The 144,179-nt window shown below is 37.8% G+C and overlaps 1 protein-coding gene across 1 annotated transcript; it reads right to left on the bottom strand.

Annotated features, from left to right (window-relative positions):
* Window positions 1-24,677: 24,677 nt before the first annotated feature.
* LOC149259175 (hexokinase-1-like) lies at window positions 24,678-84,755 on the bottom strand. The gene is made up of 9 exons (XM_089417610.1): window positions 84,149-84,755; window positions 77,771-77,921; window positions 77,462-77,644; window positions 74,578-74,652; window positions 74,169-74,324; window positions 73,914-74,009; window positions 73,686-73,816; window positions 25,633-25,714; window positions 24,678-25,225 (listed from the first exon to the last, which is right to left on the bottom strand). Exons 1-9 carry the CDS (start codon window positions 84,424-84,426, stop codon window positions 24,881-24,883), a joined length of 1,497 nt encoding a protein of 498 aa, XP_089273736.1. The 5' UTR covers window positions 84,427-84,755; the 3' UTR covers window positions 24,678-24,880.
* Window positions 84,756-144,179: the final 59,424 nt, after the last annotated feature.

The raw sequence follows: 144,179 nt of genomic DNA, 5'->3' as shown, positions 1-144,179 counted from the left end.
TTGATTCTAGAAGTGACTGCCATGGTCAGTGAGAATCTCTCTCGGGATATCAAAACATGAAATAACCTGATTGAAGAGAAACAAGGTTGTTGTTTCACTATCGTTTTTGTAAGTAGGCATGGCCTCAGCCCACTTCGTAAAGTAGTCTACGGCCACAATGATGTACTTGTGATTCGCTACCGAAGGCGGATTACAAGTAGTAAAGTCAATTCCCCACTTCGTAAATGGACCGACAGTGATAACATGAAAAAGTGGAGCTGGATGCGCACGCAGTTTCCAAGTATAAATTTGACAAGGGTGGCAACGTTTGACCGCTTCAATACAATCTTTGAAAATTGAAGGCCAAAATTAGATGGCACACAAAATTTTCTGGGTCATTGCAAGCCCTGATAGATGACCACCACAAGCTCCATTGTGGCAATCATTGAGTACATATTCAAATTATTCCAAATTTAAACAACACCTAAGGATCGAATCAACCCCTCTGCGATATAATGTATCACCAATGATGACATATTTTTTGGCAAGGTGACGTAACTTTCGACGCTCATCCTTGGAGGAAGCAGGCGAGAACTTCGAAGTCTGGAGATATATGATGATATCTCCATACCAGGGATCTTGTGAAGAAATGAATAATAAATGTTCGTCAAGGAAATTTTCCTCATAAACAATGTTTTCCTCACAAGGCAGCTCGGAAATTAATTCCGCAAAAACCAATGACTTCTTAGACTTGGCTGACAAGAACTTGAGATCAAATTCTTGCAAAATAACAATCCATCGATTGTATTTGCCCCCAATCACTCGCCTACTAAGGATAAACTAAAAAGGATTGAAATCTGCTAAGACGAACGTTTTGCGTAGCAAAATATAGTGACGAAGTAGCTGGACAGCTACCAAGGCCAATTTCTTGATAGGAGAATAGTGTAGTTCAGGACCTACTAAGCCTCAACTCAAGTAATAGATTACATGTTTAGTGAGAGCATCATCCTCCCGAACCAGAACCATACCTATGGTTGATTATGCTACTGATTCTGCTACCGCAAGATACAAAAGGAAATCTCTGTCATAATCTGGTGGAATCAACAATGGGGCAGAGATTAATGCCTTCTTCAAGGCATCAAAAGATCGTTGCGCAAAGTCATCCCATAAAAATGGAACTCCTTTCTTAAGCAAACGCATAAATCCTTTGGTAATATCGGCATAATTTTCCATAAATATTCTCAAGAAATTTGCCTTTCCTTGGAGACTTTGAAGTTGATGGATGGAAGACAGGGGAGGCAACTGAATTATTGCCTCAACCTTGAAAGGATCTGCTCGAATCCCTTCAGTTAATACAATGAATCCTAACAACCGACTAGATGCGACCGCAAAAACACACTTATTCGGATTCAACCGGATTTTATAAAATCGACATCTCTCAAAAACTAACCGAAGGTGGTTGGGATGATCAATTCTCTTTTGAGAATGAGCAGCTAAGTCATCCAAGTATGCTTCGATAACATGTTTGATGTCGTGGAAAGCATAAGACATGGCCCGCTGAAACGTAGCTCCAACATTTTTAAGACCAAAAGGCATCTTCTTGTATGCAAACATGCCCCAGGGACAAATAAAAGTTGTCTTATGCTGGTCCTCTGGACGGATAGAAATTTGATTGTAACCAGAGAATCCATCCATGAGTGAAAAAATTTCATTACCCGCACATTCATTAACAATTTGATTAATAAAAGGCATGGGGTAATTTTTTTTTAGACAAGCTATATTCACATCCCTAAAGTCGATGCACACTCGGATCATTCCTTGCTTTTTATCTATCGGGACTGGATTGGAAACCCACTCTGTTAGAGGAACAGGGTATATGAAACCCGCCTTAAGCAGCTTTTCAACTTCAGCTTTAATAGTTGTTTCTTTCCAAGGATTGACCGGTCGAAGCTTCTGATGAATAGGCTTGGTGTTTTCATACGTCTTGATCTCATGCTGGACTAGAGATGGATCAATACCAGGAATTTCCTTATTAGACCAAGCGAACACATCTCGAAACTCTTTAAAGAGGTTGGTGTAAATTTGAATCTCTCCAGGCGAACAATTGGCTCTGATGAAGACATTTTCTATAACGTTAGGATTCCTATAGATGTTTATAGGTACAGTTTTTGAGATAATTGACATATTACCTTCGGCAAATAATTGTGTTGGAGCCAAAGGGTTTGAAACTGTACAAACATCGCTAGTAAGCAGATTGGAGAATGTAGAGTCGACTTCATGCAATGGAGGAAGAAAATATGAACGATGATTTAAATCTTCCCACGGTCAATCTACACCCATCGTTGCTTCTAAGTTTTCTTCCTCAGATGGTAAAATTGTATCTAAGAAATCCAGAGTAGAAGTAGAGTCAAGGGTCCAAGATGGAGCCACATCACCATCTAACTCCTCCTCTGAAAAAGGAGTGGGATGGTTGTCTATAGAGTTAACCATAAATTGACAGCTAAGTTCTGTTGCGGACATGGGAAATGCCATTCCACCAACCTTCACTCCATCTAATGTTGTCGTAGATGAAGGTAAGGTCCAAGGGTCTGAAAAATAATGAGTTCGAAAGAACTCTTTCTGTGAAGGCCCCTTGGAAGATGAAATTGCATTGATTCTAGCTGTAGGAGGGGGAAGGTCAAATATACCCATCAAGGAAGAGTACATCCCAACTCCTAAATTCTCAATAGGTTGACGAGGATTATCCACCAATGGAAGAGTAGAATCCGAAGTTGCACGGGAGTCATCTGGAGAATAATCTAACTGATCAATTTTAACAATTCTCCCCCCATGAGGAAAACAAAGGATGCGGAATAGAGATGGAACTATGGCATCCATCTCGTAAATCCAATTCCTTCCTAAGAGGAGGTTGTAATCCAGGTTGGCATCAATGATTTCTACCTCAATATTAACGACCTATCCTCCAACACATAGAGGAAAGGTTGGGATAATTATGTGTGGCCTATGAGAATGTCCATCAAACGCTGTTAAGAGAGCCGGTGAAGGAACAGTTGAAGGTGATCCAATGGCCTTCCAACATGACATAGACATTACACATGTGGAAGCTCACTCATCTATAACTGTCCTAAAAATATTGGTTTTTCGGTAAGTGGACTTTATTTGGAAATCCATATGATGAGGAAGTCTCTTTTTGACATTCAGCATATCAAAAGTGAGCACTAAAGAATTCTTTAGATCCACTGCCCCGATTGTTGAAAGCAAAGCACTTCTTTGAGCAGGACACGACTAGAATACCTCCAATGCAAACATAGCACAAGGACTTTGAGCCAGATCTTCTACAATTGAGTAGTTCTGGGCTGCCCTAGCATTAGGGTTAATAGTCGAGTGCTTTGCGGAACCTTTCGGTATCCGAGGTATAGACTCAGCAGAGGGTCGCTCAATATGAAGTGGGTCTATGGTTTCAGGAATAGATTTAGCCTTAGATGTTCCATTTCACCATAATCGCGTGCTCGTGTAGCAACATCGACATGAGAGTTCATCATATAAACATTTGAGGAATTTTCCCCTTCCTGGTTGCCCCCTACAGAGGTACCAGCGTTCGAGTTCGCACCAGCAAGTAATTGTTGCCCTTGGGGAAAAGGGTTAGTCAGGATAGCTTGGGAGATAGAGGACCCTTGTTGCATTAACAAGCACTGAGCATCTTGAATCTTAGGGCAGAGGTGAGTCAAATGATCTCCATTGCATAACTTGCATGGATATTTAACCTTTTTCTTGGAATCTTTTCTACCCTCACCGGCACCGTTGTCGGGCTTGTTCGCATTACCCTTCCCTTCCTGGTTCTTCTTCTTACCTCGTCCCTTCTTCTTCCCATTGGATTGTTGATTTCATTTGGGGTTAGAGGCCTGGACAGCATTTATAGAGGTAGGTTAGGAAGGTGAAGGTGTAGATGGTGATGCCTGGTTAGAAGAAGCAGTTTGTAGAGACAACTGCTGCAATTGGTTCAAAAGGTTCACCGTATTAATGTCAATGGATCCAAATATACCATTGGCGTGAGGGCTTGGCTTCGATTTGGCTAAATCAAACTTAGATCTAGGAGCATCAGGTAGGATTTTTTGAAGAGTCCTAGGCTGAGAATATATCAATTCTAATTGCTAGGCTCAAAAAATAGCCTGCTCTTCTGAATAAACACCAGAAAGAGAAACATCCTTTGAGATCTCAGGTTGTAATGATTTGAGAAACCATTCGAGATGGAACTCTGGTGGAATTTCGACTTTGATAAGCCTTTTTCTCCGTCTCCATTCTTGGATATGATCCAAAATGTGAGTTGTTGTGTCTTGATGAAAATTGGCCAGAATCTCAATTCCAGCTTCATAGTGGACAGGCAACTAAAAATGGTTCAAGAAAATATTAGTCAAATTAGTGAAATAAGTATAGGTTCCCCCTGGCAACTCAGTAGTGAAAGAAGTATAGGTTCCCCCTGGCATTCCCGGTTAGGGTGCACTGAAATAAGCTCAACCTGATCGAATCATCTATCAAGGAGTTGGATGAGCACCATAAGTGAAATGTGGTCACATGGTCTCCCAGGTCTTCACCACTCTTCCCTTCGAACTTTGGAATATTCGATGGAAGTTTGATTGGGACCAGAGGCCAAGCCGAATTGTACCTAATTGGATCATTCATCAATTTAGTTAAGTCTGGAAAATTAAGCGTGGCTAGAAAAGGAAGTCGTGGAGGACCTTGGGAATTCCATCCAGAATGGGCGGGGTTCCCAAAGGTATGAAAAGAACGACCTAGATTTTGAAAGGCACAAAGTTGCCCGAATTAACTCATAGAGCCTACTGAACCAAAAGGTGATCTTTTTGGTCCAGCAAAATTCGTAGTTTGACCAACTCCTGCCAAAAATCCTCTGTAACCAATGAACTTACTCCTAACGAAGTATTGAAAGGAGCTGACAGCCCCTGATAAGGGTTCCATGCATTAGCAAAGGGTGAAAAACTTTGAAATGAAATAACCAAAGAATACGGCACATTCCCTTGTTCTCCTAAAACTTGATTCCCAACTCCTATCCCACTAATCGCAGGGTTTGTCTAACTCTCAAAGGGGTTACTACCTTGACTTGTAAAAAGAAAAGGCATTGATCCTACTGTAAAATTGGAATGTGGCATATGGCTACTTCCAAATGGGAAACCCTGAAAAAAAGTCGATACACTCATCATGGATGTAAAGGCCGTTGATGGTATATTCAAAGGAACCGAAGGAATACCTTGAGAGGGCATTCCAAAAGGGAAAAATCCAAAACTGGATGCATTAGCTTGAGAACTTCTACTCGTCAACGGAATGGAAGTGAACCCAAATGTAGTTGTGTTGGGAGTGTTAGAAGGGATGGAAATAGTTCCTCCCCCTTGTACGTATATGGGAGTCTGCATGCTCACAACACTCGTCGTGGATGTCATGCTTCCAGTAGTGGTCATCGAAGGGATATATGTATGTAAACCTGGGCTCGAAGGCCTGTGAGTTGGATTTCCAACGTATAACAAAACGTCTGGATGATCAGGAGGGAGAGGAGAATTCAGAGCCACAACCGACTCTGAAATCTCTTCTACTCCAATACTATCTTCTGACTGGAAGAGTACTCGAGAAAGAACTGGTGTGTTCCTCTCTAACTCTGTATTAGTACCAAGTCTATCTTGTGAACTAATGCCCCCAAGCGAAGGATCAATCTCTGATGTGTCTGTTGCCACTGGTTAGAAACCACTGGCACAATCGCTCCTATGCCTTCTAGGAGAAGGCTCCGGACTTGTAGGTGAAATCCCACGAAATCTCTGAGACCGTCGAGATGGTCGGTCAACCACTTTCAATTATTTAAAAGATCTACTTAAAGACTCAAGAAAATTATAAAGCTAGGCCGACTAGGAGCACAGAACACTCACTAAAATGTCCCTGAATATATCAACAATCAAACAACTTCCAAGTATTTCCACTCTGGATGAACCGAACACCAAAATACAAGAAAGTTAATAATAAGGGCCTTCTAAAAATAGACTGGGGTAATTACGCCCCAGGCCTACTAGCGAAGGTATCAGAGGTAGTTACACTAACCTCCAGACAACATCCTTTGTCGGTGCAAGCCCCCAAGCTTCACAAGGGTGCCCTCCAGAAGTACTTTTGAATGTGATACAACGTCAACCTCAGGTGCCACGGGATTCCTCTCTGCAGCCTCCTGTGTGGTTCCTAGGATAGGAAACTATGGTCACCAACTCATATCAGCAGCCAGGCGGAACAGTCGTGAGTTAGGATCTGACAAGTAAGAGAGGGGGTATCTCTCGTTCACGGAGCTTTCCCGGTCTTCGTAATGCTATTGTATTTTTCTCTTTAAGCAAGCTTCTATGTTTTACAATTTAGAGCGGCCTTGGAGAGTTAACTCTCCTCTCACCTAATCCAAGGCCCTAATAAACCTAAACTTGTTGGTGTTTTCTGATGACAATACAAAAGTTTTAGTTTATTTTAATTAAGCGCTTGATTTTTAATGGTTGTTCTTTTAAGTCAAGGGTATAAATGGAAATGAAACCAATGGTGTTTGTATGACACAAAAGAAATCAATGAAAAACTAACTTACATGAATGCAATCGTTTGTTCTTCGATGAAAAGAGATCTCTACGTGGGTTCTACAAAACTTCTATAAAGGAAAAAAAACTTTTTCTTTTCCTTTCTTAAAACACACTTCACACATACAAAAACTAAAAAGACTATTTATGCTTTAATAATGCAAAACTACCCTAATGCAAGGTGTAATGAAGATGCAAGATCCTAAATTACTCTAAAAAAAAATGAAAGCAATTGTTTATAACTATTAATAAGCCAACTTAATTGTTGAAAAGAATACAAATTTTGAATACAAAATTCTCTCCAAACAAGAAGGACAAATCCCAAAAGATCACAATTCACTTTCAAAAAATCAAAAGAAACCAAAATCAAACTTGGCAAAAGAAAACAAAAAAAATGTTTTTTAAGATCTTTTCTTTTTCAAGAAACAATCAAAACAACCTTTTGAAAGCACTCTAAATGCCACTAAGACTCAAAGACTGAAAGAAGAGCACAAGGAGTCTTTGCAAGTTACAAATTCAACAACGAATGAAAACTTGAACAAAAAAGCTTCAACTTGTACTAAACGACCCAAAAAGCAACAAAGAGCTTGACAAACTGACCAAGAAGCCAGGAAAGAAATACTTTCAAATTCTTCAAAAAATACTTCCAAAAAGCAAGAAAAGGTACAAGGCCATAAAATGACAGAAAGCAAAGCACGTAGACCAATAATCGAGCTTGACACTAAGATTGAAAACAATCTGCTGTTATAGAGGACCAGAACAATTAAGAACCTCTGTACGAAGTCTTGTGTGCCAAAACACAAATCATAAAACTCACTCAAAAGCAAATCTAGGCCGAATCTTTTCAAAGCAGAAGAGACTTCAAAACAATAAGCTTGTAGAATAATAAAATTCTAGAGACAGAAATTGACCACTCAGAGACTAAACAGACCAAGAAACAAATCTTTCTAGGCAGAGAGATTTAAAAAAAATGCAAAAAATGGTATACACGACTGTGTTCAAGCATAGAGACGTGTACACACGCTTCTGATAAAGGAAACTTGCATATACACAGGTTCACTTCACAGAAACTACTGTGTGTACACTACTGTAAACAGACTAAAGTGCGTATACAAAGCTTTGCAATAAAAATAAAAAAACAAATCCAGATCAAAAAGATCATACCTACTGGACCAAATAATACTGTCACAACAAGCAAACCAAGAACTGAGCCCTGATTGACACTGAACAACCCAAACTAGGAATAACGAGATTGTTATCCCCAGTGGAGTCGCCAATTCTATTACTGGAATAAGTACCCTAGGGCTTTGGGTTGGAACCCCAACAGAGCAAGAGAAAACTACAGTAAGAAACACTTATACAACTCAAGCAAAATGCTTAAACAAACTATGTGGGAACGACCATACCCAGATGTCATTCGTTCAGGTAGATCCCACAGGGTTCAGACCCTCTGCAACTCCTAATGTTCTCCAAACCTGAAAATTATTCAATTTGAACATACATAGCAGTATATAAATAAAGCATTTTAATGAAACTAACTGTATAACATATAAGCAAATGATTAGTTATACATCAAAATAACATTCATATATGAATTACAACAGTATCTAATGCATAAACACGGTTAATCTTGGAAACAAGACAACGCTTCCTTTTATTTTAGAAAGCTATAACTAACATGGAGAGAATTCACTTGAGTCTTCTTCTTCAGGCTCCAAGTGGAACCGTCCTCCAGATCTATCCATTCCTAGTCTTCAACAACCTCCTTCCATAACCAATACCATGATATCTCAAACAAGAGGGAGAATATCAACAATCAAGGAAACAAGGGTTTCCTGAAACTTGAGGAAGTGCTTGAAGCACAGGGATACTTCAGACTTAGTCAAGGATAATCTTAGTATAATAACTCTATCTCTTCTCCTCCTTAAGGACTTCCCATAGAAGTCTATTTATACTCCTCCCAATTAGTTTTTTAGTTGGGAAACAGTTGGACCACGAGAAATAAGAGGTAATCAACAGGTAAAAACCGTGAACTCCACCCATAATTAAGGAAATTTATTTTTTTAAGTGTTTTAACACATATACGCAGGTTGGGTATTGACTAACCCGCGTGTACATGCTTTTATCTCAGGGCAAAGTAGCGTACAAGTAATAAAACATTGTTTTTAAAATATTTGGACCAATTCTGGAAGGATGGGTTGCCCTATGACATAAACCAAGCATCACAAATACCAAGGGAGGTAAATGGTGCTATAACACTCCCTTACATAGTGGAAAAGAGGTTTTGTAGCCTTCATTTCTCCTCACACAGCCTCCAAAAACCTTTATGCAGCACACTCGCCAAAGAGACACCAAAAAAACTCTCTTGAATCCTCACTTCTACCCTCATACATAATCCCTAACCCTATGAGTTGGAGGGATTATTTTAATATTTTTAATAAAATATCTCATAACATAGTTTCCCTCCATGACAAATGCATGTGTATTCCAATTTCAATTCATGTACATTTACCTTTACATGTCATTTGCATTTTATTAACATTCCTTTTACATTCCAGCTCACATTTTAGTTTACGTATTCATTTTACATTCAAATGAGCAATTTTCATTTAATTTACTAATTAACCCAAAGTTGCACTTGAGCTCAAACATGCCCTTGGCATGAAACCTCGCTCAACCCAAGATAGCTGCAGGTGGACATCCATGCTCACTTGCACTACTATTGCATGATCCAAATCCTCCTCTAAATGTTAAACTGCAAGTTGCTTCCCTACTCTACTCTACACCACACATCCTCTTTGTGCACTTCTTCCTCCTCTGTGGGTGCCCCAACCTCCTACTCATAAGACCCCACTCTTTGCTTCTCTACTTTATCTACTGAAGTTTGCAATTAGCTCGTTTTTGCTCTCCCTTCTTCCATTATTTGTGTCCACTGCATCTGCTTGGACACTCTATCCTCCACCACTGCTAGTTTTTTTGGATTTCTTTGCCTCTATTGGGCTAGAGTATTCAGCTACAAAAATTTGTCTCTATTTCTTCATTTTCTTGCTTATTCTGGGCATCTAAAAATTGTAGTGTTCTAGCTAGTTTGATCATGACGAGGTAATGACACTAATGGGGGTTTTAATAAAGACTTCCCAAATATTTTTCCAAATTTCATTTTTTGTGTTGCATACTCTGGACTGGACTGTACCTCCCCCTGGCATAATTCATTACACAATTTGCAACCAAGAAACTAGAGTTCTCCTTGAAGTTACAGGATGGTCAATCCCATAGCCTCACTCAAGCCACAATTCATCTTCTCTCCGTCGATGTTGCCACCATTTTGGAGATGGGAACCAAGTTTTTCCCAACTGGTTCACATTGTTGGCGATGCTCTGACCATGAGGACCAACCAAATAAAAAAATAAAAAGACAAGGACAAACTAAATTTGAAACAAAAACACTAACACGACTACAAAATCCTAAACAATGCTACCCTAACAATGGTGGCAACACAAACATTATTGTCATCACAAATGTTGTCACTGACAGTGTAATTGTCGCTATCGGTTTCCTGTAATACTAGTGTAGCCCATTATTGTTATTATTAGTATAGCCCCCTTATTATTATTGTTGTGCCCGTGTAGTCCCAATATTGTTAATATTGTGCCCCATAGAATCCCACTATTGTTTTTGTTGTGCCCTTCAATTATTATTGTTATGTAGGCTCTGATTACATTGTGACCCCTTAGACTCCTATATATAGAAAGGAGGTATTTTCATTTGTATCATCGAAGAATTGTTCATTTATGTAATGTAAAGGAGGCTTCCCCCTCGAAGAGGATAATTTTTAAGTCATTCATCTATCTTTTTTGAGAGTTGGTTGCATAACAGTGACCGACAGTGCTACTCACCGAGAATGTCATGCACTAAAAGTGTCGTGCACCAACAACACTGTGCACTGGCAGTGTTCCACACTAACAGTGTTGCACACCGACAGTGTTAGGCATCGACAGAGTCACGCATTGACAGTGTCGCGCACCGACAGTGGCAAAAACACAGACTATGCCAATGTCGTAACTAAAACCCAACACTGCAAAAACACACCTACTATGGAAATCAACCCATATAGTTGAAAATTGTTGTGTGTGGAGAATGATTGTTCAAAGGTCTTTGTTTCAGCTGGATGTATACCCCAAGAAGTTTGTACACCCTTCCACGCGGGGGGGTGCGAGGGGGACTTGTCCCCCCCGCGAGGGTCCAGGGGGGCCGATCCCCCCCCCGACTTTGGGGTCCGGGGGCCAGCGGTCCCCTGGCGGGGGTTCGGGGGCAGCGCCCTTGAAGCCAAAAATAGATGTAAAATTTCCTTGTAAAAGTATAACAATTTCTAGTCAATCTGGGCCGTTCATTAGGTGGATGATCTGACGATAGAACTTATGTTTAGTTTAGGGTTTTTTTTGCCCTAGAAGGCATCCTCTCTCAATTTGATTTCCCAAAAACTTCTATCAAACCGCTCCAACTGCGAGTATGACAAGAAGCTCATAGATTCTAGCATCGATGGCCTCACGTAGTAGAAAACGGACAATTTTCAAAGTCGCATGAACAATTTTCTTCTACTGGCCTTCTTTAAATAGCCGCATGAAACAATTCGTTAGCATGTTCCAAACCGGTAAATATCGTAAATGCACTGCGATCCCTGGCAGTTACGGCACTATCTTCCGCACATTCTCCTCGAGGTTCTTCCACGTACAATTGTTCCACCATTATTTTCCAAACCCAGATCTGAAAAAAGGCTGCATTGATCTCATCAGGCACTATAAACCCCTGGCATCAAAGAATCCCTTTGAAGCCAATATTTGGCTCTGATACCAATTGTTAAGAAATTTACTGCATAACATAAATAATTACGGAGAATTACTGAGAGGAATAAATATAAAAATAACCAACAACAACCATAAACACATAAACACAAATGTTTATCCAGGAAAACCCCAAATCCGGGGAAAAACCCAACTATAATTAAATTTCATTATCCTTGGCCAATCCAGCCAAGTGAGCCTTCACCGTTCATCTCCAGGCCTTGCATTACAATGAAGTTCTTCCAGCCTTTTATAAGCTCCATTACATAGAATACCACGAGCAGAATACTATGGGTGCACAATACCATGTGCTCCAAAACCATCACTGTTTAACCTCGTCAGCTTTGACTCTATCCCGAGTCAAGTTTACCTAACAAAAATGACCAGGGTTTGATATTGCTAAGTAAGCCGACTGAACCAAAAATATTCAAATAATGCTACTATACTTTAGCACAAATTTCAGACACAAAAACTAGTTGTAGAAATGCACAGACAACAAAATAAGACTAGCAGCATAATGTATAGACAACTGCATAAAACCAACGAGTTATATTTCACAATATGTTGTACCAAACATACAAGAAATTGTTGCAATTAAAACCATTGTTGCACATAACCAGAAATTGTTGGAAGCAACCAAAACAAGTTGGAAATAGACCCATAACACTCAACTCGTTGTAGCAATCACAATACATGGGTAGCTAAATAACACTAACAACAACTTTAACCCAATATATTGCATTCCACGTTGTTGTTGCAAATGAAAACATAACATGAAACTGTTGCAATACACCCACGAGACTATTTAAAACGAACACGAGAATCTGGATTCTATTACCATGAATAGATTTTTACAACATATACAGCTCTCTCTTCTGCTTCGTAGCCTTCACCACTCCTCACACAACCTCCAAAAACACTCCTATAACACACTCTCCAAAGAGGCCCCAAAAAGACTCTCTCGAATCCTCACTTCCACCCTCGTACATAATCCCTAACCCTATAAGTTGGAGGGATTATTTTTATGTTTTTAATAAAATATTTCATAACATATTTCCCCTCCATGGCAAATGCATGTGTATTCCATTTTCATTTCATGTACGTTTACCTTTACATGTCATTTGCAATTTATTTACATTCCATCTCGCATTTTAATTTATGTATTCATTTTACTTTCAAATGAACACTTTTCATTTTATTTTCTAATTAACCCAAAGTTGCACTTGGGCTCCAATAATAAGAAAGGGAATGAACAACCCTCATTTTTTTTTGTCACAAATCAACGACTCTCATCACTTCAGGGTTTTACGATTGAATGGAGTTGGGAATGACCAATGTGATCCTCAACCAAATTAATATGGCCCAATTTTGATATAAGGTTTCTAACAAAGAGGGGGGTGGATAAAGTTCATCCCTGCAAAAGGTGGATAGATTCCCCCACTAGAATCCATCCAAAAACATATAAAAATTTCAAGGGTTTGGTTTAGGTGCTAGGATCAATCGATCGAATTCTCTTCAAGGAAAATATTTGATGGGTGACCTCCTTTCAAAGGATGACATGGTATTTCAAAGGGGTTGTAAAAACTTGACAATCAAATTTGAAGGGTTACTCTAAATTTCATGTAGAAGGGTATATATTCATTCAACCTTTCCATGAAAAAAAGTTGAAAAAAATAGTCATATTTCAACTGGCAAGAGTAAACTAGGTACACACTTCCAAACAAATATTCTAAATAGTGTCCATCCAATTATTTAGAATGTTGAAATTTAACAAAAAAAACCGAATAAATAACTTGAAATTTCAATAAAAAGTAATAACATGCATGCTTTGTAATTTCAAATATAATCTTTTGATACATTATATATAAGATTAATAATAAAAATCCATAACCATTGAACCATACTTTCTTTCGCAAAATTTTAAAATGTTAAAAATGGTAATATAAAATGTTACACACAATCACAAAATCAAACATTTTTTGAACACTCATATAAATTTGTGTCCATATGAGGCATGAGTTGTGCATCTTATATTCATATTTTGATCATATCTCAATCGTGCTTAATGATGGGAGTCATTAAGATCTCATTTAAAAAGAAGAAATTGTATTTGATATTGAGGCCTTTGTGGAAAAACAATGATTCTTCTATCAAAATAATATAAAATAAATAAAGAGAACCTCCTTACATCATAGGCAGCTAGGAACATGCGATCTAGCATGATTGATCCATTACTTATTTTTTAGCCTAATATGTTTATGATGTGGAGCCTTCTAAGATCCATAGACACACAAACTAAAGGAAATTACTCATCAATACCACCAAGTATGTTATTTTTATTGAGGATGTTGGTTTTTGAATTTATCTCTCAAACCATGTAAGTATGAGATGTTAGATCATAATCCCTAATGCATAAGTTTGATTATAAGAAAAATTATGCTACCCTCTCCCTAACTTTCTAAAAAAGACCACCTAGATTCAAAATTGTTTATGGTACCTTCTCGCTAGCTTTCTTATAGATCCCGCCTAGTTTCAAAAATGTTATTCCAAGTATTAATGTTACAAAGGATACATCTCCTTGATCTTGGGCTTGCTATGAGGCAAAGGAAAGAGAGTTATCAGGCATTCTCAAAGTACTTTCAAATTGTCATCACATTGATGGCAATGTTGCTAGGAACAAGAGGAAGAAAATGAAAGAGTGTGATAGATAAAGATGAATGGAATGGGGAAAGAGGAATGATAATTTAATAATGTTATAGATTGAATGAAAAGAATCACAATACTCATTATTGTAATCCCAATTTTAGGTTTTGTAATATTGAAAAGGTCCATTTTGAATAGATTCATATCTAACTTAATCAAGAGCATATAAGTTAGAAATGTTCACGAAGCTTAACAAAGTTCTTAATTGCAAACATGATTATTAAATAGTTTATGTGAAACAAAACAAAAAAACCTATTCATCATCTATATGATGAGGTTTACGAAAATTGTACAAGATTGGTGGATTGTTGAGAGGTTTACATTGAATTCTCAGTTGTGTGTTTTGTTCCTGTTATCTATTGTATTAGTGGGGACGTCATTAATTATAGACTAAGTGGTTAAGGGGCCTGCCAATGTGTTAAATAATAATCATATTAGATATCAAAGATATAACCATATCATGAATTCAAAATCTATGAACCAACATGTTCCATATTGTTAGTGAGAAGGAATATGTAAACATGAGAAAAGAGGGACGACCTAATTTCCTTAGTTTTGCTCAATGATTATTGTTTGCTCTTCAAAATTGGCATTCCACAACTCATTGTTATTAATGTCACTAATAAGCTCACAATGTAATTACAATTTACATCCATAACCTATGACTAATTGGTTGGGTTTCTATAGGGTTAACAGTGGAGGAAAATATAACAAAGTAAACGTCATCACGACAACTATTGAAGGAAGCAATAGCAAAGGAAATGGCATCATGGCAAGTGTGGGATTTAGAAGTGAAAAGTATGTAAATTAAATGTGATGTCAATTCCCATGTTAACAAGAATTTACAATGCTCGTAACAAATGAATTCAAATGGGGATTCATAAAGACAAGACATATAAGCTTCATTGGGAAGCTTTCATTTAGTGACACATAAAATAGTGCATATACCAATACAATGGTAGGATATTTATCTAGAGGTGAGTTATGTGATGGATATAATGTTGTGGGTAGGTACATTGTATCAAGGAAAAGATAGGAGCCAACTAGAATAGAAATTAATTTTAGTGTTTAGATGCCAAAAGAAAATATCATAGGATGAACTAATGCTCATTGACTAGCCAGACATTGAAAATGAGGACATAGATGGCTTATTAAAAATATGGCCCTTCTTTTGGCATTTTATAATATTTGTTATCCTTAATAGATGACAAGTGATTTCAAAACCTTACATTTCTTTTGAAGGGTATTTTTGAAATCCCTCTTCTAAGACAGGGTTGAGCCCTTTAAAAGGGTTAGAAAGGGTTCAATTTTTATCACAATTATAAAATATGGGTTATAACAAAGGTTAAAACACATATCAATATGTCATCCAACCAATAACCAACATAGGCATTATGGTTAGTACTCATTTGCAAATATTTAAATTGTTTTTTATGTGTTTCATGCCATCACGAAAGTGAACCACTCAATTCCCATTTTCCATTTCATAAAGTAACATTATATAAAATATAAGTAGGTTTTAGTGTTAAAGTGGGTTTATATTATAAGATGTGATTAAACATTATAAGAGGTAAAGGAGCTTCATGTTCTATTCTTGGCCATTATAAGTGATTTGAAATGGACCATTATATTGTTTTTCATCCATATTGATGCTTTTAGATTGGAAAAAGTGTAGGAATCAACTCAGAGGACCATTTTTACTGGTGGGACCCAATTTGGAAAATTGGGATCTGAGACCTTCAAGGAGCATTTTAAGGCATCAAATGGCATTTTTTTTTGGAAAATAACTTTATTGATTTAGTGTGGCGCCATTTTTTCTTTTTTTACACACAAATACCTTTCCAATGACGCAAGAATCACCTCAACCGGATTCCATATTCAAAAGTTATGTCACTCAGAACTTAACCTCCTATTTTGGCAACCATAATTCAAGATGATGCCATGCTAACTCCCATTATTCATAGAAAAGGGGCTAGCCATGTAATCATGATAAAGAGTGCTCTAAAATAATCCATATTGTAACTCTAGTTAAGAGTTGAAGGTGTTAAACCTAACCAACGGTGGGCTGTTGAGTTGTGTTATAACCAAGCCACTGGGAGGAAAATGGGTTACATTCTTTTCGAGGGCATTTTGTTCCATAAACAAGCAGAGTAGCTAAGAGGGGTAGAGAGATAGCACAAGGAGGATTTTTGCATTGTAGTGGCCCACAAGCCACGTGCCTTTCTTCTTTGTACTCACAACCATTTTCTATTTAGAGAAAGAGCAAAGTAGCCTCACCTTCTAGTTGTGTTTTCTCCCAGAAGGGTTTTCTAGGGTATATCTTGTGTCATCCATGGTTTGAGAGATTTTATTTGTTGTTCTCTCTTTTTTACGTAATTATAATTTGCATGCATACACAATAAACAATAATTTACATATCCATAAATCTAAAGAGAAATAAACCCTCATAGTTTAGATTTTGGGATTTTAAGTATAATCTATCAAATTTGTTGTAATAAACTATCCAATGGAATATCCACGGCAGTTTATAGATTAATAAAAGTTGCTACAACAATATTTTGAAGGCTAAATAGGACCAAATAAGCATCAATTTATTCCATTCTTTCACCAAACTAATTATTTTCACTTAACAAGTTTGTATTTGACATAAGGTACAAATTTCGAGTTAGTTTGGGTAGAAAATGGACCAATGCTTATAACAAGTTGCAAAGAAATTCATTACATCCATTAGGGGAGAAAAACACAACAGCTTCAAATAAGCCCAAAATTTGGTCACAAATTTGTGGGAGGGATAAAAACACTCATTCTAAGTAAATGTGACAAAAGAAAAAGGAAAACACTCTCATTGGTGGAGAGAGAAAAGATTCTAGCCTAATTTGTGGCTCATATTTACCTCCTCGCAATGTTTAACATAGCGGTTTTTATAATCTATAAGGATTATAGTCTTCAAATCAGCAACGTAAAAGGGAAAAATAAATGAAGAGGTCATTAAAAGAAAAAAATCTACCTAGAGAGTCACATTTTTTGCAAAATCAAGTGATTATTATTCTTCTTTGCCTTCTCTTCTTTCATTCTCTCTTTATAAGCATTATTTGAGAAATAGGCATTGTAAAGGGATGCAATAAGGTCTAGGATTGTGATTTTACAATCCTAATCCCTACTACACTTGTTTTATAAATAAATAGTTTTGTCAAAATTGAAATTTTATAGTCCCCACACGTTAATTTACAATTTTATAAATAAATTGTTGGGTTTATTCTATATGTGGCACCAAATTGGTTTCCACTAGTAAAATAACATATCCAAAAAAGTTATTTGTGTTTTTCTCTGTTGGACAATTGGCATTGTCTATTTGGCTAGTGTCAATAAGTGTGTTGGCATTGATGTTAACAGTCTTGCTAGGAGATCAAGTTGCGCAGTTAGCATTGCTTGATAGTAAGCAAGTGTGTTGGCATTGATGTCAACCAGATTAGCATGGATGTATGTGCTAGCACGATGATTATGCAAGACAACATTGATGTCCACTAGGCCAACTATGATAGTAGTAGATGCTAGCATTGATGTGCTTGGTGTATAAAGTTCAGGGGGAGCCATATGGTTGCTTCAATCTCTAGTAAAGAATCACCATAGTATCAAGCCTATTGGAAAAGCCATAAAACAATGATTATGATGGTTGGGAGTCCCAGACTTTGGAGGAGATTCTACCTCAAGAGATCAACTCAAATACTCTTGCAGTTAGCGCAGTTGGTTATGTTCGATAAAGAGCTTTCCAACGATATGTGGAAATGGACAAATGGATCTCGAGATCAAAATTTATTGATAGTCGAAGTAAAGATCTTGCAGTCCTTAGGAGAAGATTGAATTTTGGAACCACGGAAGCAGGCCGAATTTTGGTACCTCAAAGAGTCGGAATCTCGAAAGGCCAAAATATCAGAGGGTCGAAACCTCGAGGCCTCAGAAGGTCGAAATATTGGAGCATGTTGAATATCAGAAGCAGGCCGAATTTCGGACCCCTCGGAACTTCGGAACCTTGGAGGTTTGAAATTTTGGGATTTTGTAAGTTCTTATAAATTGAATTCTTTTGAAAGCACCAAGGGTTGCGAGGGGCAGGGAATTAAAAAGAAATTGTTTGTGAAACCAAGGACCGAGGGACCCTTTCTCTCTCCTCCGACAAGACACATGGCAACCGTTGATTGGCCCTCGAGAGCTAACGGTGGCAGATGACATCAACATGACGTGGAAATACAGAGGACACATGGCAATCAAATTCAGCACTACTAGGAGGCCTAATGGGGCAAATATTGGTGACACGTGTCACCACTAAGGAGACACCGCATGGGGATGATGATGAGAGCATGATGTCATCCTAGAAGCATATCGAAGGTTGGAATTTCGTAAATCCGTTGTAATTGATTTTTGAGAAAGTTCGAATACCAGGGAGCTCCGATGTAGATTGTCATTTGGCCGTGGAGACCTAAAGAACCAAGGGCATAGTGAAGGGCTTAACACCTAAGTGCTATGGAAACACCAAGAGAGTATACCGGAGGTCGGGATTTTGTAACTCCATCGTAATTGCATTTTGAGAAAAATCTCAATATTAGGGAGCTTCGATATTGTTGACGCTTGGTCGTGTAAGCCCAAAGAACCAAGGGCGTAGAGCAAAGAACACAAAGAAATAGGCCCCCGGCAAAATCTTGAAGGGCTTAGGACCTAAGTACTATGCCACCAGTCATAGCACTCGGTCCTATGGTGTAAAACAATAAGGTGCGAAGAAAAAGGGGCTAAAGGGAAATCAGAATCTTGTGATTTCGTAACATCTCCTTAATAAAGTTATGAAATGATTGGACTCCAAAATTGCAGCACAAAGGTGTATGGCAGATGAAAGAGTCGACAACTAAGTAAATGTGGTTAGTAAGGTTGGTGTTGCAGGAGTAATGGCGACTGCAAAGATCGTTGTGTCAAGGCAGCAAAGACCACGATTGCACGAATGATTTAATGGATTAATGGAAACTGTAGAGATCATTGAGTCAAGGCAGCAAGGACCACGGCTGCACAGGATGAAATAATGGAGTTTGTCATGAGCTGAGACAAGCCATCCCTAATCTTATGTGCACGCTATAGAGAAATTGAATGAAGATCAGAGCCTTAGGTACAGGATATTTGTTCATAAAAAGAACAAGAGCCTTGTTGGAGTGTGAAGGATTAACTAAGTATTTATGTCTCAACATGGAAACACTCAGGTGCCCATTTGCATGTTTAATGCAGCGACATAATTCAAGAAAGAGGCGCAACAACAGGATGGAGAATCCATGCAGAGATACACTCTGATAGTGTGAATGGCAGAGTGATGGCTGACAGAGACAACATCTATCACTATGTTTCGGTGAAATAAAACCCAAGATTACAGTTGCGCAATGGGGGGAAGTAGCATTGTTGCTAGTGAGCTGTGTGGAGAGATTTGTGGGTGTATGTGCACTGTTGAGGAGAGGCCAAGTCCACCAATGTTGTAGAGAGAGGTTGAGAGTGCCTATGTAGAGGAAAGAGACCCTGAAAGAGCATGTGCTACTATGTGGGAGTTCGAGAGAGCCTATGGAATAGAAGGGGTCAAGTGTGGAATGTATGTTGTTGAGAACAGAGGGTCGAGAGCAATATGATGTTGTGGTGTGGACAGAGCGCTGAGAGAGTTGTGTGTTAGTGAATGTTATTGAGCAGAACAACAAGCTACTGCAAAGTGAGCAAAGGAAAAAAGGTTGTGTGGGCCAAGGGCAAAGAAGAACAAAGCGCTGAAAACAGACAGAGAGGATGCTAATTACAATGAGCAATAAGTTTTCTTTTGAGCATGGGTTGGAGCCTGCATACAAGAAGTTGGCGCTTCTATCTCTAGTGGGTGTCTAAGAAGGGTTGGGGGTTGGTGCCTCCTGCAAGTTGGTGCTTGCATAAATCCAAGGAGCTACAAGTTGATGTTTGCAACAAATCCATGAAGTTGGTGCTTTAGATGGTGCTTCTGGTAGGCTGATCAGGTGTCTGCAAAAGGAGGGAGTTGGTGTTTCCTGCTAGTGGGTGCTAAAACAATCAAAAGGAGTTGGTGCTTCCCGTGAGAGGTGGCTCACAAACATATTGATGTTAAGAGTAGGTGTTCTTATTTTTACATCAATAACAACAACAAGATTTGGTGGTTTTTCCTAGAAGGGTTCCCACGTTAAACCTCTATGTCTCATGTGTTTGTTGCTCATGATGCGTATGCTTGTGTTGATTCATATGGTTGTTGTTATGGTTTGTTAATGGTTTCTCTCATTTAGTGGATGCCAAGTTTGAATGAGTAAAGGAAAATTTGCATAAAAGTTTAAATTAGCCTTAATATTGATTCACCCCCCTATCAGTATTAACATTGTTTCCAACATGCTCTTCATTTTCTATTTCGCATGGTGTTGAATAAACCAATGGATTTATGCTAGCCTTACCCATTTGGTTCTTTGTCTAATGAATGTGTGTGTTAGGTAAGTAAAGTTAAGGCCTCCTTCTAACCTCATATTTGTTCACTTTTTCTAAGATATTGTCATGCAAAATCGTATCATAGTGCATATGGTTCAAAAGATCATTCCTACAGTTGGAACTCATTACATCACCTTCTTGTGTCATTTCTTGGTCACCCCAAAATATAACTCAATTTCTTCTTATTTTGTTCAAAATAAATTGCAAAACTAACACCATACACCGTTGTACCCTTGTAATAAATCCAAACCAAGTTTCATAGACCAAGTTTTATTGATAGGCAAGAATAATTATTATAGGATAAACTCAAGGCACCTACCCTCTAGCTTAAGGACTTGCTCGAAGGTCTAAAACGGCATAGGAAGGTGCCCAAGCATTGGGAACTTGAGACAAAAGGGAACAACCTAAGAGGCAACAAGTTGCTTTTTATCTCTAAGAAATGAAACTTCTTATGACATTTCATAGATAGAAATCTTGGGATTCTCTTACCTATAGATAGTGTTGAAGTTCTAGTATCACTTGAAAGTTGAGTAATGGATACAATTTGGAAGGAGTTATAACAAAAGATCATTTGGAGGGAGATATAACTAAAGATTTGGGACAACATATTAAACTTGTCTCGGTTGCTAACTTAGTTGTACAATCAAGCCACTTACTCATAATTAACTTTGTTCTTAAGTGCTTTTCTAGGTGAGGTCAAATCATGTTTTTTTTCACAAAGCAATATTATTCAACAAGCATTTTAGTTCTATTGTACAACAATGATTTGTCCTAGTCATACCATATTACTTCTTCCACAGTGTTTATTGCAATTTAAGTGAGCAAGAGTGGGTTGGAGAGCTCAAATTCCAAACCAAGGGGACACCACTCATTCACATTTATCTAATGTCAATTTGGCTCGACCAAACACCACGGTAGAATAACACGACCACGCCTTCATGTTCCACGTATTATAATGGCGGGTATACGGCCAGGCCTATTGAAATTCAGACCTCTATTGTGATCCAGCAAACACCAAATGTTTTTGCCAACAAATTTGCACCATTTCTCTCACCAACAACCATGGAGTATCATTTTTGTGGCTTCTAGGCCCTTATGATGGATGATGACTTCCACGAGCATCACAGTCATTGGTCAAAGGCCTTAATATTCTAATCAATGTCTAAAAGGATTTTTATCATATGGAGCTCTCTTCTTTTTTTCAATTAACATTTGTTATGTCTATTTGTATGCACACTTAATCATAGGAATGAAGAACATATTTGTTTTCTCTTACCAACAATCATGGAGTATCTTGTTTTTCGTTTTGGTTTATGGGGAGCCTATTGTGGATTTGTGACTTCCATGAGCATCATAATAGTCGTTGATCAAAAGCCTTAATATTCTAATCAATGTCCAAAATGATCTTTATCATATGGAGGTCTCTCCTTTTGTGTTTTAATTGACATTTGGCATGCCCATCTGTAGGCACCCTTAGTCACAAGTATGAAGCACATCAAATTAAAACTTAGCACATATTATCTTCTATGTTAACCTAGGTACATTTTATTCACCAAAAAACAAATTATTTAGTGGTTTTTAATAAATAAATGGTATATTATTACTTTAATCCTTGGTATGAAAAATCAATGAACAATCCTTTGGTGTTCTTTCTTTGGAAAATCAAATTCTATGCATCCACTCACTTTATTAGTAAATTTTCACATCAAACTCTATTAAGTATATCATATACATGTTACACGGGTGGGACTACTTGCAAACCTATTCCAAACACCAAAAGTCCACAGGCCGGAGTTAGTGATGGGACTTGCTTTCATATTGTTTGTATCCTCCTACACTACAGGCATATGGGTGACGCCTCTAGAGATTTGGACACGGGTGGGACTACTTGCAAATCGATTCCAGACACCAAAACTCCAAAGGTCGGAGTTGGTGATGGGACTTGCTTTCATATTGCTTGTGTCCTCTTACACTGCGAGTGTATGGATGACGCCTTCAGAGATTTGAACACAGGTGGGACTACTTGCAAATCAATTCCAAACACTAAAGCTCGGTCGGATTTGGTGATGGGCCTTGCTTTCCTATTACTTGTATCTTCCTACACTACGAGCGCATGGGTGATGCCTCTAGAGATTTGAACACGAGTGAGACTACTTGCAAATCGATTCCAAACATCAAAACTCCAGAAACCAGAGATGGTGATAGGACTTGCTTTCATATTGTTTGTATACTCTAACTCTAGTAAACTCTTATCCTAAGTAACCAGATTCGTTATAAAGGGGCCACGTGTTCGAATCCTACGAATCGGACACAATTTGTTGGGGATTCGAATCCCAAAAGGGGACACGTCGTGTCCTAATGGGATTCATATGAATCTCGTACGAATCCCATTAGGACACAACGTGTCCCGATTCTAGGATTCGAATCCCCTAAATTGATATCCGCGCGCATAAAAAAAGGCGTTGTTCCTTATGTTTTTTACCATATTTCTCTTTCACTTTGGCATACTTTGAGCTGTGGGCAAGGAGCTAAGGGTTTGGAGCAAGGAGCTAAGGGTGTGGAGCGTTCAGCAAGGAGATTTAAGCACCAGGTTGAGTTGGCATTAGCCAACATGGATCTCAATAATCCAGTGCTAGAACCTGTTAGATTTGATGACAATGATATTTTAGAGGGGTCATCCTCCACACCAGCAGATGCAAATGCGACTATGGATACAAGGGAGGAGGAGGATGCAGAAGAGAGCAGTGGTGACCATGATGATGAGGACATTGATGCTGATTCTGAGGATTGATGACTCATGAGTGATGGGCTACCTATTGCCTTGAGGCTTGCATACCTGTAGTTGTTTTATATTTTCTATTTCTATTTGCCATTGGCATTGCACCAACACTACCTATATGACACATTTTGATTTGATGACTTGTGAGAAAACTACAGTTGTCAATGTCTTTATCTTACTATCTTGTCGTTGTAAGTTGTCTTTCATTTATGAATCATGAATTATGTGACCACTGACATCTATTTGAATTTTGTATGTACTATGCATGCTATAGATGAAATTCTCTGTTTGAAATCAATGAATTTGTATCATTAATTAGAATTTGTGTAAGAAATATCTAATTTTTAATATATATATATATATCATATGTGTCCTGTTCCGGAGGGTCAACGTGTCTAAATCCGACACTCAAATCCCCGTATCTTACAAATCTCGAATCCCCATGTCAAGTGACTTACGGCCTATCTTATAATAAATTATCTTCTTTTAAACCTAAATTAAACCTACCCATTTAAAAAAAAACAAAAAAACAAAAAACAAAATAAACAAACATCTATATCGGGTTATACTAATCTATTTTAATATTTCACCCCTGCTTTACCACATATGCTACCATATATTCGGTATAGACCTTAAAATGACCTGTTATTATTTCTTTACAAAATAAATAGAAAATTAAGAACAGCAAAAGTCTACAGTGAGCTACTTAACCTACAATCTAATAATAACAACAAAAGTGTACAGTAAAGTATACTTACCGTCTAATAAAACTGATTCAGTAATTTAAATTTAAATATCCAAAACAGTACTGAAAGGTGTATGGAAATTTATATGACACTGTCACACGTATTTGTTCAATGTTCAATGATTTTTAAAGCGATTTACGCATGAGGAGCAATCTCACAGTCAAATTCAAATACAGGTTTAACCTGTTCACATCCTTCCAGCTTATATCAAATAAACGGAAGTGAAAAGAATACAAGCTACTCCCATCACTGTATACAAAGAATTTCATGACAAAGGGTGTAATTTTGCACATCAGGTATGATTGTCCAATTACAACCTCTGTCAAATTTGTATGAATACATTTATTCCAATTTGCTTCACTATATGCTTATGAGAACGTTCACTTTCAGTGTCCGCTTAACCAGAGAAGACAATTTAAAGAACAGCATCTTCACCGGAAGAACATTTCGTCTTTAAATTGGCAATTTTGGCCTGGTTAAACTAAGGAATTCAAGGTTATTATTTATATCAATACGATATTTTGGAATAGAATTGGTGACCGAAAAATTTATACTTGATTCTGAACTAATATTTTTATTGTAAAGGACTATACATGAGGGGCATAAATTATGGCTCCTGAGAAGCCTGCTTCTAGAAAAAAGAGATTATCTCCGAGTGAGATTTAGTATTACAACCAGATGTGTGATTTAGTAACACTAGAACGTGCGTTTTAAAAAGACGAGTGACTATCCCAGTCACTGCTCCTCCAAGTATATCGAGTGAGATGCAGCAAGGAGAGCAGCTCCAATACCCGAGCCATCCTTTGAATGATCTATAACCACACTTTCTGAGATCTTGGTTCCAAGCAATTCTATAACTGCATTTTGCAGATATTCTCGGAAGAGGGGGTAGTGTTCATAAAGCCCCCCATCCATTGCAACAACGGTCCTCTTTTTTCCTGCAGCTTCATTTACATTATCTCTTCCAATCTTTTTCAATATTCCAACCACCCCAGCTCCGGCCAAACGGGCACCGCGTTCTGCTACAATGCGGCAAAGTTCAACAACAATTTTTCGAGTACTCGTTGAAGAGTATGGAATCTGAATGGCATGCAGAAAGGATACAAATCAATACATTTTACATCAAGACTATGAATCATTTATGTTACCAATTTTAATTGCTGTAAGAGAAGGTGTTGTTTGTATGTACTAAGGCGAGTGAGAGTAACAGTGCATCAAATCTAGATGATGCTTTTGGGTGTGTTAAATAAGGACATTAGAGGAGAACCATCTCTACCCCGATATGATATGCTGCATGAGGGTGTGAAGCTTAAGGGTGCATGTGTTGAACTCCCACAATTGTTCAATGTACTAAACATTGAAAATCAACATATGCAACCTCAAATTGCATATCAGACCTAGTTTTAGATGGGTTTCTGCAAGATTTTTAAGTATCGACAAGGAAATATAGCGATTCTGAGTTCAACATGAAATGCAGAAAAACATACCCCCAAGACATCCTTTAATATTCTTCCGGCGACTTTGAAATCAGAAGAGGTGTCACTATGCATAGCAGATATATCTGGAGTCCTATACATTCCAGAAATGAGGTCAATGCAAAAATTAAAGTCAGTTAAAATTAAAAAATCAGTTGTTAATAACCAAAAGTGTTCTCCAATTGATATCCAACCATGTTGCTAATACTGAACATGATAAATTTAAAAATACATACTAGATTACAAACATAAAGATATAAATATGGACTTTGCAGTAAAACAAAATGTTCTTTACTAAAGAAAACAAAACTCAAATTCAATCACAAGGCAGGGGAATTACTGTCCAGATTAGGTAATAGTATACCATAGCCTATTCGATGAAGTTGGTTATTCTCTTTCAAGAAGATGAAAAACTAAAATGGCCAAAAAGCAAGGTTTCAGATGAACTATCCAGTGTGAGTGCAGGGGTTGCATTTCAAAAAATGAAATCGATGCCCATATAAGTAGGGTTTTTCTTTTTATCAAGGTTGACAAAGGGGAATAATGAGATTTTACCATCCATTCCCTTGTTATCCCTGGCAAATGCATGGTTCATTTCACAATTTTATGGGCCTGTCTTCTCTGATCAGACATAACAAAAAAGGAATTCCCTACATTACAGGAGGTTCAAAACATGGCATGTAGTAGGAAAATTCCCGAGGGAGCAGAAACCCCTATCATGGAGGAAGTATGAAGTGGTGAAGAAAGAAGTTAAAGAAGAAACATCATATTGCTAATATTAAAAATAACAAATTTGAAATTATATATTAGATTACAAGCATATAGATATAAATATGGACTTCGCAGAAACACAACATTTTCTCTTATTAAAGAAAATAAAATTCAAATTCAATCACAAGGCAAGGGAATTACATTCCAGTTTAGGTAGTAGTATATACTATATAATAGCCTATTCAACCAAATTGGATTTCTCTTTCATGAAGATTAATAACCAAAATGGCCAAAAAGAAGGTTTCATATGAACTATAAAGTTTGAGTACAAGGGTGACATTTCAAAAAAATGATATCGATGCCCATACAAGTAGGGTCTTCCTTTTTATCACGGTCAGCAAACGGGAATAATGGGCTTTCACAATTCATCCCATTGTTACCTCTTTAAAATACGTGGTTCATTTCACAATTTCATAGGCCTTTCTCTTCTTTGACCAGACAACAAAAAAAGGAATGCCGAACCTTACAGGAGGTTCAAAGCATGGCATGCAGAAGGAAAATACCCAGAGGAACAGAAACCCCTACCATGGAGGAAGTGCAGGGCATGACGGTGAAGAAAGAAGCTAAAGAAGGAACACTTGGCTTAGAATGATGACATATCACTGAATGCATTTGGATGGTCAGATAAGGGTCATTTAATGAGTACTCGACTCCATGGGTAAAGGAAAAACATCTGGTCGCTTGATCGTGAATATACCCACTTTTAAGAGGGATGTTCTGTACAGTAAAGCATTTAAAGCATGTTAAATTCATTTTATGGAGCATTACACATTATTCAATGTATATGAGGCATGTTTCCTCTTTGAAGAGAACTTTTGCAGGTAACGATATAATTTTTAATCCATTTTCATATATTTGGAGGCATATTTCATTTTTTGAGGTTTTGCAGGTAATTGAAGGCCTTTTCTCCATATTTGGAGATGTATTTTGCCTTCGACGGATTTGAAGTGAGAACATTTTGTTTGAGGCATTTTCCACATATTTGGAGGAGAGATCTTTTTATGAAGAAATGCCATGTGGCAATGTGGCAATGTGGCAATGTGGCATTGTTGACATGGTTAAACCCTCAAATGAATAATAAATGCATGTTTTAAAAGGATCTTATGAAAGAAAACTCAAAACGAAAACTCAAAGAGAATTTTGGGGCCTTCTAAAAAGAAATATTATTTTATGAAATATAGTTTGATTGGAAGGATATAAATAAAGGAGAGATTCATTTGCTAAAGGTATGGATGGAAGCATAGGAGATCCCCTCCAAGCTTAGTTTTTTTGTAAAGGAAGTTAAGGAGCATTTCAACATGATGCTCTTCATCTTTCTTAAACTCTTATTGGGTTGATTTGATGGCTGAAAATCACTTGCACAAATATGCTAATATAAATTTTGAAAAATGACAGTGTGCTCCAATCACAAGACATTAAGGTTGATGTGAGACGCTCTCTTTTTCTTGTTGTAATGATTGTGCTTATTGAAGGATATTTGCTTGTAATTTCTTAAGTAGGGCTGTCCACTCTATTCTTTGAGGGTTGCCCTATAGCTAGAGTTGAAAGTAAAGTGTGGCACATTCAGGCCCTCTTGATCTTTGGTCAAATCACACTTGAAGAATGACTTATTATTGGTTGTTCATTAAATAAGAAGAGTTCCTTATTTTGTCTACTTCATTTATCGTTCCATATGTGGCTGTCCTTTGATTATCCATGTTTGCATGTTATTGCTTGACTAATTTTGTACTTGTTGTGGGATGAATCTTTGGAAGGGTCTTATTTTAGTTTTTTTGCATATTGACGTAGATCCATGTGGTTGATTAGAGCATGTTTGTAATAGCCTAACCATACCTCCTACCATATTATTCTAATTGTCATGACTGTTGATCCTGACTCCACCATTCAATTGAATAGGCATCGGTCTTAACAATCCACCCTCCTTAAATTCTAAAGGGTTTTGCACCCTTGTGCCAGAAAAGAACTAGCTTAAGTGAAAGGGAGAGTTGGTGTAGTGATAATGAGCAACCTTCTTAAGTGCCTCCAGGGTTGCACTTCATTCAAGGACATGAATATCTTTGAGTGCAGGTTTGAGAGGTAATAAATTGCCACTATTTCCAAGGACAAAGTCTAGTTCCTCATATTGAATACACTGGCAGCTGGCTAAGGTGATTTAATGAAAGCATTTCCATGAAGATTTCTTTCTCAAATGGCAACCCCACATAGGAACAAAGCTCTGTTCTAGAAGATTTTGAAGTGACTTGTTATTTGTAGAGGTGAAGACATCCAACAAATTTGAATACTCGCTTAGGTACTCCAGTGATATTGAAATAAGGTATGCTTCTCTTATGTCTTTGAAATTTTCATATTAGTTATTCATATTGAAGACTTGGAAGTGAACAGAAATGGAATTGCCTCCCTGGGAGGCCGAGTGGTATGCTCCATTTGATTTCTCAAGTATGTTGTCCATGAGGATGCCACGATGAAAAATTTCATATGTACTTTGGAATATTTTGCAAAAGCATGGTTTGAAAGGCTTGGTATGTTAGATAAACTTGACCCGGTGGTGGAGTTAAGGTTGTGTCAATTGTGGTTTTGGGCACCTAGTATTGGTGACTTATGGTATTGAGTTGATGGTATTACATGTAGTTGAAGTTGTTAAAAAGCTTGGGTATTCTCCATTGTGTTGAGACAAAGTTGAGCAGTGAAAGCTCAGGTTGTTGGCCGGCTTGGCTATGTTTTAGCCAAGGAAAATAATAGATCTATTGATGGTTGGTTTTTCCCCAATTGGCATTTTCCAAGATAAATCATGGTGTATATGGTTTGTATATTGTTGCTTGATTATTATATTTATTTCTCTCATAATGTTTTGAAAGAATAAAAAGATTGTTAGATAAACATGCCCTGGTGGTGGAGTTGAGGTTGTGTCAACAATTATGGTCAACAGTTGTGGTTTTGGGCACCGAGTATTGGTGACTCATGGTATTAAACTCACGGTATTACATGTAGTTGAAGCCGTTAAAAGGCTCGAGGATTCTCCAATATATTGAGCCAAAGTTGAACAGTGAAAGCTCAAGTTATTGGCCGACTTGGCTATGTTTTAGCCAAAGACAATAATAGATCCATTATTGGTTAGTTTTTACCTAGTTGGATTTTTTGGGATAAATCATCATGTACATGGTTTGAATATTTGTTACTTGATTATTATATTTATTTCTCTCCTAATGTTTTGAATCATAACAAACGGTATCAGAGCCACGGGAACTTGTAGTCACGACGGTTTGCTAAGCCAGTTTAAAAGATAAATTCAACGAAGCATCATGCAAGGTTCAAGGCTACCAATCTATTTTATCAGGATGAGAAGAAAGAATGGCAGTTGCATCACAAGAAGAAGTCCAAGAACTTGACTTGTCAGTTAATGTCGAGCGCTGAATAACAAGCAGATAATATCGAGATACTTCTCCTAGGCCTGGTATTCAAACTGACGGGCGATGATACGATATTATACCGCCTACGTGTGCATGTAAAAAACTGGGTTATGTCCGGCGGTCCTCGCGATGGAAAAGTAATTCCATGTGCGTTGGGCGGGACCCATGAATTTTGAACATGCGACGTGTGCTTCAAAGGGGCCGAGGATATTCCTAGAGGCGGCGGTTGCTATTTACAGGGCAGCAGAGTAGTATGAGGGCCTCTTGAACATGGTGGTGTTTTGTTATCATTTAAAAAAGGTTGCGTTCAAGAAAATCCAGGGTGTGTTTGCCAGAAAGAGAGCTGCAGAAACCGGTAAACTGAGTTGTAATTAGGGGAAGGAGGTGCCTTCCCAGGATGTTGTTGTGATGATTTAGACATGTGATGGAAGCAGCAGCAGCTACACAGATATTGACCCAGAACCATTGCTCTCTCTTTTCTTTTCTTTTTTTAAACTCGAAAGTTGTGTTTTTTTTTTTCAGAGACTAGTTAGAGAAATTGCGCTAGATTTTAAGAGGGGTCTGTGTTTGCTCCAGATGAATTCCCACAAACATGGATTGTGACAAGTTACATTTGGTGCACTAACACTCAAAGGGATTGAGCCATGGAGGAACTGAGGAGCGAAGCTGGGAACTACAATGAAGGTTGGTTGTGATTCAGGCCACCAATAAGCTGTCGAGGCACCGGAAACTTATCTAAACATTAAACTGAATGCATGGGATTTGTTTGAGGACGACAATGAAGAGATCAAGGCGAATGTCGAAGAGGATAATGGATCCCATTGCTACAACCATTGAGGAATTGGTCGATGAGGATAATGGATCAGAGAATCCATGAAATTTAGGACAATAATGTGGGGTTTGTCATTCATTGTTAAATAATTTAATTGAGTATGCTTTATTTGTTGAGGGTCGAATGGCATAACACGGTCACGTGATTGCTAGGCTTAGCTTGTGATGAGAGTTGGAGCAAGAAGATAAAAAGTGGTTGGTTGGAGTTTTAATCCTAGGGTTTGCTGAGGCAATAAGGATCTTCATATACATTTAATTATGTGTAAGGAAAAAAGGGAAATTTTTTGTTGAATTGGTGTGTTAGGATGTTCTGATACAAGAAATAGTTAAGTATAACTTGGTCTAGTATAGAGTTAGGTAAAGTATGTTTTTTTACTATGTACTTTTGTAACTTACAATCTGACGGTCACGATATGTAGTGATCTAACGGTTCATTCTCTCCTCAGTATTACCGACACTTGATCTGTGGCTTAACACCCGATTGGTCCATGATCTCTATTTAAAGAGCATGGAGAATCATTTGTAGGGTAACCATTCATGAGAGAAACTTATGTAAATTTTCATTCTTTTATTAATAAATTGTCTGAAGTGGTCGCGTTGGCTCAAGCCGTGGACTATTTCCCTCTTTGAAAGTTTTAACCACATAAAAAACACTGGTGTATTGATCTATGATCCATTTGTGAGTGGTGTCCTTTAGTGTTCTATCTGAAGAACTTACCCTGTAAATTCCTACATGGTATCAAATCCAAGTTGAGGGCCGCATTCATTGGTGATCGAAATCTGAAGCCGGTAGAACTGCATCTGACTGCCATTTCCTAGATCTACTGTTTTTGACTGCTTTCGGGCCGAGAGGACTGCTCTATTGTGTTAGAAGCATCTGTTCCAGTGAGGAACCCTTTTCATTTCACGCGAAAAGGTTTCCGGTAGCCCTAGCTACGTCATTTTTAAGATTTGGAGGTATACAATGTTTATTTGCAGTTTTTAGTTATTTTCTCTCTGTTTATTTCGGTTTATTTAGCTCTTTGTTTTTTTTACTACTGGATCTATACCTTTCATTTCTACGTATTCTCTTTGCCGCGCGACTCTGTGCAATCTAGGCAAATCAGAAACAGAAAGGAAAGATTTTTCTCATGCGTATGCTCTTTTCCGCCGCGCCTTAGTGTGATCTTGAAAAATCAGAAACATTGAGGAAAATATTTAATTTCCGGCTAAAGGTAACTTCAAGCCGCAAGGTTGTTTTTTTTATATGTCCGTGTTGGATTTTGTGTTTTTTGTTTTGTAGGAAAAAAAGAGCTTTCCCAAGTAAGCACGCACCCCAAAGCTTCAGTGACTAAAAGAAAAAAGAAAAAACCCCTTCCTCTTTTCCAAAAATTACTAACCTTTTAATCTAGCTCACTTGTTCCAAACCTACTTTATGAGAATAGAGGTCTTGAGTTCAAGTCTTTTTTTGTGTTGAGCTAATTCGATTAAGTATGGAAAGAGAGCGGATTTTTTTAAATATAACATTATCATTCATTTCCGCACATTCTCGCACTTCGTTGACATTCAACAACTTTTCTTCAAAAAGCCATAACTTCTTCATCCGAAAGCCGTTTTTTTTTTAATCAGCCTATTTTTTCGAAATCTTTCCATTGGAGCACTTATTTTCAACATCTACAACTTCAATTTCTGTTAAAATGGAAAGTCCATGCCAAGTTATTCTTGACAGCACCAACTACTTCCAATGGTGGTCCTACATTGTGGATTTACTTAGAAGTAAATGTCTTTACAGAATAGTCTCAGGCCGAAAAACCAAACCGAAAGATGAAGATAAGGCAGCCAAATGGGAAAATAGGCAAGATCAAGCACGTGGGTTGATAGGGATGTCTATTTCTCCAGACCTTAGATTCCATATTGAAGAACTTGATACTCCTAATGAAGCAATGAAACAGATCACTAAAGTTTTTGGAATTAAAAATGAACTTAGAGCCCATCAACTAGAAAATGAGTTGCTTACATGGAACCCCAATAATTTTTCTTCCATTGAAGATTTTTTGTCCAAGTTCAAGACCTTTAGACTTCTCTTGGAAGATTTTCTGTCCAAGTCCAAGTTCAAGAACCTTGTTCAAGTCTCTACGAGGATTGATGACTATGAGGCCGTATTGGGGATGGAGTTCATGAAACAGTACGAGGCTATGGTCGTACCACATTTGAGGAAACTCTTCATTTATGATGGACGGGAAGATGTACTCATTGGCATTCCAACCATTGGTGTGACAAAGCCTAATCATAAATTAGGAGGTATGCAAATGGAAGAAAAGGAGAAGGTGAACAAGCGGTTGTCTACCGTTGAGACAAAGCTTGTGGAGCAGTCATTAGTCATCCGATCACTTTCAGATAGCATCTTGGACTTGTCAAGAAGGCTAGAGCTGGTGGAGGACAATGATGATGATGTTGATGAGGTATATGTGAGGCCGAACATCCAGAAGGAAGATCGGGAGGCATATCTACAAAGGATGGAGTTTGAGGATCCTGACAAATGGATTGAGCTGATTAGTGAGAGAGAGCCACCTGGCTCCTCCCCCTCCACATCTTCTTAGATGACATAGAAGATGGGGCTCATTGTTGGCTGCTCAAGGCAGTGAGCCCTTAGACATGTTTTGAGCAGGTATGGTGATCATGACATGCGGCAGAAAGATGGGGTTCCCATGGACCTGAGCATGGGATCGTGGAGATGAGTGTTGACACATGGCTAGGATGTGTAGCACTTGTTGATGTACATGGGCAGTTTGCACATGGAGATGACTTGATGGAGGCGGGTCCTTATATATGTTGCAGTGATGTCTGCCTTATATGGAGGAGTCTACATCATGGTCGATGCAGTCTTGGTGGAGAGCTACTGAGATGGTGTGTTGTCGAGGACGACAACGATTTCGGGTGGAGGAGGATGTAAGGCCCTCGAGTCCTGGGCAGACACGAGGCGGGCGAACATCCCTTTACCCGGCGGTTGGACCGTGGGCACGACCCGGGCGGGCGCCCTTGCACGGTGGGCGGGCACGACGAGCCGAGGCGCAGGTGCGGTCACTCGGCGAGCCGAGGTGCGGTCACCCGACCCGGCGGACGAGCTGACGAGTTGAGGTTCGGGCGCAGACACCCGACGAGCTGCGGACGAGCTGCGGCGAGTTGATACGCGGGTGCGGTCACCCGACCCGGCGGACGAGCTGACGAGTTGAGGTTCGGGCGCAGACACCCGACGAGCTGCGGCGAGTTGATATGCGGGTGCGGCCACCCGACCCGGCGAACAGGCATGGCGGTTGAGGTTCGGGCGCGACGAACCGACGAGCCGATGCGTTAGGCAGAAGGGCGACCCGTGGGCGACCCGCGCACGATGGGCGGGCGACCCGTGGGCGACCCGCGCCCGATGGGCGGACGACCGAGCGACAGACATATGCGATGGACGGTTATGTGGTGAACGCGGGTATGGTTCGACGAAGGCGCGATACAACATGGGCGGCACGGTTCGAGCAGCGGACGGCGAGTGCGGAGGAAGGGCGACCCGGGCGGGCGCCCCTTCACACGACGGGCGGACAATGCGACAGCAACCGGGCAGCGTGCGACAAAGGGCGGACAGCAGTGCGACGTAAGGGCGAGCTGGCTGCGACGTTATGGGGCGCACATATTACACTTAAGAATTATGCGATGGAGTTTTGCAGACTTTATAAGGGGCGTAGGGAGGCCTTGCACTTGGGCAAAGGCCGACCTACTAAAACGTAAAGTAGGGGCTCCTAAGCATGAATTATGGGGTCGGCCCAAGAGGCATGACACCCCTTCACCAAATGATAGCAAGCCTATATATAGATGGCGCAGAGGCTCCATTTGGACATCAAGCAAGTTCGATCATCTCTTCTGCGACTTAGAGCGAGGGGTAAAAGGAAGTGCGCAGTTTTGAGCTGCGCATAGCTCATGCGCTGAAGCAGAAAGGCGCAGTTTTACCGGGACTTGGCAGAGGTCGTACGAAGGTCATTCTAAAGGCAGTTTTGGTGCGGAACTGATTTGGAGGAGTTCTGGTGGCTCGGGTGAGCACGCTCCTACCAAGTGAGGTTGGCATGTATATGCAAAGGCTGTCTTGCCGTGATTGTAATAATTTCTAAGTGTTGGCCTTGGACTTTGCCAGGCACACTTGTATGATGTATTATTGAAATCTTTCATAATATATTATTATCGGGCGGACTCGTTCGGGAGTTGCCCCTCCCTCTATAATTGTATGCAATTGTTATGTTCTTGGTTTAATTGCATATTGGTTATGAACGTGTATGAAGATTAATGCATTTTACTTAATTGAGAAAGATGAATTAAGTATGTTAATTTCTAAGAAAGAAGATGGTAACCTTATCTATTCCATTCTTACTAAGTTGGGACCAGCATACACTGTGTTTGTTTCCACCTTCCATTCTACAAGAGAAGCCTTCATTTCTCAAAAAAAAGATTACAAGTCCCCTTCCTTTGATGCATTTTGTGATTCTTTAATAAGAGAACAAGAAAAACTCTTACACCTTAGTCTTCTTAATCTTAGAAACTCTTCTAAGAAAGCCTTAGCCTCCCAACAGCAACCAAATTCAAAGAATCTTAAAAAGCTGTATCCTAAAAAGAATGGTCCTAAACCAAACAAGGGCCCTAAGCAATTTCAGCCTCAAAATGAAAAACCATTTCAACAAAATGATAAGGCAAATAAAAACGAAGGGAAGAAGATTGATAGACATTGCCACTTTTGTAATCGAGATGGCCACTTAGAATCCAAATGCTTTAAGAAGAAGGAAGCCTTGGAAGCAGCAATGAAGAAGCATAACATCCATGTGGAGCACTCTTCAACTTCAACTTCATTTTTAGGAATAGCAATTTTTGCATGTGGTTGTCAAACATCTCAGTCTGGATATGCACTAAATGTATCTTCTTCTTCTAATTCTCATGAGTGGCTCATTGATTCTGGAGCTTCTTATCACATGGCCAAAAACAAAGCCATGTTTTCTTATTTAAATGATTGTAACACCAAAAATATGTATGTTGGTGATAATAGATCTCTTAGTGTTATAGGGACTGGAACTGTTCATATAGACAATGGTCAATTTAATGATGTATTATGTGTTCCAACCTTATCCTACAACCTTCTATCTGTATATCAGATAACTCAATTAGGTGAAGATAAAATCATTGAATTTTCACCTCACGATGTTGTAATTAAGGACCTAAGAGATCCTAGACAGATTTTAGCTACTGGCATTGTTGATGATTCTACAAGGTTGTATAAGTTTAACAACTTTGGGTCATCAAATCTTCACTCAGTGTTTGTTGCTCATAATGATGAAGTGAACAAACTTTCGCATGAGCGATTTGGTCACTTAAACTATCGCTCCCTTCAGAATCTATGTAAAGAAAATATGGTGACAGGTCTTCCAATGGTATCTTGTAGAGATGGTGTTTGTTCTAGATGTGTACTCGAAAAACATCATCAAGATAGTTTTGAAAAATGTGCCTCTTGGCACGCCTCAGCCCCTTTACAGCTTGTGCATAGTGATTTATGTGGTCCACTTCCAGTGGTTTCATTCTCTGGCTACAAGTATTTCTTAATTTTCATTGATGATTTCTCCAGAGGCACTTGGGTATACTTTTTAAAACTCAAGAGTGAAGTATTTAACATGTTCTTGGCCTCTAAGGCCTTTGCTGAAAAACAATCTGGACATCAAATTCTTAAGCTAAGATCTGATAATGGCGGAGAATATGTTAACAACAAATTCATCAACTTTTGCACTGAGAATGGAATTCAAATGCAACATACTGTTCCATATACTCCACAACAAAATGGTGTTGCTGAAAGGAAGAATTGCACCTTAAAGGAAATGGCTAATTGTATGCTTCAATCTAAAGGACTTAGTCTTAATTTTTGGGCAGAAGCAATTAATTGTGAAAATTACATAATAAATTGCACTCCTACTAAGGTTTTAAAGAATATCTCTCCAGAAGAAGCATGGAACTCAATTAAACCAAATGTAAGTCACTTTCGTGTTTTTGGAAGTGAAGCATGGGCCCATTTTCCAGATGAGAAACATAAAGCTTTATAACCTAAGAGTGAAAAATGTATTTTTGTTGGATATTCTGAAGATGTCAAAGGATATAGACTTATTCCACTTAAGTCCAAAAATGTTATCATTAGAAGAGATGTAAAGTTTGCTGAAAATATATCGGCCTACGAGCCTAGTTCGGCAGATGTGCCACCTCTCTCTATCTCTTCTACTTTTGAAAATATTTATTCTTCAGATGATGAAAGCGAGAATGACAATCCTCCCCCACCTTCTCAGGATCCTCCTTCAACTCCTCAGCTTCCAAAATGGGTCTGTGCTACTCGAAATGCAGCAGGTGCTCTTGCCGGTGATCCTACAGATCAGCAACGTACATGTTCTCAGTTCGATAGAGCCTCTTCTTTACTGGCTTAAGCTTCAGTGAATTATGATCCTGACACCTTTACAGAAGCTTCAGCCCATCCAGATTGGGACGCAGCTATGAATGAAGAATATCGTTTATTATTGACAAATGATACATGGGATCTTGTTCCTCTACCAAAGGGACGAAAACTTGTTAGATGCAAATGGGTTTACAAAACCAAGTATGGACTAGATGGAAAAGTTGATAGACATAAAGCTCGTCTTGTTGCTAAGGGCTTTTCACAAGTTGAAGGCATTGACTATACTGGAACCTTCTCCCCTGTTGCCAAAATGAACTCTATCCGCCTTGTTCTTTCCCTTGCTGCCTCTTTCAAATGGGAAGTCCATCAGATGGATGTTAAATCTACCTTCTTGCAAGGGGACTTGCATGAAGAACTCTATATGGAACAACCTCTTAGCTTTATACAAACAAACTCCAACCTTGTATGTTGGCTTAAGAAATCCATTTATGGTCTCAAGCAAGTTCATTGGGCTTGGTATGCCAAAATGGATAACTGGCTTTTCTAGGTGTCATTCTGACAATACTGTCTACACCAAGAAAGTGGGCAAGTCTCTTATCATTCTTGTTCTTTATGTTGATGATCTTATCCTCACTGGTAGTGATCCCAACCTTATAAACCATGTGAAGTCCAGCCTTAAAAAGAAGTTTGAAATGACAGACTTAGGATATTTGCATTATTTTCTTGGTCTTCAAGTCTTGCAATCCAAGGAAGGTATTTCCCTTTCCCAGTCCAAGTGTGTCTGTGATCTTCTATGCCATTTTCACATGGAAGACTGTAAGACAACCCCTTCTCCCTTTCAGTCTGGAGCCAAACTTCCAGTCACTTGTGCTTCCCCTAAATTTGATGCTACCTTATACCGTCAACTTGTAGGAAAACTTTTGTATCTGACCCATACTCGTCATGACCTTTCGTTTGTTGGCCTTATTGCTCGGTTTATGCAAAACCCACATGAAAGTCATTGGAAAGCAGCTAAAAGAATACTTTGTTATGTTCGAGGTACAGTTCTGTTTGGGATTCATTATAGTGCAGAAGCATCTCCTCTATTGGTTGGTTTCACTGATTCTGATTGGGCTAGTGACCTTGATGATCGGAAGTCTACTGCAGGTTATGTGTTCACTCTTGGTTCAGGACCTATTACATGGGCTTGCAAGAAACAAAGTGCCATTTCTCTTTTTTCAGCAGAAGCAGAGTATCATGGTGTTGTAGAAGTTTAGTAAGGAATCCCTATGGCTTCGTCAAATCCTGTCAGAGTTTGACTTTCAGCAGCAGCATCTGACTACACTTTGGTGTGATAATCAAAGTGCCATTCAACTATGCAAAGATCCAGTCCAACATCAGCACAGTAAACACATTGAACTGCACATGCACTTCATCGAAAAGCTCATTCACGACCATGTTCTTGAAGTGCAATATTGTTCAACAGATGATCAAGTTGCAGACATCTTTACAAAGGCTCTCACAGAGGCGAAGTTTACTAAACTTCGATTTATGGTTGGAGTTCAGGAAGTTATCACTAAGGGGGGATGCCTCCTTCCTTCTCCTATTGTGTCATATTTGTGTTGGCATTATGATTCAAGTGTTGTCCTTGATGGCAACTCACTCAGAGGATGGTACAGGTGCTCAGAGGTTGGTACAGGTGATGGCAACTTAATCAGAAGACAGATCTCAGTACAGCATGCCAAGGAAGCTCATACACGCCGTTTTGTTAAGCCCAAGTCGCGTGTACACGCAAGTTCGATTCATAAAAAGCGCGTGTATGTGGAAAGGTTCCTTTGGTCCATGGTGGTTAGTCCTTGGAAGTTGTGCCTATGATTTCGGACCATTGTGTCTCGACGGGCGTGTCGATCCCTAGTTTTGAAGTTGATGGTATTGTGTTACTATGGTTTTGGCTCTTGGTATTGAGCTAGGCCTAAGACTATATAAGGAGAAGAAGATCATTAGGCAAAATCATCTTTCGACAAGGCTTGAATATCTAAGAGAGAAAGAGATCTGATATGCAGGTTCTGGGTTGCTTGATCTAAGCCAAGGAGAGATCACATCGGTTGATGGAAGACTAGATCTAAGGATAGATCGGGATCTAATGGTTTGAAATGCACTATCATGATATGGTTGATTATGCGTATTTCTAGATCTGCATATCGTCGCAATGTTACGTTTTGGATCTAACTAATGTCTGGTACAGCTGCAAATTGAGAAAGTTTATTTTTAGATCTGTACGCAGGTTGGCTTCGGTAAAAGCGCGTGTATACGCGGGTTTTGCTCATTGAAGTAGCGTATATCTTTTGAAGTTTGATTTTGGGTTTACAGTGAGGTCTGACTGTTATTGCAGAGTTCTGTAGTCTGCTCTGTGTTCTGGTAACTGGTGATTGACAGGGTTCAGTGGTTCAGTGATTCAAAGTTTGGTTGTTTTATGCTTCAATGATCTGTTGTGGAAATTGAATGATTTGTGGTCTTCAGATTGTAATGTTGTGCTTCAGGAATATCCAAGTCTGAAAATGTATGAAAAGTGATATCTGAAAGAAGGAAGATTGTAGGTCAGCACCTACGTACTAGTATCTTGGCTAGTACAAGAGCAAAGGGGGTTGGAGCTCCCTTCCAAGGAAGTTTGGAGAACGAGAGAAGGTTGTAGCCTTCTGCAGGTTGTAGCCTGCGTACTGGTATAAGGCTGCACCAGTACAAAAGATTGTAAACTGAAGTTTCATATTAAAGAAAGATAGAGACAACTTGCAGCAGGTGGTTTTCACCCACATTGGGTTTCCACCTTATATCTTGGTGTTCATGTGTGTGGCTTTTTATCTGTTCTGTTATACTGCACATGTTTACTGTTAATGTGGTGAATAATGTCCTGATGCACTTAATTGAAGATTAAGCTAACTAAATTGTGAGTTTTCTTCTTATACGCTGTTTTACTTCGTCACAGTAGCGTGTACACGCTGGTTCACTTAACTGAAGTAGCGTATATGTTTCTGAGCATTTAAAAAGTTTGATTAATCTGATAATACTGATTCACCCCCCCTCTCAGTATTATTTCCAACAATTGGTATCAGAGCAGGTCCTTCAGAGAAGCTTGATCGCTTGAAGGAAGATCATTCATCATGAGCAACTACGAGAAAGAAGCATCAATCAGGCCACCGGTTTTTGATGGAACAAATTTCAATTATTGGAAGGTAAGAGTTACTGCATATCTTCAATCTCTTGGTACAGAAGTTTGGGACATTGTAGAAACAGGCTATGTTTTTCCTTCAGCTACTCCTACAGATCCAGCTGAGAAAAAGGCATATGAAACAAATGCAAAAGCAGTCAGTACTCTATTAGGAAGTATATCTCAAACAGAATTCATGAAGGTCATGCACTTCAAATCAGCAAAAGAGATATGGGACAAAATGATCACTAGCTATGAAGGAGATGAACAGGTAAAGCAAGCTAAACTTCAAACTCTCAGGATTCAATATGAGACCCTCAAGATGTATAATGATGAAAGTGTGGCTAATTATTTTCTTCGGGTAGATGAGATTGTTAATTGTATGAAAAATTTGGGTGAAGAAATAAAAGAGACTATAGTAGTTCAAAAGATTCTAAGATCATTATCCCCCAAGTTTGAATCTAAAGTATCTGCAATAGAAGAAAAGGAAAATCTCAAAGTTCTCACTATGTCTCAGCTACATGGAATTCTAACTGCTTATGAAATGAGAAAGGGAGGTCCATCAGACAGAAGGGAAGCTGCTTTTAAGGCATCAAGAAAAGAAGATTACTATGAAGCAAGCCATGTTCCAGAAGAAGAGGAAGAAGAATCAAATTTTGTCAGAAATCTTCAAAGGGGTGCTGGAAGGTTCAGAGGTAAGCTACCTTTCAAATGCTTTGCTTGTGGAAGAGTAGGTCATTATGCTGCAAAATGTCCTAATAAGGATAAAGGAAAAGAACCTGCTAGATGGAATAAGAAACAAAGTGCAAATAAGAAAAGCTACTACACCCATGAAGATAGTGATGGCTTATCAAACAGTGATGAAGATGAACAAGGTAATAAATATAAGCTATTAATGGCATTTGAAGATGATGATTATGAGGATGCTGTAGATGTGGATAATCTCTATAATGAAATTACTAGACTCAAGAGATGCATAGAAGAAAAGAGTGTGATCATTGATACTTTGCAATTTCAAATTGATGAAAAGGAAAAACATCTTGAAAAACTAGAAGGTGAAATTGTTGGTCTCAGAAAAGAAATTGAGAAAACAAAAGCTATTAATCTTAAGTTTGTCAAAGGATCTGAAACTTTGGATGAGATTATCAATGTGCAGCGGTCTCCTCTAAACAAGACAGGTTTGGGCTATAATGGAGAAACCTCTCAAGCATCCACCTCAAAAAGTTATCTTGATGCAGCAAGAAGAAATGAGCAGAAGAACAATGAAGATAATCAGGTAAAGCAGGGACGAATTACAAACAGAAACTATCAGGGACAATCCTTCTTAAGGGTGAACAAAAGCTACAACCAACCACAGGTAAAATCTTCTCAGTTTGGCACAAGAATAGATGAAAATAGAAATTACAATCAGTTGGCTGGTAGATTCAATAACCGCAGAAGCTTCTTCAATGGACAATGCTTTTCTTGCCATAACTTTGGTCACAAAGCAGCTCAATGTGTTGCATATAAAACAATCATGACTAGGGAAGCTCAAAAACAAAGAAGTATGACAGGGATTACAAAGAGGACCTATAACAACTTTTCGGTTCTTGAAAATGAAGTTGAATGTTCTATTTGCAATAATTTTGGTCATAAAGAATCTGAATGCAGGAGCAGGTTTCAGGAGAAAAAGGAACAAGCCACGAGCACCAAAAAATGGAGAATAAAAGAACCTCAGACAGAAAGATGTGGGATAGCGTTTTATGCAGAAGGACAGGAAAATCTATGGTACATTGACAGTGGATGTTCGAAACATATGACAGGTGATAAAGAAAAACTTGAATCTTATTCTACTTTAGAAAAGGGAAAGAAAGTTTCTTTTGGAAATGATACTCCTGCAACTATAAAAGGAAAAGGTATTGCTCCTTTGAAAGAAAAGGTCAAGGCTGGAAATGTTTTGTATGTTGATGGATTGAAGCATAATCTTCTAAGTGTCAGCCAGATGTGTGATCAAAAAACCGAGGTTATTTTCAGATCGAATGGATGTCTTGTTCGTGATCTTGATACAGGTAAAACAGTTCTCAAAGGCAAAAGAACTCCAAATAATCTGTACATATTTGAAGAAGGACAACAACAATGCTATCTTAGCAAGGATGAAGAGCACTGGTTATGGCATCGAAGGTTGGGACATCTAAGCTTCTCACAAATAAGAAAAGCATGCAAATATCAGGCAGTTCGCGATCTTCCAGATATCAAAATTCCAGACAACACCATATGCAAATCTTGTCAGTTTGGAAAGCAAACCAGAACTAACTTTCCAGAAAAGGAAGGATCAGCTAGCTTGCCTCTTGAGCTAGTCCATACAGATGTATGTGGTCCATTTAGGAAAAGGACACCTCGAGGAGAAGAATATCTGATATTATTCATTGATGATTTCTCAAGGTTTGTTTGGTTAGGGCTTATGAAGCACAAAGATGAAGCATTCGAAAAATTCAAATCCTTCAAAGCATTGGCTGAAAATGAATCAGGACACAAAATTAAGTGCCTCAGATCTGACAGAGGTGGGGAGTTCACATCAAATGAATTTTTCGATTTCTGCGATGAACATGGGATAAGAAGAGAATTCTCTACAGCTAGAACTCCTCAGCAAAATGGGGTTGTGGAAAGAATGAACAGAACTATCCAACAAATGGCTCGTGCTATGCTCGATGAATCAGGTACTCCTGCAACCTTCTGGGGTGAAGCTGCACATGCTGCTGTTATCATTCTTAACAAAACAAATGTCCGAGTAAACAGCACTCAAACACCTCATGAGCTTTGGAGTGGTAAAACTCCTTCCGTGAAGCATTTCAAAATCTTTGGGAGCAAATGTTATATTAAGAATACTGATGAGCAACTTGGCAAACTTGAACCTAGAGCAGATGAGGGCATTCTTCTTGGTTATTCTCCACATAGCAAAGCATACAAGTGCTACAATAAAAGACTTGGCAGAATTGTTGACAGTATTGATATAGTGGTTGATGAGAAGGGATATATTCCTAGGCAAGTTCATCATGAAGACATTGAAGAAGATGAAGGTTACTCTCAAAGGCGAAATGATGAAGAAGAAGAACCTCAAGAAGAAGAAGAATCTCAAGAAGAACCAGAGGAGCAGACAAGAATAGAAGAGAAGACTCCATCCAGATATGTCCAAAAGAATCATCCAGAAACTCAGATTGTGGGGCAGAAAGAAGCAGGAGTACAAACAAGAAGGACACTTGCAGAAGCTTCAAGCTACTTGGCTCTACTCTCCTCCATTGAACCACAAAATGTGAAAGAAGCATGCAAAGATGAATGTTGGGTCAAAGCAATGGATGAAGAACTTGAGCAAATCGAAAGGAACAACACTTGGGAATTAGTTCCTAGACCAAAAGATAAGAATGTAATAGGAACAAAATGGGTCTTCAAGAATAAGTTAAATGAAAATGGAGAAGTAATTAGAAACAAGGCCAGACTTGTTTGTAAAGGGTATGCACAGCAAGAAGGAATAGATTTTGAAGAGACCTTTGCTCCTGTGGCAAGACTAGAGGCCATCCGAATGTTCCTTGCTCTCTCAAGCTTTCAAAACTTCAAGGTATTTCAAATGGACGTGAAATCAGCCTTCCTGAATGGAGACTTAGAAGAAGAAGTATATATTGAGCAGCCAGATGGGTTCATTCTTGGAAATGATCCAAACCTTGTATGCAGATTGAAAAAGGCACTCTATGGGCTCAAACAAGCTCCAAGGGCTTGGTACTATCGGTTGGACAAATATCTTCACCAACAAGGCTTTTCAAAAGGATCAGCAGATAGCAATCTCTATATAAAAGTTGAAAATAACAAATTGCTAATTCTTGTTGTTTATGTAGATGATATTATTTTTGGCAGCAATGAAGAGACCATGAGTCAAAACTTTGCCTTGGTTATGCAGAAAGAATTCGAAATGTCACTTCTTGGAGAATTGACATATTTTCTTGGATTGCAAATCCAACAAAATGAAGGAGGTATCTTCTTGTCTCAAACCAAATACCTCAAGCAGATCTTGAAGAAGTATGGCATGGAAGAGTCAAAGCCAGTATGTACACCCATGGTTACAGGATGCAGCCTCAGTGCAAATGATGAATCAGCAGCAGTTCACCAACCCACTTATAGATCCATGATTGGGAGTTTGCTTTATTTGACAGGTACTCGACCAGATATTACACATGCAGTAGGAATGGTTGGAAGATTTCAAGCCAACCCAAAGGAAACTCATCTTCAGGCAGTCAAAAGAATCTTCAAATATCTTCAAGGGACCCAAAACTATGGCTTATGGTATCCTAGAAATACTGATCTCACTCTTCATGCTTACACAGATGCAGATTGGGCTGGAAGTGTGGATGATAGGAAAAGCACAAGTGGAGGTGCTTTCTTCATGGGTTCCAGATTAGTATCTTGGTTCAGCAAGAAACAAAGTTCGATTGCCTTATCTACAGCTGAAGCAGAATATGTGGCTGCAGCATCTTGTTGCACACAACTTCTTTGGATGATGCAGACCTTGCAGGACTTTCAAATCACTTGCACTCCACCTGTCTCTATCTTATGTGATAATACAAGTGCAATCAGCATTTCAAAGAATCCAGTCATGCACTCAAAGACCAAGCACATACCAATCAAGTACCATTTTCTTCGGGAACAAGTGCTTGAGCAGAAGGTCAAGTTGGAGTATGTTCCTTCTAAGGAGCAAGTTGCTGATATTCTCACAAAACCACTGCCCAGGGAAACTTTTGAATATCTCAGACAAAAGCTGGGAGTAGTTGATGCTTCATCCTGTTGTTGAAGTTTGTTTGTTCTACAGAAAAGTTGGTATACGCAGGTTACGGAAGGGATATGAGCGTATACACGCGGATTCATGATGGGTAAGTCGCGTGTATGCTGGACGCTTGTTGCAGAAAGAATATCCGCGTACATACGCTGTTTTATACAGGATAAAACGCGTATATGAAGTTCTGAACAGCAAGGGAAAACTCTGAAGTTCTGAACAGCAATGGGAATGTCAGAATTCTTCAGGCACAGTTTCAGGGAGTGCAACAGGCACAGGTTCAGGGGGAGCAGCTTAAAAGTCTCATAAAGCATTGTTGGCATTCAGATGTTTTGGTTGTTGGTTTCAGGAGAAGGAGCTCAGAAAGAAATTCTGGTTGCTGATCTAACAAGATGTTTATCAGATGCTGCTGGTGCATTTCCTAAGTCTTGGTCTAGATCTGTTGTCTCTATGTCATGTATCTCTCTTGTCATATCTCTTTTATGGTGTCAAGGTCATGTAACGGCCTTTGTTGGTTTCCCCACTATGCCTGGGATGAATGCTGTAATATAATTGGTTGTTTCTGTTATGTCCCCTCTTGGTAGGGAGTATGGATGTATGTATTGAGTCTTTTGGTGATAGGAAGGTCCCTTATGGTGTATAAGTCTTGGTTCTTGTTGAAGAACATCTTTTGCAGATCTGGCCTACTGTCAGGGGGAGCACAAGTCAGCACAGCCAAACAGAGATATCAGCATGTCCTCAGGGGGAGCACAGCCCTTTGCCCTTGATGTCAAAGGGGGAGAGTGACTTGGTGTGATGGTTGTGTGATGGTTGCCATCAAGTCCAAAGGGGGAGATTGTTGGCATTATGATTCAAGTGTTGTCCTTGATGGCAACTCACTCAGAGGATGGTACAGGTGCTCAGAGGTTGGTACAGGTGATGGCAACTTAATCAGAAGACAGATCTCAGTACAGCATGCCAAGGAAGCTCATACACGCCGTTTTGTTAAGCCCAAGTCGCGTGTACACGCAAGTTCGATTCATAAAAAGCGCGTGTATGTGGAAAGGTTCCTTTGGTCCATGGTGGTTAGTCCTTGGAAGTTGTGCCTATGATTTCGGACCATTGTGTCTCGACGGGCGTGTCGATCCCTAGTTTTGAAGTTGATGGTATTGTGTTACTATGGTTTTGGCTCTTGGTATTGAGCTAGGCCTAAGACTATATAAGGAGAAGAAGATCATTAGGCAAAATCATCTTTCGACAAGGCTTGAATATCTAAGAGAGAAAGAGATCTGATATGCAGGTTCTGGGTTGCTTGATCTAAGCCAAGGAGAGATCACATCGGTTGATGGAAGACTAGATCTAAGGATAGATCGGGATCTAATGGTTTGAAATGCACTATCATGATATGGTTGATTATGCGTATTTCTAGATCTGCATATTGTCGCAATGTTACGTTTTGGATCTAACTAATGTCTGGTACAGCTGCAAATTGAGAAAGTTTATTTTTAGATCTGTACGCAGGTTGGCTTCGGTAAAAGCGCGTGTATACGCGGGTTTTGCTCATTGAAGTAGCGTATATCTTTTGAAGCTTGATTTTGGGTTTACAGTGGGGTCTGACTGTTATTGCAGAGTTCTGTAGTCTGCTCTGTGTTCTGGTAACTGGTGATTGACAGGGTTCAGTGGTTCAGTGATTCAAAGTTTGGTTGTTTTATGCTTCAATGATCTGTTGTGGAAATTGAATGAATTGTGGTCTTCAGATTGTAATGTTGTGCTTCAGGAATATCCAAGTCTGAAAATGTATGAAAAGTGATATCTGAAAGAAGGAAGATTGTAGGTCAGCACCTACGTACTAGTATCTTGGCTAGTACAAGAGCAAAGGGGGTTGGAGCTCCCTTCCAAGGAAGTTTGGAGAACGAGAGAAGGTTGTAGCCTTCTGCAGGTTGTAGCCTGCGTACTGGTATAAGGCTGCACCAGTACAAAAGATTGTAAACTGAAGTTTCATATTAAAGAAAGATAGAGACAACTTGCAGCAGGTGGTTTTCACCCACATTGGGTTTCCACCTTATATCTTGGTGTTCATGTGTGTGGCTTTTTATCTGTTCTGTTATACTGCACATGTTTACTGTTAATGTGGTGAATAATGTCCTGATGCACTTAATTGAAGATTAAGCTAACTAAATTGTGAGTTTTCTTCTTATACGCTGTTTTACTTCGTCACAGTAGCGTGTACACGCTGGTTCACTTAACTGAAGTAGCGTATATGTTTCTGAGCATTTAAAAAGTTTGATTAATCTGATAATACTGATTCACCCCCCCTCTCAGTATTATTTCCAACAATTTGTACATCCTTCAATCCTATCCCAAATTGTTCTTAAGGGGGGATGTTAGGATATTCTGACACATAGGAAATAGTTAAGTATAACTTGACCTAGTGTAGAGTTAGGTAAAGTGTGTTTCTTTACTATGTACTTTTGTAACTTACAATTCGACGGTCACGATATGTAGTGATCCGACGGTTCATTCTCTCATCGATATTACCGACACTTGATCCATGGCTTAACACCCGATTGGTCCATGATCTCTATTTAAAGAGCATGGAGGGTCATTTGTAGGGTAACCGTTCATGAGATAAGCTTATGTAAATTTTCATTCTTTTATTAATAAATTGCCTGAAGTGGCCGCGTTGGCTCAGGTCGTGCATTGTTTCCCTCTTTGAGGGTTTTAACCACGTCAAAATATTGGTGTATTGATCTGTGATCTGTTTGTGAGAAGTGTCCTTTAGTGTTCTATCTGAGGAACTTACCCTGTAAATTCCTACATGGTGGAAGATAAAGGTATTTGAATGCACATTGATCCCAGGGAACTTATGCATGTCATTGGGACAAAGATGGATTTTGTGGATGAGAGATTGAAGTGACTGTTTATTTTTATTTTTTTTTGAAAGTAAATGTGACATAACAAGTTGCAAACAATTTTTTGTTTTTTTAATAGAAAACGAAAAGTAGAGACCATTGAGACAAGGAGCATCGGATGTTTCAAAATGAGAGAATGATGGCATAAGTGCCTAGTTAGCAACAACTATAAAAATAAAAATAAAAATAAAAAAATTATTAGTGAAGATGAATTTGTATGTAAATGGGCATACCACTGTAAGACTTAGTACGACGTGTACCTCTGGTAAATCACTGGTAAAGTCTGGATGTAGACCTAAGTGATGTAAGGAAGTATGATGAAGCATGTGAGAATACCTTAAGGCTGATTGGGTAGGCACTGGAGGTGACGGGTGGCTGGCTCACTTGGCTGGTTTGACTAGATTTGGTCAAGGAAAACCCAAAGTCAAGTTTAAAAGGGGGATTGTAAGATAAACTTGACCTAGTGATGGAGTTGATGTTGTGTCGACAGTTATGGCTAACAGTTGTGGTTTTGGGCACCTAGTATTGGTGACTCATGGTATTACATGTAGTTGAAGATGTTAACAAGCTTGAGGATTCTCCAATGTATTGAGCTAGACTTGAGCGATGAAAGCTCAGGTTGTTGGTTGGCTTGGCTTTGTTTTAGCCAAGGACAATAATGAATCTATTATTGATTGGCTTTTCCCCAGTTGGGGGTTTCCAAGGTAGCATTTTCAGCCCACTACACATGCATAAATTTTGTAGTCATGGATATCTTCAGTTTGAACCCAATTTGTGTATGAAAAATCAGCAATGCAATGTAATTCAGGGCTGCAATATATTTGGAATGGCAGCATGCTCAACCAATGATGTATTATGGCATTTTTCAGCATTCTAGAAGAGGGAACCAAGCCCCAAGTCATGAGCTGATTTATTTGTCTAGATCTAAAATTGACATGCTTCATGTGGATGTTGATAGAGGACAGCAAAGATGGGCAGCAAATTTTTTGAAAGTTTATCTTGGAGCCACATTCTAAAAGCTTGCTGCTAAAAGTTATGATAAAGACTTGCATGGGAGCAAAGGAGGGCTATTCTTGGAATATGTACATCAGTGTTTGCAAGTCATTTTGTAGTGCTTGAAGGTGATTCATAGCTAGACAATGGGCTGCACTATTCATATGTTGAAGATGATGACTATATCAGCCCTGTTACCCACCTTTTTGTGGGTGATATCCCTAGGAGAAAAAATTTCTCCAAGATGGTTCTCAGCTCGCAGCCAATAGCCCCTTGCAGCCACCAATTAGCTCGTTGTGCCACTTCTCCACCGCCTGAGCCAGCCATGTGGTCCCTCACCCATCTGTCATGATCATATGTTTGAAGGTGGGCCTCCCAAACCTAAAGGTATGCCTTGTCATTTGGTACTTGAGTATTGCTATGTACTTATCATGGAAACTTTTGGGCATGAATTAATGGGGGGATTCGGCGGAAACAGTGGACTTAGTCTGTGCTATTATCCCCTAGACCTCTTTTGGATGTTACCCTTGGACCCTAGTCCCATGGGACCTCTTTTACTGACCTTTGGGTTCTCGTGATGGTATTTCATGGGAAACCCCAATTTTGGTTGCATGGTTCCGCTCCCTCATCCACATACATCATTGCCCCCTCCGCTCATTATAACCCCATTTATCATTTCTCCCACTTGGGTCCACATTCCTCCACTAGGTGCACATAGGGTTAGCCTCCCCTTCCCCTTGTCCACACCTTGAGTTGGGCTTGGAACGATGCCCCGGAGGTTGATGCAGCTCAAAAAAAAAAAAGCATAATTGACCACATTCAACATGAAAATGTACCACAATATATGGTCGGGACTCGGGACAAACACATTTAGCACATGGGAAAAAGCCAATGCATGAACTCTACCCCATTCTCATGGCCATCACCCAAGTTCCTATAGGCCCTAGATGAGCCTCTTTTATCATTCAAGAACCCATGATTGTCCCAACCCCTGGTGGGCAATGAACCGCCCCACCTCAAAGGGGGTATCCACTGCTATACTTTACACATCACGCTCTTACTCCTTGAGCCCCGAGCAATTAACCAAAGAAAAATGATAAAGGGAAAAAGACATATTAAGAAGGGTTGAAAAATCAAGGTCAGTGTAACTCATGTACCACGATTGCTCCCTCCTACACATTATATACCCCTTTATTAGCTACCCTTGTACCTTGGCATGCGACCCAGGATTGCCCCCTCCATCCCCTACTCTATTCTATCACTTTATCACATGTCACAACCATTTGAAGGATGTACCTTGGACATACCATCCCCTTTAAAAGTAGAAACCACCTAATAGGGTACTTGGTTAATCCCCCTTGGAGCTTGAAGACATTAGCACATGTCAAAGCCCACTATGGAAGGGCATGCCATTATGAAGTGCCCACTTGTTATCCATGGTTCGTAAGCTCTTTAACTCGATTGATTTAAATGACTTGTTGTACTTGAAGGCAAAGGGACGCATTGGATCTTATGCAAGATTGTAGATGGTCTCCATTTTGGGTTTGGTCTCCCTATACAGGGTCCTAACTCTCCAGAGGGCTACATTGGCACATGTAGGGTGTGTGTAGAGAGCCATGGGCCTCCACAAATGTAGACAGCATTCCATGGCTCCCCGGAGATGTTTAGAGATTGCTCGAGTTTCATCTATTGGACGAGGAAGATGCACTTGGTTGACCATGCCCAATAGGCCCCACAGTTGTATCAGGCAATTGGCAAATGACCCAAGACCTGTATGATGATGTGGCATCACTTAGACAGTGATTTGAGCCCTTGCAGATGGTATACATGCATCTTCAATCTATTTGAAGACCCATGAGGACACTTGTGTGCCCCCACACCCATTGGGAGCACGACAGGTTTACTATTTGGAGAACAAGGGGCCAACCCCTTGTCCACTACTTTCGGGAGTCCTATTTAACATTTTGTCACCTATGGACTTCATCAAGCCTCGTCTTAGGCCCAACAACATACATTATTGATCGTTCGACCTCTTGAGAGGCTTATTCTTTTGTTTATGAGCTAGTTTGGTGGGCTTGTCACCAAAGTTAATTATTTTGTACATTATTATTTTATTTTAAGGGCTAATTAGGCATAATTAGCTAACTCAAACTCATTTGAAGTGTATAAATACAAGTGATGTGAATTCATTTTAGCATCATCACTTGGATTGGACTTGTATCTCTTTAGAGAACTTCACTATCCTTCTTGGAGGACGAATTTTTGGAGCATGGAATGAATTTTGATGTTTGGATTATTTTCTCTTGTCTTGGAGCTTCTTGACTGGCAAAGTCTTGATGGTTGGATATACTCTTAATACATGTAAGTGCAATCTAATGCTATTTCTCTTTCTATTTTTTGTCACACATATTGTTGCTGGGATTTCGCTATATTAGGGCTAATTTACTACATCCTTTTATGCGAAGTTGTGGAAATTCAGTTTCTAGATAGTGATGCTTCATCTCTGTGCCATGGATTATGAATGAATGTTCTTAGAGATGCTTCTTCATTGAAATTCATCTTGATAAGCCATCTATATTGCAAAACGAAGTATAAAGTTCTTGAAGTTTCTTTTGTTGTTGCCCTAACGCCATGTGAAGTTGTCTTTGAGGCCTCCTTGACATAGAAAATTCAACATCCATTGTCATAATTACTCTTGACTCCAAATCTCCCCAAAGGATTAAGCACTGGTCCACCATAAGGTGATCACCTTAAACCTATTTTCCTTCTCCCCTCTCCTCTTCTCTAGGTCTAGTCCTCTAGATCTCCTAGGGCATCATTTATCTTACAAATCACCCACTGAAAAAATTCAATCTCTTGGCATCCTCTGCGTTGGTATTTCTCCTAGGCACCCTCCAGTTTTAAATCAATTCCGATAGTGGAATTGTGAGATACCTCAAGCCCTAGCCTCAATATCAATCTTTCCCTTGGTTTCCTTAGGCTAAAGACCTCATTGGGATCCTCACATTGTCTTGCACTAAAAATTCTTCCTTTGGTCCCTTTCTCCCTCCGGAATAGGTCAAGCATATCCTTGGTTGCTAAACCCTTCCCCCTTCACCTAACCCTGGGTCCACTTGGTCTCGTGTAGTCCCATACACTATTAAGGATCATCCTTCAAGGATCACTTGGGATCCAAGCTTTCACAAGAATTTTAAGGCCTAGGGAATTATAATAGTGGGTTATTGCTCCATTGTTTCCCTTAGCCTAGTGGTAGCCCTTCAAGGATCCCCTTTTAGGACCCCTGCTAGTTTGAGCGGTAACATTTTTGGCATCATTGTCGAGGAGGAAGCAGGTCTGCCTCCCTAGTGAATCACTGATTCATTGGTGACAATTTGGGTATTCCCCTAGCGACTCCACTCATTGTTAAAACCCTTAGTTTGCTTGAAAATGGTGACATTCCTCTTATAACTAGGGTTGCTACAAAAAAGAAGGAAAGAGCCCCATCACCTGTTGGGATCGCTCTCCTCCCTGAATTTGAGAAGGTTAGTGATCCTACCCCAAAGATGGAAAACTAGTTCTACCACTGACCGTCCTAAGATGATCAAGAGTGAAAGACACCCTTTGAAGTTGAGTGATGATCCTAAACCATTACTTGAGAAGCATAACCAATGGTTACCCAAATTCAAGGGGGATGCTACCACGAGTGCTGTGACTTTGTTAAAGAATTCTATTGGCACATGTCCCCTAGAATGATCTTTGATGAAGATAGCTCATGATGCTTTTTGCTCTATCGCTTGAAGGACAAGCAAGAGCATGGTACCTTAGTCTTCCCCCAACATGCATCGAGGATTCTGATGATTTTGAAGACCTACTCATGAAAAGATGGTCATGCAATGGCCAAGGAACCTTTAACATCAAAAAGTTCTATCAAATAAATCAAAGGAGCCAAGACATTCGAGAATTCATTCAGAGGTTTGATAGGGTAGTTCGAGATATCCTTGATCACTTGAAGCCCTCTGATGCTAACATCCTCGACAAATTCATAAAAGTTGTTGGGGGCCACCTCACCTGTACATTGAGAGATAAGAAACCCTCCATGTTGGCTAAAGCCAAAGAAATAGCAATTGAGGTTGAAGAGAACATGTATATTTCAAGAATGGATGCCAATGACATTCCTAGAGCCAAAGCCAAGATCAAGAAGGAAAAGACCAAAGATCAACATGAAGAAACCTTTTTGCCATCCTTAAAAAGATGGAAAATCTTAGTGAAGAATTCCACTCACAAGATGGGGTAGTTATGAATAAAATCACCGCATTAGAGAAGGCCCAAAATTCTAGTTACATTCCAAGAGGTAAACCTTTTCCTAAAAAGCAAAGTGATGAAGAGAAACCAAGCTCATCTCAAGTCCCGAACACTTTGGCTCCAACCAATGTCATAGAGAGGGATTCATCCTCCAAATACGAGCAAAGTGAGAGTGATGAGAGTGATGATGAAAAGGCAGACGAGCAGGCCAACCTTGTAGAATTTGATGTCTTCAACATTTTGTTGGGAGGCTCATACACTCATCCTCCCATTAATGAGGTTACAATCCAAGGAGAAAAGGAGGAGCCTATTCTTAATGTTGATAATAGTAGGACTCTAGGAGATTCAAAGGGATGCAATATTAACGAAAGGATAACAATAAGGACCCTGCAACCTCAAAGGAAACCAACAAAGACAAATCGCCTCCCAAGCAAGCCACTCCAAAGGATGTCCCCTCTAAAAATCTTGCTAAAAAGGATCCCCAAACAAAGGATGACCCTAAAAACGATCCTCCAAAGAAAGAGAACATTAAAAAGAAGGAGAAGGGAAAAAAAGTTGAACTTCACTATACCCATTCCTTTGAAAGAAATTGCAAAACTTCTTGAGCAACAACAGCAAATTAAGAAATCCCTAGGTTTCGAGAAGAAAGAATTACCTGAATACATGCAAAACATTCATATTCTCGATCGTAACCCCGGGCACAAACCATTTATGCTCACTTTGGCTATCAATGACCTCTTGTTGCATAATTGTATGTTATATTCAGGGGCCTCCGCCAACATCATACCTTTAAAATTTATGAAGCAACTAGGTCTCAACATCACTCGGCCATATAAGAAGGTATGTGGTTTTAATTCTAAGCCTGTAGAGCTAGAAGGCCTCATAAAAGATCTTAAGGTCTCTTTGGCTAGTAACCGTGATATATCCCTTCTCATGGATATTGTCGTCATAGATATTCGTGGTGTATGGGGAATGCTCGTGTCTAGGAAGTGGGGAGCCACTGTTGGGGGTCATGCTCAAATGGACTTGTCAAACGCTACTATCCCACAATTTGATGGAACCCCTTTTATCATCTATAGAGAGTCAACTTACCTTTCTCATGTGATCAAGCCTGGACCAATCCCCTACTATGAAGCACATGAGGTCAAAATTCCTTCTCCCATTCTCCCTTCACAAGAAATCCACATCCTCAAACGACCAAACCACAAAATGTGGAAGCCTAAGAAAGAATACAAGGTTGGGGACCTAGTCTTAGTTGATAAAGACCTGATGCTTATCAAGATCCATGGGAAAGTTGGGGAGGACTATTACTACATTGCTAAACTCAACGACGAACTTTGGCCACAACCAGTCAAGTTAAGTTGTATCACCCCTTTCCTTGATACTTGACATTGTAATGTATGCATGTTAAAGTAGGATGCATTGCATACTTATTTTCGCATTAGAAATAATGTCATACGATATTTCTCATGATAGATTAGATGCATTTAGATTTGAAATTGCATTTGAAAATTTATTTTTATGAGTCGATTTTATGGGTCTAATCCAAGCACGTGCGATCATGAGATGTTGGGAAAGCATGCTTCCATGTGTTTTTCATCTATTGTATGTGCAGGTAACAGGTCCGTAGTGTACCACGACATTGTTGGTGTTCTCGTGGCCTCCCGTTCAAGTAGCTTCGCCCACTGTTCGATAGATCACATCGAAGTTGGAGCCAGATGTTACCCAACATTTTGTGCGTGGTATCCCTAGGAGAAAAAGTTTCTCCAAGATGGTCCTTAGCCAGCAGCCAGCAACCCCTTGCAACCAACAACTAGCTCGTTGTGTCACTTCTCCGCCGCCTGAGCCAGCCATATGGTCCCTCATCCATCTTTCATGATCGTATGTTTGAAGGTGGGCCTCCCAAACCTAAAGGTATGCCTTGTCATTTGGTAATTGAGTATTGTAGTTTATTTATTGTGGAAAAAATTGGGCATGAATTAATGGGGGGATTTGGCAGAAAGAGCGGGCTAGGTCTATGCTCTTGTCCCCTAGACCTCTTTTGGATGTTACCCTTGGACCCTAGTCCCATGGGATCTCTTTTACTGACCTTTGGGCTCTCGGGATGGTACTTCATGGGAAACCCTGATTTTGGTTGCATGGTCCCACTCCCTCATCCACATACATCACTCCCCCTCCGCTCATTATAACCCCATTCATCATTTCTCCCATCTGGGTCCACGTAGGGTTAGCCTCCCCTTCCCCTTGCCCACACCTTGGATCGGGCCTTGAACAATGCCCTGGAGGTTGATGCAAAAGATGGCCAAGACAAACGCATTTAGCACGTGGGAAAAAGCTAATGTATGAGCTCTACCCCATTCTCATGGCCATCACTGTTCCTATAGGCCCTAGATGAGCCTCTTTTATCATTCAGGAACCCATTATTGTCCCAAACCATGGTGGAAAATGAACCACCCCACCTCAAAGGGGTATCCACTACTATACTTTACACATCATGCTCTTACTCCTTGAGCCCCAAGCAGTTAACCAAAGAAAAATCATAAAGGGCAAAAGGCTTATGAAGAGGATGGAAAAATCAAGATCAGGGTAACTCATGTACCACAATTGCTCCCTCCTATACATTATATACCCAAGAGTGGGCTTCCCCTTTATTAGCTACCCTTGTACCTTAGCATGTGAACCAGGATTGCCCCCTCCATCCCCTACTTCATTCGATCACTTTATCACATGCCACCACCATTTGAATGATGTACCTTGGACATATCATCCCCTTTAAAAGTAGAAAGAACCTAATAGTGTACTTGGTTAGCCCCTCTTGGAGCTTGGGGACGCACATGCCAAAGCCCACTATGGAAGGGCATGCCATTATGAAGTGCCCACTTGTTATCCATGGTCCGTAAGCTCTTTAACTCTATTTCTTTAAATGACTTGTTGTACTAGAAGGCAAGGGGACACATTGGGTCCTATGCAGGATTGCATATGATCTCCATTTTGGGTTTGGCCTCCCTATATGGGGTTCTAACTCTCCATAGGGCTACATTGGCACATGTAGGGTGTGTGTAGAATGCCATGGGCCTCCACAACAGTAGACAACATTCCATGGATCCCAGAGATGTTCAGAGATTGCTCGAGTTTCATCTATTAGACGAGGAAGATGCACCCGGTTCACCATGCCCAGCCAGCCCCACAGTGGTATAAGGCAATTGGCAGATGACCCAAGACCTGTATGACGATGTGGCATCACTTATACCATCATCTAAGCCCTTGCAAATGGTCTACAAGCATCTTTTGTTATGAAACCAGCTCAAGAAAAGATAGATCGACGCCTTAGAATTCAGCCTCTTCGAGGGGGCAACCTCCTTTACATTACATAAATGAACAATTCTTGGATGATTCAAATGACAAAACCTCCTTTCTATATATAGGAGTCTAAGGAGTCACAATATAATCCAGCCGACCTAACAATAATAATATAAAGCCACAAAAATAACAATAGAGGGATTCTATGGGGCACAGTAATAACAATATGGGGGCAATAGGGGCACAACAATATTAATAAGGGGTATAACTACAATAGTAATGGGGTAATCACTAGTATTATAGGGACCCAACATGCCCCTCTCCTTCAAAAAAGTGTTGTCCTCAACGCTTGAGTAGTTCTGGATACTTCTGCATAAAATTCTCATCCTCCCATGTGGAATCTTCAGCGGATAAGTTCTTCCACTTGATAAGATACTTGAAATTGATCGATTTCGTAGCTGTCGAGTTCTTGTTTCTGTGACTGCTTTCGGTTCCAATATAATTTTTCCTTCCTCGTCAAGTTCTGGCAATATTGTTTGAATTGGGAGCTTGTCGCCTATAACCTTCTTTAAACATGAAACATGGAAAACTGGGTGCAATCGAGAAGCTGCAGGAAGCTCCAATTTGTATGCCATAGTACCAATCTTTTGCAACACCTTGTACGGACCATAATACTTTGGTGATAATTTATTATCCTTCTTAGCTTGCTTGAGGGACATTTGCTTATATGGTTGTAGCCGTAGGAATACCCAATCACCTACATCAAAACTTCTTTCACTGCGATGTTGATCTGCCTGTTGTTTCATTCTATTTTGTGCCAACACGAGGTTATCCTTTAAGAGTTGGAGGACTTGTTGTTGATGTTCGATGTGATGTTCCACTGCCTGAACCTTAGAATTTTCTCTTAAATATGATGTGATGGATGGTGGTTGATACCCATAAAGTGCCATAAATGGGGTCATTTTTGTTGCTGTATGGAAGGAAGTGTTATACCACCATTCAGCCAGAGGCAACCATTTGACCCATTGTGTCTGTTTATCAGATACAAAGCAACGAAGATATCCTTCCAAACATTTGTTTACTATCTCAGTTTGCCCATCAGATTGAGGATGATAAGATGAGCTATGAGCTAACTGAGTACCAAGACAAGAAAATAATTCTGTCCAAAAATTTCCAGTGAAAATGGGATCTCTGTCACTTACAATAATCTTTGGGTTTCCATGTAGCTTTTGAATTGTTTCCATAAATGCAGTAGAAACTGTACTGGCTTTAAATGGATGTGATAATGCACAAAAGTGTGCATACTTGGTAAGTCTGTCAACTACCACCATGATGACACTCTTTCCCTCAGACTTGGGTAAACCTGTGATAAAATCCATTGAAACCTCCTCCCAACGTTGGCTTGGAATGGATAAAGGTTGTAATAGACCCGGTGTCTTAATTGTTTCAACTTTATTTTGTTGGCAAACCAAACATTCTGCCACAAACTTTTGAATATCTGATTTAAGGCCATCCCAAAAAAATTCCTTCTTAACCCTGTGGTAAGTTTTTAAAAATCCTGAGTGCCCTCCTAAGGGAGAAGTGTGCAATTCCATAAGAATCTTTTGTTTTAGCTGGGAATTCTTACAGAGGTATAAGCGATCTTTGTACCATAACGAATCATTTTTCCAGCTAAATGTATCAGACGTACTGGAATCTTGTTGTAACTTTCGAATAAGTGCCCACACTTCTTCGTCATTCTTCCATTCCTCCCTTGCTTCGTTTATCCAATCTGGTTGGATAATAGAAATGGCACACAACAATGCTTCCACATCCTCATCCTTTCTTGAGAGTGCATCTGCCACCACATTTTGCTTCCCTTTTTTGTAGATGATTTCAAAGTCATAACCCAACATCTTTGTGACCCACTTTTGTTGCTCTTCAGAGGATAATCTTTGTTCTAAAAAGTATTTAAGGCTATCATGATCCGTTTTTACCTTGAAGTGTCTTCCCATTAGGTAGGGTCGCCATTTCTTAAGTGCATGGAGTATTGCCAACATTTCCTTCTCATAAATAGCTTTGCTTAAAAACTTTCCCTTGATTGGACGACTTTCAAAAGCAATGGGTCTTTCATCTTGCATTAGAACAGCACCAATTCCATTTCCTGAAGCATCACATTCCACAATAAAGGTTTTTGTGAAGTCCGGTGTAGCTAAGACCGGTGCTTGGCACATTGCCTCTTTAAGATGTTCAAAGGCCTTTGTTGCTTCCGGAGTCCATGAAAATGCATCTTTCTTCAATAATGTTGTTAGAGGTGCTGCTATTCTCCCATAATTCTTAACAAACTTGCGATAATACCCTGTCAACCCAAGAAATCCTCGCAGATGCTTTATGGATGTGGGGATTTTCCATTCCTTAATGGCTTTAATTTTGCTAGGGTCTACCTTAACTCCTTCATGAGATACAATATGACCCAAATATTCCACCTCCTGGACTCCAAAGAAACATTTGGATCTTTTTGCATATAATTGTTTCTCCTCCAATAGTTGTAGCACCCTGTCAACATGTTCAACATGATCCTTCCAAGACTTGCTGTAGATTAGTATATCATCAAAAAATACTAACACAAATTTTCTAAGGAATGGTTTGAAAATTGAATTCATCAAACCTTGAAATGTTGAAGGTGCATTGGTAAGGCCAAAAAGCATGACCAAAAATTCATAATGACCCTCATGAGTTCTAAATGTTGTTTTCGGAATGTCTTCAATCTTCATTCTGATTTGATGATATCCTGAACGAAGATCCAACTTGGTGAAGTAAATTGATCCATGCAATTCATCCAGTAATTCATCAATGACAGGAATGGGGAACTTATCTTTAATAGTGAGCTTGTTGAGCTCCCTATAATCCGGACACATGCGCCATGATCCATCCTTCTTGTGCACCAATACTACTGGAGCAGAGAAAGAACTTTGACTCGGTTGAATTATACCAGCCTCTAGCATTTCTGCAACCATACGTTCAATTTCACTCTTTTGGACATAGGGATATCTGTACGGCCTGATGTTTGGAGGAACACTTCCTGGAATCAGATGAATAGCATGATCATGATCACGCATAGGTGGGAGACCTTTGGGAGTCTCAAATACCTTGGAATGATTGTCCAGGACTTTTTGGAGATCTGGAGAAATAGATGATTCCAATGTGGAAACATCTAGCGAACATAATTGTGCAATTACACCTCTTTGCTCCTTTTTTAGAAGCTTTGTCATACCATTAGAGCTGATTATCTTTCCTGGTTTCCCTGCAATACCCCTTAATTCAACTTCCTTTCCTTCCGTAGAAAATTTGATGAAAAGTTCTTGAAAATTAAAAGCTATTGTACCCAAGGATTGTAGCCATTGGACTCCTAGTACAACATCAGCACCTCCCATTGGAATGGAAAGCATTGGGCTAGTCAATACATATTCTCCCATGGATAGCTTGATATTATGGCACTTTCCAGAGCAATTTATTGTTCCTCCATTTGCAATCATCACTTGACACTCTGGTGCTGGATATAGGAAGCAATTCAATTCTTTTGCTACCTTACAATGAATAAAATTGTGGGTGCTTCCTGAATCAATCAACACTATTACCTTTTTCTTCTTGATTTGTCCTTCTATCTTGATGGTTTGAGGAGTGGTAATTCCCGCCAATGCATTACAAGATATGGTCGGATTTATTTGTTCTTCATCTAGGCTTTGTTCCTGGAGTATATCCTCTTCTTTTGACCTTTCTTGCTCCTTTTCTTCTTCCTCTTCACAATCTATGTAGAATAATTTCTTCTCAGCACACTTATGACCTTTAGTGTATTTGCTATCACAACTGTAACAAAGCCCTTTTGCTCTTTTTTCTTCCAATTGTTGTGGTATCAACCTTATAGGTTGTGGAAGACTAGGGGCAACAACACTTCCGTCTTTATAGTTGTGAGTGGTATGCTTCCTGGTTGCCATAATTTTGCTTTCCATTTTTCTTGCTAACCTGAATGCCTTCTCTAATGAATCAGGTTCCCAAAGGCGAACATCATGTTGGATATTATCCTTTAAAGACCCTATGAACACATCAATCCTATGCTCCTCTGGAATATCTTTTACCCTTATGTTCAATTTTTGGAATTCCTCAATGTGCTCCATTATTGAACCCTTTTGTTTGAGACTTATCAATTGACTAAAAAAAGTGTTGCTTTTTGTATCCTCATAATGTGCTATCAATTCTTCCGTAAAAATTGCCCAAGTGATAAATTGTTTACGAGAGCAAAGCCATTGATACCATACAAACTGATTTGGTTCCAAATATAAAGTTGCCATACGTACCTTTTGTGTGTTTTGCACATTATTGAGATCGAAGAATTGCTCCATCTGTAATATCCATGTGGCGGGATCCTTGCCATCAAACTTCCTCATATCGATTTTTGGAATATGGTGGGTCTTCGATCCAACATCAGAGTCTATGGAATCATGATTAACATTTCTTTTGTTCACATCATGAGTTTCCTTTACAACCTTTTCACCATTAGTAAGTATTTCTTGTAGAAAATTTGTCAATTCTGTCTTCAAATTTGCCATGTCTGTCTTCAAATCTGCCATGTCTCTTTTCAAATCTATCTTTGAATCATCCATCTTAGCTTCCATGCCCTTTATCTTAGATTCCATGCCATTTATCTTAGATTCCACGCCATTTATCTTAACTTCTGTTAGCTTTTGTGAGCGTGACATTTGTTGCACTTGTTCTTGTAATTTTGATATATCATGTAGCATTTCTTCCTCTTCTTCATGAGTCATGCTAGAGCTTTCAGGTTCCTTACTAGGTGTTTGCATTTTCTTTCCTCGGGGCATCAGTTACCGATAATAATGCTTTACTATGCCCTTTGAATTCCTTCAAACCAAGCTTACGCAAAAATTAAAAAAAAAAACTACACACCTTTTTTCACTTTGTAGAAGCCTGATATTGAATCTGATGTATCTCTGTAAATTCAAATCCTCCAGTTCTGAAATTGCGACTTGTAGTAGCCTTCTGCATCCTCTTTCCAATGCCACAAGTCTGACCCAAATTGGATTCTCCAAGGAAGAGTTATGCGAAATCTCCCACAGTGACTTGATTATAGACTAGTTCAGTAGAGCGAAATTGTACGACGTGCCACGAGTCACTGTTTCGACCTTTGGATCTGAAAAATGCATACAAGAAACTACAGTCCGTCCTCTTTCTGTACCTTCTTACGAAATTTCAATCTGATCCCCAGAGAGAAAGTTATGACGATTTTCCCCAGGTCACCTGTTTGGAATGTAATTCAGGAGTCTGAAAAAAGACCAACTTCCTCAGATCATATCTCCGCAAATATAGCGCGCAAAGCTCTGAAATTCGGACCCGAGGTTCAGCGTGATTCCTTCTCAAATGGGTTTTTTTGCAACTTCTGAAACGTCACAGAAAAAAAGTTATAGCGAAAATGCCACGATGACCTGTTTGGAGCAGCGAAACCCTAGAATCCAAAGCTCTGATACCAAATGTTAAGAAACCGGCGCAAGAAAAGATAGATCAACGCCTTAGAATTCAGCCTCTTCGAGGGGCAACCTCCTTTACATTACATAAATGAACAATTCTCGGATGATTCAAATGACAAAACCTCCTTTCTATATATAGGAGTCTAAGGAGTCACAATATAATCCAGCCGACCTAACAATAATAATATAAAGCCACAAAAATAACAATAGAGGGATTCTATGGGGCACAGTAATAACAATATGGGGACAAATAGGGGCACAACAATATTAATAAGGGATACAACTACAATAGTAATGGGGTAATCACTAGTATTATAGGGACCCAACATCTTTGATCTATTTGGAGACCCATGAGGACACTTGTGTAGCCCCACATCCATTGGGAGCACCACAGGTTTACTATTTGGAGAACAAGGGGCCAACACCTTGTCCACTACTTTCGGGAGTCCTATTTCACATTTTGGCACCCATGGACTTCATCAGACCTCCTCTTAGGCCCAACAACATGCATTATTGATCATTCGACCTCTTGAGAGGCTTATATTTTTGTTTATGAGCTAGTTTGGTGAGCTTGTCACCAAAATTTAGTTATTTTGTACATTATTTTATTTTAGGAGCTAATTAGTCCTAATTAGCTAAATCGAATTCATTTGAAGTGTATAAATACAAGTGATATGAATTCATTTTAGCATCATCAATTGGATTGGACTTTAACTTCTTGGAGGACAAATTTTTGGAGCATGGAATGAATTTTGATGTTTGGATTATTTTCTCTTGTCGTGGAGCTTCTTGATTGGCAAAGTCTTGATGGTTGGATATACTCTTAATACATGTAAGTGCAATCTAATGCTATTTCTCTTTCTATTTTTTGTCACACATATTGTTGCTGGGATTTCCCTATATTAGGGCTAATTTATTGCATCCTTTTATGCGAAGTTGTGGAAATTTGATTTCTAGATAGTGATGCTTCATGTATGGGCCATGTATTATGAATGAATGTTCCTAGAGATGCTTCTTCATTGAAATTTATCTTGATAAGCCATATATTTTGCAAAACGAAGTATAAAGTTCTTGAAGTTGTTTTTGTTGTTGCCCTAATTCCATGCAAAGTTGTCTTTGAGGCCTCCTTGACATAGAAAATTCAACATCCATTGTCATAATTACTCTTGGATTAGGCACTGGACCACCATAAGGTGATCACCTTAAACCTATCTTCCTTCTCCCCTCTCCTCTTCTCCAGATCTAGTCTTCTAGGTCTCCTAGGGCATCATTTATCTTGCAATTCACCCATTGAAAAAATTTGATCTCTTGGCATCCTCTGCGCTAGGGTTTCTCCTAGGCACCCTCTAGTTTTTAAGCACATTTTCTATGGTGGGATTATGAGATACCTCAAGCCCTAGCCTCAAGATCAATCTTGCCCTTGGGTTCCTTAGGCCAAAGACGTCAATGGGATCCTCACATTGTCTTGCACTAAATATGCTTCCTTCGATCCCTTTCTCACTCTGGAATAGGTCAAGCATATCCTTGGTTGCTAAACCCTCCCCTCTTGACCTAACCCCGGGTCCATTTGGTCCCGTGTGGTCCCATACACTATTAAGGATAATCCTTCAAGGATCACTTGGGATCCAAGCTTTCACAAGAATTTTAAGGCCTGGGGACCTCCATTATAAGATACATACCCTAACCCTAAACCTTGAAATCCACCTTAAGCCCTTCCTTGAGAGCTTACAACCTTGCCTTCTAAAGAAAGGAAGCCACATATTTGAGCCTCTCTTGTGAATAGGCTTCTAGGACCACCCCTCACCCTTATCATTGGTCCATCCATTTCGCAATCCTTATCATAACGAGTCTCCTCCCATTAGTGAAAGTAAGTAAAGAGCATGGAGCCTTAGCCGGGGTAACAGTGGGCTATTGCTCCATTGTTGTCCTTAGCCTAGTAGTATCCCTTCCAGGATCCCCTTTTAGGACCCCTGCTAGTTTGAACGGTAACAAGCCCTATCCAACATTGGATAGAGGAAGTATGTAGCAACACAAACCAACGTTACAGTCACTTTGGCGTTTTCTTCCATTCTCAGGAGCTCACCTTAGTTTTCAACCATACAATGACAGAGGTCCCAACCTGTATGTGCAAGATGCTTGATGGAGTCTTGTTTTGGTTTGTTGCAAAACACATGCTCATATTGTTGATGAGATGATACAGTGGTTGCATTAGCTATTTAATTTCACTTAGCATTGCAACTTCATGTTGTAGAGTAGGGTAACAAGAATAAGCTCGATGCTCATGAGCAATATATTTCATTATGCTTCCTTTTCCATTTTGAACTCACACCTTTATTGGCAATATCCCTTAGGAATGAGTAATTAGATTGCAATTCTCTAATGAACTGGGATTGAAAATATTCTATACTATGTGGTCGAGAAAAGTGCATGTTTTTGATCCATCCTGTCACAGATAGCCAACAAATATTCTAGAGTTCTCTTGCACCCTACCAAGGAGCACAGTCCCATGTGGAGTCAATTATTACCCCTTGAAAATGCATAGTTCATTTAGCATTTTCATTAAGCTTTTCTTCTCTCATCAAACAACCCAAAAAATAAGAATGCCCTACATTACAAGAGGTCCAAAGAATGACATCTGGCAATAAAGAGCCTAGAGGTGCAAAACACCTTATCTCATAGGAACCTCAAGGCATGACAAGTGGTGAAGAAAGAATCTAAAGAAGAAATGCCTTGCCAAGAATGATGATATGTGGTGCTAAAAGAATTTAGATGATCAAATAAACATCGTCTAATGAGGAGTGTTCCAATCCAAGGGTGAAATAATATTTGGTTGCTTCATCATGAATATCCCCCCTCTAAGAGGCAAATTTTGTGCAAGAAGGCACTGAAGCGTATTAAAGTGGCTTTATAGGTCATTACACCTTATTCAAAGTGTATTCATGATCCAAGTGGATGTTGGTGGCCACCCACCTATTCCACTTGGACCCCCACAACTGGCTCTTTCAGTTTTTCAGTTTCCTTCATTGTAGCACAATTTACTATTTTTAGCAGTTTTTCGGGTCCTGAACTTCTGGAGCCGTTTTGAGGCCCTAAACGACGTTTTTTGGGAAATTAGGGAGCAACATGGATCCATGTACTGATGGTGCTCTTCCCAAAGTTGTAGTCCTCGGATAGATCTTTCTAACGAGCTATTGTGTGCGTCAAACGGAGATCGTATGCCAAATTTATGACCCCGGGAAGTTGATGTACCAATTTACCCAAACCGGGCCCACAGTTTGGTGTTTCATCTCCTAGGGTTAGGTTTTTGGATGTTTAGGGTTTTCCATTGTTTCTCAACAATAAATAGGCTTTCGAGCCTCATTGTAACACAGTTCAGAGGCATGTAGCCACCACATCTCTTCTCAAATATAAGCTACCATCGTCGTAGCTGGTTTATTTCCATTTCTGTCTGTAAGCATATTTCAGTATTTTACATTAATAAAATGAAATATTATTTCCGCTGCATCTCTGTACTTATGGTTATTTCTGTAATTTGTTGCGTTCTTGTTTAAATCCGGACCAATGGTATCAGAGCAGTCTGCTTTTTCCTCTGTTTCTCTTTGCATGTTCCCAACAAGGTCGGGATATAAGGAGTTAGGGCTTGAACTAGTCGAACCTTTGCAAGACCAGCCTCGCAAATCCTGATGGCCTCCCATGGCGGATGAAAAGAAAGACGAGGGGGCAGGAGATCCTATCAAAATCTTGCTCGAAGAAGCCCTCGAGTGACAAAGGAACACGATGATGGATAGCTTTGCCCAGATCCTTCAACAGCTACCCAGAGGTGACGCATCGGCTTCCAACAGCTACTCTGGAAACACCACACCCTTTAAGGTACAAGTTAATTTTGAAATCCCCATATTCGAGGGCCAGATAGACGCAAATGTCATAGATAAATGGTTAAATCTGCTAGATGGGTATTTTTTTGTTCATGATTTTTCCAGTCAGGAAAAGATTATTTTCGCTCTTCTGAAAGCAGCCCCCCATGTCAAGGACTGGTGGGAAACCTACTGCGAGCAGAAGGCTAAAAGTACGGGCTTACTATTTTCAGCCACACCCACTTGGAATTCATTCCAAGATGCCATCAAGGAGCAGTACTACCCTGTCAAAAGCTATGAGGAAAAATACATAAAGTGGACCACGCTACGACAGGAAAGGGACCAAGATGTGCCGAAGTTCACAAACATTTTTCATACCCTTCGCACACAGTTGGGTATCAAGGATTCTGAGCTGCATTTGGTACTCAAATACCACGACTGCCTACACAAATACATCCAAGACGAGATGGAGTTCCTTAACATCTCCTTGCTCGGCATGGCATATCGATACGCTGTCAAAATCACGCAGAAGTTTAAACAAAAGAAGCGAGACTTTGGATCTGTGAATCCAAAGAACAAAGGACAAAGCCAAGGCGGGGTGACCCAAGACAACTCGTCAAAGCCGCAAGAAAAGAACAACACCACGAAGTCAAAGAAGGACACGGGGAAGTGGTGTGAGCTCCATAAGAGCCCCACTCACAACACAAGTGAGTGTCAGACCAAGCAGTGGCTGGTGGCCGAGCTGAAGGCTTCGGAATCAGATGCATGTTCCGACCCTGAGTCAGAACCCGACAAGGGGAATGGCAAAGGGAAGCAGATCATTGACGTGGAGCCCAGCGCCACTATTGCCACTGCCAAGATCCAGAAGAATGAGCCTGAAGGTCCAAAGAGGGGGAGCATCTTTTCCACTCACAAATGTGGGTGGAGGGTTCGCCGCTGTAATTCATTGTCGACAGTGGCAACCAAAAGAACCTCATTTCAGCAGAAGTCGTGAAGCGGTTGGGCCTACCAACTACACCACACCCGCAGCCATACAATATCGGGTGGCTTCACCAAGGACGAGATCTCTGAGTCCGCCAACAGCGTCGCCATCCCTACAGCATCAAACCCTTCACAGACGAGGTATTGTGTGATGTTGCACCTCTGGATGTTTATGATGTATTATTAGGCCAACCATACTTGTGGAGGCAACATGCTGTGTATGAGTCAAGGCCTCGCACTGTAATTATTTCTTTGAATAATTCATTATACAGGATACCAGAGGTAGCCCCACCTGCCGCCACCTCTTTGATCTCTGCTAAGAAAGGCAATAAGATCATCTCACAAACTAAGAAATTTATTTTATGTCTGGTCCGCTCCCAAAGTAAGGGGAAGATCGTTGCCACATCCATGACCCCTGCCTCCACGCATCAACAGCAACAAAGGGATACGGTCATGACAAAACTCAGGAACAACTTCTCCTCACCCACAGAGGTACCACACAAGTTTCAAGTGGGCGACAAAGTCTGGTTGCATCTGCAGAAAGAACGCCTTACAAGAGCCCATCAGAAGCTCAGACCACTCCGACATAGTCCTTACACCATTACCAAGGCTGTGGGCAACAATGCTTTGGAGCATAGCATTTCCTCATTCCTTCGCTTGCACCAAGTGTTCAATGTAGACTACCCTTGACCATGCTTCCCACCATTGCTGGACACATCAGAGGTTGCAGAACAGCTCACCAAGGACCCAGCTCAGCAAAAGCTTCCTCATCTCAAGGAGGAACTCAACGCAATGGGGACCATTGCTTCCTAAGGGGGGAGGAATGATCCAGGTGGATGTTGGTGGCCACCCACCTATCCCACTTGGACCCCCACAACTGTCTCTTTTAGTTTTTCAGTTTCCTTAATTGTAGCACAATTTACTATTTTTAGCAGTTTTTCGGGTCCTGAATTTCTGGAGCCGTTTTGAGGCCCTAAACGATGTTTTTTGGGAAATCTGGAAGCAACATGGGTCCATGGACCGATGTTGTTCTTTCCAAAGTTGTAGTCCTCGGATAGATCTTTCTAACGAGCTATTGTGTGCGTCAAACGGAGATCGTATGCCAAAGTTACAACCCCAAGAAATTGATGTACCAATTTACCCAAAACGGGGCCCACAGTTTGGCGTTTCATCTCCTAGGGTTAGGTTTTTGGATGTTTAGAGTTTTCCATTGTTTCTCAACAATAAATAGGCCTTCAAGCCTCATTGTAACACAGTTCAGAGGCATGTAGCCACCACATCTCTTCTCAAAGATAAGCTACCATCGTCGTAGCTGGTTTATTTCCATTTCTGTCTATAAGCATATTTCAATATTTTACATTAATGAAATGAAGTATTATTTGCGCCGCATCTCTGTATTTATTGTTATTTCTGTAATTTGTTGCGTTCCTGTTTAAATCCGGATCAATTCAACATATTTGAAGGCATTTTCCCCCTATGAAGATAACCTTTGGAGGTGGGGGCACATTATTTAATCCATTTTCACATATTTGGAGGTGTATTTCACCTTTTGACATACTTGGGGGTAAAGATACATTGTTCAAAGCCTCTTCTACATATTTGGAAGCATGTTTCACCTTTGAGGAGGGCTTTGGGATGAGAACACCTTGTTTGTCATTTTCTACCTGTTTGGAAGAAAAATCTTTGCATGAGGAGATGCCATGTGGCATTGTTAACATGGTCAAAACCTCAAAAAATAATAAATGCATGTTTTAAGAGGATCTCATGAAATAGAAAGATGACAATGTTGGAATTTGGTTGCCATTGATGTAAACCCAAGCAGCAGCCAAAAGAAGCCCTATTTTCATTGAGGAAATTGATTGCAAGATCTGTATGTTGGGCTCAAAACCATCTTCATTTAATTCTACTCATCATGTCGATTCTAACGATAGGTGGCACACCTCATTACTCCTCAACCAGGAGATATGCCTCTTTAAAAATTGGAGCCCCATTTTGTGATCCAAAAGACCCAAAGAAGATACTATAAAGTTCAAACAGCTAGCAGCTTATTGATTGGTTTGTTACCGGCATTTTAATTAAAGAAAAATAAATTAAATTATCATGGGCCTCCATACTACAAGCAGCTAGCAGCTTATTGATTGGTTTGTTAGTGGCATTTTAATTCAAGAAAATTAAATTAAATTATGATGGGCCTCCTAGTCAAATTCGCTTGCAAAAGAGGAAAGGAAAATTAATCTTATGCGGTTTTTGAGACCTAATTTTTTCACGTCTATCCAAAGGAGCAGATCGAGTTTTTGGAAATAGTTTGGGCATTTAAAGATTATCTGTATTGTTTCTTCACTAGGTTATAGAGAATCTTATGAGGCCATTAGGCCTTTTTGAGGTACATCTAAGGTGTTTTCCGAGGCTTTTTCATGGGAGACCGCGACCATTCCTCAGGCCCTTTTTTGGATAGATCTAGGGCTGATTGCTGAGAATATTCGACCCCCTATGGAAGGGCATTTCTAGGTTTATTTGTTGCATTTTTTTGTGGAAGATCCGAGGCATATTGCGGACTGTGATTGACCCCATTCAGAGCCTCATCTCTGTGATATTTTCAGCCTGCCTGAGGCCATTCTCGGCGGCATAAATTTGGCCAAGTCTGAAGTATGTCAAGGTCTTTTCCGAACCTGTGTTGAAGCCTATTTGGACCCCTCACTCTTGACAGATCTTTGTGACGGTTTGGCCTAGAATTATTTTAGCTGATCCGTGGCATTTTGTGGTATATTTTTTTGGGTATTTGGCACATGTTTTCGGTCTCGCTTGACAGAGCATCATTGTGTTATTTTTTTTTGGAGTAAGGCTACTTGAAGGGAAATCACAAAATTTGGTATATGCCTATTCAAGATATGTTTCAATTCAAGTTTGAGGTCTAAGGTTTGCAGTGATGGAAATTGCAAAAGCATATTGGACGTGTTAGAAACCAGATCCGTGGATCTTTTGTGGTCAGTTCTATGATTGCTCTTTGAAGAGGCCTGTTTAAGTCCCAGTCCAATACTGAGTCTAAGATTGATGCGTGGAGGTCTGCTATTTTGAGTCATTGTTGAGGTTGCATCAAGACATGGTCAGAGGTTTTGTTAAACATTTGTGAAAAGGTTGCCTGAACCAATCTTCTCATGATCTTGTGAATTATTTGAAGTTGCATCTAAGCAAATTTTAAGGTCTAGGCTTCTTGGATCAGAAGTTAAGTAAAGGTTATATCTGAAGCAAGTGTTGAGGAAGTATATTGAATGTTGTGCAATCTTCTGACCACTCAAGGGAATCTTTAGGAAGAGTACTTGACAAATATGAAGCAAATTCAAGTGGCTTATCTTCATGAGCACGCTTAACAAGGTATGGAACAAAGTTGAAATAAATCTGTTTATTATTGAGTTGTGATTGGCAAAAGAATTGACAGTATATATAAAGTGTAGCTCTCTGAAGTCTTGCAACTGACATAGTACAACTTATCAGTGTACATTTGAGGTATACATCAGCAGTCTTGAGGTATGAAGTATGGATTGTTAATGATTCAGTTATGTTTGAGTTGGCAATAGACAAGGAGCAGTTTTGAAGTATGGCACATCATTGTGTATCTAGAACATATATCAGCAGCAAAGAAACTTCATTAAATATCTTTGTATGTGGTCATTTTTCTTGGTATAGGAGCCCACAAATTGTTTCTTTATTTTCCTATATATATTTTCAGGGTGGTTGAGTGGAGCAAGGCAGGAGATTAAAGTCTCCTTCAGCTTCGAGCCTGGAAATACTTCAGGGTAGCAGGGTGGTGCTATGGCAAGTTGGAACTTGCAGGGTGGTGCTATGGCAAGTTGGAACTTGCAGGGTGTTGAAGCATCCTTTCAATTGGAGTTGTTAAAACTAAAGTGTTAGAGCTGGAAAAACTAGGGTGTAAGAACCATCCTTTCAGGAATTGAAGCTTCCTGATAAATTGAATGTTTTTCTAGAGTACTAAGAAATTGGAGCTTCCCTTTTAGTTGGAGTTGAGAAATTTTTGTACTTATATATTATTAGAAAATCTTTCAGTGGTTCTCCTGTAAGGGTTCCACCTAAAAATCTTTTGTGTACTTCTCTTGTGATGTGTTGATGGTTGTTGTTTTGTTGTTCATGCTCTAAATTTTTATAATTAACTAATTGTAAGTGAAATATTGATTCATCCCCCTCTGTTTTTCCAACAAGCAAGTGGTAATGTGGACCTATTTTATTCATTCAAAAGGAAAAGTCAAGGACCATACGACCTTCTAAAATTATTTTATAAATTAGGGTTTGATAAGAAAGGAGAGATCCATTTGCTAAAGGCATCAATGGAAATGTATGCGATCCCCTCCGAGCATAGTTGAAGATCTTTTGGGAGGAAGAAGTTAAGGGACATTTCAATGTGAATTTTTTCACCTTTCTTTTATTTTTCTTGGGTTGATTTGATGGCCGGAAATTACTTGTACAAATCTGTTGATATAACCTTTGAAGAAGATCAAGTTTGTTCCAATAAGAAGACATCAGGGTTGAGGCAAAACCCTCCCTTTGTCTTGTTGTAATCATTGTACAATTATTGAAAAATATTTGTTGCTTGTGAGATTTGGCTACTCAACCAATATCTGTAGCTTGGCTACAGAGCCACCCAGGATACAGAGTTTGAAGAGAAGAATCAAAGATTAAGAAGGAAAAAACGCAGATCTTTATAAGGTATTGCCAATGCTCATTAATCAATTAATACCCCCAAAGAATGAAGGTCAAAGAAACACAAAGACCATGTCTGCTAGGGAAATATTGGAGAAAGAAGACCATGCAATGGCATCGCATGAACCTTGCTCAAAGCAAGGAAAATGAAAACAGGGAAGTTTAATTGTTGCATGTGCATTAAAGTGCTAAAGTGGACTAAAGTAAACTAAAGCAAATGGCTAGATAGACAAGAATAGCAAGTGCATTGTCTGCTAGTAAGATGCATGCACGATGCTCACCAACACAGCTGCAATTTCCCAGTTAGATATGTTCACTCTATTTTTTGAGGGCTGCCCTAGCTAGTGTTGACAAGTTAAGTATGGCATGTTTAGACACTCTTGATCCTCTGGTGAAATCACACCTTAAGAATGATGAATTGTTGATGTTCATTCAATAATAAGGCTATCCTACTCTATTTATGGTTTCATATGTGACTGTCTTTTAATTATACATGGTTGCATGTTATTACTTGATTGATTTTGTACCTGTTATGAGGAGCATCTTTGGAAGGGCTTTCCTTTAATATTCTGCATATTGAAGTACGTCCATGTGATTGGTTACAGCATATTTATAACAGCCTGACTACACCTCCTTCCATAATGTTTAAAACCATTTGATTATTGATCTTGACTCCATTTCCCAATTGAAAAGGCACTAATCTTGGCAGTCCACCATCGCCTAAATTCTAAAGAATATCTTAAACAATCTTTTCTACAGTTTTCCCCTTTGCCAAAAATGAACCAGCCTAAAGTGAGAGGAAGAATTGTCATGGAGTGGATAGGTTAACCTTCTTAAGTGTCTCTAGTTCTGCACTTTGCTTGAGGACTTGAATATATTTGACTGCAGCTCTAAGACGTAACACCCCTTATAGAGGAGGCTGATTCAGAAAGTGTTTCAGATCACTAAAACCCCTATGAGAAAAATCATCAGTAGGTGAACCACAACAATCAAAAACCATACACAGACAGCGCAGACCTCTGAAGCCACGGCGAAAGCATTGATGCACGTAAGCATAGAGTTATAATCGAATCCTAAGCGAATCTAACTCATGTGGAAATTCCCTCTTTTAGAACCTTATGTTTCTTACAAGATAGTCAAATAGCGCATAGGGCCTGCTTGTTATCGGACTTGGCCAAAACTTAGAGTGACCCTAAGGCAACGCATGAGAGGGCCATAGGATCAAGGAATATTTAGGGTCCTAAGGCTTCAACCTGGAATGGCACGAAAGTAAGAGCAGTATCCAGAGGCAGAAGTAGAGGTAGAGGCATAGACCTTCCGAGCACAAGATCATGTATACAACCATCTCAACATGGAAGATAGATATCACCAAGGATCCACATTAGAGAGTACATATTCAACTATCATCTCCTTTTCCACACTCATCTCCTTTTCCACACTGATTCTATCGATAGAATCATTCTTAACCAAGACTTTAATGCCACAGTTGGAACCTGCCTGTCAACTAATCCTCCCCTCAATCTCATTTTATCACAGTTGAATGGAGTGACTACCAAGTCCCATCCCAGATAGCTCGAATTTTGCCCAGCAATCTTTTATTATTATGATAATCTTTCTCCAGCTTCTACATCTCTTTTCTTTGGTCTCTTCAATTGCTTTACTTAGTTTTCATATATTTTCTAACGAGCTTCCAAGCACTCTCACGTCTGATGTACTGTAAGTGCGGAGTGATCATTCAGTTCCATTCACACTCATCACTTAAGGAAATTACTACAATTCCGATGTTAGTTTCAATGGACAGGGTTCCTGTATTTAATATACATGCTGTGCTGAATGTTAATAAATTTTCCAGTAACTGCATACAAAATGTAGATACACCAATTATAATAATAGTCGAGAACATCTAGAATACAACGCAGAAGCAACTTTTAGAATGTGCTACCTAGCTGTATTTCATAAACACAACTCACATTTATAAGATATAAAGCCCGCAGTTTATTCATATGTTAGAAGCAGGAACAATCAAGAATTAGTGCTTTCTGTGTTGGTAACAGAGGACAAACAATCTAGTCTTCCAGGATTGAAACGATGGGAAAAAAAGCATGCCTTACTTTGAATGGAAGTGCCAGGTTAGGTGGTACGGTATCTCCAAATAAAGCAGCTTCTTCAGCAATTCTCAGCAACACTCTTCTCACAATTTCTCCCAAGTACATTCCAGAGATTAGCTTCTCAAAGATCTGGGAGTGGTGACTGGGCAAGTCAGGACTCGGGATATAACATAGAACTCAACTTCTTAAACGCTACAGAGAACTATAAAAACATAATTCAACTTACCTGACCAGGATTTAAACTTTGAGCATCAAAAGCCTTGTCATATTCTGTCATGGGAAGATGGGAAGACCAAAAGTTACCCCATTCCATGTTGATAATCTGTATATAACAAAAAAATTATAAATCATCGAATCAGGGAATCAGGGTAGATATCGAACATATACCATTCACTCCTATCTTTGGATTCTTGCAGTGTGTAGCCTACTGTGCGACACAAGCGTTGGAAACAGTACATAGATTCATGATGGGTCACTTTACCATGTTTCCAGATTTCGGTAGATCTCCTTGCCATTTCGGAATTGCTTCTGCACATTCTACATAGCATGCATTAGTGCCAGTGCCCAAAATAACAGCAACCATAACGTCTTGATCCCAATATCGACCTCCAGCCAATGTTGCCACTGTATCATTCACCTGTTTTGGATTTCAATCGTGAATATAATTTACATAAATGTGTTTTGGAAGCAGTGACTACTGAAATCAGAATGTTACTAAAGATGTTTTGGGATAATATTTGTCCTTGACGGACAGATTATTTTTTTATGCAAGATCAATTTCCTAAAGTGTGCCCCCTATAACCGTCCAAATGAATAAATTTTGCCATTCTAAAGCAGTTTTCAATATTCTTCATGGAAAAACTTTCAGCATCGGCATCAGCAGCACTCACCAGTGCAGCGACGCGCATGTCCAGACCCTTTCTTTTCATGGCCTCATTTAAGGCTACCACTACATCCTTGCCAACCTGGTACCACATGAAATTCCAGTCAAAATACGGAGAGGATAGAAAGATTCAAAAAACAGAGAACAACCAACTTGCAGTTTAAGATGTCGCTAGCAAGTTTCGCATACATTACAACTAACCTAATAATTGTTTACGAGGGGAAGAGTGAAAGTTTTAACAACAGTTCAGGAAATTCAGGAATCTGAGAAAAGACCAAATGAACTGGAAGCTACGTTACTAGAAACAAGAAACGGGATACAATCATGAACTGGATATTAGAAACAAGAAACAGGATACAAACGTGAAATGGAAACAGGATACAAATGTGAAATGGATATTATAATCAGATACTTGGTTTCACACAAATAACGTTATTGAAGGAAACAAACGTGAAATGGATGTTAAAAGCAAATCCCCCGTTTCACACAAATAACGTTATTTATATAGAGAGAATAACGGTAAGCATGTATGTATATAAAACAGATAAAGTATTTTCTGTTCATTTAAATAAAGAGTTATTATATTCAAAATTTAATATGTGAATATATATATGATTTTATTTAAATTTAAATAATTTTTTTATTTAATACTAAATATAAATATAAATATATATATATATATAATTAATTAATTAATTTTAAGTTATTTGTTTTTTAAATGGTTATTCACGGAATATTTGTATCACATAATCACTTTCGGCAGACTCTTCGTAATAAAGATGCCATACCTTTTCAATAGTAAAAATACTTTAAACCAATTGAAATTTAAACTAAAAATTATTATATTATATTTACAGTTAAATATTTTAATTTTTAATTTAAATAATATATATTTTATAATATTTCATGATTAAATAAGCTTTATACCTGCACAACTACTTCAGCTTCAATAATTTAAAATTTTACAGCCAAACCTAACACTAATATAATTAAATGACTTTTATCTATTTAATTCAAAAGATATGGAAATATTTCTTAACATCTGAATTATTTATGTCCTTATACCCACACAACTATTTCAACTTCAATAATTTTACAACCAAACTTAACCTGGAAATCAACTTAATCTTGGACCCGAACTGCTCCTCCCTGGTCCTTTTGGTCATCCGCGGAATTTCCTACGGGATGTTCGCAACGGGGTATGCTGTTCCCGCAATCAACGTAGCACTGGACCTCCCATGGCCATGAATTTGCTGAAATTCACCCATTACTGCCATTTATTATAAAATAAATTATATATAATTAGGATATAAATGTAATTGTACAGAATATAATTTTATATTATATATAACTGTAATTTATTATTTTATCCTATATATTGATAAATATATATAGTCAAACTTAATTACAAATATCATTTGAACTTCATTGAAAAAATTGAATCTGAATTGATGTGAAATTAAATATATAATTTGAATTTGAATTTGAATTAATCTTAATCTAAATCTATAAGAATAAGATTTTTCTTTAGATTAAAGAGATTTTTCTTTAGATTAAAGTGGTTTAATATGAGTCAAATTTATAAGAATAAGATACTTTTTAAAATTAATGCGATTTAATATGATTCAATATGTTATTTATAAGAATTAAATTGAGCGAAGAGAATAATAATCATTGTTATATATATATATGGTTTTTTTGAATTGATAGTGTATAAATACACTGTTAAAACTTTCTTCTTAAAAAAAAAATTACTATTTCAAATCCATTTTATATACCCAATTTACACACATTAATAATAAAAACATTTTTTTATGAATCCATTTACAAAATCACCTCAAATGTTAGGTAAGACGATAATTAATCATAGTTGACGGTGAAGGCCAGGTTGCACTCGACTAGGTGTGGAATGAGTTGTGTTCTTTGAAAGAAAGAGGAGAAAATAACCAAATTGGCACAACCATTTGAAATCACATAGCAGCTGAGTTTTTTATATTATTTGTGGCCATCTCCACTGGAGGGACGTCATTGACATGGATGATCGGACTGCATGGCAAGGGGGTATGGCAGACAATTCGCCTCACAAGGTTGCCTTCTTCTCAAGGAGGTACCAAGCAACTTTTAATGAGGATTCTCCCAGCTGCAGTGGGGATTATTGGGCTTTAGCAACCCATCTTTCAACTCGGAAAGAGATATAGATTCCTTAAACGTGGACGCTAAGGCTGATATGTTGACCCTTCTCGCCTAGATTGAGAGGGGTGTTAAGATTAGGCAATGTCCAGACCCATTGGTGTAATACATGACGTACTCTCACAGGTTTGCAATATAAAAAGCACCTTCTCAAAGCAAATAAAAAGTCACAATAAATTCTTTTGGATGAAGAACTCATAAAGCTGTTATTCCTTTTTGATAAAGCCCAAAGTCCTGTTTAAACCAGCAAAGAACACCCAGAGAATCCAAATATCTCTATATAAAATTATAAATAAATAAAAAAGGAAAATTATAAATAAATAAATAAGGAAAGAAAGAAAGCAAAAAAAAGCTTGTTCCAAAAAGCAGACCAAAGGGACTGCCAAGCACATTACTGACCACTGGCAAATTCCAACATTTGCCAACATTATGATACATCGTCACGAACTCAAATAGCGATACTACACACTCACACTTACAAGGCTAAATCTCCCTTTTAAACTCTCCCCAGTTCCTTCAAATTATCATGTCATCAATTATGACGCAAGCTTACCCAACCTATAAGCACCTACAACAAATTAAATCTATTATTGATAGTTTGATGTGTTTAAGAAGCAGGATTTTAAAATGTCTATGTCTCATCTTTACTGCTTTAAGTTTCAATATACAAGGACAGACCAGAGCTATTTTTAAACACCAACCGTTCCGGAGATTGAAAAACCCTTGGTCCACTTGATCAGCGTGCCACTGGCGATTGAGGACTGCTTCACTGGGAATGAAAAGGTGAAACCAAGCTCCCTTTGGTGACCAGGTGTCTGATGGAAGTTCTCACCCTCTTTTGCAACAAAAGTTGCTAGTTCTGAGGCAATGTAATCAAACAATTGCTGCAATCAACATCAAGTTAGTTTTCAAGATCATGCTTTATGGAAATAAGAGAAGACTGAACTGACTAAAATAGGAAAGCAGAATGCTTGGAGAGTAATTTGCTTTTCAATGAAAGATATACTGACCTCAGTTGTGCCACTCATTAGACTTGCAGGTATAGACACTTCTTCAAACTCTTGATCAGCAACTTGTCCTTCCTTGCCATCCAATTGTACACGCAACACTCGAAAATTGGTTCCCCCAAGATCCAAAGCATAGAAAAGACCTTTCTCATCTCTTTTGAACAAGCAAAGGCAAACAAATGCGTAAGAAGGCCTCATGATTATTAACCATTCATGTTCCAAGAAAAAGGGTGCTAAGAAAGTTCTCTTAAGTTGTAACGTATCAAGCTCAAAGCTAATTTTTATCGAGCATGTCCATCCTTCCATGGATAGGGAAGGGTGGAAATAATTCGTTTTATGTAAATACAACAAATATTTCAGTAATTCTTGAGGGAAAAAAATGTGGTGGAAGTAACACAATTCCCTGACAAATACAAAAATCATGCACCAAAGAAGCCACAAAGGAGTTCAATTATTAGTTCCTGCCGAAACAAACAAGCTGTCAACTTTATACAGGTATTGCCATGGATAGAACTTTGAAATGGGTTGTTTTAACCTATCAATTTTTGAGTTGTTTTCAGAATCTCATATATGCAACAACAGACAAAACTACACAAATAAAATCCATAAATTTCTTGGATAAGCAACGTTTGCAAGGAGTAGACTGAAGAAGCTCTTTTTATTCTGCATCCAAATACAAAATGACATTGATCAGGGATTATAACGCCCATTAACTGTACGCTAGAATGCTGCGGAAATGTCACTTTTCTGCAAAGCAAACAAAGTATTGCTTCCAAAATAAAAACTTCACCAAATTTTGTTTCAACACAATAAGTCAAAACTCACTCATCAAATTACACAGACTATCTATAAATCCCTAGCTTGCCCATGAATACACTGGAGTTGCAAAAATAATCTTGATTTTTAAGACGAAGAATCGTGCAGGTCTTAAATGGCTTAGATCTCTTTGAACAGATGTGCTTCCACCAAAACTAGTGAAAACTGCTGAATCTCAGAGCATTTTCAAGGTACCATTCTGAATATTCAGTTGAAGTATTCTGTGACATATGCTTTAAAACAGAAACTTAAAAATAACTGAATAAGGTTTGTCAGAACCACCTCAAAGAACATTGGCTGTCACTATTATCCTTTCATTGCGCTTTTATACCTTGATACCTCTTATACACGCTCATTTGTCCAATTCAAGGGGCACGGCACTTCAATCAAGATCTGCATAGGTAATGTATTCTGAACCCTAATTTGGTTCGTGGTTCGTGTTCAATTCGCTATCCGTCATTGTTGATAGCAGGGGGGAATAATCTATTTTGCGGAAGGATAGCATGGTGATGATGATCCTCTCTCAAAGAATATGAATAGTCCTGGGTTGGTTACATTTACTAAGCGTTACAGGAAAATTTATAAACACTGCAAGGTGATTCATTAATTCCTTTAAACCAATACGTCAAAGGGATAACTCCATGAACAGTGAATAATATATTTCTTACTTCAATATGACTACAAGCAATGTAGAATCCAACATTCACAAATTGGTTTTTCCAGCTTTTGACTTTTCTGGGTTGCTTGAACTAGATAGCTAGAGGGCATTCCGGATTACAAGCTTGCACACAATTTGAGGATGAGTAAGCAATCATCATTGAAATTGCCTTTGCCTAAAACAATGGTACAGGTCTAAAATGCTTCTTCTTTTGTAGTTAAAGGAAATGATAATAAAAACATCCACACAGTTATGGAATTCTCAAGCGGAATTCCCTTGAGTTTAATCTTATTGAGAAAAAGAGTAAACAATGAATCTCAGATAGTTATATTGAAATTATATTAATATTCATTAAAAAAAATTTGAAAATATGTTAATAAGATTAAAATACATTAGAAACAGATGATAGAAACAAATTTTACCAACAGGATCTTCTTTGACAAAAAAAAAAAAAAAAATTCTAAATATGCCCCAACTAAGAAAATAGTGCCTAGGGCAATTAAGTAAACAGAAAAAAAGGAAGACAAAAGTTACTCTGATCAAATATGTGAGAAAGGAAGGAGCTAACCCTACTCATCCAGGATGGTAAATCATCATCAACTACCTACCAGAGAATATCCTCAGAGAATTACCTAGTAGATGGGGGCAAGGGAAGTAATCCCAAATGGCATCGAATTGTTCCCAACTGGAACCAAAGAGGAAGCGCTTCTAACATCCAAGGACGAGGAACCTCTTATGGAAATGGAGCAGTATTGAGCAGTTCCCACCCTTTTTGGTATCTTATATCTCAAAACACAAATTGATGTTGTGTAATCTGGGTAAAACGACAGTCTTTGGTAGCTCTATGGCTGTCATCAGAAATCAGCAGTAGTTGCAAGCTGTTTCATGATACATTATACCAGTGCTCATGAAAAGGTGGAAGAAAGCGGCTATCTGTGTAGTTGTTGTAGGGGAGCTATGAAGCCAGCGGCACTTGAGGTAACCACCTCTTGGAACAAAGCTAGACACCTCTCATTTAGGAAACTAAAAAAGATGGATAAAGATCCTCCCCTAAAAAGGAATTTGAAGACAAAATGCTCTTCTCTCGACCTCATGTACAGAGAAAAACCTGCAAATCCCTTCCTCATGGCGGATGTGGTTACCGCTCCTCTAAACTTGTGGGAAAATACTCAAAATTGATCAAGAGGCAACTGAATTCATCTGACCGATGATATCAGACGTGGCTAGGCCAAACAATAAGACCATCTAGAATTTGAAGGAAATGCTCAAAGTGGAAGGCCAATTTGGAACTAAACGGTTTTGGCAACGTATTCTAAAAGGTCTGAATAGCTCTTGCAGATGCCATCCCTGAGAATATCATTAGTCTTCCTCTAATCCTCTTGGAGGGGGAAGATGAGGGTATCGTCCAGAGAACTCTATGAAGGAGAAGGTTGACAGAGATGCCAATCGTATGGAAGAACAAAGAGACATCAAAGAATCAAAATGTTACTATCTTGGCTAGCCCAAAGACGCTAGTCTCCCTATGACCATATTAGCACCCTGTGATATGAGATACAGAAATAAATCTAAAGATTTTTTCCATTTAGTAAGACAAGAACTAAATGCCAGGACTGCATAGTGCTATCTAGGTTCATATATGCAGCATTGACTATGACGTAAACATGTGAATGAGTCGAAACGACATTGTATATAAAAGTTTGTTGACAAAGGACTCTTTTCTTTTGATGGATAGGCTCTTCAATACAGATGTAATAAACATATAATAGAAAACTCATGGATCAGTTCGAAAAAATTACTACAAGTATGCTTATACCAAGATTTCGTTCTCATCTGAGTACTTCAACACAGGAAATTGAAAACATGTGAAGCAGTAGACGCCCAAATCCCCTCGAGAGATACCGGATAAGGAAGGGATACTTCTTTGATCCTTCCTTTTTGCGTTTAATTGAAAACAATTATACGACAAGCTTACAATATATCTACAAACAATAGAATAAAATTATTTTTCTTTCCAATAGCAATCCAAACTCAAGGCTGTATTATTTTATATAGCCATGGAAAATAAAATTAGGAAGTGAAAAGCGAGCTTCTCTGAATCTTAATCTTAGCAACATATGATAAAAAATTTACAGAGATCTCTTAACCCAACCAAAGTTGCTATGTACGTAGTTCACAGGCCAAAACTACATTCTATTGCCAAATTCTTTTCAAATCCCTAAACACAACAATGTGTTCTACCTTAAATTCTCAGTTATGGAAAAGTATGAAATATTGAGAAGTAGAGTACAAGCAGCTATAAAGGAACCAGATATTGAAGGGATGGTTTTCTAAAACATTTTCTTCTTTCGAAAAGAAACGTATTAAAACTTAGAACTATAGGATTAAACAATTAAAAGTCCAAATACAGAGTTAGTCGAGTCAAAGTTTTGTACATATCACTTCTAGAAATGAACAATTGAGGTCAAAGGAAGACAATAGAAGACAAAAAGGAATGTTTAACAAAAGAATCATCATTAAAGTTGTACTTTACGTGTGCTTCTTTTTCTTATTTGTTACCAAAATAAAACAGGAGATAAACAGCACAACCATACAAGATCTATCAGCAGTTCACATAGTACCTGGCATGGTATTGCCAGACTCAAGTAAATATATATTGGGAAAGGAAAATACTAAATCTGGACTAGTCTGGCAACAGGGATATAAAAAGTGCAATGTTTTTACAAAAAATTTATATAGCAAGTGTTATAATATCAATCAGCAAAATTACCATGTGTCACCAATATACTTGCAAGGCCATAGGATAAGCAATGATTCTCCAAAAGCACTTTCCAATTGATTATATTATCAGGAGTCAGGACAAAGGATGAATTTCCAAAAGCACTTTTCAATTTATTATTACATGGTTTTCTTTTACAGCAGGGTAGGAAAGAGAGGTGTAATTTGTACTAAAACTGGAGTTGATATGCTATAGTTTAAAACAATAACTAAATATTAATAATAAAAATTTAATATTGATATTAAGTAACATATTTTAATGTGATATTTAAGGAAAACAAAGTAAATCAATCTTAATCTCTATTAAGGACCTAGATGATCAATTTAGGGGAACAATAAGTCTAGGTGCAAATTTCCAAGTTTTGCTCTCTTAAAATGGTTTTTACTTCTACATATTTAATCTCTCTTGAAAGTTGCTAAAGCCCAAATTAAGATAAATCTTTACTGATAAAAAAAAACTCACTAAAAATTCTACTTTCAATTTCACTCAAATTTTTATTTAAAATAAGTTAATATTAAAAATATTATGACACAAGCTTGAGTAAGGAAAATCTCACACTGCATAATTTCTTCAACTTGGTGACTGAATTTTGAAACACATCTAAAACTTAATAAGAGGCTTACTAAACATGAGTGTCTAACTGCTGATTCCTCAATTAATACCAATGTGAAAGACGTGTAAAGGCAATAATTAATGCTTCAAGCTCCTAAACACTATAGAAAGACCCTAGGCAGACCCTAGACAGTGAAGAGGCAATCGTAAACCCTAGAGAAAGATCTTGAGTAGTGAAGGGAATATGGGCAGTGAAGAGGCCATCGTAAACGCTATAGAAAGATCTTGAGCAGTGAAGGGGAAACTATCTACCAATTAATCTGTTGTTCCATTAATAACAAGATACAGAATCTCCAGTCAATTACAGTGTAATGTTTAGCTTATACTTTTCTCTTTCAAAGCAGTTAAAAATCAGCATTATACAAACATGTTATGGATACCTAGGATGCAAAGTAACCAAGTGACTAAGTACATTAAAGCTATCCCAATTAATTTAAAGCAGGGTTACCATGTTCAAAGAGTTTGGTAGGTTGGAGGGGTAAATATAGAGAAGTTCAAGATTCTATCTAGAAAAAGTTTTGAGAAAAAGATCAGAAATATATAATATATAAAATAATATTTAAATTTGTTCAAAGAGATTGTATCTAGTAATGAGGAACAACTAGAAATTTCTCATCATTTAACAAGGTTTGTTTCATTTGCAGTTCGCTTTTCTGAAAGGAGATATATGTAAAGTTAAAATAATCTAAATCTATATTTTCAACATTTCCTTTAAATCATGGTTAGCCAGGCCAGAATTGGCAATCTCATTTGCAAAAGAGCATGTACGCTATAGTAAATACCTGTGGAAAGACACAAGATCTGAGAGTTTTTGAGAGCCTCGACGATTCCTCTTGTTAGTATGGTTAAATCATGTGTACTCCAAATTCTTAGATCATTTTTTTAATTTGTTTATTTCTTGCCTTTGTCAATAAAAGGTTCAGAGGTTTCGAGCGGTCTGAAAGATTCGGGGGCCGACGGAACCTGGTAACTATGATGCATAATGCATAAGCAAGGAATAAATTCGTCTTTGCATTTCAATGCAAGCAGCATAGCAGCAAAACATAGTATTCACAAATCCGTTCATAGTGTCAATCAATTGGCGAGTATTTGTAAATTGATTTGTAAAACTTGCGCATAAATTATTCAAGGAAAAAAGAAAAACAGAGAGGAAGCAGAGAACCAAGCATAATTTACGCTGCAATGAAGTTTCTAGTTGAATACTATTACTATATTACAACATTTAAACAGTGTATTTCTATGCAATGTCTCTTGTAGATAGATTTACACCACAAATACAGTTTCATCCAGCAAAGATAAAGAATGCCGCGTATTTATTTGATTTCGGTGTCAAAGATTAGATTTAAGGAGCTAGAATCAAGATTCGGCGATTACCCTGTAAATCAAAAGAATCGACAATTTCAGCATGGTAAAGAAAGTGCTAGTTGCACATTCGATCTCTATTTCAAACTGCCCCAATTACAAACATCTATAGATAGAAATAAACAAATGCAGATTTAGCGTGCATGTCAAAGCATACCCTGTAGGCAGATTGTCGACGTAGCTTATGATCATCTTGACCTTACTGCCGCCCTCGGAGGCCAAGCCTGCGTTCATCTCGACGATTAGAGAATCCACAACATTCCTGAGCTTGTGCACGGGAGTCGAACACTCGTCCTCGAAGTTGCGGAGAATGGCAATCGCCCGTTTCAGCCTGTTCTTATTTCGAGCGCGACGGCTGACAATCAATGCTGCTACAGCACAGGCTGTGGCCGCACATACTACCGCGGTTCCGACTGCTGCCTTGCTGCTGTTCATTTGATTTCTCTATACAAATGACTCTGAAAAACCAGAACGGAGTTGCAGGCGAAAAAAAAATGTCAAAAGATTAGGCCACCCTCGCGGGATTGGACTTCCGGACCATCAAAACCCCAAACGGAAATGAGAAGTAAAAGACAAACGGTAAGGGAATCAAGAGGAAATTTGGTGGGATTTGAGCACAAATGAACAACAACCAGATGAATTTATGGTGAACAAGGAGCCTTGCCGCTAGGAGCGATTTGGATAAATAGACGACAACGGACTTCTTATAGTACTGCCAACTGGTGTTAGCTCTTCGTACATTCCGCAGCTAATTTTGGAAGTGGAGATGAAACCAAGAGCCTGTTTGGACAGAGTGGCCGGGGTTAGCGGGATTTGGGCCTGCTGGCCACTCTCTCGGGCCCCGTTGGTCAAAGGCTTGTGTTTCTATTGCGCTTTTACGGCTGTTTTCGCCAAATTTGGGGAAAGATCAGGATGAGCTGTCTTGTTTTTCGACCCTACGATTCTGATTCTGGAGCGTCGGTGACGAGGTCGACAGTTCGATTCCCCTGGGCCCTAGGGAGGCCAGAGGTGGATTAATATTATTGAACCTCTTGGCGTTGCCATCTTGTCGACGGGATGGACACAAGTGCACTGGTGATTGTGGGATCCCATGGGTCAGCGCCCTTTTAATTTGCGTCGCAAATTTGCAGATGTGGACTTGGGAATTAGCCATACTCTCATTTTAAAACTCTGATTCCCTTCGGCCTTGGATTGAGCTAATCCGAAAAGCCAAATACGTGGAGCGTCTCGGTAGAAAGCAAGTACTGTTTGAGAAAATGTCCGGGAGAAAACAATTACGTGTTATGAGGAGTTGTTTTTTAGTTGCAAAGATTCGCAGATGTGACCTGATTTTTTAAAGGTGGAAAGACATAGTTATGATTTCGAAAACAATTTTTTAAAATTTCGTTATCGGAAGAGTTCTTTTAAGATATAGTTACGATTCCCAAAACATTTCCTTTTTAAAATTTCATTATCACAAAAGTTATTTTCAAAGCATATATTGGATTCTATAAAGAAATAAAAAATACCTAACCTAAATACTCTCAATTCCAATAACAAAATCCGTAACTATAAAGTAAGGGACGATCTTAGATAAGTTAACAAATACCGAAAACAACGAAAATGGGGAGTTTAGGAGTTTCTTTTTAATAATTGAATGGATATTACATATTTATATTTATTATATTTATAAAATTTATAACACAAATTTTATAGATATCTCATCTTTATTTTAAGGGAGTGGTTTTGATCTTTTTTCTAAATATATATTTTTTTATTTAATAATTAAATAAATATTATATATTTATATTTATTATATTTACCTAATTTTTTTTTCTAAATTAAGCTAATTTTATTACTAAAAAATATAGTACACTGAGGCTTTAGCCTGTGCATATCTATGCCTCAGTGTTGGGCAAAAACAACGAAATAGAGTCTCGACTGCCCATAATGGGAAACTAGTCCAAATCAAAATAAGATTGCCAATATTATCTTGTTGCCCACGTAGGGGAAACCAACAATTACACATAGTTTTTTATCAATTTTTTAAGGAGAAACAAAAAACAACCAAGTAACCAAATACCAACAGTTTTTCCGAAAACCCCGTAAAAGAAACCAGAAAGAAAAATTCCCAAAAATCTTAGAATAGCAGACACGTGGCAGGCTGTGTGGCTGATTAGATACGTGGCGGAGACGACAGGTGTTCCTCAACAATGAAGCATCTGTAAGCCTCCATGTCGACAACTGCCTACTTTGAAGCCTCCGTGTTGTCTGCCTGTTGCGCTGGTTGTTCCTCTGGATCCATGTCTTCGTCGTCATGCTAGTCCCGGTCCGTCTCCTTCACAGTTTGTTGCGTTCCTGCACTATGAGTGCTCTTCTGGACCATGGCTGGTTCTGCTCTGGTGTGGCCACCACCTTCAGTGGCCTGCTCCTCCTCATTAGAGGTGATGGAATGGGAGCTCCCTGCAACTCTGGCTGGCGTTGTTCTAGAATGGTGTCCACCCTCAATTGCTTGCTCCTTCTCGTGAAAGGTTATGGAGATGGTGGCAGTAATGATGGGCCTGTTCATGGAGGAACAAAAGATGAACTGGGCGAAATTGAGAGGCAGTTGTGGATTGGAAGGAATGCCACTGGGAGGCAAAGCACGGGGTGTCGGATGGAGGCGGTGAGGTCATGAGTGGCCTCTGCCACTACGAGTGTTTGGGTAGAAACCTGTAGTCTGTTGAGCCGAAGAGGATGTGGTTTCAGAGGCCGAAGAATGAGGGGGACGAGTCAAACTTCCTCTACTTCCACCCTTACGACTACACATTCGATGTCGTGTTCTCGGCATGTTGACACCAGGTGTATGAGAATTTCTGATGGGATTAAGCTCAAAGTGATGAGAAGGCTCAGTAGGATTAGTGGGTGGCTCATAGGAAGGATTAGTTGTAGAGGCCGAGTGGAATACGAAATGGCAAGCCAGGCTTTGAGTGAAGTGAGTTCCCAGGCCTAAATCAATGCAACAAAGGATGCTGCAACGCCTCCCCCTAGTAGTGCCAGAGCTAGGTGCTACAACTGCTTAAGGGCATAGACATTGCAAAGGCAGGGGATTAGAGATAAGTGCGGCGGTATGATTATCACCAGAGGTCATCTTTGCGTGGAGCTGAGGTGGGTAGTTGCAGGCTGGTTGAAGACGGCGCCAACTTAAATGCCATTTATGGCTAGTGTCAATGCATTTTTTAGATTGATGTGCTGGATAACGGAGAGCCGTGTGGAATGGCAACTTGCCGTCCAGTTCCGCCGCCACCTTACTATCTTTGCTGGGCACCCGCATTGGGAATTATATTTATCTAATTATTAACATAAATAATTTTTTATTATAAAAAATAATTTTTTTTTTAATAATTTTTTTTACATTATACTACTTTTAAATTAAATTATTATAATATAAATAAAGTATAACTATGTTCCAATCGTTCCTTCAGTTCTTGTGGTGGTGTTTCTAACACTACTTCCGTGAAGAATAAAAGCCTAACAACTTGAAAAATGTTTTCCTTATCTTCAATGTTATTGGATATCACTCTGAAGAAGAATCGTGCACCCAACTTGAGTTTGGCTTCACCTTTGATAGTCTAGCTCTTTGTAAGCTAGTTGAGAAAAATATTTTCAGAGGCCCAAGGGCTAATCAATTTACAAATTAATGCGTGCTCCTTCATTGGTTCAATGGTTTCTCCCTGTATCACCACTAGAATATATAGAAGCAAGGTATCTTAGGCCTAAGGATGGCATGGTATAATGTTTGATTGAGACATGACAACTTTCTCCTCAGAAAATTCGTTGCCTTATCGTTGATTTGTGCATGCCCATGTAGAGGAGCAAGGCTCATGCACGAGATGTTGTTGCACATTGATTCATGGAGATGGTTGGGGTGATCCTGCTACAATAGAGTTGAATAACGGGCCTCCTCCAACTCCCTCAAGGTGCCATCATAGATGTGATAGAGGTCGTAGAAATCCTAGCCGATTTAGATCAGTGTCAAATCTTCATAATCCTTTAACGAGCCTAGATCCATCTAAATTTGGATCTATCATGCATCAAAAGGGATCAAATCCCTCTAGGTCCAAACCTTTCTTGAAATTTTGCACTCCAAAAATAAGGTTTTCACCTTGAGGGATTTGATCGCTCTCCACGCATGATAGATCTGGAGTTAAATGGATCTAGGTTGGTTCGAGTTGAGGGTGACAATGATACTTTTTTAGATTATCATTGTTATGTATATGTTTGAGATAAACTTCATACTTTTAGATTTACATTATTTTTTCTTTGTTTGACATGACTATATCATTCTCCTCTTTAATTTTATTTTTTTGATTTCCTTGAATGGTTTGTACGTCTCCGCTTGGATTCTTTGAGTGGTTTTTGTGTTTATGTGTTTGGATTTGGATGGTAATGTTTGTGAATGTTACATTTGTTGTGTTATATTTCTATGTGTATGTAAGTGTGTGTTAGTAATTAGTTGATGATGGAGAAGGGAGACAATCTTGTTGATAGTTTGCATGAGGATTAATAATTTCAAGTATCAAACTTGTGACAGTTAATAATTCTTAATAGTGTCCCTCAAGGTATTACTAAATATATTTGAAGAGTAGTTTTAATAATTTACTCCACCAATATTACTCTTTAAATCATTCATTTCACTGCTAATGTTTGAAATAATTTGTTTTCTTCAAAATATCTTGATGATTTTCTTTTATCTATAGTTTGTTTTGCAAAATTCAAGAATTAATGTAATTTTGAATTTTTTTAATGAGTGGTTAGATTTACAAAATATTTAAATTATTTGTTAGTTTTCCCATCTTTTCATATCTATTATATGAAAATGATAGTGGACATTTTAAACCATTGAATTCTTTAACTCGAACTATTGTACTAAACAACATACCTTGTCTCTCTTTCTCTCCAATATTAATAGGTTGAATTACAATAACAAAATAATCAATACAAATTTTCAACCATATTTTTCTACTTACACTAAAATCAATGCACATTGTGAATACAATCACTTTAAGTTAATGTACCATCATACATTGAGTTACATCAAATAAGAAATCATCATCTACAGTGAAATCAATGCATCTAGTGCACACAACCAAATAATATCAGAAAACATCTACATTAAAATCAATGAATCTAATGGAAAAAATAAAATAAGATTAGAAATCAACATCTACACTAAAATAAATGCATCTAGCGCAAACAATCAAACAAGATTATAAATTAACATCTACACTAAAATTGATGCCTTTAGTGCAAGCAATCAAATACACATAGAAATCAACATCTACACTAAAATCAATGCATCTAGTGCAAGGAGTAAAATAGGATTATAAATCACCATCTACACTGGAATGAATGCATCTAGTGCAAGCAATCAAATAGGACTAGAAATCACAATCTACACTGAAATCAATGCATCTAGTGTAAGCAATCAAATAGAATTATAAATTACCATATACATCAAAATCAATGCATCAATTAGAATTAGAAATCACCATATACACCGAAATCAATGCATCAAATAGAATTAGAAATCACCATATAGACAGAAATCAATGCAAATAGTGCAAGAAAACAAATATAATTAGAAATCAACATCTACGCTCAAATCAATGTATTTACTACAAGCAATCAAATAGAATTAGGAAACATGTACACTTAAATCAATGCATCTAGTGCAAGCAATCAAATAGGATTATCAATAAACATCTACACTCAAGTCAATGAATCTAATGCAAGTAATCAGATATCATTACAAATCAAAATCTACACTGAAATTAATGCATCTAGTTCAAGAAATCAAGTAGGATAAGAAATCACCATCTCGCATGAATTCAATGCAGTTAGTGTGATAATATTCTTCCCTCTCTTCCCCCTCCATATTTATCTATATCTCCCTCCATCTCTCCTTCTTTGTATCTCTATCTCGCCCCCAAACATACACACACTCTCTCCATATCTTCCATTTCACTCCCCCTTCTCTCTCTCCCTCCATTTTTCTCTCGGTACGTATTTTTTCTTCCCTCCGTCTCTCCCCTTCCAAATACATCTCTTTGTCCTGCCCCTATCATCCTCTCTCTCCCTTCCTCCCTCCTTATCTCTCTCAAGTCGTATCTCTCCCTTTCTCTCCCACCTCCCTCTCTCTTCCCTCCTCCTCTCTCTCTCTCTCTCTCTCTCTCTCTCTCTCTCTCTCTCTCTTTTCCCTCCAACCTTGTCATTATCTCCCTCCCTCTCTCCTTCTCTCTCTTCCCCTATCTCCCCACTCCACCTTTGTGTATCTCTCTCTCTCTCTTCCCCTATCTCCCCACTCCACCTTTGTGTATCTCTCTCTCTCTCTCTTACCCTTCTCTCCCTCTCTCACTCCTCTCTTTCTCTCTCTCTTCATTCCTCCTCACCCATGTCCTTCAGTTTATCTCCTTCAATGCAAGCAATAAAATAGGATTAGAAATAACCATCTACACTGAAATAAATGCATCTTGTGCAATAATTTTTCTTCCCTCTCTCCCCCCTCCATATCTCCTTCTTTGTATCTCTAACTCACCCCTCCTCCCCCCACTAAACACACATGTTTTCTCCCTCCATATCTATTTATCGCTCCCTATCTCTATCTCTCTCTTCTTCCCTCTCTTCCCCTTCCATCTATATATGTCTCTCTTTTTTCTCTCTATATTTCCTGACAAAGTTGCACACTCTTTCTCCATTTTTATCTATCTCTTCTTCCCTCTTCCTCTCCCTCCCTCTTCCTCTCCCTCTCTCTATTTCTTCCCCTTATCTCCCTCTCTCCCACCTTCTATCTCTCTTCCCTCTTACTATCCTCTCTTGCTCTCTCTCCATCTCCCTTATTAATCCATCTCTCTTTCTCCACCTTTCTCTCTCCGTGTCTTTCTTCTTACCTCCCTATTTATCTCCCTTCCTCTCTCCTTCTCTCTCTCACATCCACGCTCTCTTTCTTGCTCTCTCTTCCATACTCTATTGCATCCCTCCCTCTCTCGCCTTTATCTCTTTGTCTTTGTCTCTCTGTCTCTCTCCACCATCCACTTTTGTCACTATCTCTCCTTCTCTCCCCCTCTTCTCTCTATTTATCCTCCTTTATGTGTCTATCTCACCACACAACATATTAACTCTCTCTCCATCTCTCCTTCTCTCCCCCTCTTCTCTCTATTTCTCCTCCTTTATCTCTCTATCTCACCCAAAAACACATGCACTCCCTCTCCATCTCTTTGTTGTCGCTTCCACTCTCCACTTTTCTCTCTCTATGTGATTCTTCTTCCCTCCCTCTCTTTCCTTCCAACTCCATTTCTCTATCCCTCCCTCTCTCCTCCTTTCTCAAGTCCCCTCTCATCATTCCTCTCTCTCCCTTTCTCTCCCTTCCTTTCTCTCCCTCTATCTCTCCACCTCTATCACTTTGTCTTTGTTCTTCCCTCCCATATATATCTATTGTTAATATATATCATGAGATATTAATATATATTATAATATAACAAATTTAATATTATATTATATTTAATATTGTATTAATCCTAAGTTAAAAATTTATAATATTAATATTAATATTAGATTTAACGATATTTTTTACATAGCATGATAACAAAAATTTCGAATATTATAACTTTGACATGGAAATATTTATGTGTTTAGAGATTTTAAATAAACCATAGGATATAGTTTTCCTTGATTCATTTTATGCATATTCAATGAAAAGAAATATTAAAAGATTTTGGAGCAAGGTATTTTTATTCTTTGTGTTGAAATAACCTTTTTACTTTATTTCGATAAATGTTATTGACTTTAGTAAAGAGTAAAGATGTTTAAAATTTTATCTCGTTTGGAATTTTAATGTGGTAAATTATAGGTTGTATTTGAATAACTATATAAAACATTTAAATTAATTATTTTTAGTTTTAGTTTTATTTTAATTATTATTTTGGTGGATATGAGCGAAATTTGAATTTTGTTTTTATTTGGGCCTACATGAGAAAAAATTCAAATTTGGCTATGGAGGAGAGGGTTACACATCATACTGACACTATAGAATGAGCCTCTAGGCCCAATAATTTAGAATTCAACCTAATTTTTAGGATTCAATTAACAAACCCTAAATTAGTTTCATTCATTAAGAGTAAAAAAGGTTGAGAATTGAGGAGTCAATATAGTAACAAACTAGGGGAATCATGGAAAAACATAGCATATGCCCATTGATTGAAGCACAATGTAAGTGTAAAAGTGATTGGTGAGAATATTATGTGACATAAAACATACCCACTCAATAGGATGTAGGGTGATGCAAATGTATTACTAAGGGAATCTCACTTTGGAAAAAGTGATAATATGTTTGCAATAAACAAAATATCCATTTGAAATTATGCATATTGGCATGGGACATCAATTAAAATTCTATGTAAGTACATAACCCTATTAAATGTCACTCATTATATAACCATGCAAGAAAAGTTAAAGTGGTCATCTTCTGTCAATGTAATGAGGATGATGTTGTTTGATATATAAAATAATATAGCAATTAAGCAAAATCCATTAATATTCTAAAATTTAGAAGGCTAAAGTCAACACACCAATAATCACTCTCATACAATAGGAGAGCAACATGTTCTAGTCACATTTGTGCTTCTATTGCCTACAACTAGCCTATAGGATGAGGTATCTTATTCGGGCTACCTAGTGGTTGGAACAACTAGAAGTTTTCTCGTACACGTGATTTCAAATCCCAATATGGAGATAAAGTGAAGGTCAATATGGGCAAGCACGTGTTGCCCTGGAAGCATGCTTACATGAATGTTGGAGTAGGAATGCAACAACAACCAATGGAGATGTCGATGTTGGGAAAGAATGTGGGGGATCACTCTACTATTATGTAGCAGCTGCTAATGGAGATGCCACTGTTGGGAGATAATGTTGGAAATAGATGTGTTGTCCGACATAAGTACAGACAAAAGCAATATTAGGGTGTGCCCGGGGATAGTGAATAATTTACCTTCTACAACTTGTGATTGTTGTTACCATTCCTCCTCGGATATTAGATGATCAAGTTTTCCATGTGGCTAAATATCAAACCTGACTCCTCCTAAGGAATATGTTTCTTATCCTGCTACAATGGAAAGTACTCCGCCACTTTTACTGGATTTGAACATCCCCTTATGAAGATTAAGATGGTGAAGATAAACATACAAGATACCTAGTTCTTTCAATCACACAAGGATATCTTTGATGTAGAACAAGTTGCTCCCTTAGACTGGTCATCGTAAGTTCTCGAAGTTTTCTTTTGTTGTGAGGAATGGTACTTTTTATATATTATCTTTGTATCATATGAAATGCAATTAAACCAAATGGTTTCATTGCATTTGATAGGATACAATGATAATAAAGAAAAAATACCATTCCTCTCGACAAAAAAAAACTTCAAGCATTTATGATGACTTAGTTTGAGAGAGAAACTTGTTGTACATCAAAGGTATCTTTTTGTGATTGAAGGAATTAGGTTACCTTGTTTGTTTATCTTCACCATATTAATCTTCAGAAGGGAGGATACTCAAATCCAGTAAAGGTGGTGTAGTGGTTTCCAATGTAGTAGGATAAGAAACATCAGGTTCAAGTTTATGAAATTTGGTGAGGATGAGAAACTTGCCCATATAATACCCCCTATTAGGAATGGTAACAACAATCACAAATTGTATAAGGTAAATTATTCACTATCCCTAGGCACATAAGAATATTTCTTTTGTCTCTACTGATGTGACACAACACATTCTTTCCCATAGAGGATTCACTCAACGAACCTATGAAATATCATATGTTTTTGGTGGCATACTAAACAATACCCTTAATTTAACTACATATTTCCAATTCACTTTGTGCCTCGGCAAATATTTTATTTTATTTTATTTTCTTAGTTTAATTTCTGTTATAATGCACTAGAAAGTTATCCATTGCACTTGATCATTCATTGTTTCAAGGAGGTTATCCACATCTTGTGATCATGAATGTTTTCCATGTTTATGGATGTGATGATATTGTGGAGTGATTTATCTAAGTAACATCTCGAGGCAAGATCACCATTTATGAAACATTGGAAGAGACTCTATTTTAATAACAAAACATAGTGTTGGCGAATAGGGTAGTGCCAATTCTTCAACAAACAATGTGAAAGAGTGACAAGGGACGATCTAGGTATCCCTGTCGTGGGTGCTTAAAATGAATGACTCTTCACAGGAAGATAAAAACAAAATGTCATGTCTTTTGAGGGAGTGAACAAAATGGAATGTTAAGTAATTACAAATGATAACCCAAAGCAATTGGATTTCATTACTCATCTCAAGAAGATAGATTGTATATATATTGTGTTGGGATCTACCTCATATTTATATTGTGCCCCTGCCTACAAATCAGACTCCACTGAAACACAAGGAAAATGAACAATAATCAACTGAGTAGATTCCAGTGAAGCAACTAATAACTAACCTATAAGTCACCCTTTTCACTTACGGCTCACAAGGTTATGAAAATTGCTTATCGCATCCAAAATCAAGAAAGGCTATGGCGATCATAATCCTTGATCTAATATACTCTAATAACTTTTTCCATGCAGGCTTTCCTTTCTGTAATGTTTCACAAATAAAATAAAAAAATTATGAGAAGTAACTAAAGTATGGATATTAAACTAGTGTTATGGGTTACAAGTTCTCCACCACACCAACGAGTTCTCTATGGCCACAGCAGTACTACTTCGTGTGTATACATGGTTGTTGGCCCTTGATTTTGATCAAATTTTGCTTATTAAAATCCACCTAATTTCCATCATTTTCCACTTTATACCATCCAAATATGACCTATTTTTACCTTATTATGCATATTCAGGCAAATAAATTATGTTTTTCAAATTTTACATATTTTTGCAAAAATTGGGTTTTAAGTGCATTTTTGGACATGATAAGAAATTCCTATAATGGATCCATTGACGTCATACTTGCAGGACACCTGGGCATTAGATGAGAACATTTATAGAAATCTTAGGAACTAAGATTGAATGAATTCCTATTGGTTCAGTCAAACTGGGCTTAAATAGGCCTGGTCAACTCTGGTCAAACATGACCTGCTGTCTAGAAAATCCCTAGGAAATAGGTCAAAATTAGTGAGTTTTGGGATTTTTCCAAATTTTGTGTAACTGAATAGGTGGATTCGACCAGGATAGATGGCATTAAGATAGATAATGAACTGGGATTGAAAATATTCTATACTATGTGGTGGAGAAAAGTGCATGTTTTTGATCCATCGTGTCACAGATAACCAACAAATATTCTAGAGTTCTCTTGCACCCTACCAAGGAGCACAGTCCCATGTGGAGTCAATTGTTACCCCTTGAAAATGCACAGTTCATTTAGCATTTTCATGGGCTTTTCTTCTCTCATCAAACAACCCAAAAAATAAGAATGCCCTACATTACAAGAGGTCCAAAGAATGGCATCTGGCAATAAAGAGCCTAGAGGTGCAAAACACCTTATCTCATAGGAACCTTAAGGCATGACAAGTGGTGAAGAAAGAATCTAAAGAAGAAATGCCTTGCCAAGAATGATGATATGTGGTGCTAAAAGAATTTAGATGATCAAATAAACATCGTCTAATGAGGAGTGTTCCAATCCAAGGGTGAAATAATATTTGGTTGCTTCATCATGAATATCCCCCCTCTAAGAGGCAAATTTTGTGCAAGAAGGCACTGAAGCGTATTAAAGTGGCTTTATAGGTCATTACACCTTATTCAAAGTGTATTCATGATCCAAGTGGATGTTGGTGGCCACTCACCTATCCCACTTGGACCCCCACAACTGGCTCTTTCAGTTTTTCAGTTTCCTTCATTGTAGCACAATTTACTATTTTTAGCAGTTTTTCGGGTCCTGAACTTCTGGAGCCGTTTTGAGGCCCTAAACGACATTTTTTGGGAAATTAGGGAGCAACATGGATCCATGTACCAATGGTGCTCTTCCCAAAGTTGTAGTCCTCGGATAGATCTTTCTAACGAGCTATTGTGTGCGTCAAACGGAGATCGTATGCCAAAGTTATGACCCCGGGAAGTTGATGTACCAATTTACCCAAACCGGGCCCACAGTTTGGTGTTTCATCTCCTAGGGTTAGGTTTTTGGATGTTTAGGGTTTTCCATTGTTTCTCAACAATAAATAGGCCTTCGAGCCTCATTGTAACACAGTTCAGAGGCATGTAGCCACCACATCTCTTCTCAAAGATAAGCTACCATCGTCGTAGCTGGTTTATTTCCATTTCTATCTGTAAGCATATTTCAGTATTTTACATTAATAAAATGAAATATTATTTCCGCTGCATCTTTGTACTTATGGTTATTTCTGTAATTTGTTGCATTCTTGTTTAAATCCGGACCAATGGTATCAGAGCGGTCTGCTTTTTTCTTTGTTTCTCTTTGCATGTTCCCAACAAGGTCGGGATATAAGGAGTTAGGGCTTGAACTAGTCGAACCTTTGCAAGACCAGCCTCGCAAATCCTTATGGCCTCCCATGGCGGATGAAAAGAAAGACGAGGGGGCAGGAGATCCTATCAGAATCTTGCTCGAAGAAGCCCTCGAGTGATAAAGGAACACGATGATGGATAGCTTTGCCCAGATCCTTCAACAGCTACCCAGAGGTGACGCATCGGCTTCCAACAGCTACTCTGGAAACACCACACCCTTTAAGGTACAAGTTAATTTTGAAATCCCCATATTCGAGGGCCAAATAGACGCAAATGTCATAGATAAATGGTTAAATCTGCTAGATGGGTATTTTTTTGTTCATGATTTTTCCAGTCAGGAAAAGATTATTTTCGCTCTTCTAAAAGCAACCCCCCATGTCAAAGACTGGTGGGAAACCTACTGCGAGCAGAAGGCTAAAAGTACGGGCTTACTATTTTCAGCCACACCCACTTGGAATTCATTCCAAGATGCCATCAAGGAGCAGTACTACCCTGTCAAAAGCTATGAGGACAAATACATAAAGTGGACCACGCTACGACAGGAAAGGGACCAAGATGTGCCAAAGTTCACAAACACTTTTCATACCCTTCGCACACAGTTGGGTATCAAGGATTCTGAGCTGCATTTGGTACTCAAATACCACGACTGCCTACACAAATACAACTTTCTCCTCAGAAAATTCGTTGCCTTATCGTTGACTTGTGCATGCCCATGTAGAGGAGCAAGGCTCATGCACGAGATGTTGTTGCACATTGATTCATGGAGATGGTTGGGGTGATCATCCTGCTACAATAGAGTTGAATAACGGGCCTCCTCCAACTCCCTCAAGGTGCCATCATAGATGTGATAGAGGTCGTAGAAATCCTAGCCGATTTAGATCAGTGTCAAATCTTCATAATCCTTTCACGAGCCTAGATCCATCTAAATTTGGATCCATCATGCATCGAAAGGGATCAAATCCCTCTAGGTCCAAACCTTTCCTGAAATTCTGCACTCCAAAAATAAGGTTTTCACCTTAAGGGATTTGATCGCTCTCCACGCATGATAGATCTGGAGTTAAATGGATCTAGGTTGGTTCGAGTTGAGGGTGACAATGACACATTTTTAGATTACCATTGTTATGTATATGTTTGAGATAAACTTTATACTTTTAAATTTACATTATCTTTTCTTTGTTTGACATGACTATATCATTCTCCTCTTTAATTTTATTTTTTTGATTGCCTTGAATGGTTTGTACGTCTCCGCTTGGATTCTTTGAGTGGTTTTTGTGTTTATGTGTTTGGATTTGGATGGTAATGTTTGTGAATGTTACGTTTGTTGTGTTATATTTCTATGTGTATGTAAGTGTGTGCTAGTAATTAGTTGATGATGGAGAAGGGAGACAATCTTGTTAATAGTTTGCATGAGGATTAATAATTTCAAGTATCAAACTTGTGACAATTAATAATTCTTAATAGTGTCCCTCAAGGTATTACTAAATATATTTTGAAGAGTAGTTTTAATAATTTACTCCACCAATATTACTCTTTAAATCATTCGTTTCATTGCTAATGTTTGAAATAATTTGTTTTCTTCAAAATATCTTGATGATTTTCTTTTATCTATAGCTTGTTTTGCAAAATTCAAGAATTAATGTAATTTTGAATTTTTTAATGAGTGGTTAGATTTACAAAATATTTAAATTATTTGTTAGTTTTCCCATCTTTCCATATCTATTATATGAAAAGGATAGTGGACATTTTAAACCATTGAATTATTTAACTCGAACTATTGTACTAAACAACATACCTTGTCTCATTTTCTCTCCAATATTAATAGGTTGAATTACTATAACAAAATAATCAATACAAATTTTCAACCATATTTTTCTACTTACACTAAAATCAATTCACATTGTGAATACAATCACTTTAAGTTAATGTACCATCATACATCGAGTTACATCAAATAAGAAATCATCATCTACAGTGAAATCAATGCATCTAGTGCACACAACCAAATAATATCAGGAAACATCTACATTAAAATCAATGAATCTAATGCAAAAAATAAAATAAGATTAGAAATCAACATCTACACTAAAATAAATGCATCTAGTGCAAGCAATCAAACAAGATTATAAATTAACATCTACACTAAAATTGATGCCTTTAGTGCAAGCAACCAAATACACTTAGAAATCAACATCTACACTAAAATCAATGCATCTAGTGCAAGGAGTAAAATAGGATTATAAATAACCATCTACACTGGAATGAATGCATCTAGTGCAAGCAATCAAATAGGACTAGAAATCACAATCTACACTGAAATCAATGCAGCTAGTGTAAGTAATCAAATAGAATTATAAATTACCATATACACCGATATCAATGCATCAATTAGAATTAGAAATCACCATATAGAATTAGAAATCACCATATAGACAAAAATCAATGCAAATAGTGCAAGAAAACAAATATAATTAGAAATCAACATCTACGCTCAAATCAATGTATTTACTACAAGCAATCAAATAGAATTAGGAAACATGTACACTTAAATCAATGCATCTAGTGCAAGCAATCAAATAGGATTATCAATAAACATCTACATTCAAATCAATGAATCTAATGCAAGTAATCAGATATCATTACAAATCAAAATCTACACTGAAATTAATGCATCTAGTTCAAGAAATCAAGTAGGATAAGAAATCACCATCTCGCATGAATTCAATGCATTTAGTGTGATAAATATTCTTCCCTCTCTTCCCCCTCCATATTTATCTATATCTCCCTCCATCTCTCCTTCTTTGTATCTCTATCTCACCCCCAAACATACACACTCTCTCTCCATATCTTCCATTTCACTCCCCCTTCTCTCTCTCCCTCCACTTTTCTCTCGGTATGTATTTTTTCTTCCCTCCATCTCTCCCCTTCCAAATACATCTCTTTGTCCTGCCTCTATAATCCTCTCTCTCCCTTCCTCCCTCCTTATCTCTCTCAAGTCGTATCTCTCCCTTTCTCTCCCACCTCCCTCTCTCTTCCCTCATCTCTCTCTCTCTCTCTCTCTCTCTCTCTCTCTCTCTCTCTTTTCCCTCCAACCCTGTCATTATCTCCCTCCCTCTCTCCTTCTCTCTCTTCCCCTATCTCCCCACTCCACCTTTGTGTATCTCTCTCTCTCTCTTACCCATCTCTCCCTCTCTCACTCCTCTCCTTCTCTCTCTCTCTTCATTTCTCCTCACCCATGTCCTTCAGTTTATCTCCTTCAATGCAAGCAATAAAATAGGATTAGAAATAACCATCTACACTGAAATAAATGCATCTTGTGCAATAATTTTTCTTCCCTCTCTCCCCCCTCCATCTCTCCTTCTTTGTGTCTCTAACTCGCCCCTCCTCCCCCCACTAAACACACATGTTTTCTTCCTCCATGTCTATTTATCGCTCCCTATCTCTATCTCTCTCTTTTTCCCTCTCTTCCCCTTCCATCTATATATGTCTCTCTTTTTTCTCTCTATATTGCCCGAAAAAGATGCACACTCTTTCTCCATTTTTATCTATCTCTTCTTCCCTCTTCCTCTCCATCCCTCTTCCTCTCCCTCCCTCTTCCTCTCCATCCCTCTTCCTCTCCCTCCCTCTTCCTCTCCCTCTCTCTATTTCTTCCCCTTATCTCCCTCTCTCCCACCTTCTATCTCTCTTCCCTCTTGCTATCATCTCTTGCTCTCTCTCCATCTCCCTTATTAATCCATCTCTCTTTCTCCACCTTTCTCTCTCCGTGTCTTTCTTCTTACCTCCCTATTTATCTCCCTTCCTCTCTCCTTCTCTCTCTCACATCCACGCTCTCTTTCTTGCTCTCTCTTCCATACTCTATTGCATCCCTCCCTCTCTCGCCTTTATCTCTTTGTCTTTGTCTCTCTGTCTCTCTCCACCATCCACTTTTGTCACTATCTCTCCTTCTCTCCCCCTATTCTCTCTATTTATCCTCCTTTATGTGTCTATCTCACCACACAACATATTAACTCTCTCTCCATCTCTCCTTCTCTCCCCCTCTTCTCTCTATTTCTCCTCCTTTATCTCTCTATCTCACCCAAAAACACATGCACTCCCTCTCCATCTCTTCGTTGTCACTTCCTGTCTCCACTTTTCTCTCTCTATGTGATTCTTCTTCCCTCCCTCTCTTTCCTTCCAACTCCAGCTCTCTATCCCTCCCTCTCTCCTCCTCTCTCAAGTCCCCTCTCATCATTCCTCTCTCTCCCTTTCTCTCCCTTCCTTTCTCTCCCTCTATCTCTCCACCTCTATCACTTTGTCTTTGTTCTTCCCTCCCATATATATCTATTGTTAATATATATCATGAGATATTAATATATATTATAATATAACAAATTTAATATTATATTATATTTAATATTGTATTAATCCTAAGTTATTAAACTTATAATATTAATATTAATATTAGATTTAATGATATTTTTTACATAGCATGATAACAAAATTTTCGAATATCATAACTTTGACATGGAAATATTTATGTGTTTAGAGATTTTAAATAAACCATAGGATATAGTTTTCCTTGATTCATTTTACGAATATTCAATGAAAAGAAATATTAAAAGATTTTGGAGCAAGATATTTTTATTCTTTGTGTTGAAATAACCTTTTTACTTTATTTTGATAAATGTTATTGACTTTAGTAAAGAGTAAAGATGTTTAAAATTTTATCTCGTTTGGAATTTTAATGTGGTAAATTATAGGTTGTATTTGAATACTATATAAAACATTTAAATTAATTATTTTTAGTTTTATTTTTATTTTTATTTTTATTTTGGTGGATATGAGCGAAATTTGAATTTTGTTTTTATTTGGGCCTACATGAGAAAAATTTCATATTTGGCTATGGAGGAGAGGGTTACACATCATACTGACACTATAGAATGAGCCCCTAGGCCCAATAATTTAGAATTCAACCTAATTTTTAGGATTCAATTAATAAACCCTAAATTAGTTCCATTCATTAAGAGTAAAAAAGGTTGAGAATTGAGGAATCAATATAGTAACAAACTAGGGGAATCATGGAAAAACATGGCATATGCCCATCAATTGAAGCACAATGTAAGTGTAAAAGTGATTGGTGAGAATATTATGTGATATAAAATATACCCACTCAATAGGATGTAGGGTGATGCAAATGTATTGTTAAGGGAATCTCACTTTGGAAAAAGTGATAACATGTTTGCAATAAACAAAATATCCATTTGAAATTATGCATATTGGCATGGGACATCAATTAAAATTCTATGTAAGTACATAACCCTATTAAATGTCACTCATTATATAACCATGCAAGAAAAGTTAAAGTGGTCATCTTCTGTCAATGTAATGAGGATGATGTTGTTTGATAAATACAATAATACAACAACTAAGCGAACTCCATTAATATTCTACAATTTAGAAGGCTAAAGTCAAGACACAAATAATCACTCTCATACAATAGGAGGGCAACATGTTCTGGTCACATTTGTGCTTCTATTGCCTACAACTAGCCTATAGGATGAGTATCTTGTTCGGGCTACCTAGTGGTTGGAACAACTAGAAGTTTTCCCATACACGTGATTTCAAATCCCAATAGAGACATCTTTGGTGATTGTGATAATGCTAAAAAAGTAGCATCACCCTCCTTAGTGGTTTAAGCTTAAGCTTAAAAAATATCTTATATGATTCTCTAAAGTACTAAAAAGAAAAAGAAAAACTAGCTCATTTTGATAAAAAATGCTAATTACACACCAAATAACTTAAAACTAATAACATATATGATTCAAAATGTAATGAAATCATTAGTAGCTTCTCTCACACCTTTGAGGATGTTACTCCCAAAATTTCCATGACAACCATTTCTATTATCCATCAACCGAAAAACAAAAAAGTGAACAGTTATCTCTAGAAGCCAAAGACCTGTTATTATCTATCAAACCTAAAGTTATTGATAACCTCTTATTTACAATTCGGGCTCCCACTTGCATTTGTGATAGCTGATGCATTGTCAAAAATGTATATGGGGCCATATCGAGTCATCTTCCAACTCTTCTTCATATGTTGACCCCCTTTTTGTCTCCACTGAAGTTCATGCCCATCTGTTGCATGTTGGTAGTAGGTTCGCTCATGGAGATAAAGTGAAGGTCAATATGGGCAAGCACATGTTGCCTTGGAGGCATGCTTACATGAGTATTGGAGTAGGAATGCAGCAACAACCAATGGAGATGTCGATGCTGGGAAGGAATGTGGAGGATCACTCTACTATTATGTAGCAGCTGCCAATGGAGATGCCACTGTTGGGAGATAATGTGGGAAAGAAATGTTTGTCCCACATAAGTACAGACAAAAAAAATATTAGGGTGTACCCAGGGATAGTGAATAATAGATGATCAAGTTTTCCATGTGGCTAAATATCATACATTTGAACCTGACTCCTCCTAAGGAATATGTTTCTTATCCTGCTGCAATGGAAAGTACTCCACCACTTTTACTGGATCTGAACATCCCCTTATGAAGATTAAGATGGTGAAGATAAACATACAAGATACCTAGTTCTTTCAATCACACAAGGATATCTTTGATGTATAACAAGTTGCTCCCTTAGACTGGTCATCGTAAGTTCTCGAAGTTTTCTTTTGTTGTGAGGAATGGTACTTTTTATTTATTATCTTTGTATCATTTGAAATGCAATGAAACCAAATGGTTTCATTACATTTGATAGGATACAATGATAATAAAGAAAAAATACCATTCCTCCCGACAAAAGAAAACTTCAAGCATTTATGATGACTTAGTTTGAGAGAGAAACTTGTTATACATCAAAGGTATCTTTTTGTGATTGAAGGAATTAGGTTACCTTGTTTGTTTATCTTCACCATATTAATCTTCAGAAGGGAGGATACTCAAATCCAGTAAAGGTGGTGCAGTGGTTTCCATTGCAGTAGGATAAGAAACATCAGGTTCAAATTTATGAAATTTGGTGAGGATGAGAAACTTGCCCATATAATACCCCCTATGAGGAATGGTAACAACAATCACAAATTGTATAAGGTAAATTATTCACTATCCCTAGGCACATAAGAATATTTCTTTTGTCTCTACTGATGTGACACAACACATTCTTTCCCATAGAGGATTCACTCAATGAACTTATGAAATATCGTATGTTTTTGGTGGCATACTAAACAATACCCTTAATTTAACTACATATTTCCAATTCACTTTGTGCCTCAGCAAATATTTATTTTATTTTATTTTCTTAGTTTAATTTCTATTATAATGCACTAGGAAGTTTTCCATTGCATTTGATCAATCATTGTTTCAAGGAGGTTATCCACATCTTGTGATCATGACTGTTTTCCATGTTTATGGATGTGATGATATTGTGGAGTGATTTATCTAAGTAACATCTCGAGGTAAGATCACCATTTACGAAACATTGGAAGAGACTCTATTTTAATAACAAAACATAGTGTTGGCGAATAGGGTAGTGCCAATTCTTTAACAAACAATGTGACCAGAGTGACAAGGGACGATCTAGGTATCCTTGTCGTGGGTGCTTAAAATGAATGACTCTTCACAGGAAGATAAAAACAAAATGTCATGTCTTTTGAGGGAGGGAACAAAATGGAATGTTAAGTAGTTGCAAATGGTAACCCAGAACAATTAGATTTCATTACTCATCTCAAGAAGATAGATTGTATATATATTGTGTTGGGATCTACCTCATATTTATACTGCGCCCCTGCCTACAAATCTGACTCCACAAATCGGACTCCACTGAAACACAAGGAAAATGAACAATAATCAACTTAGTAGATTACAGTGAAGCAACTAATAACTAACCTATAAGTCACCCTTTTCGCTTATGGCTCACAAGGTTATGAAAATTCCTTATCGCATCCAGAATCAAGAAAGGCTATGGCGATCATAATCCTTGATCCAATATACTCTAATAACTTTTTCCATGCAGGCTTTCCTTTTTGTAATATTCACAAATGAAAAAAAATAAAAAGTATGAGAAGTAACTAAAGTATGGATATTAAACTAGTGTTATGGGTTACAAGTTCTCCACCACACCAACGAGTTCTCTATGGCCATAGCAGTACTACTTCGTGTGTATACATGGCTGTTGGCCCTCGATTTTGATCAAATTTTGCTTATTAAAATCCACCTAATTTCCATCATTTTCCACTTTATACCATCCACATATGACCTATTTTTACCTTATTATGCATATTCAGGCAAATAAATTATGTTTTTCAATTTTTACATATTTTTGCAAAAATTGGGTTTTAAGTGCATTTTTGGACACGATTAGAAATTCCGTAATGGCTCCATTGACGTCATACTTGCAGGACACTTGGGCGCGAGATGAGCACATTTTTAGAAATCTTGGGAACTATATTGAACGAATTCCTATTGGTTCAGTCAAACTGAACATAAATAGGCCCGGTCAACTCTGGTCAAACATGACCTACTGTCTAGAAAATCCCTAGGAAATAGGTAAACATTAGTGAGTTTTGGGATTTTTCCAAATTTTGTCTAACTGAATGAGCGGATTCGACCATGATAGATGGGATTAAGATAGATAAGGTTGTTAGAGACTTTTTATTCAAGTTTGTTTATTATTTCTCTATTTAAGCCAAGATTATTGAAGGCTTAAGCATGTATAATTTATGTAATCTGATTTTGAGACTCTTTGAAGACTTAAAGTTAATTGAAGAACCTGTTTCATTTCAATTTTTTTTCATGCTTGGTTGATTCACTGAAGTTGCTATAGTTGAGATTTCTTCAATTGTGCAAGGCAAGGGTGGAGGCCCCCGACACCAAGCTAAGTGCACTTCTTGGTTAAATTTTCATAGTTTTCATAAATTAGTTCTTGTTTCAAATGTATTTAGATGTGTAATGAGTGTTGAATGGATATTGGTTTAATTCTAATCTACATATGAAGGGACACACTGGAATTTAAGTTAAATTCCCCTTCTATTTGATCTTGAACTAAAACTGAATTTCATTCTCCTTTTCTTGTTTGAAGTTATTTATGCATTTCTGGTTTGAAGCAAGAATTGTGAAGAAGGACAACCTGGTCCTCCTTAGTTAGGAGCCTCTTCTTTTACATCTTTTGCATCATAAACCATTGTTAATTAGTGCTTTTGGATTTCTCTTCATGAAAGTAGTATTATAGGGAAGGACAACCTCGTTCTCCTAAGTTAGGAGCCTCATCCCTCACATATTACATAAGTGAATCAGAAATTACTTAATTATATTTTATATTTGTAATATGCATTTATTTCAATCTTTATATTTCATCTTATAACATTGACTACCATTGGAATCCATAGACTTTGGACATGCTTTTAAGTTCTACAAACCCGGATTGATAATTAAATACTTGTGTTAATTTGTATAGTAAATTGACCCAACATTTTAGCGTCGTTGCCAGGGAAGCATACTTCAATATAGTCAATTAGGAAGATTGCTTAAAAAATAAAAATAAAAAACAACAACAAAACATAAAAACAAAAAAAAAAACTTTTCATTATGGTTATTTATATTTAGACATAGAAATTAGAAAAGTAGATTCCCAAAACAAAACCCCAAAAAATAAATAAATAAATAAAATAAAATAAAATTTAATAACTACAAAATCCATTTGCAAGACAAGATCTAAAAAAAATATTGTTAAAGAAGTCATTTAGAGAAGGAAGGTATAGCACCACAAGGATCTTCCCAAATCATTGTCCACAACTTAGCATGGTCACTAAGGATGAATCTTCATTTTAGAAGTTAGAAGAGGATCCTTAAGAACAAAACATAGAAGCTTCTTCTAGTTATCTTTGTAAAGAGGTGAATGAGTCATGGATCAAATGCAATGAAGATGAAACATTAGAACCCGAAATTGAAGAACTTTGTGCTATGATAGTTGAGAAAAATAAGAAACTTAAAGATCACATTCAAACTTGGTTTCAACTAGTCATTAGGTCACAACACTACTCCATTTTTCAGCATTCCTTAGCATCAAATCTTTATGATCAAACAAATTTTCATGTCCAAACATTCATTAAAGTATATTTTTCAAATTTGGATGTGAGTTTACTCATGATCTTTTTACGAAAATGGATGCATTGGAAATTCTCTTATACTTGAGAGAATCTATTTTTCTACAATAAAGTAGGATAGAATAACATAAATAAATAAATAGGTAGAATGATTTCACAATAATACTTTTGGTTTAAATTATCATGAATTAAATTTCACATCATTGTTCAGTACTTATTTGAAAGGATTACATGGCAAAATGCAGTAAGAACAATCATATTTTGGGTAACCATATAGGATCATTTTGAAATCAACAAACCCTACAACATGAATCGAGATCGAGGAAAAATACATGAAGCTAATCATCAGAAGAAGAAGTCAAGTTTTGTACCATGAAAATTCACATCCATTGCGAGAGAATCCTTTCATAAGCCATATTGTTCATGATTTCATCCATCATCCATATTTATGTTAAGCTCCACGATCATGCATGTTGAAGTCTGGACATATTACCTATCCATTTACTACTAAATCATGACTTCAACCTAACCTATTTTCACAAGATTTTCATACTTCCCTACTCCATTACACCCCACCTCCATCCAGAAAAGAAAAGAATAAAAAAAAATAGAAAAAGATCAAAAATAATAAAGGAGTTTGGTTGTGAAAATAGATGAACCTGACACAACACAAACTTGAATTCATATCGGAAAGCCAACTTGTTAGGTCAATGCAAATTATCTATTTTGTTTTACCATTTCTTCAGTTTGATTTTATAGGAATCATCCTCCAGAATAGCAAGACTTGTGGATAAGTCTCAGAATAAGAAAGGGGAGAGATTCGTAATAAAACTATGTGAATAGTTTGAGAAACTGTATTGAAGGGACCTGAATTACATGACAGAAGGGACTTGGAACATTATTTATAATATCACTGTAGAAGGGACCTGAACAACATCAACATTTGAGGATCCTGAATCAATATCAAATGTGGAAACACGAAAAAAAAATAAGTCTCTACATTTCATCAGAATCTATCTTGGAAGAACCATCATTATGATAATGAAGACATCGTCAACCATCAACCAATATTTTGACCAAACGACATCAATATATTTACGGGAGTACAAGTATAGTGAGTAAAAAAAATCTTTTCTCTTGAAATTTCAATTTTTCTAAAATTTTTCTAGAAATTGTTTAAAACTAATTTAGCTTGGATATGCATCTTGTCATTCTACATTGACATCCAATAAACTTCATCATAATCATATCCATTACACCATCATACATCATCATAACCCTACCATTACCTTACCATACATTTCACTTAACCTACATTAATCCATATATCTCTACATTTTCCTATAAACATTTTTGATAAGAAATAAAGGACTCAATATTTTTCCCCTAAGGAATTTGTTTGACTTGCAAAAACCACACAAAAGCGTTAGTATCATAAGGAAAATAATTTAATTTTAAAAATGACCTATCGTATGGTCATTTTAAAATTAAATTAAGAAAAGAGCATAACCTAAGGTATAGAATGAGCAAAATATGCAAATATGACAAAACCCAAGGTATGGAATGAGCGCAATATGCAAATATGACAAAACCTAAGTGGAAAATGCAAATGCAATGCAACAAAGGACATGAAATTATGATGCGTACAAACTAAAATATGGGCATGCAACATAATGAGGGTGGCTATGAATGAAAAATGAAATGATAAAGATCATGGGGCAGCGAAATGAGCGAAGCCATGAACATAACAAAAGTCGGTAATGCAAAAATAATGGTGACAAGACAAGCATAGTTCTCGGTATTCAAAATAGAGTTCCATCCAAACAAGAAAATCATTGCAATTTTCTAAAGGCCATGCCATGGAAAAGGTAAACAATGAATTGAAATGAGAAGAAACAAGTGGGAATATATAAGACCGACGCAGCACTGTCTATGCATTACATCCATTAGCTCACTCAAAACGCAACATAGCCATTAGCTTAGACTACACTTGCGATAACCCAGTTTGATTTGCAGATGATTGTTAAAAAAAGGAAAGAAGGTTGTAGAGATAGCATGAGAATCTCTAGCTAAATAACACAAACAAAGGAGAATTACATTTTCCAAGTAGGAAAGGAACACGTATAAACAAATCCTCGCTAGAATTCAATTATTTTGCATGTAATCCATATTTTTAGGCATAAAAATGATTTTGAGGTTATTTAAACTCTGAAGATTGAAGTCGGAGTGTTAAAATTGTTCTCGGTAAATCACCAAAGATCACAAATCACGCTAGTGTTAACTCCGGGTTAGTTACTTCTCAGACCCCAAAGTCAGTTTGCAAGAGGTAAAAATCTTTAGTCGTATCACCAGTTGTTGATGTAAAGTGAATTCATAGTTCAAATTGTCGATTTGCAGTAAATTGTTGGTTTGAAATGTTACATTCATATATTTTAAAATCGATTTGCAGTGATAACCAAATCATTGTGAATTATATTGCAATTGAAGAGGGTTAGTTTGTTCTGGAAATCAGGGTTTGAACTTCAGTGATGTCAACAGAAATCAATTTCCAATCATTAGTTATTACAATCAAACCCTAATGTATAATATTTACAGAACATCGATAACTCATAAATGATTTCTCCATCACTGTGAACTTTTTTTAATGAGCAACAGTGAGCAGTGCATGGTGAGTTCGAAGTCAGTGTTAAGGTTGTGAATGCATGAGCGCTGGAGCTAAAATTGTGAGTGGAAAAATCTTAATTTCCAGAGAAGAATGTGATGAGGAGATTGTAGATTGCATAAAAGAACTCGATTTCTAAGAAGGTAGAGAAGATGAATTTGAAAACAATTGTTCAAATTTGTGAAAATTGCTCATTTCAATTTTTTGATTTCAATTTAAGAGAGAGTTGATCATTCCTAGAATTTATTTTCAAGTTTTTAAAAGACAAAGTATAAATCGATTTCAATTTCTGAAAGAGCAAAGAGTTTTTTCTAGGATTTAATTTCATATTCTGAGCATTTAATTGTTGGAGACAGATTCCCTCTGGTTTAATTAATTTTATTGTAGCTCATGTATCGTTAAAAAAAAAAAAGATTTCCTCACTCATATTAAAAAAAAAAACAATTTGCAAATTTTACATATGCATTGCAGCCATTTGAGGAGTTATTTGATGAATGTTGACAAATATACAATGAGCCATTCTTTGAAAAACACGGTGAGCTTAGATAATTGCAGAATGATTGCATGGTGATTTTTTCTTAAAGAGAGGAGAAATTACGTGAGAATTCGAGGAACAAAAAGACACTGTGACATAAAAAAAATTAATTTTTCTACACAGCAAATTCAAAAACAAAGAATTCTACATTAGGGACAAAGGTTTTTTTTTTTTTTGATGAAAAAGAGGATAGAATATAAGAATATATTAATAAAAACATGTTTATTATGTTTTTATAATCTTTCTATATCAAAATTTTGTGTCTCAGAAGCACTAAGTTCATAGTTTTGAGGATTGGTTTCATCTCTTTGTGAAGGGCATCAAAAAAGACATAAGCAGGATACTGGAGAAGCATTTGAAGAGAGAAATTGATTTCAAATTTAATGATCATGAAATTTTATTTAGTCCCAGAAATGCATTTCGATTTTTACAAGCCACTATTTTTCATTGCTTTTTCTGAGCAAATTTAATTGAAATTTGAAAAATTAAAACATGGGTTTTCTTCATAATAAACCCAATTAAGCTCCACACAGACAATTTTCTCAAATTCGTTGTTATTTGGATATTTTCCTAGTTCTTTCAACCCCTATTTTGTAGATTACGTGGGTAAAATAGTGGCTAAATTGAAAGTGAATGCCTAGTCATAAAAATGATTGGCACAAGTTATTTTGTAGTGGAATTATACAATAAGAAAACCCCCTTCGCAAGTGAAAGAAGCTTTGATTTGTTCGATTGGTATTTTCTCTGTGGCCGTGCGACATTGCAAGATTGGCTTCTTTCAATGAAGATGTGAGGGCAAATGGAAATTGGCTCCTTTAAGTGAAGTTGTTGATATTGCTAATGTGAAAGGGACATGAATTCTGTGTCAGAATGTATTAAGAAATTCAAGTTGTATTTGTTGTCTTTTCTGAAGCTGCTCATCCAGAATGATTTATTGGTGTTATTTCTAGTGTTTTATCATCATAGGAAGAATAGTGTAAAGCTTTTGTATTTGTTTGTTGGTGGTGAAACCTCATCACACATTAGAGACATTTTGTTCCCATCACTCCAGAATACATAGCCCAAGCCATAAGTTTGCCGCTAATAGGTGAAGGATACTACAAATGAAAACACTTCAAAGAGAAAGGATGAAATTTCTTTTTATCAAAATAGAGAAAAGGAAAGAAAAATAAATAAAGACTTCCATCTACAATTAAGGAGAAGAAGTACATGAAGGCATAGATATCCTTTTACAGGTAGCTCAACAGGAAGCTTCATCTTCAAGGGCCAGAGCCACAGGTACATCAGCAGGTGAGTCAGCACATAGAAGCAGAAGGTCAAGGATACAGAGGCAAGCATGAGGACATGGTTGAGAGTAAGCAAGGGGGAGATGTTGGCCCTCAATTTTGATCAAATTTTTCTTATTAAAATCCACCTAATTTCCATAATTTTCCACTTTATACGATCCACATATGACCTATTTGACCTTATTATGCATATTCAGGCAAATAAATTATGTTTTTCAATTTTTAGATATTTTTTCAAAAATTGGGTTTTAAGTGCATTTTTGGACACGATGAGAAATTTTCGTAATGGCTCCATTGAAGTCATACTTGAAACACCTAAGCACATTTATAGAAAGCTTGGGAACTAAGATTGAATGAATTCATATTGGTTCGGTCAAATTGAGTTTAAACATGCCCAGTCAACTCTGGTCAAACATGACCTTCTGTTGAGAAAATCCCTAGGAAATATGTCAAAATTAGTGATTTTTAGGATTTTTCCAAATTTTGTGTAACTGAATGGGTAGATTCGACCAAGATAGATGGGATTAGGATATATAAGGTTGTTAGAGATGTTTTAGTCAAGTTTCTTTATTATTTCTCTATTTAAGCCAACACTATTGAAGGCTTAAGCATGTAGAATTTATGTAATCTGATTTTGAGACTCTTTGAAGAATGAAAGTTAGTTGAAGAAGATGTTTCATTTCAATTTGTTGTTCATGCTTGGTTGATTTACTGAAGTTGTTGTAGCTGATATTTCTTCAAGTGTGCAAGGCAAGGGTGGAGGGCCCCCACACTAAGCTAAGTGCACTTCTTGGTTAAATTTTCATAGTTTTCATAAATTAGTTCTTGTCTCAAATGTATTTAGATGTGTAATGAGTGTTGAATGGATATTGGTTTAATTCTAATCTACATATGAAGGGACACATATGAATTTAAGTTAAATTCCCCTTCTATTTGATCTTGAACTAAAACTGAATTTCATTCTCCTTTTCTTGTTTGAAGTTATTTATGCATTTCTGGTTTGAAGCAAGAATTGTGAAGAATTAAAACTTATTCCTCCTTAGTTAGAAGCCTCTTCTTTTACATTTTTTGCATCATAAACCATTGTTAATTAGTGCTTTTGGATTTCTCTTCATGAAAGTAGTATTATAGGGAAGGACAACCTGGTTCTCCTAAGTTAAGAGCCTCATCCCTCACATATTACATAAGTGAATAAGAAATTACTTAATTAGATTTTATATTTGTAATATGCATTTCTTTCAATCTTTATATTTTGTCTTCTAATATTGACTACCATTGGAATCCATAGACTTTGGACATGCTTCTAAGTTCTACAAACCCGGATTGATAATTAAATACTTGTGTTAATTTGCATAGTAAATTGACCCAACAATGGTCATATATACATGTCAAGTGACTATTCTATGAGCTTCCCATTTCCATAACCAATCCATAGTTTGCTTCACTTCCTTCACCTGTCTAAGGGCTCCATGACTGAAAGTTTGAATGGAATTTGGTTGTATGACAGTTTTTTGTGGATGATATGGAGTGTGTTGGAACTGGAAGATAGAGGTCATATGGGTTGCTGCAATCCCATGTTGCACTGAATTGGGGTTTGCATTCAAAATAGGTTCCATAAAATTGTCATGTGCTTAAAGTCCTCCAAAGTGATCATCATTGGGGATAGAGAAGTGTATGGGAAAATGGAGCGCTTATTATCTGGACTGAGATATTGGTCATTGAAGTTAGTATATATGAAAGGGAAAGCCGAATTAGGTTGAATGACCTGCTCTCACCTGCTTCCTTTTGGTTTTGGCAGTTGTGGCCTGCTGGCCATTCAACTGATCATAGCATCTAATTCCACTTTCCTCTTCACAAATACGAGTATGTCACTCCAGATAATCAACTCAATTTCCCATACACATCTCCACCACTAGTGATGATCATCAGTATAATTTTGCAGGATTCAACCATCCTTTCAGGATTTAATTAACTAACATAGTGTTTACCAGAGATTTTTAGGCGTAAATCACAAGATCTGTCATTTGTCGACGCGTTTCGAACCAACTAGTGTGGTTCATTGTCAGGACAAGTTGAAGAATCAGAACTAGCTTTGCATGTTAAATAGCTTGAGCAAAGCTTCCAACGGCTAAAAAAGATCAACGACTAAATTTGACTAGAGACCACGGTCAATAATAATTAAAATGAAGATAATTAAAATAAGGGACATTACCACTAAATAAATAGATTATATGTATAAATTAATTAAATTTAATTGGATGTTAATTTAATAGTTAGTTAGAAAAAATAATTATAATAATAATAAGGCAACTAACTCTTTATAGAGTTATAACTAACTAATAACATTATATGTGTATTAATATAGATTTTTAAAACAAGAGATCATTTGTCGACGCTTACTTAAAAATTATAAAAAAATAATACTTAAAAATAATAATAATAAAATAAAATTAAATAAATAAAATTAAATAAATAATAATAATAAATACTAATAAATAAATAAAATAATAATAATAATAATAATAAAAGGGTATCTTCATATGATACGGAGCCGTATTTATTTATTTATTTATTATTATTATTATTATTATTTTTATTTTTATTTATTTTTATTATTTTTATTATTTATTTATTTATATTTATTTTAGTTTATTTATTTATTTATTTTTTAAGGCAGGTATATTCATTTACATAATTAATTTATCCAGGTAATTAAAATTTATTTATTTATTATTATTATTTTTTAAGTATATTTTCTAATATTTATTTATTTAGCTATTTAACTTTTTTTTCTTTTTTCTTTTTTAATTTTTTTTTGTATTATTATTATTATTATTATTTTTTAAAGTAAGCTTAACATCCTTTTTTATAATTCTTTATATACACATATAATCTTATTAGTTAGTTATAACTCTATAAATAGTTAGTTGCCTTATTATTATTATAATTATTTTTTCTAACTATTAAATTAACATCCAATTAAATTTTATTTAATTTATACATATAATCTATTTATTTAGTGGTAATGTCCCTTATTTTAATTATCTTCCTTTTAATTATTATTGACCCTGGTCTCTAGTCAAATTTAGCCGTTGATCTTTTTTAGCCGTTGGAAGCTCTGCTCAAGCTATTTAACATGCAAAGCTAGTTCTGATTCTTCAACTTGTCCTGACGATGAACCACACTAGTTGGTTCGAAACGCGTCGACAAATGACAGATCTTGTGATTTACGCCGAAAAATCTCTCGTAAACCTGATATGGATCACAGAAGCCTCAATTCAATAACATAGTGTTGACTGCTAAAAAAGAGTACTTTTTCGTGTAAATCATATGAGCCTGTATTTACTAATTGCAAGTATTTAGGTCTTAATTAATATGGAGCTAACAGTTAAAAGATAGTATTTTTAGTGCTATAAGCTTGTATTTAATAGTTTTAATTTATGAAAATTATATATATGTATTATGTATTATGTTTTTGCTTTAAAAGGTAGTAGGTTAGTTCCTTAAATGAGTATTTATAAGTTTTTTTATGAATCAAACTCTACATTGTAAATTGGGAGAAAATATAGTTAAATAGTTTTAGCCCAAATCTGGCTCAGAAGAAAATAATATTTTTCTCTTACAAAGTAATAAATTGGGCTTCTCTGTATTATAATTTTTTTATATATTCATATAAAAGAGACTAAAAAAATAAGATAAGGTCTTTAAATCTATAATAATATAATATGTAAATTTAAAATATAATAATCAAGATTAGTAATTTTAATAGAAAAATAAAATAAACATCTATTATTTTTTCTTACAAATATTCAATTTCAATTTTAAATAATTTTTATTGCAAATAAATAGATTGGAAGTAATTTAATTCTTTCATTCAAACAATCAACCCTCCTTGTAATTATAAGGAAATCTCCAAATAGCTTTTATTATGGGAGGAAATAAACAACTTATTTTCCATAAAAAAAAAACAATAACTCATTTAAGGAGTCATGGACGTCATACTTAGACATGCATGGCTTAATCATTGAGACAAGCATATGACTGCTTGGAGTATCAACCACGTAACCATAAAAAAACTATAACTTATTTATATTCTACTAAGTGATTACTGATGTGGTATTGGAAACAAACAACCACCACTTCTCGTAGCCCTACTTTAGGATCACAGAGAATCCAAAGAAGCGTTGTTGTCTAATGACATCTTTAGTATATGACACTAGCCAGTAAGACAATCCAACATTAGCACTACTCTAGGATTACAAAGAGTCTAATGACATTTTTAGTATATGCCACTAGCTAGTAAGACCATTTAATACATGTTTGATGCACCTTTAAATAGGCAACATCACAGATCAATACCATGGGCCAAAACCATGGGCTCCTATATCACTACCATGGGCCAATATACTGATATTATATTGATATATACTTGGTAGTATATAATACGAGTATATAATATCAATACAATACTCATATACTTGGTATTGATATATAGTGATATTGGCCAATATACTTGGAATATATTGATATTATACTATATATTAATATAATTTATGTTATTATATAATATTATTCTAATATATTAAAGTTATATTTCAAATTATAATATAATTAACATATAACATCACAATAGTATTAATATTGTAAACCCAAAACATTAAAATTATAAAATCACAGAATTAATGAACCTAAGGGATTATAAACATAAATAATTAATATTGATATAAACCTAAGCGTACGCCTTGAGTGGGCATAATGGTTAAGAGCATGTGTTTCCTCTTAATAGGTCAAAACGAAATGGTCGTAGAGTGTGCATGCCTTCTTAGAGTTAGTAGTCAAATAGTTGCATGGAGGTGGGTCCCTTGTCCTATACACAAGGTGGTCTCATATAGCCATTTGATGTCTTGCTTGGAAGTGATCTTAAAATTGGATAATAATAGTAATAATAATAATTAAACACTAAGATGAATATTATAAACCCTAACATTTATTTAGCAAACCTAAGATTATGTTCATGGTGTTGGACCCTCCAACATGTGAGCGGATCTACCTGGTAAAAAGTCCCAACTAGACCTCAGACCGTTTAGAGTAGGAGTCTAAGCAGTGGGTAGTAAAACTATTCCTTGACTACGATAGCACGCAAAGGTAAGCAAGATATCCTTTTTGTAAGAAAGTGTGTGACCTTGCAGTAAGTTAAGACAGATGCATGGGGAGGTTCTAATACACGGAGGGGGAAAGAAGTGTGTAATAGTATGGAGCCTGAAAGGAACAGACGAGCTCAAAGACATCACGAACTAGAAAACATAATAGTCGATGATCCAAAGTGATGATTTAAACCAAAAAAACGATTCAATAATATTCATACAATCACATATGGAATATTACATGCATCAATGCGTAAGTTATAACTACATACATTGCTAAAGTAATGAGAATAGTCGAACTACAATAACAACATATGCATGAAACGTGCTGGCTATGTTATATTATATAAAGTGAAAGTTCCATCCATACATAAAACCATGACAACCACTAGCCCCAATAATGGAACATTAGAGTCAACACCACCCTGCTCTTCTAAAGAGATGTACTCTCTCTACACTGTGCAGAAGCCAAGGCTCGTCACAATACTCTCGAAGCCCTCTATAAGTAACGCCCAGAAAAAGCTTGGCTCCCAAAAGCCTATTCTATGAGTTATGAGGTTCCATTTATAACAAAGGGTACGGTGACCCTTCACGTTCCCCTTTGTGACTCTTGGACTACCCTCATGACTCTTAAAATTCATTACATAACTCTTTACATTACATATGAATATTTGCATTCCACTAATGACACTTGGAATTTCACTTTACATTGTGTTTACAAAAATATTAGATTTACCGCATATACTCATGTGGGACAAAAATGGCTTGAGTGACTGAGACAATAAAACACTAAGACTCGGATGAATATGGAAAGACCATCTCATTAACGTCCTCTCTATGATCCTCGATGACGAACTAATGCCATGCTTGGTAGTTCACAATGGTGTCCACATACTCTTTGATAATGTCTTTCTAGAAACGAACTCGTGCCTCCATTACTTCCGAGTATACTGATTTGGAACCTTGGTCTAACCCATCCTATAAAATGCAGAACTTAGTCGTGAGCAAGGCTCGACCGGTGATGTACATACTCATGTTATCTATGTTGACTAAAAAATCTATGCTGGTGGCCGTGAGCATCAAATGATCAAAGTACGCATCGTGCTCAAGTATCACTTGGTTCTTCTCTTTCGCCTCGGTGAGCGTAGTAATTGACAGGGTTCCATACTCTCTCACCACGACATCGAAACTCTTGTACAACCGTTTATATGAAGCCTCAACACTAGCGATGAGCGGCGAGAGTTCCTCAAGTTTCGGATCATACATTGGATGCGTGTTTTGTCGAACTCTACCTCCGGCTTCATCATCTTCTGCAAGTGAAGTGGGTCTCCCTTGTACCTCACTGTCCATGTTTGTACATGATCAACTGCGGCATGTATATCTATGAGTGTTCGCACCATCTTAATGTAGCACTTCTCACAACCATGTAGATAGACAACTATCTTGCGCATAGTGAAGAACCTATCATACAGTCTCTGCGTGACTGTCTCAAGAGTCGATATTTGAGTGAGTATGGAATTCTTCATCTTTTTTCTCATGGATCCTTTTGATTATTCCTCTATGTGCCTGGATGCTTGCAACTCGTTAACCATGTGCTCGTTTTATGCTATCAAGAGTTTAACACTCGAGATTGTGGCTTCGGTGTAAGCATTTAGAGCATCGACCAAGGCAACTGGATGTCTTCGTACATCTCACACAATCACTTGTTCTTGAATGTGCGTAGGTGATGCATACTCATCCGGGGTGTGTGCTCTATGTGCTTCTGGTGGGATCCAGTATTATAGCAATAATGCTACAACTCCTGGAGCTTCCTATCTCTAATTTTATCAACCCGGTAGTTCGTACAAACTTGGAAGCGACAGTGCTGTATGCACAAGTACTAGCTCTTGTCGCAGCTGTCACTTGGTCAGCTGGCACAAGTCCGCTAGGGCTCAAGCCAACTTCTATATGCTCTCAGAAGAAGCTTGCTAAATGATGGACGAAGGCTATCTTAAAGGAAATTAATCTATTTTGCAAAGATGAACTGAAAGCCAACCAAAACATGGAAACCCTAGTAAACCCTAATCTGACTAGCTTAACCTCTAGGATGCAATGGGTGGAGTGCAAGTGTCTGGAAATGATGCCATTACTTCTAATGATGTGAAATGCATGAACTTAAACTACTTTGACTGGAAAGAACATGTTTTTGGATTTTTGCTTAATTGGTTGGAGTGATGTTGATTTTGTTTCTTATTAGGGTTTGGTTGTGCAGAGGTGGTGCGAAAGGAAGGAAAGCTTGGGAAAGGTCAGGGGGGCTAGGAGAGGTTCCAGGGGATCTCTAACATCATCCCACAGAAGTTCCACACGTCCAGATGTTCAACAACCGAGTTTGCAGGCTTCTACAGGATGTCTGCAGGGGATCCTACAGGAAGTCTCGGGATTTCTACAGGAAGGTTTGTGGTTGGAGTTTTGGGTGATGGAGGAGTGGAGGAAGTGTATGGGTGAATAGGTAGGATGGAAATGAGGCTTGTGATGGCTCAGGAACAGAGAACTAAAGTGGAGAAAGAGTGCATGCATGGATCTATAACTAAAATAACTATGTGGCAGCTTGCATGAAAGCATAAAACTGCGTTTTTTGGTGGTTGGTACAGCCCACACCCCCAATCTCTAAACAGAGATGGCAGCGAGTGCACTATCACCCTTTTCTTAACTCTAATGAATTACAATCCTCCTCCTCTAATCTAAACAACTAAAAGCACTTAAACCATAAGCTAATCCTACTTCAATCACACAAAACAAATCAAATCAGCAGACTGGAAATTCTAAATGCATGTGAAAACAAAGGAAATAAAGTGCTGCAAGGAAACAAGTAACGATACAAGGAAGAGGAGGTCTATTGCTCTCAGGTTGGGCCCTAACCTGAGAGCTATAGCTCCCTTAAAAACTCAGAATTGAATCCAAAGCTGCCTGCCTTTATTGAATAATCATGAATCTAACATCATGCCAAAACTGGCTTACAAAAAGACTAATTGTCTAACCAAATTGACTAACTAGCTAATCCCAAAAATGACTAACTACTAGCTACGAAAATGACTACCAACTAGCTCCCCAAAATGACTAACTACTAGCTACAAAATGACTAACCACTATCTAACCAAAATGAGGCCCTAAGCCTTCTTATTTATACAATTTGAGGACCCAACAGTCCTCCTAAAATTTAGGGACTTGGCTGCCCAAGACTTGTAGTTAACAGCAGTCCTACTTGACTTGCTTGGCTGCCCTTGTGCTCATTGATTTGGTGGCCTTTGAACTCCGAGCTTATGGTGGAGAATTCGAGGTAAGGGCCCATAAATGAGGGGGACACCTTCCTACAAATCCTCTAGCTTGTTCTCCCACGAATTTGGCTGCCAAGTGCTCATTAAGACCTTCAATTTTGTCTCCAAGTTGACCAAAAAGGCTACAAAAAGCACCCATTAGACTTGTTGGCATAATGACTAACCAAATTCACTCTATTAACATAAAAATAATAAAAAACATGCAATAAACCAATGAGAATGGTGGATTAAGTCAACTTAGGAGGTTGGATGAGCCCAAATAATTGTCCATTTTTGGGGCTCATCATCACCCCCCTACTGAAAGTGTTGCTCATCCTCTGAGCAACCAATCTCTCTCCTTATCTTTGATGGCCCTGGTGGCTTCTTTGGCTAACATCTCGGCTGTTTTCTCCCTTGGCTTCCCTCTTTTCAAACTTCCTGTAGAAACAGTTCGCTGGCTTCCTGTAGAAACAATCCTCTGTCTTCCTGTAGAACTGTTTTTAAGTCCATTGTCTGAATTCTCTCTCTTCCAGTGAAGGTTTTTGGCTTTCTCATTCGTAGGTGATGGACATCCTTGAAGGAGACTCCTCCTTTTGTTTAGCTTTTGTGTCCTCAATGACAATTTGATTCGTTGACTGTGGTTTGGGGTCTGCCAGTTCTTATCTGCATGCCTTTTCTCGCCTTAAAATGTAGTGGAAGCTCCCTCTTTTACTTCTCCCTCGGCTTGGGGGAGGTACTTAGGGCGGCCAGCACAGCTACTGCCTCCCTAGCTAGGATGTCCGCCTTCTTCTCCTTGGGTTTCGCCTTTTTAAGGCTTCCTGTAGAAGACCCTTTTACTGTTTTCGGGCTTCCTGTAGAAGCCTGTTTCTGCTTTCCTGTAGACACGGGTGTCACCACCTTTGCTTGCTTTGCTTCATGGGTTTTGCTTTTTGGTTTGGTTGCAGGCTCTGATGAGGTACTTGGGCTGATGTGGACCACCTCAGCTTTGTCCGTTCTGCTCTTCAACCTCTTTTCTTTTGCTGACAAGATGGGTGTGTCACCTTCTTCTTTTTCATCCTTTTTCTCATGCTTCCTCTTTTGTTCTTTCTTCTGCACTGTGGTCGGGGTCTTCTGGCCTGTTTCTTTCTTTGCCTCGGCCACTGCTTCTTTTTCCTCACTGCTGGAGGAAGTGTAAGTTCACATGACAACCATGGATAATGCAGAATCATGAATCCCCCTGGCATGGTAAGAGTGCTCCCTTTTTCTTATTCTTTTTTCAGAAACAGAAGTGTTGTTTATAGTTTCCCCCTGGACTTAAGGAAGAATTCCTCAGCTGTTTGATATCAATGAACAACAATTCCCTCGTTTCAAGACTTTTGTTGCCCAAATACTCGATTGTCAGAAGGGAATTAGGCTCCCACAGACAAAGTGTAGAGCTTAAGTTTCATCCCCAGCACGCATACAACCACATAAATTTCACATCCTTCATGCACATGTTAGTCCTCACAGTGCTTTAACTTTTGTACAGGAGAAATTTGTTAATAGGACCTGTGGAGGGGAATGTGATGCATAACCAACTGAAAAATTTCGTGTATCACACAGGAAAACTACCATTCTTGACCCACAGACAGATTTCTTTCATACTTTCTTATTCAAAAATAGTTTTAATTCACCACCTTTCAGATGTATCATGCATGGAAGAGTGTTTTTTCAAGCCTACCACTTTCGGGATTCCCAATTTGTCGAAGAAAAATCCAAGCTTTTCTGCTCTAGAAGGCTCTGCTGTACTTTCCTGTAGAACGTCTTCCTGTAGAAACGCCTGTAGAGTGCGACAAGCGGGAATTGTTTAAGGAACTGTAGAGATCTCGAGAAAAAAGGGCAGAAATATTGTAGAGAACCATCGGTTAACTGATCTGGAAAGGGTTTCAGTTGACTGCAGTTGAATGGTGAGAGTTTCAGCTGAGCGTTGATTAAATTACTGCGTGATTTTTGGAGTGAGGTGGCACATACGTGTGCTGGCTTATACGACTGTTGTCTCCACTGCAGTGTAATTATGAATTGTAGTCCCCTTCTATTTGTTAATCAACTGATGCCCTGTTCACTGGAGTTCAACACATCTACCATTGCCGGTACTTTTCAACTTCCATGTGAATCTCATCCACGCATGCTACGTGATTTTTCAGGAGTGCTAGAGAAGACAATCGGTTGAGCCTTGCTAATCCGTGGCTTAATTCCACCATTCCATCAATTCATGCAGTTTTCAAATTAAATCTATGCAATAGATCAGTCACATACCTCGAAGTTGAATGGCTGCCGTGAGCTTTTTGCTGCTGCCTGCTCTGATTCTGCTGCTGCATGCTTAGTTTTTTTGATTGCATGTGGCTTGGCTGCTAATCCTTGATTGCTTTTCCTTGTGCAGGTGTCCTCTGGCTGGATCTGAGCTGCATGCAATCGTTTCCACGTTCAACTCTGCCCGTTCAAGCTGCTGCTGCTGCATGGTCACAAAACCAGAACTTCTTTTTGCCATTTCTCCCAAACGGTAGATCGGATTGATCTGAAACTCGGTGAGCATGTTCCTACCATCATTATGCATCTCCCATAGCAAAATCGTGATCAATGGATGCACGGATTTCGAGAAAAATGGAAAATGGCTGAAGATTTTAGAGCTTGATTTCTCGGAAACCGTGCATCGGAATCGGCTGAAACTACTTGGGTAGGTTACTATCACCCATGTGCATCTCCCCATGAAACAGGTTTTGAAACGGATGCACGGATATGGAGAAAATGCAAAAATGGCTGATGGTGATGGAGGCTGATTTCTTGGAAACCGTGCACCGGAATTGGCTGAAACTGCTCAGGCATGTTGTCATCAACCTTGTACAATTCCCCATAAAACGGTTTGTCAAATGGATGCATGGTTTTCAAGTTATGGCAAAAACAAATTTTGCTCTATGGATTTTTGCTTCAAGGCACTTTGCATGTGTTTGCATGGTATGACAAAATGAATTTTGGCTGTGATGCAGGTATGGAGATGATGGAGGAGGAGTTGGAAGATTGCATGAGGACTTCTGAACCCTTGAGGAAGCTACCATGTTCGCCAAACCATTTTTTGAAATGCATGCCTAGTTTCCCACAATTTCTACAGGAAGTTCTTGTAGAAGCACAATGAGAAGCACAAGGAGGTGGAAAAAATGATGGATGAAGGCAAGGGATGGACACACAAGTGCTTGTAGGCCTAATCAACAGATTCCCACCATTAGATTCACTTTTGAAATTGGATTTGGCTCGTCCAAAGGTTCTACAGGATGTTTCCTGTAGAAATACAGAGCTTCCTGTAGAAGGCAAGAAAATTCCTTTGACCTTGATTTGAGTGCTCCTCCTGTCATGAAACGTCCTTCTTGCAACCTGCAATGTCACTGCTGCAACATGAAATTATTCAATGGAGATTAGCTTTATTTTTCTTTTTATTTTTCTCTTTTTTTTTTGAAAAACAACTAGGGCGCCTCATGGAGGTTTTCACCCTAATTGCCTGCCCTGGGCGCCTCCAAGGGAGGTTTTCACCCAGAGATCTTATTCTCCTTTTTTCCTTTTTTTCCAACCCATTGACCGCCTCATGGAGGTTTTCAATCAATGAGCCAATCTAAGGTGCCTCCGAGGAGGTTTTCACCTTAGATTTCTATTTTCCTCTTTTTTCATTTTTTTTCTTTTTCTTTTTTTTCTCTTTTTTTTTTCCTACCCTACCCTACTTGAAAAACAAAATCATTTTCAAGTATAAGAATACTTCCAATGGAGCCATGTGCACATCGAGATTAGAGACAAAATGATGTGAAGGCTCAAAATGCATGCTTTGACAGGTATCCAGATCTCAGAGACCAAATGATCTGGCTTTGAAGGGATCAAACATAACTGAGGAAGAAAGTACCGCTGCAACTTAGTGACCTTCTGAAACCATATCTCAATATAGCTTTGATATCCTTGGTTCTTTTGCTGATCTGGATCATTCTTCATGTCACCTTCTATCATGACCTTCTGATCTTCTTCTTTTTGTTGATCTTTCTCTTGAATACATGGAAGATTTGATGGTAACCATGAAGGAACTCTCTCGATCTCTGATTCTGATCTCTTCTCTTCATCAAGTGCAGCCCATGGTTCTTTGATCTCCTCTTTGGAATCTTCTTTTGCTGGATGTGATCCTTCAATGCTTTCAAGATGATCTCTTTTTTGCAATGCTTTTCCTGAGCTATGGTGAAGATCATTGAGCTCAAGAGGAGTCATTTGGACATGTTGTGCCTCAGCTTTGCAATTGGGTTGAGCTACTCCATGGTATGGATTTGGAAATGGTATGGGTAGTTGAGTGGAGGTGTGAAATTGAGATGGAGATGGATGGTATTGTGGTTGGGTAGGCATTTGAGGTTGCCTTGGTGGAGGAGGAGGCGATGGTTGTGGATGAGCAGGTGGTGGAGGAAAATGAGCGGGATGAGAGTTGTACTGGGGCCTCCACTCCTGATAAGGTGCATTCCACTGAGGCTGTGGCTGAGCATAAGAGTGAAATGAATGAGCAACTGGTTGGGCATAATATGGATCTGTGAAGGAACAAGGAGGATATGACCAAGGAGGAGGTGTAGACCAGGAAGGATGAGCAGGGGGACCCCAAGAAGGCATCAAAGTGGCTTGATAGGGGTCATAATAGGTCTCGGGTGTCCTTTGCAGTTCCTGCTGGTAAGATCTAGGTCCATGCGGCCAACTTTGGTTCATATAATAGAGTGATTCAGTGGCTCCTTTGGCTCTCTGATATGCAACTTTGAATCTGGGTAAGGAAGGGCACTGATCTGTAGGATGGTATTCTTCACAGACAACACACACTTCTATGGAGTACAATGGACATTCATTCCTAGGATGCTTTCTAGTGCACCTAGGACAAAAAATGACCAAAGCCCTCTTGGATTTCTCTTGCTTCTGTTGGATCTGCAAGGTATCTAGTTGCATGGCAAGAAACTGCCTCATATCACTCTTGAAATCTTTGATCTGATTTTCAAATTCATCTTTGGACAAGATGTTGCTCCCAACATTTCTGCTTGTAGCCATTCGCTTAGAGGAATGTTTTCTTCTTCTTCTCCCCTAGAGGTTCTTCAAATATGTCTTGATGTCCACCCACGGGTTCTTCAATCACAGCCATCGAAGAAGAGAGAAGGCTGTGTGAAGCAGTGGGGGTGTTGTGCAATCATTTTTCTAACTTATCTCTACTCCTACAAGGCATGAAAGGAAATCTTTTTGATTGATTTTTGTTTTTTTCTACTTCTACCTGCAAAACTGAAATAGATTGAACTGCAACTAACTATCTTGCTAAAATGAAAATGCGGAATTGAAATGAAAGCAGGAAATGACTAATCTATTTTGCTCAAATGAAATTGCAGGAATGAAATGCTAGTCTACGCTTGCGGAATTGAAATGCTAATCTACGCTTGCAGAAATGAAATTGTGGAATTGAAATGCTAATCTATGAAAGCGGGAAATACTAATCTACTTTTGCAAAAACGAAATTGCATAATGGAAATGAAATAAACTACTTAGAAGAAGATTGTAGTGGAAAATAGAAGAAAAGCGACAATCACCAATACTCTGACGCTTCCCCGGAAACGGCGCCAAAAAGATGGTGGGCTCCAGTATTGTAGCAATAATGCTACAACTCCTGGAGCTTCCTATCTCTAATTTTATCAACCCGGTAGTTCGTACAAACTTGGAAGCGACGGTGCTGTATGCACAAGTACTAGCTCTTGTCGCAGCTGTCACTTGGTCAACTGGCACAAGTCCGCTAGGGCTCAAGCCAACTTCTATATGCTCTCAGAAGAAGCTTGCTAAATGATGGACGAAGGCTATCTTAAAGGAAATTAATCTATTTTGCAAAGATGAACTGAAAGCCAACCAAAACATGGAAACCCTAGTAAACCCTAATCTGACTAGCTTAACCTCTAGGATGCAATGGGTGGAGTGCAAGTGTCTGGAAATGATGCCATTACTTCTAATGATGTGAAATGCATGAAATTAAACTACTTTGATTGGAAAGAACATGTTTTTGGATTTTTGCTTAATTGGTTGGAGTGATGATGATTTTGTTTCTTATTAGGGTTTGGTTGTGCAGAGGTGGTGCGAAAGGAAGGAAAGTTTGGGAAAGGTCAGGGGGGCTAGGAGAGGTTCCAGGGGATCTCTAACATCATCCCACAGAAGTTCCACACGTCCAGATGTTCAGCAACCGAGTTTGCAGGCTTCTACAGGATGTCTGCAGGGGATCCTACAGAAGTCTCGGGATTTCTACAGGAAGGTCTGTGGTTGGAGTTTTGGGTGATGGAGGAGTGGAGGAAGTGTATGGGTGAATAGGTAGGATGGAAATGAGGCTTGTGATGGCTCAGGAACAGAGAACTAAAGTGGAGAAAGAGTGCATGCATGGATCTATAACTAAAATAACTATGTGGCAGCTTGCATGAAAGCATAAGACTGCGTTTTTTGGTGGTTGGTACAGCCCACACCCCCAATCTCTAAACAGAGATGGCAGTGAGTGCACTATCACCCTTTTCTTGACTCTAATGAATTACAATCCTCCTCCTCTAATCTAAACAACTAAAAGCACTTAAACCATAAGCTAATCCTACTTCAATCACACAAAACAAATCAAATCAGCAGACTGGAAATTCTAAATGCATGTGAAAACAAAGGAAATAAAGTGCTGCAAGGAAACAAGTAACGATACAAGGAAGAGGAGGTCTGTTGCTCTCAGGTTGGGCCCTAACCTCAGAGCTATAGCTCCCTTAAAAACTCAGAATTGAATCCAAAGCTGCCTGCCTTTATTGAATAATCATGAATCTAACATCATGCCAAAACTGGCTTACAAAAAGACTAATTGTCTAACCAAATTGACTAACTAGCTAATCCCAAAAATGACTAACTACTAGCTACGAAAATGACTACCAACTAGCTCCCCAAAATGACTAACTACTAGCTACAAAATGACTAACCACTAGCTAACCAAAATGAGGCCCTAAGCCTTCTTATTTATACAATTTGAGGACCCAACAGTCCTCCTAAAATTTAGGGACTTGGCTGCCCAAGACTTGTAGTTAACAGCAGTCCTACTTGACTTGCTTGGCTGCCCTTGTGCTCATTGATTTGGTGGCCTTTGAACTCCGAGCTGATGGTGGAGAATTCGAGGTAAGGACCCATAAATGAGGGGGACACCTTCCTACAAATCCTCTAGCTTGTTCTCCCACGAATTTGGCTGCCAAGTGCTCATTAAGACCTTCAATTTTGTCTCCAAGTTGACCAAAAAGGCTACACAAAGCACCCATTAGACTTGTTGGCATAATGACTAACCAAATTCACTCTATTAACATAAAAATAATCAAAAACATGCAATAAACCAATGAGAATGGTGGATTAAGTCAACTTAGGAGGTTGGATGAGCCCAAATAATTGTCCATTTTTGGGGCTCATCAACTTCTACAAATCTGTGTTGTGATTCATCAAAGGCTATGTTTTACACATCCATTACCGGATTATCCTCAAGGAAAATGGTATCCCCTTGTTCACTTTGGACATGCTCTGCTGTTGGAGATGGTGAAGCTTGTGGAGTGACCTCAGTTGGTTTTGGCATGAGGCCAGTGTCCTGATCCTATTTCGGATGCTCCATCTCTATGTTCATCTGTTCTACTATCGGTTCATCCTATGGAGCAAGTTCCTGTTCATGTGGCTGCTCACCCTATTCCTCCTCTAGTGCTGGTTCAATGTCTTCAACCTATATCGGTAGAGATTCTGGTATCTATGTGCTTCGCACTTCCTCTTATTTGTGTTCATGCTGCTTTTCGTGTTCCTATTCATTCTACACTTCCTTCTCTCTTTTGAGCAGCTCTTATTCTTCTTTGAGATTATGTTGTACTTCCAACAACTTCCTCTCCGCTTCTTTGAGTCTTTGTTTCTCCCTCTTTCTTTGTGCTATCCTGCTTTTGCGTTGTCACCTCTTTGCATATATCTCTAAATCTACCTTCTCCACAAGAGGGTCTTCCTTAAACTTGTAGCTTTGGTCCGTCTCTATGATTTCAACAATATTCCTCTTACCTTTGTCTTACACAGGTTTCATGCTTGTTGCTAGTGTTGTTGCTACTCCCTGTGGTGTTGTTACCTTAGGTGCTGCTAGTCACTCTACTACCATGCTAACTGGTTCATTGAGCCTAGAGGAGTTATAACAATATCTCCATGGGTCTTCCTCTGGTCAATGACACGCCATGTGGATCCAAGAATAGTACACTCTCACACAGTGGTCCCTGCATATACCATGTAGATCATATGGATTGAAAGTCTTGGTGTCGAACTTAAACTTCTTGAAGTCTTCGACCTCAACATCCGCTTCTTTCAAACTCCCGATCGCATACAACAAAATTCACAAAGGAAGTGTAGGCCATGGTGCCTTCTTCTTCCTGTGTAATCTAGCTGATAACCATGTCGAGATGTGGTATGCAACCTCCTACATGACCAACTTGTCTTTGGAAAACATAAAAAAAAACATGTGAAGCTTTCTCCGCGTTCTACATCCTCATGAAGGTGCCATCGAGTGAGGCGTACCAATATGCAATGTTCATCAATGCCTCCATTGTTGCCTCAGACATGCATGATTGATCTTGTTCAAAGATCATCGTGTACATAGGGGCGATGAAATGGTAAGATATTCTAGCCATTACTCCTTAGTAGTTGTAGTCCGAGAGCAACTTGCAATATACATTCACAGCACTCTCTGAATGTGTACATGCCCAACCCATGCTAGCAAACTATTTATGGGCACATATTTCATCGAGCACGTAGGTAGACATGAAGAATCTTGCTTGCTTATCCTTGGGTGGACTCCGGGCATTGGATACATGCAATTTCAGCTCGAGAACCAAAATGTCGAACCAGTTGAAAGGTTTTCCTTCACTTGCCAGCTGATTCAACATAGTAACCCAACTCTGCGGGAAGGTCTCCATACTCCTTTGGCCATACACGAAGCATGCAAAGATGACCAAGAATTGGTAAGCCTCCCTAAGTGTCTTCGTCCTCTATATCTGGTTGGGTGTTGTCCTGAAGCTTCCTCGCTTCTTTACCCAATGCTTCAAGATGTATCTTGTATTCATGCTACCTTTGGGAGTGTAGAATGGTACATCCATCCTGATCACCAGCAGTGGTAAATGATATATCTGTTGATAATCTTTCATCTTGAACGAAGAAAACTTTGCTCCACTGGCACTGCTCAGTATCACCATCTCAGGATCAGTGTGTGAGACAATCGAGTGGATCACATTGATGCATGGGAACACAGGAAAATTGCATGTAACCTTATACAATCCTGACTTATGAATACTGACAGAGACCTGTTAGTCCACAGGATGCTCCTCAAAGCTTCCTAAAAATATAATGTTGATGTCTTTCCATGTGATCTTAATGTCTTTCTCGATGAACAAGTGTGTGTCTTTGTACATGGGCGAGCTCATAGACATCTAAATATAGGTACCATAAAATTTTGTTGTGCTTAAAGCCATGAAAATGATCATTACTTGGGATAGAGAAGACTATGGAGAGGTATCTGGAATGAGATACTTGTCATTGGAATTATGGTGAATGACCTGTTGTGATTAGGATAGAACGAAAGAATTATTTTTATAAACCCTAGGTATATAAACCATAATATAAATACTATAAACCCTAAAATAACATGTTAACCATGTTTTATCATGGTTGATTTTCATATTGAGACAATCTTTGTCACCATGCGACATGTGCAATGTGACATTTGACTGTCAATTAATAAATCTAATGGATTGATATTATAAACCTAAGGGATTAATTTTAAGACCCAAGGTATTATAAAGCCAAGGGAATAATATTAAACCATAAGGATTAATATTATAAACCCAAGGTATATAAACACTAAGATAAATATGATAAACCCTAAAATAAACATCGCTGACCATGGTTTCCCGTGGTTGATTTCCATATTGAGAAAATATTTGTCACAATGCAACTTTAGACATGGTTGAACATGATTTATTTCCATATCAAGAAAATCCTTGTCACAATGCAATGTTGGACCATGGTTAACCATGGTTGATTTTCATATTGAGACAATCTTTGTCACAATGTGACATTTGACCATGGTTGACCATGCTTGTTTTTCATATCGAGATAATATTTGTCACAATGCAATGTTGGACTGTGGCTTATTTTCATATTGAGAAAATATTGGTCACAATGTGACATTCGATCGTGGTTGACGGTTATTATAAACCCAAAGCATTATATAAAACCCAAGTATTAAGATTATAAACTATATGAATAACATTATAGCTTAGGAATATGAACCCCTAGATTAATAAACCCAAGGGATTAATATTATAAACTGAAGGGAATAATATTAAACCTAAGGGATTAATATTATAATTCCAAAGTATATAAGCTCGAAGATAAATTTTAGAAACACTGAAATAAACATGGTTGACCATGGTTGATTTTCATATTGAGAAAATCTTTGTCAAAATGCGATGTTGGAGCATGGTTGACCATGGTTGATTTTCATTTTCAGATAATCTTTGTCATAATGTGACATTGGACCATGGTTGACCATGATTGATTTTCATCTTGAGACAATCTTTTTCGCAATGTGGCATTAGACGATGATTGACCATAATTGATTTTGATATGGAGACAACCTTTGCCACAATGTGAGATTGGAGCTTCGTTGCTTTTCATATTGAGAACATATTTGTTACAATGTGACGTTGGAGCATGGTTGACCATGGTTGACCATGATTAGAAACTCAAAGGATTTACATTAAACCCAAGGATTGATATTTTAAACCCTATAAATAATGTTAAACCATAGGAGTATGAACCCTTAGATTAATAAAATCAAGGGATTGATATTATAAACCCAAGGTATTTTACTAAAAGTCCAAGGGATTATAAACCCAAGGAAGTAATATTTAATCCAAGGGATCAATATTATAAACCTAAGGCATATAAACTCTAAAAAAAACATGGTTTACCATGGTTGATTTTCATATTGAGACAATGTTTGTTGCAATGTTATGTTGGACCCTGGATCACAATGGTTGACCATGGTTAATTTTCATATTGAGACAATCTTTGTCACAATGTGTCATTAGACCATGGCTGAACATGATTATAAACCCAAGGGATTTATGTTAAACCCTAGAACGAATATTATAAACCCTATGAATAATATTACACCTTAGGAACATGAACCCTTAGATTAATAAACCCAAGGCATTGATAGTATAAACCGAGGGAATTAATTCTAAAACCCCAAGGTATTATAAACCCAAGGAAATAATAATAAACCCAATGGATTAATATTACAAAATTAAGGTATATAAACTCTAAGGTAACTGTTATAAACCCTAAAATAGACATGGTTGATCATGGTTGATTCTCATATTGAGACAATCTTTGTCACAATGCAACATTGGACCATTGTTAACAATGATTGATTTTCATATCTAGACAATATTTGTCATGATAAGATGTTCGACCATGGTTGACCATGGTTGATTTTCTTACTCAAATTATCTTTGTCACAATGTGACAATGGACCATGGTTGATCATGATTGTTTGTCATATCAATACAACATTTTCCATAATATGGCATTGGAAAATGGTTGATATATGGTTAACAATGATTGATTTTCATATGGAGACAAGATTTATCATTATTTTATGATCCATAAACCATCGTGGATATTCAACTAGACACTTCATCACAGTAGATCTAATAATATTATATTAAAATATGAGATTCTACACTATCACAATTTTATTTGATTTCTAAATTTGTAAAATTAACTGTAATTAGTGCATGCATGTAAAAGTAAATCGAGTAGAAAAGTAGAGAACAAAAAAATAAACTAAGACACACATAATACACAATATATGCTCTGTGGGAAACCATTTTGGGAGAAAACCCAGGTGGAAGGTGAGGCCTCTTTGCTCTGTTTCTCTGTTTAGAAATACGGCTACAGATACAAAGAAGTAATACACGTGGCCTATGGGATGCTACAATGCATAAATCCTCTCTATCTTCTCTACCTCCTACCTCTCGAAATAATGGAATGCATCTTCTTCCTAGTGGCCCAATTAGAACACAACTCGATAGCGTATTCGAGGTTAATTTTGACAACATAAACTCTTAACTAGAATTACAAAATATACTCTTCTAGAGTTTTTCACATCAAAAACATGTGGGTAGATCCTTTTCCATGAATAATGGGGGTTGATGTGGCATCCTCCAGAACTATAGGTGTGAAAATAGGAAGGTCAACTTCTGAGTGGCATAATGTTTACATACAGACTCCGATTGATGTGATTATTGCATTGTTCGAAAGCTGTGTGTGTGTAAAATAACATCAAATGGTGAAGTGTTAAAGAAACAAATTTTTACCCACAAAAAACATCATTTTAATCCTCAAAATTCTCCCAGAAGGTTTGAGACCCCGTTTTGTCAAACTAGGCCCCACCAATAAAAACGGTACTGTGAGTTGATTCCTCCACTTTTTCCACTCCAAATGCAGTAAGATGGATGGTAAACAATATAATTATCCTATTAGATCATGTGACGTTGGACCATGATTGATTTTCATATTGAGAAAGCTTTTCTGAGAATGTGAGGATGGACCATGGTTGACCGTGACTATAAACCCAAGGATTAATATTATAAATCCTATGAATAATATAATACCCTAGGAATATGAACCTTTATATTAATAAACCCAAGGGGTTGATATTATAACCGAAAAGATTAATGCCAAAAACTAAAGGGAATAATATTAAACTGAAGGGATTAATCTTATAAACCCAAGGTATATAAACCTTAAGATAATGTTATAAACCCTAAAAAAAACATGGTACACCATCGTTTACCATGGTTGATTTTCATATTGAGGTAATATTTGTTACAATGTGATGTTGGACCAAGGTTGACCATGCTTGACCATGTTTGATTTCCATATGGAGATATTATTTGTGAAAATGCGATGTTGGACCATGGTTACCATGATGCCCAAGTTGAATATAATTGACCATCTCAGCAATAGTGAGCCATAGTTATCATTTGCTAATATATAAGTACTATACAAAGTAAAAATATCAATGTCTACTATGATGCCCATGTTGACTATAGTTGAGAATATCAACAATAGTCAACCATAGTTAACATGTGTTAATATATAAATATTATACATAGTCAATATATCAATATATAGAACCCTAATATATTAAATGTTAATAATGTTATATGTTATAATTAACCACAACTAGTGTAACAAGAATTAATGTTAGAATATAAATTAATTGTGGTTTAATATTTAACACCTATTAATAATTAATACAATCCTAGATCCATATTAATTCTCGATCAAATCTCTCAAGGTGAAAACCTCTTTTTTGAGCGCTAAACTTGAAGAAAATTTTACACCTCGAGAGATTTGATCTACTCGGAGCCTAATAGATCCATAGTTAAGATGGATCTAGGCTCGTTAATTATTAATTTTATTTTTTAGTTTAATTTTTATTTTTATATAATTTCATTGAGTCAAAACATTTAGATAACATAATATAACTCGACATTATGACAAATCTTCCATACTAGGATGGAGAGTGTCTCTTGGCCCAAAAATGTCATCTAATTAAATTAAAAAAATTATTTATAAAGTATTTTGATTGTGAAATGAGAATGAATTTTCAGCATGTGGTATTGATGAGCCATGGTATTTCCCATGGTATAGTATGGCCAATAATATCCATGGTAAAGTGGGGTGAGTATTCATGGTTAATAGTCTTGTTAATTGTAAGTATTATTTTGACATGAAATGAGTGATGGTTTTTGGGAATGTGGTATTGCCATCGTATTGGCCCATGGTATGGTATGGTTAATAATATCATGGTAAAGTGGTTGTGAATACCCATGGTTAAAAATCTTGTTATATTGTAAGTATTGTTTTTTTTTGTGCTTCTTAATGAAATTTAAATATGGTTACAAAAGTATTATTTTAATTTATATGGTGAAATGCATCTTAATTTATAGCTACTATTTATATCTTATATATTTTCATGTCATAGAGGTATAGATATATCGCAAAAGTAATTATATTTTTATTGTAAATTTAATAAAAATGTTATAAAGTTAAATTCAAATAAAATATTTAAAATATATTTTGAGTGTGAAATGAGATATGGTTTTTGGCATGTTATATTGATGAGTCATGGTATTTTAATAAAGTATATTTACAAGTTAATAATATCTATGGAAAATTGGAAGTGAATATCCATAGTTAAACATATTGTTATAATATAAGTTTATGTGCTTATTAACTAAATTTAAATATGGTTAGATAATAATTAGTAAAATGGATCTTAACTTATTGTTTCTACTTATATATTTTAATGTAATATGTATATTATGGTTTTTCTAATCTAAATAATTATTAATAAGTTATTCTTAATTTTATCAATAAAAAAAATTAAAATGTAACAAATTTGAATTTTATTATTTTGATTACCTTTAACTTTTTAAGGACATCACAACATCTCTCTTGGTATCTATATTAATTTAAAGTGACATGTAAATGTTTACCAATTTAAGTATTATAAATTAAAATGTAACAAATTTGAATTTTATTATTTTGATTACCTTTAACTTTTTAACGACATCACAACATCTCTCTTGGTATCTATATTAATTTAAAGTGACATGTAAATTTTTACCAATTTAAGTATTATAAATTGGACATATCAATATAAATTTAACCTATTAAGTTAACATGTAAAAATGTTTACAAACTTTGTTACATTACATCACACATTACCCCTATACTAGATTATAGAGGGCCTCTCACCTCAATAAATCCCTATTTGTTAGAATGCACAACAACATTAATAAATGTTTTTGTACACTCTATTAAAAAATATGTGTTAGATAATTATTAAAAAATATTTGTTACTATTAAGAAAATATTTGTTAGATAGCTATTCAAGATTATTTGTTACTATTAAAAAAATGTTTGTTACTTCTATCTCTTTTTTCAATTTAGAATGGTTTTTCATAAATTAATTATGATAATTAAGGTTTTTAGTACAAGATTTTTGTTATTTTTTATGATTTATCTTTAAGTTAAGAATTTCACTTTCTTATGTTTTACTATGTTATTTTTATTATTTAATTATCTAGTTAAATTAGTGAAAAAAGATATTTATTATTTTATTTTCTTCTATATAATTGGTATTACCTCTATTATTTAATTTAAAATTAAAATTATTGTCACCATCATTCCTTATTATTATTATATTTGTTAACAGAAAAATAATTTCACTCTAATTTTGAAGAAATGTGATAAATTATTTTTAAATAGAAAAACATAGAAATTCCAAAACATATTTTGATGAGTAGCGAGGGCTACATAGTAGCTAGCACTTGGTGCTTAACTTAAATATAGCTTCATTAAACCAAAAAATAATAAGTGCATGAAAATTTTATCACAAAAATAAAACAACTAATAAAATATTGTAATGTTGAATATGATCACCAAAAATTAAGAAATATGATTAACTAATATTGTTTTTATTAACATATATATACATTTAATACATACATTTATTTTATGTATGTTATGTTTTATTAAAATATATAATTTTTTATAACTAAATTTACTATGTTTTTAATATAATAATAAGCTATAATTCAAAAAAATAGAAACAATAGAAAAACAAAAAAAATAAAATGAAATAAAATTGGAGTAAAAAAATTAGTAACTCATAGCCCGTAATAAGACTTCAACCAATCACCTTACAAATAAATAAATATAAATCATAATAAAAATGACAAAAATTGAATTCCCAATATCAAACTATGAATAAGCAACGAAACTTTTAATAATTTGATTTTTATCATATTTTGATAAATAATAACTTAATTTGTAACATTTCTCTTTTTTTTTTAACCTTGAATCTCATATTTATAAAAAAAATAATATTTATTTAATAAATATAAACTATTACAAATCCTAAGACATGTGCTCCACAATTTGAATTTTTTTTGCTAATTCATAATAAAATTTAAATAACTTTTATAACTTTTAAAATTTAAAATAGAAAACGTATTTAAAAATCACAAAACATAGAGTATTCCCACCGTTATAAATAACAAAGTACTAACACATGTTGGAGTTCAATGAATTTAAAATATGAATTTCAATCTATTATACAAATTGTATTAATTTAAGATTTATCTTTTAAATATTTTAAATTTTAATTTAGTTTTTCTTCACTCCTTTGATTAATATTTTGAAATTATTTTAAAAAATAAAATAATAATTCTCATAGCATTTTTATACTTTCAAAATTGATGGAATCATCTAATTTTTTAAATTAAAATTATTTAATAATGATACAATTTATTTACATCTCTTTTTTCATTTTTAATTCAATCAAAATAAAATAAAAATAAACCTAAAATCAACTAAAATAAAGAAATTAGGAATTGAAAAAAAAAATAGAACGTAATAGTCCATTGAGACAATCTTTGTCACAATACAACATAGGACCATTGTTAACAATGATTGATTTTCATATCTAGACAATTTTGTTCACGATGCGACATTGGACCATGGTTGCCATGCTTGATTTTCATATTGAGACCATCTTCGTCACAATGTGACATTGGAGCATGGTTGACCATGATTGTTTTTCATATCTAGACAATCTTTGTCACAATGTGGGTACCATGGTTAATATATGGTTGACCATGATTTCATATGGAGACAATCTTTGTCACGATGCGATGTAGGACCATAGTTCATTTTCATATTGAGAAAACCTTTCTCACAATGTGATGTTGGAACATGGTTGACCATTACTATAAACCTAAGGGATTTATATTAAACCCAAGGATTGATATTATAAACCTTATGAATAATATGAAACCCTAGGAATATGAACCCTTATATTTTTTTTTTTTGTAAATCATGCTAATTCTATTATAGTACAAAAAAGATTACAGAGAGAGTTACATCCGCCACAAAGAGTTGGCTACATGAACAGTTTGACATTCTGCGACTGAAACTGAGCCGGAGAAAAAGAGGGACTATGAAACTGTCCGCTGACCCCAAGCTAGAACCAACAGAGAACTAGACCTAGGTGCTATACTTCCACTCCCTGCCGAGGCGAGGGAGGAGTTTACAGACCTTGCAAATCCCACATTCAAAAAACCCGACATGACAGACACAGACATTATAATCGACATACAAAAAACTGAGTGGTGCGACTCGAAAACTATCACAGACTGACTCCCATTATTTACTGTAGCTGCTACTTCGACATCCTGAACAAAGTGTTTCCATAACACACAGAACAACCATGCAACGTGCCTAGGCATCCACAGAGGTGGATGGTTGCTTCTCCACCACTGGACAGGCATATGGATCTGGTTGCTCCTCCACCACTGTACAAGCATATGGGTCTGAAGCACTCGAGTCTGTGTATGGCGCGTCGTCCTTCGCAGGCTCGCTTGTTCCCGCTCTATTCCCCGCCACCGCACCCGAGGCTTCCGCAGGCTGTAATCGCAGACCCTGAACAGGCGAGGGTGGCCGAGGCTCTGCTGGGGCTTCTGGTCTATCTGCATGGTCGCATTTTTCAATGCGCACTGAAACATAGTAGATTGCGTTGTCCAGAGCACACGGGAACCTGAAGCGGGTTGATGGGTGCGAACCAAACGGACACACCGCGGCTCTTCCCCGCCCTCTGCCTCTTTCGCGCCCTCTTTGAGCTCCTGGTGAGCTAATCTCCTCCAACGGGGAGTCGAAGGATGCCGAGGAACGTGGCGATGAAGCCCGACCTCTGGCACCGCCTCTTGAACCTCCCCGCCTGCAAGCGCCACGTAACCTCTCACGCGGCATCTTGTAATCAACAAATAACCAATTCTGCCCAGAGGCCGCGAGTGCTTTGCGCCACTGAGGATTCTAAACCCGTGCAACAACTTATACAACAGATGAGAAACAGGTAATGGAACACGAATTCGAATAGCAATGCTTACCACACAGGTCGAAAACCGAGCCTTTTCAGGAGTTGCACGGGGTAAATTGCTCCCAGAGAGCTGAGCAGACCAGAACCAGGTATGACCAAAGCGCCGAAGGGCCAAATCTCTAACAAGGGCGCAGAGGAACTGAAACACCGTGACACTCAGAGCTTCTGGAGGTCGAAGGCGCTCAGAGACTTTGCTTAAAAAGAGCAGAATGACACTCAATACACTGAACCATAGCATAGAGCCGTAAATTCTCTGACAATCCAGGGTTGAGACCAGGGCCTCCGTAGCCGAGGGCCGAGGTCTGAGTCTTGGCTCATGCACCCACGGTGCAGTCATCCAAGAGCCGAACGCACCATTCACAATTGAGACCATACAGAGCTTCCAACAGACAATGGCGCTTCCCGCACCTTCCAACGGAACACCTCTCATCGGCAAACCAAGGCGAATGACCAATATACCTCTGCAACCAGCTGTTCTCCCCCTACCATTAATGCTCGCATAACTGTTGGCCAGACCGAGGTGATGGCTTCTCGAGGCTTCGGTCCATTTGGCTGGAGCGAGCGGCCACTTGCCATTTAATAAGGCCGCCTCCTCATTCATTGCGCTAATTAACACCCGCAGCCGGGGAATATGAACCCTTATATTAATAAACCCAAGGGATTGATATTATAAACCCCAAGGGATTAATATTATAAACCCAAGGTATAAAAACATTAAGATAAATGTTATGAAGCCTAAAAAATACATGGTTCACCATGGTTTACGATGGTTGATTTTCATATTGAGGCAATCTTTGTTACAATGTGACGCTCGACTGAGGTTGACAATGCTTGATCATTCTTCATTTCATATGGAGATAGGCTTTGTCAAAATGCAAAGATGAACCATGGTTGCCCATGATTGACCATGATGCCCATGTTGACTATAATCGACCATGTCAACAATAGTGAGCCATAACATGTGTTAATATATAAATACTATTGTGGTGCATGTAAATTCCTTGTGCGGACACAAACAATTCCTCTAGCCTGAGAGAGTGGGTCTAGCCACAAACAAACAATCTATGGAATATCTCCTTAAGCTAGAATCAATTAAGAGGGCCTACCTCTTAGAATACTATTCCGCTTGGTGATGATCATGCTTCCTCACTCGAGCTATCTTCCATTTCCTTCCTTCGAATACATGAAACAAGAAAACAATAACAACAACAAATGTGATAGCATACAATATTCTATTCAGCCTACTTAATAGGTCAAGGAACATTAATCCATAAATATGTAAAATAACGCTTCATGTAGGAAATCATTCAACAATTGTATTCATATAAATCACAAAGGGATTACAACCAATGCCTTGACATTGTTGGTCTCCTCTGACGTATCCGGGTTCCCACACTTCTGATAGCACTTCATGGATAACCTCATCAATGGAATTTTTAACGCATCTTCCCTCTATTCTCAAACCAAAACAAAACACACTATTCTCCCTCAAACATACACTAGAAAGCTACAAGCTATAGATGTCTGGCTGATCATTCAAACTCACTCCAAAACTAGTTTAGCTTGGGAAACCAGAGGTTTATATAGCTTAGATGGATGGGAGATGGTTCCTCTCATCATGGGAGATGGTTCCTCTCATCATGGGAGAAGGTATTATCTCTTGAGTTTATTCCATATTAATATGGGAAAGGAGCCCAAACTAACTTCCTCGGCTCCATCCATCCCAACCAACTACTAGACTTTCGTTACGAAGCTTCTAGAGATCGAAACTTCGACTCCATATTTAAAAAACTTGGCAAAAGAGGATCGACGCGACTGGAAAAGGGCTCAGTCGCTCCGTATGGCGATAGGGGTAGTTTTAATCTCTACAAGTAGGTGCGAGGAGGAAACTGGTCAGTAGCACCTGTCTTGTAAACTCGGATAAAAAGAAGATTCTTAGGAAATGATGCAAAGGGGAATTATTCTGCTCTGGACATACTCGAAGTTTCTTCATGATGGGAAAGCATTTCGGGTTCACTGTAGAGGTCCTCCAGTATCATGGATAGGGAGTACATGGACAGTGACAAAATGATGTGTAACGGATGCCCCCTAATGTGTGAAGGCCAAACTAGAGTGAGGGGTGAAATGCTTTACAAGTGGATGCAGGGAATTAGAGTCTGTTGTTAAAAAACCTTCAAGAAAGCATAGATATATATACATCACTGAAAAATCTAACAAATGATACATGAATCCTGGTATGCACGCAGCCATCCAATAATGATGCAGGGTTAACCCTGCACATACCCATAGTATACAATAAAATGCATAAAATCAACTGTTTCAAGCAGTTAACTCACAAAGGGGTCAAATATTCACACTATATAATGGTTAATGCCCTCTTTATCTACAGTTCCTTTGTATCGTAACCAATCACCCTGCCAAGACCTCTTATCGAGACATTAGACAGTCCTCAAGCCTTTGTTCATGACTTTATTAAAGTCTTCCTTTAATTCCTTCATATTGGAATCCTTAAAACCCTTTACAACCTTCAATCGATGCTTAATTCCTTTATAAATCAATTACAAAGGAAAAGATCCATTTCTAAAGGGAAATACACACAAAACCTTACATTTTTGCCTTTCGTACGCTTCTGCACACTTCCCGAGGATCTACTTTATCGCAATAAGCTATCAGCCTTCCACATTCACATTAGTCCATACCCTTTCTGATATGTGATTTCCTTTAGAATCGCTCCACATCATTCAAACACAAATATAATGGATTAACGATTAAGACCCGCTCTGACACACATAGTTGGATTTCAAATATTATAGACCCTTCTGTTGGGGGGAAAAGTATCTAATGCAGAATGCCTCTATCCCACTCTGAAGGTGATAGTACTCCAGCAACAACTGAATGCAAAGCTATTCAAAGTTTCTTCTTTATGAGATGAGAGAGGGAAGAAAAGGATGATCTACTAACCGTTATCTTGCGCTAATAGTCGATCCAGTCTTCACTCCTTGCCGCTTGCTCCTAGCTCCTTGTCCTTTCACCGGCTCAGCTACACACAGATCCTGTAAAAGCACAAGAAAAGGAAACTACAAGAAGCATACATCCATAATCGATTATAGGATTAGCATAAATCAAATATACAAGCATCTATTCATCATAAAGACACATGCATATAGAAGAACCTCAAATACTTTATTGATAATAGAAGTAAAGTTCTGAGAGAGTTACAACCACAATGGGCCCAATCCAGCAACACCTCCCAGCTGAAAGAAATCTCCTCTTCACCTCCTTCAAGCAAACACCCAATAGCTCTAATCACAAACCAACAGCACTTCCTTACTTGCACAAAATTCCAGCCTCATTAGACCTCATGAGAGAGCTCTATATATAGGTTTTTGGAGAAAGGATGAGTCATCTTGAGACTGGCCTGAAGCTGACTTGTGTCCTCTCCCACTTTAGTTAATCTTCAGTTCTTGAGTCCACTTGGAGAATCTTGCTTCCACTTGGAGATCAAGACCCTCTTACTCATCACTAGGCGAATTCCTTGACCCAAGTGTCAGTTTGGAAGCTTCCTGGGCAGTTGACACCTTGCAGAATGACTGTGCCACTTGGCCAATCTCGCCCAGCGCAGGTAGCCTTCATTAGTTTTGACCTTCAGCGCAGGTACAAGGAGGAGCAGTTGACATTCAGCGCAGATGCTCAGTGGAGCAGCTGACATGATCCAGAAATAGCCTGTTTTTGAGTGTTTTCAGGTGGAGAACTGATTTTCAGTGCTGTGGTTTGCAGACCTTGTTCCTCTAAGGGTAAGAACAACATGTTTAGGGACTTTGGATCCCTTAGATTATTGACATTTCATGCTCCATGCTGTTAGGCACAAAAATGTCTATAACAGTTGCCCCCTAAAGTATGAGGTCGTTTATCGGGTGAAATGCTTTATTAGGAGGATCCGAAGTTCATTCAATCGGCTGAGAGGTGCCCTGTAATAAAATACAATACAATACATTATTTTTCATTCTGCTTTCATGATCTAGCTGAGGCGGGCATTCCCATGCTCAGCTTTATAAATTCATTTTGGTACATATAACAGACGACCGTCTGATGATAGACTGATAATTCTCTGCTGAAATTATCATCCTTTGAGTAGGATGATCATCTGCTGCAATGATGTACATATCAAATGTCTTTATATCCTGGATATATATCGCAGCCCGGATGTATGAAACTAGATCCGGGGTCTTCAATCTCGTTCGATCTTCACTCTAAGTACAAGTCGATCCATGTGAGAATTGCGTTGAAGTCGAACATGGAAAGACATCGCTTGATTACCGGTCAATACTGTAAACCGTTAACAAGCGCGAGAGGAGTCACCAATAATGACAATGACCCTCAAGGTACTGTAGTACAATTCACGTGGTGTGAATAAAGGACTTGGCGTCGAACACCACGCAAAATCTTCTGGTCGAAGGTCATTGATGTATACCTGTCGCCGGAAGTGAGAAACTTGCCATTGAGGCATGCAAGCTTCAAAGTACTGGGGGGGGTGTTCCTAGATCAACTTCTTGGATAATGAGCTGAAGTCGACAAGAAGCGATCCGTCAAAGGAGGGCCTTAATGAATCCCACATCAGTGACACGGAACGGAGCTAATGACTTTAGTGGAGGTGAAAACAAACTGTGAGATATGATTCAGGGTGGCGATCATGGGTGGATGAAGGATAATGTATGGCAGTGGATGGGACATGGTTGACTCTTTCTGAACACATCTCTTGAACATATAACGACACTAATGTGATGGATCGGTAGCATTACCCCAAATACGGATGGTTTGGCGAGGACCATGGTGATGAGACCGGTGAATGAAACAACCCAACCCGATGTGGTACGGAGGACAAAGTGTCATGTTCAAGAGCGACTTGCTACCATCAAAGCTTCGAGGTTCTCCCAATTTTTCCCCAGTCATTTCTGACCAGTACCTCTTTATTTTTGTCAAGCTTGAGGAGGATAACATATGCTTGTTCTATAACCTGCCCTTCGGGCAAGCCCATCGCTATGTTTTAACGAGCCTAGCGATAGGGAAACTCGTTCTCGTCTAAAGACAAGTTTGTCGCTATTTAATCATTTTAACGAGTCTAGTGACAAAGACAACTCGGTCCTTTTCATTTTTAGAGAGTCTGAAAAGGTACAGAAAGTTAACTCTGAAATTCCTTTTTCGTCATCTAATCCCTTAAGTCCGAAAAAGTATAAAACAATACAAAAGGGATGAATTTTCGATAACTTTAACGAGCCGAATAAAACAAGCGCTCGACCTTTTTGTGCAATAATCCCTCAGGTCCAAAAAGATTAAAATCTAGAGGAGGGATAGCTCTTCCGGTCCTTTTAACGAGTTGGAAGGCCAAAACTCGGCAATCTTTTCATATTTTACGAGTCAGTTGAAAAGAGCTTAAAGAAGACTCGTCTTTTGAGGAACGAGTGATAAACAGGGATAGCAGCAGATTCCAGGTACAGGTTGGAATTTTCCAATCACGACAGTGTCTCAAGGATGGCTAAGTGGAATCACTCTTCGCAGCTGTTCCTCAAAATGGGTAAACAATCATATGGAGGTGAACGATTGGCCAAATGGAATGGAGGTGGCGGGTGCAAACACGACCAAGGCTTTAATGGCTAATTAAATTTACGATCACAATGGTTATTTACCGGCATAGGTTCTTTTTTTAGATAAAAATGAGCTTAAACTCTGGGGGAAACATTGCTCACTGCTTTTATTTATTTTTTAACGAGCATGAAGACCGCGTTAAAACTGCTCGGATCTTGCGTTTATTTTTTAACGAGCATGAACTTTATGCTAAAACTGCTCGATATACCAGTCATAAGATAAGAATGTCTCCTGAAAGATCCCATTTTTTATAGAGCTTGCGCCTTACCAAAGCTATGCTCTAAATTTGGCAATTTTTGACCTTTGCCCCACATCCTTTCTTTATGTAAGTTAGGAAACGATCAATGACCGCTCTTTGCTTACACTCCAAAAGGTTTGCATGCCCCCAGGTATAAAGTACAATTTCAAGGCTGCCCCTACTTATCCGATAAAACATTTGTTTTAAAGGGTGAGGCTTGCCTCTTTCTGGTTACCCAAAGAATGGTTTTATTTGCTGCCGCAAATGAAACTCTTTCTTCGGCGATATCTATCATTAGGTTACTCAAAGATGGTTACTACTTGTTGCAGCAAAGGAATCCCCTTCTTTGGAGGCTGCCCCTACTTATCCTCTAAAACATTAGTTTTAATGGGTGAGGCTTGCCTTTTACCCAAAGATGGTCATCATTTGCTGCCGCAATAGAATCTCTTTCCTTGGTAGCCTACCTATTTAGACAAAGTTGAATGACCTTTGTCAGACAAGTAACCTTATCAAAAGAATCCTATTCTAGAACAACCCCTCTTCCATCCACGGACGGGGTACGGACTAGTCATATTCTTTCGCGGAAATTCTACTTTATACCCAAGGTTTCCTCTGCCCGAAGCAGACCAGGATGCATGCCCCCTGGGTTCCAGTCCCATCTTTCCGAATCACTCGCACTCATCGGGAAGGAGGACTGGGGGTGGAGACATTTCTTGAGTAA

The sequence above is a fragment of the Pinus tabuliformis genome, chromosome 6, assembly GCF_031772625.1.
Source record: "Pinus tabuliformis cultivar Carrire ecotype Pingquan chromosome 6, CPIR1, whole genome shotgun sequence".
Lineage (NCBI taxonomy): Eukaryota > Viridiplantae > Streptophyta > Pinopsida > Pinales > Pinaceae > Pinus > Pinus tabuliformis.
The sequence above is the reverse complement of the archived record's forward strand: the minus strand, read 5'-3'. Positions and strand labels throughout refer to the sequence as shown.

What these genes read in the sequence shown, in the direction of transcription:
- LOC149259175 (XM_089417610.1), bottom strand. Translation starts at nt 84,426, where the DNA reads ATGAACAGCAGCAAGGCAGCAGTCGGAACCGCGGTAGTATGTGCGGCC. An exon ending in TAATGAGTGGCACAACTGAG is followed by an intron (nt 77,645 to 77,770) that starts GTCAGTATATCT and finishes TGTTGATTGCAG; the next exon opens with CAATTGTTTGATTACATTGC. An exon ending in GTTTTTCAATCTCCGGAACG is followed by an intron (nt 74,653 to 77,461) that starts GTTGGTGTTTAA and finishes ATGTGGTACCAG; the next exon opens with GTTGGCAAGGATGTAGTGGT.